The sequence below is a fragment of the Scyliorhinus torazame genome, chromosome 4 (assembly GCF_047496885.1).
Source record: "Scyliorhinus torazame isolate Kashiwa2021f chromosome 4, sScyTor2.1, whole genome shotgun sequence".
Classification (NCBI taxonomy): domain Eukaryota; kingdom Metazoa; phylum Chordata; class Chondrichthyes; order Carcharhiniformes; family Scyliorhinidae; genus Scyliorhinus; species Scyliorhinus torazame.
This window is the reverse complement of record NC_092710.1, coordinates 50,762,528-50,905,014: the sequence shown is the minus strand read 5'-3', so window position 1 is coordinate 50,905,014 and position 142,487 is coordinate 50,762,528. Positions and strand designations below refer to the sequence as shown.

General features: G+C 46.8%; 34 non-coding genes across 34 annotated transcripts; 15 read left to right on the top strand and 19 right to left on the bottom strand.

Moving 5' to 3' along the window:
- Positions 1–40,444: 40,444 nt before the first annotated feature.
- trnat-ugu (transfer RNA threonine (anticodon UGU)) lies at positions 40,445–40,518 on the bottom strand. Its single transcript has one exon. It is a non-coding gene; the product is annotated as a tRNA-Thr (tRNA).
- A 2,115-nt stretch (positions 40,519–42,633) lies between these two features.
- On the bottom strand, positions 42,634–42,706 carry trnak-uuu (transfer RNA lysine (anticodon UUU)). Its single transcript has one exon. It is a non-coding gene; the product is annotated as a tRNA-Lys (tRNA).
- A 1,048-nt stretch (positions 42,707–43,754) lies between these two features.
- trnat-ugu (transfer RNA threonine (anticodon UGU)) lies at positions 43,755–43,828 on the bottom strand. The gene has a single exon. It is a non-coding gene; the product is annotated as a tRNA-Thr (tRNA).
- Positions 43,829–45,415: 1,587 nt separating this feature from the next.
- On the bottom strand, positions 45,416–45,489 carry trnat-ugu (transfer RNA threonine (anticodon UGU)). Its single transcript has one exon. It is a non-coding gene; the product is annotated as a tRNA-Thr (tRNA).
- Positions 45,490–45,942: 453 nt separating this feature from the next.
- Positions 45,943–46,015, bottom strand: trnak-uuu (transfer RNA lysine (anticodon UUU)). The gene has a single exon. It is a non-coding gene; the product is annotated as a tRNA-Lys (tRNA).
- A 1,049-nt stretch (positions 46,016–47,064) lies between these two features.
- On the bottom strand, positions 47,065–47,138 carry trnat-ugu (transfer RNA threonine (anticodon UGU)). Its single transcript has one exon. It is a non-coding gene; the product is annotated as a tRNA-Thr (tRNA).
- Positions 47,139–48,725: 1,587 nt separating this feature from the next.
- trnat-ugu (transfer RNA threonine (anticodon UGU)) lies at positions 48,726–48,799 on the bottom strand. The gene has a single exon. It is a non-coding gene; the product is annotated as a tRNA-Thr (tRNA).
- Positions 48,800–49,252: 453 nt separating this feature from the next.
- trnak-uuu (transfer RNA lysine (anticodon UUU)) lies at positions 49,253–49,325 on the bottom strand. The gene has a single exon. It is a non-coding gene; the product is annotated as a tRNA-Lys (tRNA).
- Positions 49,326–50,374: 1,049 nt separating this feature from the next.
- trnat-ugu (transfer RNA threonine (anticodon UGU)) lies at positions 50,375–50,448 on the bottom strand. Its single transcript has one exon. It is a non-coding gene; the product is annotated as a tRNA-Thr (tRNA).
- A 1,587-nt stretch (positions 50,449–52,035) lies between these two features.
- On the bottom strand, positions 52,036–52,109 carry trnat-ugu (transfer RNA threonine (anticodon UGU)). Its single transcript has one exon. It is a non-coding gene; the product is annotated as a tRNA-Thr (tRNA).
- Positions 52,110–52,562: 453 nt separating this feature from the next.
- Positions 52,563–52,635, bottom strand: trnak-uuu (transfer RNA lysine (anticodon UUU)). Its single transcript has one exon. It is a non-coding gene; the product is annotated as a tRNA-Lys (tRNA).
- A 1,049-nt stretch (positions 52,636–53,684) lies between these two features.
- trnat-ugu (transfer RNA threonine (anticodon UGU)) lies at positions 53,685–53,758 on the bottom strand. Its single transcript has one exon. It is a non-coding gene; the product is annotated as a tRNA-Thr (tRNA).
- Positions 53,759–55,332: 1,574 nt separating this feature from the next.
- On the bottom strand, positions 55,333–55,406 carry trnat-ugu (transfer RNA threonine (anticodon UGU)). The gene has a single exon. It is a non-coding gene; the product is annotated as a tRNA-Thr (tRNA).
- Positions 55,407–56,993: 1,587 nt separating this feature from the next.
- Positions 56,994–57,067, bottom strand: trnat-ugu (transfer RNA threonine (anticodon UGU)). The gene has a single exon. It is a non-coding gene; the product is annotated as a tRNA-Thr (tRNA).
- Positions 57,068–57,520: 453 nt separating this feature from the next.
- trnak-uuu (transfer RNA lysine (anticodon UUU)) lies at positions 57,521–57,593 on the bottom strand. The gene has a single exon. It is a non-coding gene; the product is annotated as a tRNA-Lys (tRNA).
- Positions 57,594–60,830: 3,237 nt separating this feature from the next.
- On the bottom strand, positions 60,831–60,903 carry trnak-uuu (transfer RNA lysine (anticodon UUU)). The gene has a single exon. It is a non-coding gene; the product is annotated as a tRNA-Lys (tRNA).
- A 1,049-nt stretch (positions 60,904–61,952) lies between these two features.
- On the bottom strand, positions 61,953–62,026 carry trnat-ugu (transfer RNA threonine (anticodon UGU)). The gene has a single exon. It is a non-coding gene; the product is annotated as a tRNA-Thr (tRNA).
- Positions 62,027–64,140: 2,114 nt separating this feature from the next.
- trnak-uuu (transfer RNA lysine (anticodon UUU)) lies at positions 64,141–64,213 on the bottom strand. The gene has a single exon. It is a non-coding gene; the product is annotated as a tRNA-Lys (tRNA).
- Positions 64,214–65,262: 1,049 nt separating this feature from the next.
- On the bottom strand, positions 65,263–65,336 carry trnat-ugu (transfer RNA threonine (anticodon UGU)). Its single transcript has one exon. It is a non-coding gene; the product is annotated as a tRNA-Thr (tRNA).
- Positions 65,337–66,293: 957 nt separating this feature from the next.
- Positions 66,294–66,367, top strand: trnat-agu (transfer RNA threonine (anticodon AGU)). The gene has a single exon. It is a non-coding gene; the product is annotated as a tRNA-Thr (tRNA).
- A 3,257-nt stretch (positions 66,368–69,624) lies between these two features.
- On the top strand, positions 69,625–69,698 carry trnat-cgu (transfer RNA threonine (anticodon CGU)). Its single transcript has one exon. It is a non-coding gene; the product is annotated as a tRNA-Thr (tRNA).
- Positions 69,699–71,291: 1,593 nt separating this feature from the next.
- On the top strand, positions 71,292–71,365 carry trnat-agu (transfer RNA threonine (anticodon AGU)). The gene has a single exon. It is a non-coding gene; the product is annotated as a tRNA-Thr (tRNA).
- A 2,566-nt stretch (positions 71,366–73,931) lies between these two features.
- On the top strand, positions 73,932–74,005 carry trnat-agu (transfer RNA threonine (anticodon AGU)). The gene has a single exon. It is a non-coding gene; the product is annotated as a tRNA-Thr (tRNA).
- Positions 74,006–77,262: 3,257 nt separating this feature from the next.
- Positions 77,263–77,336, top strand: trnat-ugu (transfer RNA threonine (anticodon UGU)). Its single transcript has one exon. It is a non-coding gene; the product is annotated as a tRNA-Thr (tRNA).
- A 1,592-nt stretch (positions 77,337–78,928) lies between these two features.
- trnat-agu (transfer RNA threonine (anticodon AGU)) lies at positions 78,929–79,002 on the top strand. Its single transcript has one exon. It is a non-coding gene; the product is annotated as a tRNA-Thr (tRNA).
- Positions 79,003–80,595: 1,593 nt separating this feature from the next.
- On the top strand, positions 80,596–80,669 carry trnat-cgu (transfer RNA threonine (anticodon CGU)). Its single transcript has one exon. It is a non-coding gene; the product is annotated as a tRNA-Thr (tRNA).
- A 1,593-nt stretch (positions 80,670–82,262) lies between these two features.
- trnat-cgu (transfer RNA threonine (anticodon CGU)) lies at positions 82,263–82,336 on the top strand. The gene has a single exon. It is a non-coding gene; the product is annotated as a tRNA-Thr (tRNA).
- A 3,257-nt stretch (positions 82,337–85,593) lies between these two features.
- Positions 85,594–85,667, top strand: trnat-agu (transfer RNA threonine (anticodon AGU)). The gene has a single exon. It is a non-coding gene; the product is annotated as a tRNA-Thr (tRNA).
- Positions 85,668–87,259: 1,592 nt separating this feature from the next.
- Positions 87,260–87,333, top strand: trnat-agu (transfer RNA threonine (anticodon AGU)). Its single transcript has one exon. It is a non-coding gene; the product is annotated as a tRNA-Thr (tRNA).
- Positions 87,334–93,920: 6,587 nt separating this feature from the next.
- On the top strand, positions 93,921–93,994 carry trnat-ugu (transfer RNA threonine (anticodon UGU)). Its single transcript has one exon. It is a non-coding gene; the product is annotated as a tRNA-Thr (tRNA).
- Positions 93,995–95,586: 1,592 nt separating this feature from the next.
- On the top strand, positions 95,587–95,660 carry trnat-ugu (transfer RNA threonine (anticodon UGU)). The gene has a single exon. It is a non-coding gene; the product is annotated as a tRNA-Thr (tRNA).
- A 1,592-nt stretch (positions 95,661–97,252) lies between these two features.
- trnat-agu (transfer RNA threonine (anticodon AGU)) lies at positions 97,253–97,326 on the top strand. The gene has a single exon. It is a non-coding gene; the product is annotated as a tRNA-Thr (tRNA).
- Positions 97,327–98,919: 1,593 nt separating this feature from the next.
- Positions 98,920–98,993, top strand: trnat-cgu (transfer RNA threonine (anticodon CGU)). The gene has a single exon. It is a non-coding gene; the product is annotated as a tRNA-Thr (tRNA).
- A 3,266-nt stretch (positions 98,994–102,259) lies between these two features.
- trnat-agu (transfer RNA threonine (anticodon AGU)) lies at positions 102,260–102,333 on the top strand. The gene has a single exon. It is a non-coding gene; the product is annotated as a tRNA-Thr (tRNA).
- The last annotated feature ends 40,154 nt before the right edge of the window (positions 102,334–142,487 follow it).

Genomic DNA, 142,487 nt, shown 5'->3' with positions numbered 1-142,487 from the left:
GAGGTTGGGGGGGGGTCCGTGCTGGGGTGGAGGTTGGGGGGGTCCGTGCCGTGCCGGGGTGGAGGTTGGGGGGGGGGTCCGTGCTGGGGTGGAGGTTGGGGGGGTCCGTGCCGGGGTGGAGGTTGGGGGGGGGTCCGTGCCGGGGTGGAGGTTGGGGGGGGGTCCGTGCTGGGGTGGAGGTTGGGGGGGGTCCGTGCCGTGCCGGGGTGGAGGTTGGGGGGGGGTCCGTGCTGGGGTGGAGGTTGGGGGGGGGTCCGTGCCAGGGTGGAGGTTGGGGGGGGTCCGTGCTGGGGTGGAGGTTGGGGGGGGGGTCCGTGCCATGCCGGAGTGGAGGTTGGGGGTTGTGGGGGGGTCCGTGCCGGGGTGGAGGTTAGGGGGGGGTCCGTGCCGTGCCGGGGTGGAGGTTGGGGGTTGTGGGGGGGTCCGTGCTGGCTTGGAGTGTGGGGGGAGGTCCGTGCCGTGCCAGGATGGAGGTTGGGGGGGGGTCCGTGCCGAGGAGGGGGATGGGAGGGCAAGTGAGTTGGTCCACCTGGCCAGGTGCCAGCCTCCAACAGTTGGACCCATGCAGTCCATGCCACCTGGCTGGGGGGAGGAGGGGATATGGGCAATGATGACATATCATCGTTCCCCTCCCCCCCACCAGGCCGTCATGTTTTTAGATCATCCAGCGATGTTGGCCGCCGTGATAGCAGCTGCTCATGTCTATGTTGCCCTGGATGAGGAGGAGGAGGAGGAGGAGGAGGAGGAGCGTGCCAGAGAGGCGGCGCAGGCTGTCGCAGAGGGGCAGGCGGCAGCCGCCCAGGCTGGAGGGACACCTGACCGACAGGACGAGGAGGGGGAGGAGGACGTCGCGGCCCCACGGCAACGGAGGCACCCGAGGGCGCCCTGTGTGTACCGGCCCCGGCAGTCATACCAGGACCTCACGGACCGGGAATGCAGGAGGAGACTCCGGATGAGCCGGGAAACCGTGGCACACATCTGCCACCTGCTGGCACACCTGTCACCGCGTGGCACTGGCGGGGGACACCCTCTCCCCGTGTCCGTCAAGGTTACGGTGGCCCTGAACTTTTATGCAACGGGGTCATTCCAGGCACCGAGTGGGGACCGGTCCGGCATATCGCAGACATCGGTGCATCGGTGCATCCGGGCAGTGACAGATGCCCTTTATGCCATGGGGTATATGGGGGTGGGGGGGATATGGGTGAGGGGGGATATGGGGAGGGGGGGATATGGGGGAGGGGGGATATGGGGGAGGGGGATATGGGGGAGGGGGGATATGGGGGATATGGGGGAGGGGGGATATGGGGGATATGGGGGAGGGGGGATATGGGGGATATGGGGGAGGGGGTATGGGGGAGGGGGATATGGGGGATATGGGGGGGATATGGGGTATATGGGGGGGGATATGGGGGAGGGGGGATATGGGGGAGGGGGATATGGGGAGGGGGGATATGGGGGAGGGGGGATATGGGGAGGGGGGATATGGGGATATGGAGGATATGGGGGAGGGGGGATATGGGGGATATGGGGGAGGGGGATATGGGGGAGGGGGGATATGGGGGATATGGGGTATATGGGAGTGGGGGGATATGGGGGATATGGGGAGGGGGGATATGGGGGAGGGGGGATATGGGGAGGGGGATATGGGGGATATGGGAGATATGGGGGAGGGGGGATATGGGGGAGGGCGGATATGGTGGAGGGGGATATGGGGGATATGGGGGATATGGGGGAGGGGGTAAGGGGGAGGGGGGATATGGGGGAGGGGGGATATGGTGGAGGGGGGATATGGGGAAGGGGGATATGGGGGAGGGGGGATATGGGGGATGTGGGGTATATGGGGGAGGGGGGTATGGGGGATATGGTGGAGGGGGGATATGGGGGAGGGGGGATATGGGGTATATGGGGGTGGGGGGTATATGGGAGGTATGGAGGAGGGGGATATGTGGGAGGGGGGATATGGGGGAGGGGGGATATGGGGAGGGGGGTATGGGGAGGGTGGATATGGGGGATATGGGTGAGGGGGGATATGGGGAGGGGGGATATGGGGGAGGGGATTATGGGGGATATGGGGGAGGGGGATATGGGGGATATGGGGGAGGGGGGATATGGGGGAAGGGGGATGGGGGTATATGGGGGTGGGGGGATATGGGGGATATGGGAGAGGGGGGATATGGGTGAGATGGGGATGTGGGGGAGGGGGGATATGGGGGAGGGGGGATATGGGGGATATGGGGGAGGGGGAGGATATGGGGGATATGGGGAGGGGGGAATATGGGGGAGGGGGGATATGGGGTATATGGGGGTGGGGGGGATATGGTGGATATGGGGGAGGGGGGACATGGGGGACGGGGGATATGGGGGAGGGGGATATGGGGGGGATATGGGGGAGCGGGGATATGGGGGAGGGGGTATATGGGGGATATGGGGGATATGGGGAGGGGTGGATATGGGGAGGGGGGATATGGGGGAGGAGGGATATGGGGGAGGGGGGATATGGGGGAGGGGGATATGGGGGAGGGGGATATGGGGGATATGGGGAGGGGGGATATGGGGAGGGGGGATATGGGGGGATATTGGGGAGGGGGGATATGGTGAGGGGGGATATGGGGGATATGGGGGAGGGGTGGATATGGGGAGGGGGGATATGGGGGAGGAGGGATATGGGGGAGGGGGGATATGGGGGAGGGGGGATATGGGGGAGGGGGATATGGGGAGGGGGGATATGGGGGATATGGGGGAGGGGGGATATGGAGGAGGGGGGATATGGGGGATATGGGGTATATGGGGGTGGGGGGATATGGGGGAGGGGGATATGGGGGAGGGGGGATATGGGGAGGGGGGATATGGGGGATGGGGGATATGGGGAGGGGGATATGGGGAGGGGGGATATGGGGGAGGGGGTATATGGGATATATGGGGGATATGGGGGAGGGAGGGATATGGGGAGGCGGATATGGGGATATGGGGGAGGGGGGATATGGGGATATGGGGGAGGGGGGATAGTGGGGATATGGGGAGGGGGATCTGGGGGGGATATGGGGGAGGGGGGATATGGGGGAGAGGGGATATGGGGGAGGTGGGATATGGGGGAGGGGGGATATGGGGAGTGGGGATATGGGGAGGCTCACCCTGCCTGCTCTGATGAGGTTGTTCACCTTCTTGTGGCACTGGGTGCCTGTCCATGGTGTAAGGGCCACAGCGGTGACGGCCTCTGCCACTTCCCTCCATAGACGCCGGCTGTGGCATGGGGCAACTCTGCGGCCGTGCCCGGGATACAGGGCGTCCCTCCTCTGCTCCACCGCGTCCATGAGCGCCTCCACATCGCGTGACTCGAACCTCGGGGCTGAGCGACGGCCAGCCATCCAGTCGGGATTTGCGGTCGGGTGTTCCGGTCGGGTGGGGGGGAGCAGCGCGGCCTTATGAGCCGTCACGCCGTGCAGCGCGTATGACGCTGCACAGCGTGAACCACTGCGCAAGCGCGGATCCCGTTACGTCGCTGCTAGCCCATTTCGGGACGGAGAATATCGACCCATTTTTCCGACGAGACGCAAGTCGGATTTGCGCCGTTTTTTGCGTCGATCGGCGGACTTTCCGATAACGGAGAATTTCGCCCATTGTCTCCTGCACGGAAGAGAAGATTTCCTACGCACAGCGGGTCGGAGAATGGCCGTTGGCCGCCGTGAATCCCGCCCCCGCCGGTTGCCGAAGTCTCCGGTATCAGATATTCAGCGGGGGCGGGAATCGGGCCGCGCCGGTTGGCGGGCCCCCCCGCTCGATTCTCCGGCCCGGATGATCCCACTGCGCATGTGTGGGAAACTGTCAGCGGCCCGGCAAAATTCTCCCCAAACGGCGCGATGTCCGCCGACTGGCGCCCAAAACGGCACCAATCAGACGGGCATCGCACCGCCCCAAAGGTGCGGAATGCTCCACATCTTTGGGGGCCGAGCCCCAACATTGAGGGGCCAGGCCGGCGTCGGAGGGATTTCTGCCCCCGCCAGCTGGCGGAAACGGCCTTTGTTGCCCCACCAGCTGGCGCGGAAATGACATCTCCGGGCGGCGCATGAGCGGGAGCGTCAGCGGCCACTGACAGTTTCCCACGCATGCGCAGTGGGGACAGTCTCTTCCGCCTCCGCCATGGTGGAGGCCGTTGCGGAGGCGGAAGGGAAAGAGTGCCCCCACGGCACAGGCCCGCCCGCGGATCGGTGGGCCCCCGATCGCGGGCCAGGCCACCGTGGGGGCACCCCCCGGGGTCAGATCGCCCCGCGCCCCCCCCCCCCCCAGGACCCCGGAGCCCGCCCACGCCGCCTTGTCCCGCCGGTAAATAGCTACTCTAATTTACGCCGGCGGGACAGGCAATTTATTGGCGGGACTTCGGCCCATCCGGGCCGGAGAATCGAGCGGGGGAGCCCGCCAACCGGCGCAGCCCGATTCCTGCCCCCGCCCAATCTCCGGTACCGGAGACTTCGGCAACCGGCCGGGGCAGGATTCACGGCGGCCAAGGGCCATTCTCCGACCCGCTGGGGGGTCGGAGAATGACGCCCCTGATCTCAATGACCCTGTGTTACTGTGGCTATTTTTGGGAGCAGAATTGTACAGATTGCGGGTCACTAACAACAGTGCCTCCCTGACCCCATATGTTTCTGGGTTCACCTGTCAGTGTAGAATTGTACTCAGTGTGGGTCACGAACAAGAGTGGATTACATGACCCCGGTTGCCATGTGTTACTGGGAGCAGCTGTCAGTGTAGAATTGTACCGAGTGTGAGACACGAACTATAGTGTAATACCGGTCCCCAGTTAGCATGTGTTACTGGGAGCACCGAAATTTTGCTGACTGTAAGGCACTAATACAAGTGGAATAGGGTGACCCTATTTTGAAATGACACTTTATTTGGAGAGTATCTCTCCAATTAATGGAGCTCCATCTGTGTTTCACCAATACAATAGTTTAAAAACAGGAAGAGCTTTTCTGTTGGCTCGTGATGTGTGGCAGTGCACGTATAAAGAGAAATGTCTTGATATTTTCCTATTTCCCATTGTTGATGTAGAATTGTCTTGACTGTGAATCATGAGTAATAGTGGAAGACCTGACCCTAGTGATGATGTATTACTGAGATTTACTGTCTGTCTAGAATGTGGGCCACTAATCAGAATGAATACCTGACAGTAGTGACCATTTATTACTGGGAGCTCCTGTCAGGGAATAATTCAACTGTGTTTGTCGCTATTCAGAGTGGAATACCTGACTCCAGTGGAGATGTATCATTGGGACTATCTGTCCGTGTAGAATTGGACTGTGTGTGGATCATTAACCAGAGTGGAATATCTGACCGCAGTTAGTGTATGCTACCGGGAGTATCTGTCAATGTTACAAAGCACAGAGTGTGGATCACTAACTGGTGTGTAACACCTCACCACGGTTAGGATATTGTTCCTGCAGAATCTTCCATTGTTCAATTACGTTCGGTGTGGGGAACCATCTTATTCTTACTCTGGGTAGGGGTAATGACAGCACCTTTTGCAACTGAATAATTGCCTTCTTCAGTCCCGAGAGTGGCTGAGTCAGGAATGAACTGTATTAAATTTTAAATGACTTCAATATTATGAAGTTAAAACTCTGATGATTATGAAGTTACAGATGTTACAGCAGAGAAACGTGGCATTTGTGCCAACTGAGTTCCATCTGACTTTGTGCTGCGCACCTGCCTCCTCTGTTCCAGCTCATCGAATCCCATCAGAATGCATTTCCATCCCTGTCTCCTTCATGCACTGAGCTCACGTCCTTTAAATGTTTCGCATCTGAACCATTCCGTTTCCCAAGAATTCCCCATTCTCACCACTCGGAACAAACAGTTCTGCCTTTACTTTCTAAATAGACACGCTCACATGTGGAAATAACTTCTACATATGCCCCTCTCAAACCAGTCTATAATTTTAGGGTAATCTATTGGGTCATCACGCAGTCTTCTCCCATCCTTAGAATTGTGCCTCAGTCGGTTCAATATTTCACCACACCTATCATTTCCAATGGTGGCATTATTACTGAAAATACCGTGTGCACCTACTTCAATGCCTCGACATGATTTGTAGACTAGAACCGTATATACTGTGCTAAATGTGCTATAACCTTGGTTTTACATAAGCTAATATGACCTTGTTTCTTTTAATGGTCTTCTTGTAGGCATGCACCCAGTGCTTTGAGCATATTAACATAATCAAAATAAACTCGCTTTCATTTCAATAATTGATGCATTTGCAACCCCGGTATCCTAATAATAGTCAGTGATTCAAATGAGAGTCCACTGTCTAACTGAATGATTTGAGCCAGGGAGGAATGTCTCCTATTCCGGGGACTGATCCGAATCCTGGATGGGTTACAACCTCGGGAGTGACCGAAGTCCAGAGAAGGGTTTGCCAACCGATCAGTTTCTTTGTTTCATGATTAGAATATTAAACATGCCTCACAGAATCACAGAAAAATACAGTGTAGAAAAGGTCCTTCGGCCCATCGAGTCTGCACCGCCGCATGGTCTGCCCATCCTAATCCCATTTACCGCACTTGGCTCATAGCCTCGAATGTTAAGAGATGCCAAGTGCTCATCCCGGTAGTTTTGAAGGATGTGAGGCAACCTGCCTCTACTACTCTCCCAGGCAGTGCATTCCAGACCGTCATCACCCTCTGGGTAAAAAGGTTTTTCCTCAAACCCTCCCTGAACCATCTGCTCCTCACCTTGAACTTGTGTCCCCTCGTAACCAAGCCTTCAGCTACGGGGAACAGCTGTTCTCCATCCACCCTGTCCATGCGCCTCATAATCTTGTACACCTTGATTAGGTCACCCCTCAGTATTCTCTGCTCTAGTGAACACAATCCAAACCTATCCAACCTCTCTTCATAACTAAAATGTCCCATCCCAGGCAACATCTGTTGAAACGCCTCTTCAGGCGCTCCCGTGCAAACACATACTTACTATAATGCGATGACTAGAACTGCACACAGTATTCCAGCTGTGGCATCACCAATGCTCTACATAACTCCAACATGACTTCTGTGCTTTTACTATCTATGCCTCGATTGATAATTGCAAGTGTACCATATGCCTTTTTCACCACCCTATTAACCTGCCCTTCTGCCTTCAGAGATCTAATTACAAACACGCCAAGGTCTCTTTGTTCCACAGGACTTCCCAGTGTGGTGTCATTCATTGAATATTTCCTTGTCAACTTGCTCCTTCCAAAATGTAACGCCTCACACTTTCCGATAACTTTCCCTCCCTGTGACAACTTGCTCAATAACCTCACAATCTCTCTCCCAGAGTTCCATAGCTGCCTCCTCATTCTCCTGGGTGAAGATAAATGTGAAATATTAATTTAACACACTACCAATCCCTCTGGCTCCACCACAGATTTCCCCCTTGGTCCCGAATGGACCCTACTGTTTCTCTAGTTATCCTCTTCCCATTGATATACTTAGAGAATATCCTGGGATTTTCCCTACTTTTACCAGCTAGAGATTTCTCATATCCCCTCTTTGCTTTCTTAAGCTCAATCCTGCCCTTTCTGTACTCCACGAATGTGTATGTTGATTTGTTTCCCTTGTACTTATGAAGGGCCTCTCTCTTCCTTCTCATTGTATCCTGAATATCTCTGGCCATCCATGCTTCTCTGGGCTTGTTACTCCTTCCTGTTACCCTAAAGGGAACATGTTGGGCCTGTACCCTCCCCATTTCGTCTTTGAAACCCACCCCCCCCTCCCCCTCCCACTGCTCTTCCGTAGATCTCCCCGCCAGTAACTTTTCCCAATCTACCTTGGCCAGATCCGGCCTTATTTTATTAAAGTCTGCTCTTCCCCAATCCAACAAATTTTTCTGCAATTTGCTTATTTCCTTGTTCATAATAAATTGACATTGCACCATGTGGAGGTCGCTGTCACTAAAATGCTCCCCCGCCATCACGTCTACCACTCTGTCTGGCTTCATTCCCCAGCATTAGGTCCAGCACTGCAACATCACTTGTTGGACCCTCCACACATAAGTTTTATGAACTCTGCTCCATCGAAGCCCTTAACACAATGACTATGCCAGTTAATGTTGGGAAAGTTGAATTCACACCCGTATAATTACTCTGTTATTTTTACATCTGCATATTACGCCCATATTTGCTTCTCAATTTCCCTCTGGCTATTCGGGGGTCTATAATAAACACCTAGCAATGTGGCTGTCCCTTTTTTATTCTAAGCTCTACCCACAAAGCTTCAATTAATGCAACCCCCAAGATGCAACACTAGGCAGCACGGTATCAGAAGTGGATAGCTCTGTGGCTTCACAGCACCAGGGTCCCAGATTCGATTCCCCACTGGGTCACTTTCTGTACGGAGTCTGCACCTTCTTCCCGTGTCCGTGTGGGTTTGCTCCGGTTTCCTACCACAGTCCGAAGACGTGCAGCTTGGATGGATTGGCCATGATAAATTGCGCTTAGTGACCAAAAAAGGTTCGGAAGGTTATTGGGTTTCGGGGATAGGGTGGAAGTGAGGGCTTACGTGGGTCAGTGCAGACTCGATGGCCTCCTTCTGCACTGTATGTTCTCTCTCATCTCTCCTTACTGCAGTAATTGTCTTCGTAACTAATAGTGCAATTCCTCCCCCTCTTTTGCCCCCTCCCCTGTCCGTCCTGAAGATTCTGTATCCCGGGAGGTTAAGCTGCCAATCCTGCCCCTCTCTCAACCACGTGTCCGCGATGGCTACTATATCATAATTCCACGTGTCAATCCTCGCCCTTAACTCATCCGTTTTACCTGTAATACTCCATCAATAAACCAGAGGCCATTCAGCGTTCTCTTACTCTCCTGCAACTTACTGCCACTGTATTCCCTCTGACTTGATTGTTTTTCTGTGATACACTCTGTCCCTATTCTGGTAACAGTCTGCGCCCCCTTCCCCTGCCACCTGCAAGTGATCTGCTGCATGTCCCAGCTGCTTATCTGTTAAGCCTGGAGGTTTAGCTCGGAGACAAGGTGAGGTCATTATTGCGATTTTTTTACCTCTTAAGCAATCCCAAATCCAATGTTTGCGTGACAAAAGCAGTCCTTACTACATGGGCTCAGAAACCAGGAATGTTTATTGGTAATTTTCAGTCTTCCCTCTTTCTCTGACAGCGAATTTAATGGTAATTGTGGTCGTGTCGCAGGGAAAGTGTGGCCTCTCCGCTGGTACCGTTCGTTACCTGGTAGCCATGGCAATGGCAGATCTCCTGTCAATTATCACTGAGGTCATACTCAACCGAATCAATAATTATTATTTCCCAATGGTTTTAATGGAATTCACCCCTGCGTGTCGGGTTCGATATGTCCTGCTCCGTATAGGCATCGACTGTTCTGTATGGTTCACCGTCACCTTCACTTTTGATCGATTTGTCCTTATTTGTTGTCAGAAGCTGAAATCTAAATATTGCACCAAGACAACTGCGGAGGTGATACTAGCAACAACCGGCATTTTTCTCTGTTTAAAAAACATTCCCCTGTACTTCAGATTTGAACCCAGCAGGATAGTTAACAATGTTGAAATCAGATGTTCTAATAAGCCAAGCTACTTTACTGACCCGGTTTGGATTGGATTCAGAATGTTTGATAAGGTTTTAACTCCTTTGCTGCCATTCGGTTTAATTCTGCTGCTCAACGCTCTGACAGTCAGACACATTTTAGTGGCCAGTCGAGCCCGGAAGGCACTAAGGGGTCAGAGGAAGAGAGAGAATGTCAGTGACCCAGAGATGGAGAGCAGAAGGAAATCTATGATTTTACTCTTCACTCTATCGGGCAGCTTCATATTCCTGTGGTTCATGTATATTTTATCTTTTTTTGATGTCGATGGATATTTAGAAAATAGTTCTTCTTATATCTTTGAAAAAGTCTCATACATGCTGCGGAATTTAAATTGCTGCACCAATGCGTTTATTTATGTGTTGACTCAGTCCAAATTTAGAGAACAGGTTGTGAAGTTAGTGAGATATCCGGCTGTGTCAATTATTAAATTAATGAAGAAACAGAAACACTGAGAGGAGCTCAATGGCCCAGTGCTCAAGGGTAACAGAGGAATGCAGGAGGACTGGAAGGAAACCCCCCGAGGAGGGAATACGACAGATCGGGCCACGATGGATAAGCGCTGACATTCAGAGGAGCGGCTGTAAAGGGGCCAGGAGGGCAGACAGCGCAGTCTCTGAATATCAGGAAATACTGATGTGGAAATGCTGGCGTTGGGCTGGGGTGGGCACAGTAAGAAGTCTGACAACACCAGGTTAAATCCAACAGGTTTGTTTCGAATCACTAGCTTTCAGAGCACTGCTCCTTCAGCAGGTGAGTGAAGAGGTGGGTTCCACAACCCATACATTGACAAAATCACTCGACACCAGCATCCCCCATGACGACGGCATTGCTGCAACAGCCTGAGTCCTCAACACCAACAACTACCAATCTCCAGACGCAATTCTGCAACTCATCCGCTTCATCCTGGATCACAACGTCTTCACCATCGACAACAAGTTCTTCGTCCAGACTCACGGAACAGCCATGGGGATGAGATTTGCATCCCAATACGCCAACATCATCACGCACAAGTTCGAACAAGACCTCCTCACTGCACAGGACCTTCAACATCAGACACATTGATGACATTTTTTTCCTTTGGACCCACAGCGATGAATCACTGAAATGACAACACAATGACATTAATAAGTTCCATCCCACCATCAGATTCATCATGGACTACTATCTAGAATCAGTTGCATTCTTGGACACATACATCTCCATCAAGGACGGTGTAAGGTTTTCGGGCAATTCGGCCTTTTTTGGAACTGCCCAAGAATAAAACTCAGAGACTGTAAACTGACTTTTCAGCCAAGAGAACGTAACCAGTTTTCCCAGCAGGCCTGGTCCGCTGAGCTGAGTAGGGACATAAGTATTTACAAACCCCCCCCTAGGAGCTACAAGGAAGAAGGAGCCAGACAACGAGATAAGATCAAAACACAGACCAAGGGGCACGGGAATACACAGGGGGCCTGCCTGCAAGCAGGACAATGGGATGGTCATAGCCCCATGCAGATGTAAATGACCTGGCCTCCACCAGAGCAGAATCCAATCAACACCCCATCAACATAGCAGCTATCTCCGGAGCAGATGGAAGTCTTTGAAAATCTTCAAGGGAGCTCAACCTCGTTATCTCAAAAAACAGACTGGAGGCGGACCTAGGGGAGGTACTCCCATCTCGACAGGTCTGACCGGCTCAAAGGGGGCGGGACCAGCGGGAACTTTAAATCTTACCTTTTTCAATGCAAAAGGGGCTGGCCGATCACAGGACAAAGCCAGGTAAAACAATATAAAAGGGGCTGTGTTTTCGATTGGGGGTCTCTTCGTTCTTGGCTCGACCTCTGCACCCCTGACTTGACCTCTGCAGCCTGTGACCGTAAGTACCCTGCAGCAGCTTGCGAAACTCCCTGACTTTAATAGTGGTTGAGGCTTTGGGGAAGGGAACTTGTTTTGTGCCTTGTGATATTGCTAAAAACTGTGTAATCATAAGAATTTTCGTTGTGTCCGCTATATTACTTTTGAATAGACTTAGTTTGTATTAGAGCATAAGATTTTATTGTGTTTCTTCTGTTGGTGATTTTGACCTGGGTTTTGCAATAAACCTTGATTTGATGATAATTGGAGTCGTTTAAATTCTTCAATCTTTCACCAGCGATCTCTGACCAAGTCATTGTTAAAATACTCCTCACCTTAATTCCGGGTTCAAGAATCGAGGGTCATCTTGAGCGATTCACTCAGGACAGACTGCTGGTTAGGAAATAAACAGCAGTGTCCTATTCTCTCTCTTGGGAAAGCTACTCTAGTGGAGTAGGAACCAGGTGGGTGTTGCACCACCGGCAAGAGAGAGAATCACCTGGGTATTGGTAGGGGTCTGGAGATCTGTGTGATATAAGTCTCAGGCTGTCGGTTAGGAATAAACGGCAGGCTTGAATCAGTGCTCTCTTCAGTGGAAGTGTCCCAGTGCGACATCCCCTGGCCTCTGAAGTTTCAGTGCCAGCTGGAGAGAGACACACACAGATATTCAAACCCCAGATATTGGCCCAGTAGTGGAGTAGCGGAGATGGCACCCTCTACAATGGCGACCGGGGCAGGAGCCCGGTGGTTTGGAGTATGTGACTTGGCAGAGGGGGTGAGGGAACGAAGCAAAATGGAGGAGAGAATATCCTCGTATTTGTGGCAAAAGGTCAACCTCACCAAACCTTGGGTTTCAGAATTAATCAATGTGGAGCAACCGGTAATGGCAGCGGCTGCATGGACAGACAGTAAGGCGCACAAAAGGCACTTGGAGAAGGCAGTTTGGCTGGTTTGCCTGTCCGAGCAGGTAGTCAAAACAGAGGATAGGGTCGAAGAGTTAGAGCAGGAGTTGAGAGAAGTGAGGGCCAGCGCAGGGGACAGCGCTAGCGCAGCGGAACGACTGCGGGAAGAAATGGCAGAAATGAAACAGGAAAGCGAGTCTAACCGGTGTGAGAAGGACTATCTCCACTGCCAGATAGTGGAGGGTAAAGAAAAGGAACGGAGGCTCCAGGAACTCTATGCTCGGAGTACAGAGCAGTGTAGGAAGCTGGAGGGGAAGTTCCGGGACATCCAGGCAGCGTACCGAGTGGCTCGCGAGGAAGTAGGGGACTGTGCCCATGGGCCGTGCCAGGCACGAATAACGGAGTTGGAGGAGGCCTTGTCCAAGGTCAGGGGACAGGTACACCTGGTAGGTCCAGGGGGGTTCCAAAGGGGCAAGGTGCTCCTCGCAGCGGATGATTCCCCACAGGCCAAGGGGAATAGACCGCCTCCTGAGGCACCGGGATCGTGCCCGGGTCGGCAGGCGGGGAACGGACTGCACGTTCAGGGGCAAGTCCAAGGGGGGTCGGCAGGGTACCCCCAGCTGGAGGCGTGTCCGCCTGGTTTCGTATGTGGGTCCCCATGGGATGGGGACAGACCGCTGCCTGGGATGCCGGTGATGGGGCCGGGTCAGCAGGTAGGGTTTGGACCGCCCGGTCAGGGGCAGGTCCAAGGGGGGTCAGTGGTGTATCCCCAGATAGCGGCGTCTCCTATATGGGTAGCTAGCCCGGGGACAGGGGGGCTACCCAACGGGGCAGGAGAGCTGGACAGTGGGGAGGAGGAGCAGGAACCCCAGGTAGGGCAGATGTGCCCTGTCAGGCAACGAAGGTATGGTCCCCCGGCGGGGATGGCAAATAGGGGACCGGTTGAGGGCGACATTATCGTTCCTCATGGGGCATCCGAGCTCAGGGGGATGGTGGCCCACGTTCCCAGACTAACTCCAAAAGGGGATCCGTCGCTTCATTTTATGGAGGTGGAACAGGCAGCCAGCATCAATGACTGCGACGAAGGGGAGCAAATAAAGATGCTCCTGATGACCCTAGATGCACAGCTATGCAGGACAGTGACCTCTGGGAATGGGGGAAGACCTGACACATGGGCGGCAGCACAGACTGCTGTTCTGGAGGCGATGGGCTTAAATCTGGGGAGCCCTTTCATGAGGGTGGGGGAAACCAAGCAGCAACCAGGAGAATCTCCCACCATGTTCGCAGACAGACTGTGGACTGTCTATATGGAGGCATGCGGGGTTCCCGCGGATAGACGGAATTTAGGGGAAAGAACCGCCCACTGGCTGAAGACCCTAGTTGCCAACTGTCTCCCTAACGTTAGGGCAAAAGCCGAACACTGGTTCGACCCGCAGACCCCGGCCCTTAATGAGGAAGAGGTCCTTAGGAAACTTACCCTCGCATATCGTAATGGAGAGAGGGGTGAGGACAAGCCCCTTAAGGGTAGGGTGCATGAAATCGCGCCAGCAGCCCCTAAGAGAGAGTGGAAGCATGAGGAATACTTATGCTACGGGTGTGGGAAGGCCGGGCATTTCAAGAGGGAATGTAAAAACCCTAGCAAGGAGGAGAGGGCTCCCGCAGTAGAGAGTCAGACCCCGGCGGCAGGAGCAGCTGCCCCGGAAACCTTCGAGGTAAAGAAACTTTTAGCCTTTTTGCAGAGCCTAGCAGCTGGGTCGGGACAGGTGGCAATGGCAACGGGCCAGGGCCTGCCCGCACCCACACCACAAGAACCCGTATGACTACCCAGGGAGCAGCCTCAGGAAAAAGGGAGCGCAGGGGTAGTTCTAGCCCCAGACCCTGGTCCGGTCCAGGTGCAGAGTCCCATTCTGGAGGCTGCCTCAGCGGCTATTTGCAGTTTAAATCCCTTAAGGTGGGACCCATGCGAACGCCACATCAGTCAATTTAAATTATTCCACCCCATAAGGGCAAGAAAGAGCAAGGTGGGGGGAAGACTGGGGGTGGTAGTGGAGAAACCCCCCGTAGAATTAACGACGGTGGGGGAGGTCCCTGACTCCACGGTCACACAACCGGTGACAAGGTGCTGTCCCGAAGGGGCAGTCCCAAAGAGACCGACAGTGCTGCAAGCACCCAGCCCAGGGACAGTGATGATTCCCAAGCCCTTACCTGTGGGTCAGGTGGCCTGCCTTAGTATAGAGGCTAAGGAGGCGGAGGAAGTGGAGGTATCACCTTGGGCTTGGGAACCAGTCAGGGGACGAAGGAGCAATCGGGCCTCCAAGCCCCCGGTAAGATGGTCCCCATCACACCTCCCTAGAACCCGGTCCCGCAGTAAGGGGGCCCGAGTAGAAGGGAGCGCTGAGGGATCACCGAACCCTGTTGGGGAAGGAGAGGCAAGGGGCAGCCCGAACCCCCGGGAGGGGACGGTCTGGCCCGAGCCGTTGGACCAAACAGGTGAACTGCCCCAGTTTAGCGGGGCACAGTTTTAATTTGGCCACCCGGAGACGGGTGGCATTGTATATATCATATTCCTTTTTCTTTTCCCCTGCTAGTTCTAATTAGTGTGTAGTTGTGTGTGAAGTATTTAGGATCGTGGGAACACGGAAGCGCCTGGTGCAATGGTACAATGATGAAGCACCAGGCACTAGGACCCTGGTGCAGCCGGGCTGTAAACACAGAATCACAGACAGGCTGCGGCAACTTCAAAGCGGGAGCTGCTGCTGCCGCCGGATAGCGGCAGGCACTAGGACCCTGGGGAGCCGGGCTGTAAACACAGAATCACAGACAGGCTGCGGCAACTTCAAAGCGGGAGCTGCTGCCGCCGCTGGATAGAACCCATGCACTTTAAGGTAGGTAGGGCTGTAGAGGCAAGGATGTGTTTTGTTTTTTACAGATGGGGCACCCGACGATGTGGAGTTTGATGATCTTGGCGATGGTGGGACCGGGAGAAATCCGCAGAGGCGAGACAGAAGAGTCCTTCGACTGACCGGGTTAGGGTGACTGAGGGCAGGCGGGTGTGTTTAACCTGTGAGAGGGACGTTCCTTTGGGGAGACGGTGGTGGCCCAGGAAGCTGAGGCTGGACATGAGGGATCGGTCCTCGGACTGGGAACGGACTGGACAACACCTACCGGACCATCACGGGGTCACCGGGTAGGATCACCGTTTGCGGGGATAAGGGGTGGGCTTCTGACCAGGGCATTTATTTGTGTTTATGGGGATCTACCAAGGCATGTCCACAAGGGGCATTAATCACTTTTGTAAGGTGGTGGCAGAACCCAGGGAACGGGATAAATTGACCGCACTGGGGAGGGATGTGTAACGCCCAGGGAAGGGATGACTGTAAAAGCTACCGAACTGCTGGTTCAGGTAAAGCGACCCCTGCCCACAGCCCAACCGATCGACCCTCACAACTGTCCGATCACCACCAAGGGGGGGCCTGAGAATGGTTTAGTGTTTGCCCCCACAAAGGAAATGTTGTACAGGGGGTACATTATGCTGTCGCCTCAGTTGGACTAAACCTCTCAGCTGCAGGTATCGACGATGGAGGATAAATGAAGAGCCCTCAACGGGAAGAAGCGAAGTGCAGCCAAGAAAGGAGGATCCTTGGTGAAATAAACAGATGCAATTGTAAATAGTTGTATGGATTCGCGGGTTTCAGTTACTTGATTGTGATATATGTACAGGGACCCTTACGTTTGGGGTTGCGGTGAAATGTGTACTTGATTGTGATATATGTACAGGGACCCTTACGTTTGGGGTTCCGGTGAAATGTGTATATGTTACTGTGTGTTTGAATTAAGTATGGTCTTGTCTTTCCCTTCCATTGAAATCAGGGGTAGCCTAGATTAAGGGAACTGTCTTGGGACTTGTAGTTTCGCATGTTGTTGAGGGGGGGGCCTACGGTCCACACAAAAGGAAATAATTGCCCTTCACCTGTGTCGATACGGTCCAAGCAGGTAGGGACGTATCGAAGGGGCATCTGTAAGGTTTTCGGGCAATTCGGCCTTTTTTGGAACTGCCCAAGAATAAAACTCAGAGACTGTAAACTGACTTTTCAGCCAAGAGAACGTAACCAGTTTTCCCAGCAGGCCTGGTCCGCTGAGCTGAGTAGGGACATAAGTATTTACAAACCCCCCCCTAGGAGCTACAAGGAAGAAGGAGCCAGACAACGAGATAAGATCAAAACACAGACCAAGGGGCACGGGAATACACAGGGGGCCTGCCTGCAAGCAGGACAATGGGATGGTCATAGCCCCATGCAGATGTAAATGACCTGGCCTCCACCAGAGCAGAATCCAATCAACACCCCATCAACATAGCAGCTATCTCCGGAGCAGATGGAAGTCTTTGAAAATCTTCAAGGGAGCTCAACCTCGTTATCTCAAAAAACAGACTGGAGGCGGACCTAGGGGAGGTACTCCCATCTCGACAGGTCTGACCGGCTCAAAGGGGGCGGGACCAGCGGGAACTTTAAATCTTACCTTTTTCAATGCAAAAGGGGCTGGCCGATCACAGGACAAAGCCAGGTAAAACAATATAAAAGGGGCTGTGTTTTCGATTGGGGGTCTCTTCGTTCTTGGCTCGACCTCTGCACCCCTGACTTGACCTCTGCAGCCTGTGACCGTAAGTACCCTGCAGCAGCTTGCGAAACTCCCTGACTTTAATAGTGGTTGAGGCTTTGGGGAAGGGAACTTGTTTTGTGCCTTGTGATATTGCTAAAAACTGTGTAATCATAAGAATTTTCGTTGTGTCCGCTATATTACTTTTGAATAGACTTAGTTTGTATTAGAGCATAAGATTTTATTGTGTTTCTTCTGTTGGTGATTTTGACCTGGGTTTTGCAATAAACCTTGATTTGATGATAATTGGAGTCGTTTAAATTCTTCAATCTTTCACCAGCGATCTCTGACCAAGTCATTGTTAAAATACTCCTCACCTTAATTCCGGGTTCAAGAATCGAGGGTCATCTTGAGCGATTCACTCAGGACAGACTGCTGGTTAGGAAATAAACAGCAGTGTCCTATTCTCTCTCTTGGGAAAGCTACTCTAGTGGAGTAGGAACCGGGTGGGTGTTGCACCACCGGCAAGAGAGAGAATCACCTGGGTATTGGTAGGGGTCTGGAGATCTGTGTGATATAAGTCTCAGGCTGTCGGTTAGGAATAAACGGCAGGCTTGAATCAGTGCTCTCTTCAGTGGAAGTGTCCCAGTGCGACATCCCCTGGCCTCTGAAGTTTCAGTGCCAGCTGGAGAGAGACACACACAGATATTCAAACCCCAGATATCGGCCCAGTAGTGGAGTAGCGGAGGTGGCACCCTCTACAGACGGTCACCTCAGCACTTCCCGCAAGCCCAAGGACAATCTCACGATGCTCCACTTCTCCAGCTTCCACCCTAAACACATTAAAGAAGCCATCCCCTATGGACAAGCCCTCCATATGCACAGGATCTGCCCAGTCAAGGAGGAACGTAACAGACATCTATAGACACTGAAAGAATCACGCGTAAGAACAGGATATGGTGCACGACTCATCGATCAACAGTTCCAACGTGCCACAGCAAAAAACCGCACCAAGCTCCACAGAAGACAAACATGGGACACAACCGACAGAGTACCGTTCGCCGTCCAGTACTTCCCCAGGGCAGAGAAACTACGACATATTCTTCGCAGCCTTTAACATGCCATCAATGGAGACGAACATCTTGACAAGGCCATCCCCACACCCCACTGCTTGCCTTCAGACAACCACACAGCCTCAAACAGGCCAACGTTGTCCACCTCGTACGCTGCAGGAAAGAATGTCCCGAAGCGTGGCACATTGGCGAGACCATGCAGACGCTGCGACAAATAATGATCGGACATCGTGCGACAATCACCAGGCAGAAATGTTCCCTTCCAGTCGGGGAACACTTCAGCAGTCAAGGGTATTTAACCTTTGATCTTCGGGTAAGCGTTCTCCAAGGCGGCCTTCAGGATGCACGACAATGCAGAATCGCCGAGCAGAAACTGATAGCCAGGTTCTGCATTACAGCCTCAACCGAAACCTTGACTCATGTTGCATTACATTCATCCCCCACCATCTGGCCTGGGCTTGCAAACTCCTACCAACTGTCCTGGCTTGAGACAATTGACACCTGTTTAACCTGCGATGATACTTCTCCCCAGTTGCTCCGTCTGAACCTGTAAAGACATAATTACCTGCAAAGACTCGCATTCAAAGTATCGTCTTGCATCATTGACTTTGTCTGCATATGTGGATGTGGAACTCACCTCTTCATTCACCTGAGGAATGCGCTGCGCTCCGAAAGCTACTGATTTGAAACAAACCTGTTGGGCTTTAACCTGGACTTCTTGATGCATCAGGAAATACAACAGCAGGTCCGTGCCTCCTCCACCTCCTCTGTCTCGATTCTCAACACCTTCAGTCGTCTCAGAAGAAAGAATAGAGCTTTCACAAAAACAACAGGCTGCCCATTGTGGAAACCTTGTGTGAATACATTTTATTTATTTATTATTCTATTTATTTATATGTGCCACTTTCATTCGCCCGCCTGATCATTGCGAACTCTCTCTCTCTCTTTCTATCCCTCCTCTCCCCTGGATAGACAGACAGTGGGTGGAGGGGGGTGGGGGGGTGGAGGGGGTTATAAGGACTTCAGTGGGGAGCTGAGAACAGTAAGGGATGCGAGGGCAGTGAATGGATTGGCAAACGGTACTGACAACCCTAAGACTTAGCTTGGGGCTTTCTTGACGACTCCATCCCTCTTCCAGGGAACTGTCTGCAGCTGGCGCTGCCCGTTTGCAGACTGTTCATATCTGACATCAGACAAGTTCTAACCAGATATCCACCACTCTACTTCTCACTGCCAACACCAATATGTCTCTTCACAGTCCATTGTTCCCACCTTCAACCCTCAGGCTCCACTTTTGCTTTCTGCCTCCTGCTCAATACTCACTCTCCTACTTTATCTCTCACTCAACATCACACTGAATTCTTCTCCCACTGCCTTTCCTCACTCTCCAGCATAATCAGTCCCTCTCGCCTCCCTATAATCATTTCCACACATTTTATTTTATTTCGCTCTCCCACTCTCTATTTATCAACCATACTGCTTGCTCCCCTTTCCCTCAGCCTCACCCTCTGTCTCTCCCCTTCCTTGCAATCTGTCCACACCCATTGCGTTTCTTCCAATGCAGGCCCCTGAATGGGTCTAACGAAAACGTGCAGAGACCCTTATTCTGCATCTAATGGGCACTTTAATTGCCCTGGAAATGTTGATGGGAGAATCTAAAGGGGCATTTACTCTTCAATTACATCTTGATACACCTGCCCAGGACGTCGTTTTTGGACAGTTTCGGGGACTGCAATCTCGAGAGAACCATTTGATGGAAGTGCTTGACAGGGACAATATCGAGGGAGCTTTGGATGTATCTAGCTCCATGTTCCCTGGGAGGGACATTGTAGAGCTAGCTTTACTTTGTATCGAACCCTGTGTTTGGGGGCATTTGATAAGTGCGGTGCAGAAGGAGATTTATTCTGTGGATAATCGAGTGTAAATACATCCCGTGAGTATTCAATGACAACACTGCGGACATATTTGTACTCAGCGTTCCATCCAAATTCTTCCCCTTCCAATAAATAACAATAAAACCTAAGGAGCATTCTCTGACCTGTGATATATTTAGTCATGGCTTACTTTTCTGCATGTTATTTTTATCACAATCTCAGCTGGGACAGCACGTGACACGTGAACAGGAGAACACATGAACATGATATTTGAGGCATGCACTTTCAGCTACACTTGAACCTGGTTCAGGGGAACCACCTGTGCAAAGTAAAGCTCGCCGTGGAGCCCTAGATGTGGGACGAGGAACAACAAATATCTGTACAGAGCGGAGGGGCGACAGGGGAGGTCATGATGAGGAGGAGAATACACCAAATCCTACAGAATCTTACATACAGGGTCACAGAGTTGCTCACTTGGACAGGGATTGCAGAAGAGCAGAACTAGATTGACATGGGTGAGCAGTATGTTTGCAGTGTACATGACTCACAAAATGCAAATCGGATGCTCAACTTTATTACAAGTATAAAAGATGAGATTTCTTGATGTACATGGCATTGGAGAGAACACAGTGTTGGTCAGCTCCAATTAGATGACACTCAGAATCGTTTCACTTGGCTTTTTCCTGTTATGAAGGTGTTGGTTAGGAGGAGACTTTGCCCATGTTGGGCAATACTCATTAAATCTTTGAAGAATGAGAGGTGATCCTAGTGAAACATGTCCCATTCCGAGGAGGCGTGGCAGGCAAGATTAGGAGAAGATGTTCCTCTCATTTCAGTAATCTGGAGCTTCGTGAACATTAAAAGCGGGGCGAGGTTAAATTTAAGATGGAGCGGAGTGGGAATTGGTTCAACCTGAGGGTCGCTGGTATTTCCATTCCCTTTCCCAGCCAGCAGTGGAAGCTCTGACCAGAGGGACTGACAGGAAAGTGGAACTAAGATCACAATCAGGCCATCCACGGTTTCGCTGCTCGATGGGCTGAATCGCCTATTGCTGATCCTGTGTATTACTATATTCATGATTCCAATTATTCTTAATTTATTTTAATTTATTCAAGATAATATTCGAGGTTGGAGTACATACTCCCAGTTCAGCCATTTTAACCATTGTGTTATTCCAATCAATCTGCACATCACAGCCCGTTTCTAGCATCAGAACCGTGTGAGTTCAAGTCAGCATTGAAGAGCGGCCGCATTGTCAGATCGTAATACTTGGGATAGTTCCACATAACAAGAGGTTGCGCGCTGTGAATAACAACTCACAGTCTGAGGCTCAGTGCTGGGGACAGGGCCACACTGACAGAGGCTCAGTACTGGGGATAGTGCCACACAGTCAGAGGCTCAGTACTGGGGATAGTGTCACACAGTCAGAGGCTCAGTACTGGGGATAGTGCCACACAGTCAGAGGCTCAGTACTGGGGATAGTGCCACACAGTCAGAGGCTCAGTACTGGGGATAGTGTCACACAGTCAGAGGCTCAGTACTGGGGATAGTGCCACACAGTCAGAGGCTCAGTACTGGGGATAGTGCCACACAGACAGAGGTTCAGTACTGGGGATAGTGCCACACAGACAGGGGCTCAGTACTGGGAATAGTGCCACACAGTCAGAGGCTCAGTACTGACAATAGTGCCAGACAGTCAGAGGTTCAGTACTAGGGTTAGTGCCACACAGTCAGAGGCTCAGTACTGACAATAGTGCCACACAGTCAGATGCTCAGTACTGGGGATAGAGCCACACAGTCAGAGGCTCAGTACTGGGGATAGTGCCAGACAGTCAGAGGCACAGTACTGAGGATAGTGCCACACAGTCAGAGGCTCAGTACTGACAACAGTGCCACACAGTCAGAGGCTCAGTACTGGGGACATGACCACACAGTCAGAGGCTCAGTACTGGGGATAGTGCCACACTGTCAGAGGCTCAGTACTGGGGATAGTGCCACACTGTCAGAGGCTCAGTACTGGGGATAGTGCCACACAGTCAGAGGCTCAGTACTGGGGATAGTGCCACACTGTCAGAGGCTCAGTACTGGGGATAGTGCCACACTGTCAGAGGCTCAGTACTGGGGATAGTGCCACACAGTCAGAGGCTCAGTACTGGGGATAGTGCCACACAGTCAGAGGCTCAGTACTGAGGATAGTGCCACACAGTCAGAGGCTCAGTACTGGGGATAGTGCCACACAGTCAGAGGCTCAGCACTGAGGATAGTGCCACACAGTCAGAGGCTCAGTACTGGGGATAGTGCCACACAGTCAGAGGCTCAGTACTGGGGTTAGTGCCACACAGTCAGAGGCTCGGTACTGGGGATAGTGCCACACAGTCAGTGGCTCAGTACTGGGGATAGTGCCACACAGTCAGAGGCTCAGTACTGGGGATAGTGCCACACATTCAGAGGCTCAGTACTGGGGGATAGTGCCACACATTCAGAGGCTCAGTACTGAGGGATAGTGCCACACAGTCAGAGGCTCAGTACTGGGGGATAGTGCCACACAGTCAGAGGCTCAGTACTGGGGATAGTGCCACACATTCCGAGGCTCAGTACTGGGGATAGTGCCACACATTCCGAGGCTCAGTACTGGGGATAGTGCCACACAGTCAGAGGCTCAGTACTGGGGTTAGTGCCACACAGTCAGAGGCTCAGTACTGGGGACAGTGCCACACAGTCAGAGGTTCAGTACTGGGGATAGTGCCACACAGTCAGAGGCTCAGTACTGGGAATAGTGTCACACAGTCAGAGGCTCAGTACTGGGGATAGTGCCACACAGTCAGAGGCTCAGTACTGGGGATAGTGCCACACAGTCAGAGGCTCGGTACTGGAGATAGTGCCACACAGTCAGATGCTCAGTACTGGGGTTAGTGCCACACAGTCAGAGGTTCAGTACTGGAGATAGTGCCACACAGTCAGATGCTCAGTACTGGGGTTAGTGCCACACAGTCAGAGGCTCAGTACTGGGGATAGTGCCACACAGTCAGAGGCTCAGTACTGGGGATAGAGCCACACAGTCAGAGGCTCAGTCCTGGGGATAGTGCCACACAGTCAGAGGCACAGTAATGGGGATAGTGCCACACAGTCAGAGGCTCAGTACTGGGGGATAGTGCCACACATTCAGAGGCTCAGCACTGGGGATAGTGCCACACATTCCGAGGCTCAGTACTGGGGATAGTGCCACACAGTCAGAGGCTCAGTACTGGGGTTAGTGCCACACAGTCAGAGGCTCAGTACTGGGGACAGTGCCACACAGTCAGAGGCTCAGTACTGGGGATAGTGCCACACAGTCAGAGGCTCAGTACTGGGGATAGTGCCACACAGTCAGAGGTTCAGTACTGGAGATAGTGCCACACAGTCAGATGCTCAGTACTGGGGTTAGTGCCACACAGTCAGAGGCTCAGTACTGGGGATAGTGCCACACAGTCAGAGGCTCAGTACTGGGGATAGAGCCACACAGTCAGAGGCTCAGTCCTGGGGATAGTGCCACACAGTCAGAGGCACAGTACTGGGGATAGTGCCACACAGTCAGAGGCTCAGTAATGGGGATAGTGCCACACAGTCAGAGGCTCAGTCCTGGGGATAGTGCCACACATTCCGAGGCTCAGTACTGGGGATAGTGCCACACAGTCAGAGGCTCAGTACTGGGGACAGTGCCACACAGTCAGAGGTTCAGTACTGGGGATAGTGCCACACAGTCAGAGGCTCAGTACTGGGAATAGTGTCACACAGTCAGAGGCTCAGTACTGGGGATAGTGCCACACAGTCAGATGCTCAGTCCTGGGGTTAGTGCCACACAGTCAGAGGCTCAGTACTGGGGATAGTGCCACACAGTCAGAGGCTCAGTACTGGGGATAGAGCCACACAGTCAGAGGCTCAGTCCTGGGGATAGTGCCACACAGTCAGAGGCTCAGTACTGGGGATAGTGCCACACAGTCAGAGGCTCAGTACTGGGAATAGTGCCACACAGTCAGAGGCTCAGTACTGGGGTTAGTGCCACACAGTCAGAGGCTCAGTACTGGGGAGAGTGCCACACAGTCAGAGGCTCAGTACTGGGGATAGAGCCACACAGTCAGAGGCTCAGTCCTGGGGATAGTGCCACACAGTCAGAGGCTCAGTACTGGGGATAGTGCCACACAGTCAGAGGCTCAGTACTGGGAATAGTGCCACACAGTCAGAGGCTCAGTACTGGGGATAGTGCCACACAGTCAGAGGCTCAGTACTGGGGATAGTGCCACACAGTCAGAGGCTCAGCACTGGGGATAGAGCCACACGGTCAGAGGCTCAGTACTGGGGATAGTGCCACACAGTCAGGCTCAGTACTGGGGATAGAGCCACACAGTCAGAGGCTCAGTACTGGGTGGAGAGCCACACAGTCAGAGGCTCAGTGCTGGGGATAGTGCCACACAGTCAGGCTCAGTACTGGGGATAGAGCCACACAGTCAGAGGCTCAGTACTGGGGATAGAGCCACACAGTCAGAGGCTCAGTACTGGGTGGACAGCCACACAGTCAGAGGCTCAGTACTGGGTGGAGAGCCACACAGTCAGAGGCTCAGTACTGGGGATAGTGCCACACAGTCAAATGCTCAGTACTGGGGTTAGTGCCACACAGTCAGAGGCTCAGTACTGGGGTTAGTGCCACACAGTCAGAGGCTCAGTACTGGGGATAGTGTCACACAGTCAGAGGCTCAGTATTGGGGATAGTGCCACACAGTCAGAGGCTCAGTACTGGGGATAGTGCCACACAGTCAGAGGCTCAGTACTGGGGATAGTGCCACACAGTCAGAGGCTCAGTACTGGGGATAGTGCCACACAGTCAGAGGCTCAGTACTGGGGATAGTGCCACACAGTCAGAGGCTCAGTCCTGGGGATAGTGCCACACAGTCAGAGGCTCAGTACTGGGGTTAGTGCCACACAGTCAGAGACTCAGTACTGAGGATAGTGCCACACAGTCAGAGGCTCAGTACTGGGGATAGTGCCACACAGTCAGAGGCTCAGTACTGGGAATAGTGTCACACAGTCAGAGGCTCAGTACTGGGGATAGTGTCACACAGTCAGAGGCTCAGTACTGGGGATAGTGCCACACAGTCAGAGGTTCAGTACTGGGGATAGTGCCACACAGTCAGATGCTCAGTCCTGGGGTTAGTGCCACACAGTCAGAGGCTCAGTACTGGGGTTAGTGCCACACAGTCAGAGACTCAGTACTGAGGATAGTGCCACACAGTCAGAGGCTCAGTACTGGGGATAGTGCCACACAGTCAGAGGCTCAGTACTGAGGATAGTGCCACACAGTCAGAGGCTCAGTACTGGGGTTAGTGCCACACAGTCAGAGGCTCAGTACTGGGGTTAGTGCCACACAGTCAGAGACTCAGTACTGAGGATAGTGCCACACAGTCAGAGGCTCAGTACTGGGGATAGTGCCACACAGTCAGAGGCTCAGTACTGGGAATAGTGTCACACAGTCAGAGGCTCAGTACTGGGGATAGTGTCACACAGTCAGAGGCTCAGTACTGGGGATAGTGCCACACAGTCAGAGGTTCAGTACTGGGGATAGTGCCACACAGTCAGATGCTCAGTCCTGGGGTTAGTGCCACACAGTCAGAGGCTCAGTACTGGGGATAGTGCCACACAGTCAGAGGCTCAGTCCTGGGGTTAGTGCCACACAGTCAGAGGCTCAGTACTGGGGATAGAGCCACACAGTCAGAGGCTCAGTCCTGGGGATAGTGCCACACAGAGAGAGGCTCAGTCCTGGGGTTAGTGCCACACAGTCAGAGGCTCAGTACTGGGGATAGTGCCACACAGTCAGAGGCTCAGTACTGGGGATAGAGCCACACAGTCAGAGGCTCAGTACTGGGGATAGTGCCACACAGTCAGAGGCTCAGTACTGGGGATAGTGCCACACAGTCAGAGGCTCAGTACTGGGGTTAGTGCCACACAGTCAGAGGCTCAGTACTGAGGATAGTGCCACACAGTCAGAGGCTCAGTACTGGGAATAGTGCCACACAGTCAGAGGCTCAGTACTGGGGATAGTGCCACACAGTCAGAGGCTCAGTACTGGGGATAGTGCCACACAGTCAGAGGCTCAGTACTGGGGATAGTGCCACACAGTCAGAGGCTCAGTACTGGGGATAGTGCCACACAGTCAGAGGCTCAGTACTGGGGATAGTGCCACACAGTCAGAGGCTCAGTACTGGGGATAGTGCCACACAGTCAGACACTCAGTACTGGGGATAGTGCCACACAGTCAGAGGCTCAGTCCTGGGGATAGTGCCACACAGTCAGAGGCTCAGTACTGGGGATAGAGCCACACGGTCAGAGGCTCAGTACTGGGGATAGTGCCACACAGTCAGAGGCTCAGTACTGGGGATAGTGCCACACAGTCAGAGGCTCAGTACTGGGGATAGTGCCACACAGTCAGAGGCTCAGTACTGGGGATAGTGCCACACAGTCAGAGGCTCAGTACTGGGGATAGTGCCACACAGTCAGAGGCTCAGTACTGGGGATAGTGCCACACAGTCAGAGGCTCAGTACTGGGGATAGTGCCACACAGTCAGAGACTCAGTACTGGGGATAGTGCCACACAGTCAGAGGCTCAGTCCTGGGGATAGTGCCACACAGTCAGAGGCTCAGTACTGGGGATAGAGCCACACGGTCAGAGGCTCAGTACTGGGGATAGTGCCACACATTCAGGCTCAGTACTGGGGATAGAGCCACACAGTCAGAGGCTCAGTACTGGGTGGAGAGCCACACAGTCAGAGGCTCAGTACTGGGGATAGAGCCACACAGTCAGAGGCTCAGTAGTGGGTGGAGAGCCACACAGTCAGAGGCTCAGTACTGGGGATAGTGCCACACGGTCAGGCTCAGTACTGGGAATAGAGCCACACAGTCAGAGGCTCAGTACTGGGTGGAGAGCCACACAGTCAGAGGTTCAGTACTGGGGATAGTGCCACACAGTCAAATGCTCAGTACTGGGGTTAGTGCCACACAGTCAGAGGCTCAGTACTGGGGTTAGTGCCACACAGTCAGAGGCTCAGTACTGGGGATAGTGCCACACAGTCAGAGGCTCAGTACTGGGGATAGTGCCACACAGTCAAAGGCTCAGTACTGGGGTTAGTGCCACACAATCAGAGGCTCAGTACTGGGAATAGTGTCACACAGTCAGAGGCTCAGTACTGGGGATAGTGCCACACAGTCAGAGCCTCAGTACTGAGGATAGTGCCACACAGTCAGAGTCTCAGTACTGGGAATAGTGTCACACAGTCAGAGGCTCAGTACTGGGGATAGTGCCACACAGTCAGAGGCTCAGTACTGGGGATAATGCCACACATTCAGAGGCTCAGTACTGGGGATAGAGCCACACAGTCAGAGGCTCAGTCCTGGGGATAGTGCCACACAGTCAGAGGCTCAGTACTGGGGATAGAGCCACACAGTCAGAGGCTCAGTCCTGGGGATAGTGCCACACATGCAGAGGCTCAGTACTGGGGATAGTGCCACACAGTCAGAGGCTCAGTACTGGGGGTAGTGCCACACAGTCAGAGGCTCCGTACTGGGGATAGTGCCACACAGTCAGAGGCTCAGTACTGGGGATAGTGCCACACAGTCAGAGGCTCAGTACTGGGGATAGAGCCACACAGTCAGAGGCTCAGTCCTGGGGATAGTGCCACACAGTCAGAGGCTCAGTACTGGGGATAGTGCCACACAGTCAGAGGCTCAGTACTGGGGATAGAGCCACACAGTCAGAGGCTCAGTCCTGGGGATAGTGCCACACAGTCAGAGGCTCAGTACTGGTGATAGTGCCACACAGTCAGAGGCTCAGTACTGGGGATAGTGCCACACAGTCAGAGGCTCAGTACTGGGGACAGTGCCACACAGTCAGAGGCTCAGTACTGGGGATAGTGCCACACGGTCAGAGGCTCAGTACTGGGGATAGTGCCACACAGTCAGAGGCTCTGTACTGGGGATAGTGCCACACAGTCAGAGGCTCAGTACTGGGGATAGTGCCACACAGTCAGAGGCTTAGTACTGGGATAGTGCCACACAGTCAGAGGCTCAATACTGGGGATAGTGCCACACAGTCAGAGGCTCAGTACCGGGGATAGTGCCACACAGTCAGAGGCTCAGTACTGGAGATAGTGCCACACAGTCAGAGGCTCAGTACTGGGGATAGTGCCACACAGTCAGAGGCTCAGTACTGGGGATAGTGCCACACAGTCAGAGGCTCAGTACTGGGGATAGTGCCACACAGTCAGAGGCTCAGTACTGGGGATAGTGCCACACAGTCAGAGGCTCAGTACTGGGGATAGTGCCACACAGTCAGAGGCTCAGTACTGAGGATAGTGCCACACAGTCAGAGGCTCAGTACTGGGGATAGTGCCACACAGTCAGAGGCTCAGTGCTGGTGATAGTGCCACACAGTCAGAAGCTCAGTACTGGGGATAGAGCCACACAGTCAGAGGCTCAGTACTGGGGATAGTTCCACACGGTCAGAGGCTCAGTACTGGGGATAGTGCCACACAGTCAGGCTCAGTACTGGGGATAGAGCCAGACAGTCAGAGGCTCAGTACTGGGTATAGAGCCACACAGTCAGAGGCTCAGTACTGGGGATAGTGCCACACAGTCAGAGGCTCAGTACTGGGGATAGTGCCACACAGTCAGAGGCTCAGTACTGGGGATAGTGTCACACAGTCAGAGGCTCAGTACTGGGAATAGTGCCACACAGTCAGGCTCAGTACTGGGGATAGTGCCACACAGTCAGAGGCTCAGTACTGGGGATAGAGCCACACAGTCAGAGGCTCAGTACTGGGGATAGAGCCACTCAGTCAGAGGCTCAGTACTGGGGATGGTGCCACACAGTCCGAGGCTCAGTACTGGGGATAGTCCCACACGGTCAGAGGCTCAGTACTGAGGATAGTGCCACACAGTCAGAGGCTCAGTACTGGGGATAGTGCCACAGTCAGAGGCTCAGTACTGGGAATATTGCCACACAGTCAGAGGCTCACTACTGGGGATAGAGCCACACAGTCAGAGGCTCAGTACTGGGTGTAGAGCCACACAGTCAGAGGCTCAGTACTGGGGATAGTGCCACACAGTCGGAGGCTCAGTACTGGGGATAGTGCCACACAGTCAGAGGCTCAGTACTGGGGATAGTGCCACACAGTCGGAGGCTCAGTACTGGGGATAGTGCCACACAGTCAGAGGCTCAGTACTGGGGATAGTGCCACACAGTCAGGCTCAGTACTGGGGATAGTGCCACACAGTCAGAGGCTCACTACTGGGGATAGAGCCACACAGTCAGAGGCTCAGTACTGGGGATATTGCCACACAGTCAGAGGCTCACTACTGGGGATAGAGCCACACAGTCAGAGGCTCAGTACTGGGGATATTGCCACACATTCAGAGGCTCAGTACTGGGGATAGTGCCACACAGTCAGAGACTCAGTACTGGGGATAGTGCCACACAGTCAGAGGCTCAGTACTGGGGATAGTGCCACACAGTCAGAGGCTCAGTACTGGGGATAGTGCCACACAGTCAGAGGCTCGGTACTGGGTATAGAGCCACACAGTCAGAGGCTCAGTACTGGGGATAGTGCCACACAGTCAGAGGCTCAGTACTGGGGATAGTGCCACACAGTCAGAGGTTCAGTACTGGGGATCGTCCCACACGGTCAGAGGCTCAGTACTGGGGATAGTGCCACACAGTCAGAGGCTCGTTACTGGGGATAGTGCCACAGTCAGAGGCTCAGTACTGGGGATATTGCCACACAGTCAGAGGCTCAGTACTGGGGATATTGCCACACAGTCAGAGGCTCAGTACTGGGGATAGTGTCACACAGTCAGAGGCTCAGTACTGGGGATAGTGCCACACGGTCAGAGGCTCAGTACTGGGGATAGTGCCACACAGTCAGAGGCTCAGTACTGGGGATAGAGCCACACAGTCAGAGGCTCAGTACTGGGGAAAGTGCCACACAGTCAGAGGCTCAGTACTGGGGATCGTCCCACACGGTCAGAGGCTCAGGACTGGGGATAGTGCCACACAGTCAGAGACTCAGTACTGGGGATAGTGCCACACAGTCAGAGGCTCAGTACTGGGGATAGTGCCACAGTCAGAGGCTCAGTACTGGGGATATTGCCACACAGTCAGAGGCTCATTACTGGGGATCGTCCCACACGGTCAGAGGCTCAGTACTGGGGATAGTGCCACACAGTCAGAGGCTCAGTACTGGGGATAGTGCCACACAGTCAGAGGCTCAGTACTGGGGATAGTGCCACAGTCAGAGGCTCAGTACTGGGGATAGTGCCACACAGTCAGAGGCTCAGTACTGGGGATAGAGCCACACAGTCAGAGGCTCAGTACTGGGGAAAGTGCCACACAGTCAGAGGCTCAGTACTGGGGATCGTCCCACACGGTCAGGGGCTCAGGACTGGGGATAGTGCCACACAGTCAGAGACTCAGTACTGGGGATAGTGCCACACAGTCAGAGGCTCAGTACTGGGGATAGTGCCACAGTCAGAGGCTCAGTACTGGGGATATTGCCACACAGTCAGAGGCTCAGTACTGGGGATATTGCCACACAGTCAGAGGCTCAGTACTGGGGATAGTGCCACACAGTCAGAGGCTCAGTACTGGGGATAGTGCCACACAGTCAGAGGCTCAGTACTGGGGATATTGCCACACAGTCAGAGGCTCAGTACTGGGGATAGTGCCACACAGTCAGAGGCTCAGTACTGGGGATAGTGCCACAGTCAGAGGCTCAGTACTGGGGATAGTGACACACAGTCAGAGGCTCAGTACTGGGGATAGTGCCACACAGTCAGAGGCTCAGTACTGGGGATAGTGCCACAGTCAGAGGCTCAGTACTGGGGATAGTTACACACAGTCAGAGGCTCAGTACTGGTTTTATTGAAATTTTTTTTCCCTGAGCAACATTTTTCCCGCTTACAAAACAAACGAAACGATAACAATAACAAAACAGAATTTTTTAAAACTTTTTAACAATAATAATAATAATAATAATATACAAGTAACAAAACCTCATACTCTATTGACCTATACTCAACTAAGCCTCCTCCCCCCCCCCCCCCCTCCCCCTGGGTTGCTGCTGCTGGTCATCTGTCTTCCCTCTAACGTTCCCCTAGGTAGTCGAGAAATGGCTGCCACCGCCTGGTGAACCCTTGAGCCGATCCTCTCAGGGCAAACTTTATCTGCTTCAGTTTAATAAACCCCGCCATATCGTTTACCCAGGCCTCCAGTCCGGGGGGTTTCGCCTCCTTCCACATGAGTAGGATCCTGCGCCGGGCTACGAGGGACGCAAAGGCCACGACATCGGCCTCTTTCGCCTCCTGCACTCCCGGCTCTTCATCAAATCCAAATAGAGCTAACCCCCAGCCTGGTTTGACCCGGGCCTTCACCACCTGCGAAACACTCCCGTCACTCCCTTCCAGGACCCTTCCAGTGCCGGGCACGCCCAAAACATATGTGCGTGGTTTGCCTGGCTCCCGCCACACCTCCCACATTTGTCCTCCACTCCAAAGAACCTGCTCAATCTTGCCCCCGTTATGTGTGCTCTATGTAGCACCTTAAATTGAATCAGGCTAAGCCTGGCGCATGAGGAAGAGGAATTTACCCTGCTTCGGGCATCAGCCCACATATCCTCATCTAGCTCCTCCCCAAATTCTTCTTCCCACTTTCTTTATAGTTCGCCCACCGACTCCTCCCCCTCTTCCCTCATCTCTCTATAAATCTCTGACACCTTGCCCTCTCCGACCCACACCCCTGAAAGCACCCTGTCCTGTATCCCCTGTGTCGGGAGCTGCGGAAATTCCCTCACCTGTTGTCTAGTAAACGCCCTCACCTGCATATATCTCAAGAAATTCCCCCGGGGTAACTTATACTTTTCCTCCAGTGCTCCCAAGCTCGCAAAAGTCCCATCTATGAATAAATCTCCCACCTTCCTAATTCCCAACTGGTACCAGCTCTGAAATCCTCCATCCATTCTTCCTGGGGCGAACCTATGGTTGTTCCTGATAGGGGACCCCACCAGGGCTCCCCGCACCCCTCTCTGTCGCCTCCACTGTCCCCATATGTTCAGTGTTGCCGCCACCACCGGGTTCGTGGTGTACTTTTTCGGTGAGAACGGTAGCGGCGCCGTCACCAGCGCCTCTAGACTCGTCCCTTTACAGGACCTTCTCTCCAGCCTTTTCCATGCTGTTCCCTCACCCTCCATCATCCATCTACGTATCATTGCCACATTGGCGGCCCAATAATAATCTCCCAAGTTCGGTAGTGCCAGTCCTCCTCTGTCCCTACTGCGCTGCAGGAACCCCCTCCTTACTCTCGGAACTTTCCCTGCCCACACAAAGCTCGTAATGCTCCTATCTATTTTATTAATAAAGGTCCTGGTGATTAAAATAGGGAGACATTGAAATACAAATAAGAACCTCGGGAGGACCATCATCTTAATTGCCTGCACCCTGCCCGCCAGCGATAAAGGCTGCATGTCCCACCTCTTAAAGTCCTCCTCCATTTGTTCTACCAGCCGTGTCAGATTAAGTCTGTGCAAGGTTCCCCAGCTCCTAGCGATCTGAATCCCCCAGTATCGGAAGTTTCTTTCCACTTTCCTTTGCGGCAAGCCTTCTATCTCTCTACTCTGGTCCCCTGGATTTATCACATATAATTCACTCTTCCCCATGTTTAACCTATACCCCGAAAATTCCCCGAACCTCCTCAAGATTCGCATAACCTCTATCATCCCCCCCACTGGGTCCAACACGTATAGCAATAGGTCATCCGCGTATAACGAGACTCGGTGTTCTTCTCCCCCTCTAGTCACCCCTCTCCATTTCCTGGAGTCTCTCAGCGCCATGGCCAGAGGTTCAATTGCCAGCGCAAACAACAATGGAGACAGCGGACATCCCTGTCTTGTTCCCCTATATAATCGGAAATACTCCGATCTATGTCGACCTGTAACTACGCTTGCCGTTGGTGCCCCATAAAGTAGTCTAACCCAGCGAATAAATCCGTTCCCAAACCCAAACCTCCTTAACACTTCCCATAAATACTCCCACTCCACCCTATCAAATGCCTTCTCTGCGTCCATTGCCGCCACTGTCTCTGCCTCCCCCTCCACTGAGGGCATCATTATCACCCCTAATAGCCGTCGCACGTTAACATTCAATTGTCTCCCTTTTACGAACCCTGTCTGGTCTTCGTGCACCACTCCTGGGACACAGTCCTCTATCCTCGATGCCAGCACCTTTGCTAGCAGTTTGGCGTCCACGTTCAATAGTGAAATAGGTCTATAGGACCCACACTGCATCGGATCTTTGTCCCTCTTCAAAATTAGCGATATCGTCGCCTCCGACATTGTCGGGGGTAGTGTCCCCCCTTCCCTGGCCTCATTGAACGTCCTCGCCAACAACGGGGGCCAACAAGTCCACATATTTTCTGTAGAATTCCACCGGGAACCCGTCCGGCCCCTGGGCCTTCCCTGCTTGCATGCTTCCCAGTCCCTTAATAACCTCGTCCAGCTCAATCGGTGCCCCCAGGCCTGCCACCGCCTGCTCCTCCACTTTCGGGAACCTCAACTGGTCCAGGAACTGCCGGATCCCCTCCTCTCCCTCTGGGGGCTGAGACCTATACAGTTCTTCATAAAAGGTCTTAAACACCTCATTTATCTTTCCTGCCCTTCGCACAGTGTCTCCCCTTTCATCCCTAATTCCTCCTATCTCCCTCGCTGCTGCCCTCTTTCGCAGTTGGTGCACCAACAGGCGACTAGCCTTTTCCCCATATTCATACCTCCTCCCCTGTGCCTTCCTCCACAGTACCTCCGCCTTTCTGGTGGTCAGAAGGTCAAACTCGGTCTGGAGTCGTCTCCTCTCCCTGTATAGCTCCTCCTCCGGGGTCTCTGCAAATTCCCTGTCCACCCTTAAAATCTCTCCCAGTAATCTATCCCTTTCCTTGGCCTCTGTTTTCCTTTTGTGGGCCCCAATAGAAATCAGCTCTCCTCTGACCACCGCTTTTAGTGCTTCCCAGACCACTCCCACAGGGACCTCGCCGTCGTCATTGACCTCCAGGTATCTCTCGATACACCCCCTCACACTTGCACACACTCCCTCATCCGCCATCAGTCCCACATCTAATCGCCAGAGTGTTCTCTGCTCCCTGTCCTCTCCTACATCCAGGTCCACCTAATGTGGGGCATGATCCGAAACCGCTATGGCTGAGTATTCAGCTTCTTCCACCCTAGAGATCAACGACCTTCCTAAAACAAAAAAATCTATCCGGGAGTGCACTTTATGGACGTGGGAGAAGAAGGAATACTCCCGAGCCCTGGGTCTAAGAAATCGCCATGGATCCACTCCCCCCATTTGGTCCATAAACCCCTTAAGTACCTTGGCCGCTGCCGGCCTTCTTCCAGTCCTTGAGCTGGATCTATCTAGCCCCGGGTCCAGCACCATATTAAAGTCCCCTCCTAAAATCAAATTTCCTACCTCCAGGTCCGGTATACGCCCCAGCATCCATCTCATGAACCCCGCATCATCCCAATTTGGGGCATACACATTAACCAACACGACCTCCATTCCCTCCAGCATACCACTCACCATTACATATCTACCTCCACTATCTGCTACGATGTTCTTTGCTTCAAATGCTACCCGTTTCCCCACCAAAATGGCCACCCCTCTGTTCTTTGCGTCCAGTCCTGAGTGGAACACCTGTCCCACCCATCCTTTCCTTAGCCTAACTTGGTCTGCCACCTTTAGGTGCGTCTCTTGGAGCATAGCCACGTCTGCCCTCAGTCCTTTCAAATGCGCGAGCACTCGGGCCCTTTTTATCGGTCCATTCAGGCCTCTCACGTTCCACGTGATCAGCCTCACTGGGGGGCTACCTGCCCCCCTCCCGTGTCGACTAGCCATTACCTTCTCTAGGCCAGTCCCATATCCCGCCTCCGCGCTCCCGCTCGCTCCCCCAGCGTCGCATTCCGCCCCCGACCACCCTCTCTTTAGCCATTTCCTTTTGGATTTCACAGCAGCAACCCGGTTGTTCCCCCCGCCCCCCCCCCCCCCGCCCCCCCCCCCGCCCCGCTAGATCCCTATCTAGCTTGATTGCTCCCCTCATATCACTTCCGTAAGTCAGCTGACTTCAACTGACCCCGGCTACTCCTGCTCGCTCCTCGACCCCCCCCCCCGGTGTGAGGGAACTCCCATCCGCCTTGCGCCTATTTTCCCGCCTTATTCTTTCTGGCGCGGGAACATCCCTTTACCTGACCCGCCTCTTATGGCGCAGCTCCCTTTCCCCTCCCCCTCTCCTTCCCCATTCTCCGACTATGTCCCGCCTCTCCCCCCTCACCGGCGCCCACATTTCCCCAGTGTCCCCCCCCTTCCCTGTTTACTTCTCGATTAACTTTCACCATCCCATTAACAAAAACAATAATAACAACAATAACAGTTCCCTGCAGCATCAGTCCCTCAGTTCCGGTCCAGTTTCTCTTCATTGATGAAGGACCATGCTTCCTCCGCCGTCTCGAATTAATAGTGTCTCTCCTGATGCGTGACCCATAGTCTTGCCGGCTGCAGCATCCCAAACTTCACCTTCCTTTTGTGCAAAACCTCTTTGGCTCGGTTGAAGCTCGCCCTCCTTCTCGCCACCTCCGCACTCCAATCCTGGTAGACCCTTACCACCGCATTCTCCCATCTGCTACTCCGCACCTTTTTAGCCCATCTCAGGACCTCTTCTCTGTCCTTAAGGCGGTAGAATCGCACGATTATCGCCCTCAGTGGCTCTCCCGCTTTTGGTCTTCTCGCCGGGATCCGATTTGCCCACTCCACCTCCATGGGGCCCGCAGGGGCCTCAGCACCCATCAGTGAGCTCAGCATCTTACTTGCGTACGCTCCACAGTCCACTCCTTCCACATCCCCCGGGAGACCTAGTATCCTGAGGTTCTTCCTTCGCGCTCCATTTTCAAGGGCCTCAATCCTGTCAGCACACTTTTTATGAAGTGCCTCGTGCGTCTGAGTCTTGACCGCCAGGCCCAGGACCTCGTCCTCAATACCTGACACCTTCTGCTCCACCACGCAAAGTTCAGTCTCCTGGGTCTTTAAAGTCTCCTTAAGGCCCTCAATTGCCTGTAACAACGGGGTCATTACCTCCTTCTTCAGCAGGTCCACGCACCGTCTCACCACCTCGTCCTGCTCAGGCCCCCATGTCACCTGTGGTTTCTCAGCCGCCATTTTGTTCCACTCCCTCTGACCTTCTGGCTGCAGATTCTTCGGGCTGCAGCCGCCGCCGCCGGTTTTTCTCTCCGTCGTTCGGGGGGGACTCCCTTCCCTCGCGCCTCGCACCGGGTTTTTCGGCCGTCAAAGTCCCCGTTGGGGCTCTTAAAAGAGCCCGAAGTTCCGTCGGAACTTGAGCCGCCGAAACGTGCGGCTAGCTCATCCCTGCCGCAACTGGAAGTCGGCTCAGTACTGGTTTAAGTTGGTGCTGTGGCTTAGATTGTTAAAGCACCTGTCTAAGTAAACAGGAGATTCTAAGTTCAAATCTCAGCAGTGCCTTTATACCTTTACGTCAAAACAAGTAACCTGTTATGAAAAGCTCCCAATTTAATGGTGAATGCAGAGTTTATTGGCAAAATCTCCATGGCACTAACCTTGAAGGTGCCCTCCCTACTCTTAGACTAGGGAAAGAGTAGGACCAGTCAAGGACAGGGATGGGAAGTTGTGTGTGGAGTCTGAAGAGATAGGTGAGATATTAAATGAATATTTTTCGTCAGTATTCACTCAGGAAAAAGATAATGTTGTGGAGGAGAATGCTGAGACCCAGGCTAATAGAATAGATGGCATTGAGGTACGTAGGGAAGAGGTGTTGGCAATTCTGGACAGGCTGAAAATAGATAAGTCCCCGGGTGCGGATGGGATTTATCCTAGGATTCTCTGGGAGGCCAGGGAAGAGATTGCTGGACCTTTGGCTTTGATTTTTATGTCATCATTGGCTACAGGAATAGTGCCAGAGGACTGGAGGATAGCAAATGTGGTCCCTTTGTTCAAAAAGGGGAGCAGAGACAACCCCGGCAACTATAGACCAGTGAGCCTCACGTCTGTAGTGGGTAAAGTCTTGGAGGGGATTATAAGAGACAAGATTTATAATCATCTAGATAGGAATAATATGATCAGGGATAGTCAGCATGGCTTTGTGAAGGGTAGGTCATGCCTCACAAACCTTATCGAGTTCTTTGAGAAGGTGACTGAACAGGTAGACGAGGGTAGAGCAGTTGATGTGGTGTATATGGATTTCAGCAAAGCGTTTGATAATGTTCCCCACGGTAGGCTATTGCAGAAAATACAGAGGCTGGGATTGAGGGTGATTTAGAGATGTGGATCAGAAATTGGCTAGCTGAAAGAAGACAGAGGGTGGTGGATGATGGGAAATGTTCAGAATGGAGTTCAGTTACAAGTGGAGTACCACAAGGATCTGTTCTGGGGCCGTTGCTGTTTGTCATTTTTATCAATGACCTAGAGGAAGGCGCAGAAGGGTGGGTGAGTAAATTTGCAGACAATACTAAAGTTGGTGGTGTTGTCGATAGTGTGGAAGGATGTAGCAGGTTACAGAGGGATTTAAATAAGCTGCAGAGCTGGGCTGAGAGGTGGCAAATGGAGTTTAATGTAGAGAAGTATGAGGTGATTCACTTTGGAAGGAATAACAGGAATGCGGAATATTTGGCTAATGGTAAAGTTCTTGGAAGTGTGGATGAGCAGAGGGATCTAGGTGTCCATGTACATAGATCCCTGAAAGTTGCCACCCAGGTTGATAGGGTTGTGAAGAATGCCTATGGAGTGTTGGCCTTTATTGGTAGAGGGATTGAGTTCCGGAGTCAGGAGGTCATGTTGCAGCTGTACAGGACTCTGATACGGCCGCATTTGGAGTATTGCGTACAGTTCTGGTCACCGCATTATAGGAAGGACGTGGAGGCTTTGGAGCGGGTGCAGAGGAGATTTACCAGGATGTTGCCTGGTATGGAGGGAAAATCTTATGAGGAAAGGCTGATGGACTTGAGGATGTTTTCGTTGGAGAGAAGAAGGTTAAGAGGAGACTTAATAGAGGCATACAAAATGATCAGGGGGTTAGATAGGGTGGACAGTGAGAGCCTTCTCCCGCGGATGGAAATGGCTGGCACGAGGGGACATAGCTTTACACTGAGGGGTAATAGATATAGGACAGAGGTCAGGGGTAGGTTCTTTATGCAAAGAGTAGTGAGGCCGTGGAATGCCCTACCTGCTACAGTAGTGAACTCGCCAACATTGAGGGCATTTAAAAGTTATTGGATAAACATATGGATGATAATGGCATAGTGTAGGTTAGATGGCTTTTGTTTAGGTGCAACATCGTGGGCCGAAGGGCCTGTACTGCGCTGTATCGTTCTATGTTCTATGTTCGATGTAATCATTCAATCTTTGCTCACAGACATCGCTGACAAACATTCAAAATGTTCCTACTGGATTTCCTGAGGTCAAACCTGTCGTGCATTCAAAGGAAAATACTGCACATGTTGAGAATCTGCATGAGAAACTAAAAATGATTGGATTAAAGCTCATAAAATTTGAGGATGTCTGCGGAGCCAGACACAAAGATAATGTTTCAAATCCATGTGATCCTTATTCCGAGCTGAAGCGAGGTTACATGCAATGGAGTAGATGAGGAAAATGGAAGTTGCGTGAAAAGTGGGAGATATGGAAGTTTGAATCAAGTTCGACATAAATCAAGGAAAAGCAATCTTGAAGGTCAGCACCACAGAAATTTTGCCAACGTTTTCTGTGTTCACCATTAAATGAGGAGCATTCTTCACAGGCTACATGCTTTGACCTGAATGTATAAATGTACTGCTGAGATTTGAACTCATGATCTCCTGTTTACAAGACAGGCGCTTTAACCATCTAAGCCACAGCACCAATCTGCAAGACAACTTTGCAAATGTAGAACAGATTTCAATTGTTTTGATTAAACATCAGTATTGTTGATTTCTCCTGCTGACTTTGAGAGTGCAAATTAAAATATTCATCGCCACTGGGCATTTGACACTGTAAAAATTGCAGTTATTCTGAAAGTTAATAATTTAAAAGCAGTTCTGCAGGAAAGGAGCATACAAACAGGAAATATTTTGCGAATTGGTAAGTGATTAAACATGGCCAGAAAACTATAGTGGTATAATGCAGGACAAGACCAGGAGAGAGTTTAAACATCAACTGAAAATCTAGCAAAAATCCTTGAAAATTCTGGACGGCTGTTGCAATTTGGCAAACACGACGTTGTCACGGTTCTTTCACTTTCCATAAAGCATCCTGCATTCTTTATTTTTATTTCCGACCGTTCATTGGGAAGCAAACGCCTTGAGCCAAAATCAAAGCCCTGACATGGACTTGAACCCTGGACCATCAGATTAAAAGTATGATACTCTACCAACTGAGCTACCAGGGCCCAATGTAAAAATGTTCTCATAGCTCACTTCAAAGTCTCATATTGTATCTTTTGAATTTCCTTCACTGGTCATTCAGCCTCTCCAGCTCATTTCCCTCGCAAGCAGACTGGCAGCCTCCCTTTGGTTTCCTTTCTCAAATTCTTCAACTTGGACTCGCATTTTACCAATGACTTGAGATGTGGCAACTGTTGTTGCCCACGGACATGCACTGGGACTTCAAGACATTGAAGATTACGGTTAGTTCGCTGAGATATGAGTGGGAAGCTACAGAGCTACAGATTGTATTTTAAGAGGGGGAATAAAGGGTGTCATCTGTTGTTTGTTGTGGCAGAGTGTGAACGCAAGTAAGCTCATCTAGAAAACTAACAAATTATGCAAATCGCAAATTTCAGGGTGTCAATAGATCTGTCAACACCACATCTTCATGGAAAATGCCCAACAATTTATCCCGCCCGAATCATTCTTGCTAACATGCAGCAACATATATCGTCCAATAAAAAAGCAAATTACTGCGGATGTGAAATCTGAATTAAAACAGGAAATGATGGAAAATCTCAGTGGGTCTGGCAGCATCTGTGAAGAGAGAACCGAGCTAACGTTTCGAAGTTGGGTCACTCTTCATCAGAGTAAATCATTTAATCATTCAATCTTTGCTCACAGACATCGCTGACAAATATTCAACATGTTCCTACTGGATTTCCTGAGGTCAATCCTGTCGTGCATTCAAAGGAAAATACTGCACATGTTGTGAATGTGCATGAGAAACTAAAAATGATTGGATTAAAGCACATAACATTTGAGGATGTCTGTGGAGCCAAACACAAAGTTAATGTTTCAAATCCGTGTGATCCTTATTCAGAGCTGAAGCGAGGTTACATGCAATGGAGTAGATGAGGATAATGGAAGTTGCGTGAAAAATGGGAGATATGGAAATTTGACGTAAAACAGGGGAAAGCAACCTTGAAGGTCAGTACCACAGAAATGTTGTCAACATTTTCTGTGTTCACCATTAAATGAGAAGCATTCTTCACAGGTTACATGCTCTGACCTGTATGTACAAAGGTACTGCTGAGATTTGAACTCAGGATCTTCTGTTTACAAGACAGGTGCTTTAACCATCTAAGCCACAGCACCAGTCTGCCAGACAATTTTGCAAGTGTAGAACAGATTTCAATTGTTTTGATTAAACATCAGTATTGTTGATTTCTTCTGCTGACTTTGAGAGTGCAAATTAAAATATTCATTGTCACTGGGCTTTTGAAACTGTAAAGATTGCAGTTATTTCTGAAAGTTATTAATTTAAAAGCAGTTCTGCAGGAAAGGAGCATACAAACAGGAAATATTTTGCGAATTGGTAAGTGATTAAACATGGCCAGAAAACTATAGTGGTATAATGCAGGACAAGACCAGGAGAGAGTTTAAACATCAACTGAAAATCTAGCAAAAATTCTTGAAAATTCTGGACGGCTGTTGCAATTTGGCAAACACGACGTTGTCACGGTTCTTCCACTTTCCATAAAGCATCCTGCATTCTTTATTTTTATTTCCGACCGTTCATTGGGAAGCAAACGCCTTGAGCCAAAATCAAAACCCTGACAGGGACCTGAAACCTGGACCATCAGATTAAAAGCCTGATGCTCTATCAACTGAGCTACCAGGGCCCAATGTAAAAATGTTCTCATAGCTCACTTCAAAGTCTCATATTGTATCTTTTGAATTTCCTTCACTGGTCATTCAGCCTCTCCAGCTCATTTCCCTCGCAAGCAGACTGGCAGCCTCCCTATGGTTTCCTTTCTCAAATTCTTCAACTTGGACTCGCATTTTACCAATGACTTGAGATGTGGCAACTGTTGATGCCCACGGACATGCACTGGGACTTCAAGACATTGAAGATTACGGTTAGTTCGCTGAGATATGAGTGGGAAGCGACAGAGCTACAGATTGTATTTTAAGAGGGGGAATAAAGGGTGTCATCTGTTGTTTGTTGTGGCAGAGTGTGAACACAAGTAAGCTCATCTAGAAAACTAACAAATTATGCAAATCGCAAATTTCAGGGTGTCAATAGATCTGTCAACACCACATCTTCATGGAAAATGCCCAACAATTTATCCCGCCCGAATCATTCTTGCTAACATGCAGCAACATATATCGTCCAATAAAAAAGCAAATTACTGCGGATGTGAAATCTGAATTAAAACAGGAAATGATGGAAAATCTCAGTGGGCCTGGCAGCATCTGTGAAGAGAGAACCGAGCTAACGTTTCGAAGTTGGGTCACTCTTCATCAGAGTAAATCATTTAATCATTCAATCTTTGCTCACAGACATCGCTGACAAACATTCAAAATGTTCCTACTGGATTTCCTGAGGTCAATCCTGTCGTGCATTCAAAGGAAAATACTGCACATATTGTGAATCTGCATGAGAAACTAAAAATGCTTGGGTGAAAGCTCATAAAATTTGAGGATGTCTGTGGAGCCAAACACAAAGTTAATGTTTCAAATCCGTGTGATCCTTATTCAGAGCTGAAGCGAGGTTACATGCAATGGAGTAGATGAGGAAAATGGAAGTTGCGTGAAAAATGGGAGATATGGAAGTTTGACATAAAACAGGGGAAAGCAATCTTGAAGGTCAGTACCACAGAAATGTTGTCAACATTTTCTGTGTTTACCAATGAATGAGGAGGATTCTTCACAGGCTACATGCTTTGACCTGAATGTATAAAGGTACTGCTGAGATATGAATACAGGATCTCCTGTTTACAAGACAGGCACTTTAACCATCTAAGCCACAGCACCAATCTGCAAGACAGGCTTGCAAGTGTGGAACAGATTTCAATTGCTTCGATTAAACATCAGTATTGTTGATTTCTCCTGCTGACTTTGAGAGTGCAAATTAAAATATTCATCGGCACTGGGCTTTTGAAACTGTAAAAATTGCAGTTATTCTGAAAGTTATTAATTTAAAAGCAGTTCTGCAAGAAAGAAGTATACAAACAGGAAATATTTTGCGAATTGGTAAGTGATTAAACATGGCCAGAAAACTATAGTGATATCCTGCAGGACAAGTCCAGGAGAGAGTTTAAACATCAACTGAAAATCTAGCAAAAATTCTTGAAAATTCTGGACGGCTGTTGCAATTTGGCAAACACGATATTGTCACGGTTCTTCCACTTTCCATAAAGCATCCTGCATTCTTTATTTTTATTTCCGGCCGTTCATTGGGAAGCAAACGCCTTGAGCCAAAATCAAAGCCCTGACAGGGACTTGAACCCTGGACCCTCAGATTAAAAGTCTGATGCTCTACCGACTGAGCTACCAGGGCCCATTCAGAAAATGTTCTCATAGCTCACTTCAAAGTCTCATATTGTATCTTTTGAATTTCCTTCACTGGTGATTCAGCCTCTCCAGCTCATTTCCCTCGCAAGCAGACCGGCAGCCTCCCTTCGGCTTTCTTTCTCAAATTCTTCAACTTGGACTCGCATGTTACAAGTGACTTGTGATGTGACAACTGTTGTTACCCAGGGACATGCACTGGGACTTCAAGACATTGAAGATTATGTTTAGTTCGCTGAGATGTGAGTGGGAAGCTGCAGAGATACAGGTTGTATTTTGAGAGAGGTAATAAAGCGTGTCATCTGTTGTTTGTTGTGGCAGAGTGTGAACGCAAGTAAGCTCATCTAGTAAAGTAGCAAATTATGCAAATCGCAAATTTTCAGGGTGTAAATAGATCTGCAAATGCCACATCTTCATGGAAAACGCCCCATCCTTTATCCCGCCCAAATCGTTCTTGCTGACATGCAGCAACATATATCGTCCAATAAAAAGGCAAATTACTGCAGATGTGAAATCTGAAAAAAAACAGGAAATGATGGAAAATCTCAGTGGGTCTGGCAGCATCTGTGAAGAGAGAACCGAGCGAACGTTTCGAGGCTGCGTCACTCTTCATCAGAGTAAATCATTTAACCATTCAATCTTTGCTGACAGACATTCAACATGTTCCTACTGGATTTCCTGAGGTCAATCCTGTCGTGCATTCAAAGGAAAATACTGCACATGTTGTGAATGTGCATGAGAAACTAAAAATGATTGGATTAAAGCACATAACATTTGAGGATGTCTGTGGAGCCAAACACAAAGTTAATGTTTCAAATACGTGTGATCCTTATTCAGAGCTGAAGCGAGGTTACATGCAATGGAGTAGATGAGGATAATGGAAGTTGTGTGAAAAATGGGAGATATGGAAATTTGACGTAAACAGGGGAAAGCAACCTTGAAGGTCAGTACCACAGAAATGTTGTCAACTTCTTCTGTGTTCACCATTAAATGAGAAGCATTCTTCACAGGTTACATGCTATGACCTGTATGTACAAAGGTACTGCTGAGATTTGAACTCAGGATTTCCTGTTTACAAGACAGGCGCTTTAACCATCTAAGCCACAGCACCAATCTGCCAGACAATTTTGCAAGTGTAGAACAGATTTCAATTGTTTTGATTAAACATCAGTATTGTTGATTTCTCCTGCTGACTTTGAGAGTGCAAATTAAAATATTCATTGTCACTGGGCTTTTGAAACTGTAAAGATTGCAGTTATTCTGAAAGTTATTAATTTAAAAGCAGTTCTGCAAGAAAGAAGTATACAAACAGGAAATATTTTGCGAATTGGTAAGTGATTAAACATGGCCAGAAAACTATAGTGATATCATGCAGGACAAGTCCAGGAGAGAGTTTAAACATCAACTGAAAATCTAGCAAAAATTCTTGAAAATTCTGGACGGCTGTTGCAATTTGGCAAACACGACGTTGTCACGGTTCTTCCACTTTCCATAAAGCATCCTGCATTCTTTATTTTTATTTCCGACCGTTCATTGGGAAGCAAACGCCTTGAGCCAAAATCTAAACCCTGGCAGGGACCTGAACCCTGGACCATCAGATTAAAAGCCTGATGCTCTATCAACTGAGCTACCAAGGCCCAATGTACAAATGTGCTCATAGCTCACTTCAAAGTCTCATATTGTATCTTTTGAATTTCCTTCACTGGTCATTCAGCCTCTCCAGCTCATTTCCCTCGCAAGCAGACTGGCAGCATCCCTTTGGTTTCCTTTCTCAAATTCTTCAACTTGGACTCGCATTTTACCAATGACTTGAGATGTGGCAACTGTTGATGCCCACGGACATGCACTGGGACTTCAAGACATTGAAGATTACGGTTAGTTCGCTGAGATATGAGTGGGAAGCGACAGAGCTACAGATTGTATTTTAAGAGGGGGAATAAAGGGTGTCATCTGTTGTTTGTTGTGGCAGAGTGTGAACGCAAGTAAGCTCATCTAGAAAACTAACAAATTATGCAAATCGCAAATTTCAGGGTGTCAATAGATCTGTAAACACCACATCTTCATGGAAAATGCCCAACAATTTATCCCGCCCGAATCGTTCTTGCTAACATGCAGCAACATATATCGTCCAATAAAAAAGCAAATTACTGCGGATGTGAAATCTGAATTAAAACAGGAAATGATGGAAAATCTCAGTGGGTCTGGCAGCATCTGTGAAGAGAGAACCGAGCTAACGTTTCGAAGTTGGGTCACTCTTCATCAGAGTAAATCATTTAATCATTCAATCTTTGCTCACAGACATCGCTGACAAACATTCAAAATGTTCCTACTGGATTTCCTGAGGTCAATCCTGTTGTGCATTCAAAGGAAAATACTGCACATATTGTGAATGTGCATGAGAAACTAAAAATGATTGGATTAAAGCTCATAAAATTTGAGGATGTCTGTGGAGCCAAACACAAAGTTAATGTTTCAAATCCGTGTGATCCTTATTCAGAGCTGAAGCGAGGTTACATGCAATGGAGTAGATGAGGAAAATGGAAGTTGCGTGAAAAATGGGAGATATGGAAGTTTGACATAAAACAGGGGAAAGCAATCTTGAAGGTCAGTACCACAGAAATGTTGTCAACATTTTCTGTGTTTACCATTGAATGAGGAGGATTCTTCACAGGCTACTTGCTTTGACCTGAATGTATAAAGGTACTGCTGAGATTTGAATTCAGGATCTCCTGTTTACAAGACAGGCACTTTAACCATCTAAGCCACAGCACCAATCTGCAAGACAGGCTTGCAAGTGTGGAACAGATTTCAATTGCTTCGATTAAACATCAGTATTGTTGATTTCTCCTGCTGACTTTGAGAGTGCAAATTAAAATATTCATCGACACTGGGCTTTTGAAACTGTAAAAATTGCAGTTATTCTGAAAGTTATTAATTTAAAAGCAGTTCTGCAAGAAAGAAGTATACAAACAGGAAATATTTTGCGAATTGGTAAGTGATTAAACATGGCCAGAAAACTATAGTGAAATCATGCAGGACAAGTCCAGGAGAGAGTTTAAACATCAACTGAAAATCTAGCAAAAATTCTTGAAAATTCTGGACGGCTGTTGCAATTTGGCAAACACGACGTTGTCACGGTTCTTCCACTTTCCATAAAGCATCCTGCATTCTTTATTTTTATTTCCGACCGTTCATTGGGAAGCAAACGCCTTGAGCCAAAATCAAAGCCCTGACAGGGACTTGAACCCTGGACCCTCAGATTAAAAGTCTGATGCTCTACCGACTGAGCTACCAGGGCCCATTCAGAAAATGTTCTCATAGCTCACTTCAAAGTCTCATATTGTATCTTTTGAATTTCCTTCACTGGTCATTCAGCCTCTCCAGCTCATTTCCCTCGCAAGCAGACCGGCAGCCTCCCTTCGGCTTTCTTTCTCAAATTCTTCAACTTGGACTCGCATGTTACAAGTGACTTGTGATGTGACAACTGTTGTTACCCAGGGACATGCACTGGGACTTCAAGACATTGAAGATTATGTTTAGTTCGCTGAGATGTGAGTGGGAAGCTGCAGAGATACAGGTTGTATTTTGAGAGAGGTAATAAAGCGTGTCATCTGTTGTTTGTTGTGGCAGAGTGTGAACGCAAGTAAGCTCATCTAGTAAAGTAGCAAATTATGCAAATCGCAAATTTTCAGGGTGTAAATAGATCTGCAAATGCCACATCTTCATGGAAAACGCCCCATCCTTTATCCCGCCCAAATCGTTCTTGCTGACATGCAGCAACATATATCGTCCAATAAAAAGGCAAATTACTGCAGATGTGAAATCTGAAAAAAAACAGGAAATGATGGAAAATCTCAGTGGGTCTGGCAGCATCTGTGAAGAGAGAACCGAGCGAACGTTTCGAGGCTGCGTCACTCTTCATCAGAGTAAATCATTTAACCATTCAATCTTTGCTGACAGACATTCAACATGTTCCGACTGGATTTCCTGAGGTCAATCCTGTCGTGCATTCAAAGGAAAATACTGCACATGTTGTGAATGTGCATGAGAAACTAAAAATGATTGGATTAAAGCACATAACATTTGAGGATGTCTGTGGAGCCAAACACAAAGTTAATGTTTCAAATCCGTGTGATCCTTATTCAGAGCTGAAGCGAGGTTACATGCAATGGAGTAGATGAGGATAATGGAAGTTGCGTGAAAAATGGGAGATATGGAAATTTGACGTAAAACATGGGAAAGCAACCTTGAAGGTCAGTACCACAGAAATGTTGTCAACTTTTTCTGTGTTCACCATTAAATGAGAAGCATTCTTCACAGGTTACATGCGTTGACCTGTATGTACAAAGGTACTGCTGAGATTTGAACTCAGGATTTCCTGTTTACAAGACAGGCGCTTTAACCATCTAAGCCACAGCACCAATCTGCCAGACAATTTTGCAAGTGTAGAACAGATTTCAATTGTTTTGATTAAACATCAGTATTGTTGATTTCTCCTGCTGACTTTGAGAGTGCAAATTAAAATATTCATTGTCACTGGGCTTTTGAAACTGTAAAGATTGCAGTTATTCTGAAAGTTATTAATTTAAAAGCAGTTCTGCAAGAAAGAAGTATACAAACAGGAAATATTTTGCGAATTGGTAAGTGATTAAACATGGCCAGAAAACTATAGTGATATCATGCAGGACAAGTCCAGGAGAGAGTTTAAACATCAACTGAAAATCTAGCAAAAATTCTTGAAAATTCTGGACGGCTGTTGCAATTTGGCAAACACGACGTTGTCACGGTTCTTCCACTTTCCATAAAGCATCCTGCATTCTTTATTTTTATTTCCGACCGTTCATTGGGAAGCAAACGCCTTGAGCCAAAATCAAAACCCTGACAGGGACCTGAACCCTGGACCATCAGATTAAAAGCCTGATGCTCTATCAACTGAGCTACCAAGGCCCAATGTACAAATGTGCTCATAGCTCACTTCAAAGTCTCATATTGTATCTTTTGAATTTCCTTCACTGGTCATTCAGCCTCTCCAGCTCATTTCCCTCGCAAGCAGACTGGCAGCATCCCTTTGGTTTCCTTTCTCAAATTCTTCAACTTGGACTCGCATTTTACCAATGACTTGAGATGTGGCAACTGTTGATGCCCACGGACATGCACTGGGACTTCAAGACATTGAAGATTACGGTTAGTTCGCTGAGATATGAGTGGGAAGCGACAGAGCTACAGATTGTATTTTAAGAGGGGGAATAAAGGGTGTCATCTGTTGTTTGTTGTGGCAGAGTGTGAACGCAAGTAAGCTCATCTAGAAAACTAACAAATTATGCAAATCGCAAATTTCAGGGTGTCAATAGATCTGTAAACACCACATCTTCATGGAAAATGCCCAACAATTTATCCCGCCCGAATCGTTCTTGCTAACATGCAGCAACATATATCGTCCAATAAAAAAGCAAATTACTGCGGATGTGAAATCTGAATTAAAACAGGAAATGATGGAAAATCTCAGTGGGTCTGGCAGCATCTGTGAAGAGAGAACCGAGCTAACGTTTCGAAGTTGGGTCACTCTTCATCAGAGTAAATCATTTAATCATTCAATCTTTGCTCACAGACATCGCTGACAAACATTCAAAATGTTCCTACTGGATTTCCTGAGGTCAATCCTGTCGTGCATTCAAAGGAAAATACTGCACATATTGTGAATCTGCATGAGAAACTAAAAATGATTGGATTAAAGCTCATAAAATTTGAGGATGTCTGTGGAGCCAAACACAAAGTTAATGTTTCAAATCCGTGTGATCCTTATTCAGAGCTGAAGCGAGGTTACATGCAATGGAGTAGATGAGGAAAATGGAAGTTGCGTGAAAAATGGGAGATATGGAAGTTTGACATAAAACAGGGGAAAGCAATCTTGAAGGTCAGTACCACAGAAATGTTGTCAACATTTTCTGTGTTTACCATTGAATGAGGAGGATTCTTCACAGGCTACATGCTTTGACCTGAATGTATAAAGGTACTGCTGAGATTTGAATTCAGGATCTCCTGTTTACAAGACAGGCACTTTAACCATCTAAGCCACAGCACCAATCTGCAAGACAGGCTTGCAAGTGTGGAACAGATTTCAATTGCTTCGATTAAACATCAGTATTGTTGATTTCTCCTGCTGACTTTGAGAGTGCAAATTAAAATATTCATCGACACTGGGCTTTTGAAACTGTAAAAATTGCAGTTATTCTGAAAGTTATTAATTTAAAAGCAGTTCTGCAAGAAAGAAGTATACAAACAGGAAATATTTTGCGAATTGGTAAGTGATTAAACATGGCCAGAAAACTATAGTGAAATCATGCAGGACAAGTCCAGGAGAGAGTTTAAACATCAACTGAAAATCTAGCAAAAATTCTTGAAAATTCTGGACGGCTGTTGCAATTTGGCAAACACGACGTTGTCACGGTTCTTCCACTTTCCATAAAGCATCCTGCATTCTTTATTTTTATTTCCGACCGTTCATTGGGAAGCAAACGCCTTGAGCCAAAATCAAAGCCCTGACAGGGACTTGAACCCTGGACCCTCAGATTAAAAGTCTGATGCTCTACCGACTGAGCTACCAGGGCCCATTCAGAAAATGTTCTCATAGCTCACTTCAAAGTCTCATATTGTATCTTTTGAATTTCCTTCACTGGTCATTCAGCCTCTCCAGCTCATTTCCCTCGCAAGCAGACCGGCAGCCTCCCTTCGGCTTTCTTTCTCAAATTCTTCAACTTGGACTCGCATGTTACAAGTGACTTGTGATGTGACAACTGTTGTTACCCAGGGACATGCACTGGGACTTCAAGACATTGAAGATTATGTTTAGTTCGCTGAGATGTGAGTGGGAAGCTGCAGAGATACAGGTTGTATTTTGAGAGAGGTAATAAAGCGTGTCATCTGTTGTTTGTTGTGGCAGAGTGTGAACGCAAGTAAGCTCATCTAGTAAAGTAGCAAATTATGCAAATCGCAAATTTTCAGGGTGTAAATAGATCTGCAAATGCCACATCTTCATGGAAAACGCCCCATCCTTTATCCCGCCCAAATCGTTCTTGCTGACATGCAGCAACATATATCGTCCAATAAAAAGGCAAATTACTGCAGATGTGAAATCTGAAAAAAAACAGGAAATGATGGAAAATCTCAGTGGGTCTGGCAGCATCTGTGAAGAGAGAACCGAGCGAACGTTTCGAGGCTGCGTCACTCTTCATCAGAGTAAATCATTTAACCATTCAATCTTTGCTGACAGACATTCAACATGTTCCGACTGGATTTCCTGAGGTCAATCCTGTCGTGCATTCAAAGGAAAATACTGCACATGTTGTGAATGTGCATGAGAAACTAAAAATGATTGGATTAAAGCACATAACATTTGAGGATGTCTGTGGAGCCAAACACAAAGTTAATGTTTCAAATCCGTGTGATCCTTATTCAGAGCTGAAGCGAGGTTACATGCAATGGAGTAGATGAGGATAATGGAAGTTGCGTGAAAAATGGGAGATATGGAAATTTGACGTAAAACATGGGGAAGCAACCTTGAAGGTCAGTACCACAGAAATGTTGTCAACTTTTTCTGTGTTCACCATTAAATGAGAAGCATTCTTCACAGGTTACATGCGTTGACCTGTATGTACAAAGGTACTGCTGAGATTTGAACTCAGGATTTCCTGTTTACAAGACAGGCGCTTTAACCATCTAAGCCACAGCACCAATCTGCCAGACAATTTTGCAAGTGTAGAACAGATTTCAATTGTTTTGATTAAACATCAGTATTGTTGATTTCTCCTGCTGACTTTGAGAGTGCAAATTAAAATATTCATTGTCACTGGGCTTTTGAAACTGTAAAGATTGCAGTTATTCTGAAAGTTATTAATTTAAAAGCAGTTCTGCAAGAAAGAAGTATACAAACAGGAAATATTTTGCGAATTGGTAAGTGATTAAACATGGCCAGAAAACTATAGTGATATCATGCAGGACAAGTCCAGGAGAGAGTTTAAACATCAACTGAAAATCTAGCAAAAATTCTTGAAAATTCTGGACGGCTGTTGCAATTTGGCAAACACGACGTTGTCACGGTTCTTCCACTTTCCATAAAGCATCCTGCATTCTTTATTTTTATTTCCGACCGTTCATTGGGAAGCAAACGCCTTGAGCCAAAATCAAAACCCTGACAGGGACCTGAACCCTGGACCATCAGATTAAAAGCCTGATGCTCTATCAACTGAGCTACCAAGGCCCAATGTACAAATGTGCTCATAGCTCACTTCAAAGTCTCATATTGTATCTTTTGAATTTCCTTCACTGGTCATTCAGCCTCTCCAGCTCATTTCCCTCGCAAGCAGACTGGCAGCATCCCTTTGGTTTCCTTTCTCAAATTCTTCAACTTGGACTCGCATTTTACCAATGACTTGAGATGTGGCAACTGTTGATGCCCACGGACATGCACTGGGACTTCAAGACATTGAAGATTACGGTTAGTTCGCTGAGATATGAGTGGGAAGCGACAGAGCTACAGATTGTATTTTAAGAGGGGGAATAAAGGGTGTCATCTGTTGTTTGTTGTGGCAGAGTGTGAACGCAAGTAAGCTCATCTAGAAAACTAACAAATTATGCAAATCGCAAATTTCAGGGTGTCAATAGATCTGTCAACACCACATCTTCATGGAAAATGCCCAACAATTTATCCCGCCCGAATCGTTCTTGCTAACATGCAGCAACATATATCGTCCAATAAAAAAGCAAATTACTGCGGATGTGAAATCTGAATTAAAACAGGAAATGATGGAAAATCTCAGTGGGTCTGGCAGCATCTGTGAAGAGAGAACCGAGCTAACGTTTCGAAGTTGGGTCACTCTTCATCAGAGTAAATCATTTAATCATTCAATCTTTGCTCACAGACATCGCTGACAAACATTCAAAATGTTCCTACTGGATTTCCTGAGGTCAATCCTGTTGTGCATTCAAAGGAAAATACTGCACATATTGTGAATGTGCATGAGAAACTAAAAATGATTGGATTAAAGCTCATAAAATTTGAGGATGTCTGTGGAGCCAAACACAAAGTTAATGTTTCAAATCCGTGTGATCCTTATTCAGAGCTGAAGCGAGGTTACATGCAATGGAGTAGATGAGGAAAATGGAAGTTGCGTGAAAAATGGGAGATATGGAAGTTTGACATAAAACAGGGGAAAGCAATCTTGAAGGTCAGTACCACAGAAATGTTGTCAACATTTTCTGTGTTTACCATTGAATGAGGAGGATTCTTCACAGGCTACATGCTTTGACCTGAATGTATAAAGGTACTGCTGAGATTTGAATTCAGGATCTCCTGTTTACAAGACAGGCACTTTAACCATCTAAGCCACAGCACCAATCTGCAAGACAGGCTTGCAAGTGTGGAACAGATTTCAATTGCTTCGATTAAACATCAGTATTGTTGATTTCTCCTGCTGACTTTGAGAGTGCAAATTAAAATATTCATTGTCACTGGGCTTTTGAAACTGTAAAGATTGCAGTTATTCTGAAAGTTATTAATTTAAAAGCAGTTCTGCAAGAAAGAAGTATACAAACAGGAAATATTTTGCGAATTGGTAAGTGATTAAACATGGCCAGAAAACTATAGTGATATCATGCAGGACAAGTCCAGGAGAGAGTTTAAACATCAACTGAAAATCTAGCAAAAATTCTTGAAAATTCTGGACGGCTGTTGCAATTTGGCAAACACGACGTTGTCACGGTTCTTCCACTTTCCATAAAGCATCCTGCATTCTTTATTTTTATTTCCGACCGTTCATTGGGAAGCAAACGCCTTGAGCCAAAATCAAAGCCCTGACAGGGACTTGAACCCTGGACCCTCAGATTAAAAGTCTGATGCTCTACCGACTGAGCTACCAGGGCCCATTCAGAAAATGTTCTCATAGCTCACTTCAAAGTCTCATATTGTATCTTTTGAATTTCCTTCACTGGTCATTCAGCCTCTCCAGCTCATTTCCCTCGCAAGCAGACCGGCAGCCTCCCTTCGGCTTTCTTTCTCAAATTCTTCAACTTGGACTCGCATGTTACAAGTGACTTGTGATGTGACAACTGTTGTTACCCAGGGACATGCACTGGGACTTCAAGACATTGAAGATTATGTTTAGTTCGCTGAGATGTGAGTGGGAAGCTGCAGAGATACAGGTTGTATTTTGAGAGAGGTAATAAAGCGTGTCATCTGTTGTTTGTTGTGGCAGAGTGTGAACGCAAGTAAGCTCATCTAGTAAAGTAGCAAATTATGCAAATCGCAAATTTTCAGGGTGTAAATAGATCTGCAAATGCCACATCTTCATGGAAAACGCCCCATCCTTTATCCCGCCCAAATCGTTCTTGCTGACATGCAGCAACATATATCGTCCAATAAAAAGGCAAATTACTGCAGATGTGAAATCTGAAAAAAAACAGGAAATGATGGAAAATCTCAGTGGGTCTGGCAGCATCTGTGAAGAGAGAACCGAGCGAACGTTTCGAGGCTGCGTCACTCTTCATCAGAGTAAATCATTTAACCATTCAATCTTTGCTGACAGACATTCAACATGTTCCTACTGGATTTCCTGAGGTCAATCCTGTCGTGCATTCAAAGGAAAATACTGCACATGTTGTGAATGTGCATGAGAAACTAAAAATGATTGGATTAAAGCACATAACATTTGAGGATGTCTGTGGAGCCAAACACAAAGTTAATGTTTCAAATCCGTGTGATCCTTATTCAGAGCTGAAGCGAGGTTACATGCAATGGAGTAGATGAGGATAATGGAAGTTGCGTGAAAAATGGGAGATATGGAAATTTGACGTAAAACAGGGGAAAGCAACCTTGAAGGTCAGTACCACAGAAATGTTGTCAACTTTTTCTGTGTTCACCATTAAATGAGAAGCATTCTTCACAGGTTACATGCTTTGACCTGTATGTACAAAGGTACTGCTGAGATTTGAACTCAGGATTTCCTGTTTACAAGACAAGCGCTTTAACCATCTAAGCCACAGCACCAATCTGCCAGACAATTTTGCAAGTGTAGAACAGATTTCAATTGTTTTGATTAAACATCAGTATTGTTGATTTCTCCTGCTGACTTTGAGAGTGCAAATTAAAATATTCATTGTCACTGGGCTTTTGAAACTGTAAAGATTGCAGTTATTCTGAAAGTTATTAATTTAAAAGCAGTTCTGCAAGAAAGAAGTATACAAACAGGAAATATTTTGCGAATTGGTAAGTGATTAAACATGGCCAGAAAACTATAGTGATATCATGCAGGACAAGTCCAGGAGAGAGTTTAAACATCAACTGAAAATCTAGCAAAAATTCTTGAAAATTCTGGACGGCTGTTGCAATTTGGCAAACACGACGTTGTCACGGTTCTTCCACTTTCCATAAAGCATCCTGCATTCTTTATTTTTATTTCCGACCGTTCATTGGGAAGCAAACGCCTTGAGTCAAAATCAAAACCCTGACAGGGACCTGAACCCTGGACCATCAGATTAAAAGCCTGATGCTCTATCAACTAAGCTACCAAGGCCCAATGTACAAATGTGCTCATAGCTCACTTCAAAGTCTCATATTGTATCTTTTGAATTTCCTTCACTGGTCATTCAGCCTCTCCAGCTCATTTCCCTCGCAAGCAGACTGGCAGCATCCCTTTGGTTTCCTTTCTCAAATTCTTCAACTTGGACTCGCATTTTACCAATGACTTGAGATGTGGCAACTGTTGATGCCCACGGACATGCACTGGGACTTCAAGACATTGAAGATTACGGTTAGTTCGCTGAGATATGAGTGGGAAGCGACAGAGCTACAGATTGTATTTTAAGAGGGGGAATAAAGGGTGTCATCTGTTGTTTGTTGTGGCAGAGTGTGAACGCAAGTAAGCTCATCTAGAAAACTAACAAATTATGCAAATCGCAAATTTCAGGGTGTCAATAGATCTGTAAACACCACATCTTCATGGAAAATGCCCAACAATTTATCCCGCCCGAATCGTTCTTGCTAACATGCAGCAACATATATCGTCCAATAAAAAAGCAAATTACTGCGGATGTGAAATCTGAATTAAAACAGGAAATGATGGAAAATCTCAGTGGGTCTGGCAGCATCTGTGAAGAGAGAACCGAGCTAACGTTTCGAGGCTGCGTCACTCTTCATCAGAGTAAATCATTTAACCATTCAATCTTTGCTGACAGACATTCAACATGTTCCTACTGGATTTCCTGAGGTCAATCCTGTCGTGCATTCAAAGGAAAATACTGCACATGTTGTGAATGTGCATGAGAAACTAAAAATGATTGGATTAAAGCACATAACATTTGAGGATGTCTGTGGAGCCAAACACAAAGTTAATGTTTCAAATCCGTGTGATCCTTATTCAGAGCTGAAGCGAGGTTACATGCAATGGAGTAGATGAGGATAATGGAAGTTGCGTGAAAAATGGGAGATATGGAAATTTGACGTAAAACAGGGGAAAGCAACCTTGAAGGTCAGTACCACAGAAATGTTGTCAACTTCTTCTGTGTTCACCATTAAATGAGAAGCATTCTTCACAGGTTACATGCTATGACCTGTATGTACAAAGGTACTGCTGAGATTTGAACTCAGGATTTCCTGTTTACAAGACAGGCGCTTTAACCATCTAAGCCACAGCACCAATCTGCCAGACAATTTTGCAAGTGTAGAACAGATTTCAATTGTTTTGATTAAACATCAGTATTGTTGATTTCTCCTGCTGACTTTGAGAGTGCAAATTAAAATATTCATTGTCACTGGGCTTTTGAAACTGTAAAGATTGCAGTTATTCTGAAAGTTATTAATTTAAAAGCAGTTCTGCAAGAAAGAAGTATACAAACAGGAAATATTTTGCGAATTGGTAAGTGATTAAACATGGCCAGAAAACTATAGTGATATCATGCAGGACAAGTCCAGGAGAGAGTTTAAACATCAACTGAAAATCTAGCAAAAATTCTTGAAAATTCTGGACGGCTGTTGCAATTTGGCAAACACGACGTTGTCACGGTTCTTCCACTTTCCATAAAGCATCCTGCATTCTTTATTTTTATTTCCGACCGTTCATTGGGAAGCAAACGCCTTGAGTCAAAATCAAAACCCTGACAGGGACCTGAACCCTGGACCATCAGATTAAAAGCCTGATGCTCTATCAACTAAGCTACCAAGGCCCAATGTACAAATGTGCTCATAGCTCACTTCAAAGTCTCATATTGTATCTTTTGAATTTCCTTCACTGGTCATTCAGCCTCTCCAGCTCATTTCCCTCGCAAGCAGACTGGCAGCATCCCTTTGGTTTCCTTTCTCAAATTCTTCAACTTGGACTCGCATTTTACCAATGACTTGAGATGTGGCAACTGTTGATGCCCACGGACATGCACTGGGACTTCAAGACATTGAAGATTACGGTTAGTTCGCTGAGATATGAGTGGGAAGCGACAGAGCTACAGATTGTATTTTAAGAGGGGGAATAAAGGGTGTCATCTGTTGTTTGTTGTGGCAGAGTGTGAACGCAAGTAAGCTCATCTTGAAAACTAACAAATTATGCAAATCGCAAATTTCAGGGTGTCAATAGATCTGTAAACACCACATCTTCATGGAAAATGCCCAACAATTTATCCCGCCCGAATCGTTCTTGCTAACATGCAGCAACATATATCGTCCAATAAAAAAGCAAATTACTGCGGATGTGAAATCTGAATTAAAACAGGAAATGATGGAAAATCTCAGTGGGTCTGGCAGCATCTGTGAAGAGAGAACCGAGCTAACGTTTCGAAGTTGGGTCACTCTTCATCAGAGTAAATCATTTAATCATTCAATCTTTGCTCACAGACATCGCTGACAAACATTCAAAATGTTCCTACTGGATTTCCTGAGGTCAATCCTGTTGTGCATTCAAAGGAAAATACTGCACATATTGTGAATCTGCATGAGAAACTAAAAATGATTGGATTAAAGCTCATAAAATTTGAGGATGTCTGTGGAGCCAAACACAAAGTTAATGTTTCAAATCCGTGTGATCCTTATTCAGAGCTGAAGCGAGGTTACATGCAATGGAGTAGATGAGGAAAATGGAAGTTGCGTGAAAAATGGGAGATATGGAAGTTTGACATAAAACAGGAGAAAGCAATCTTGAAGGTCAGTACCACAGAAATGTTGTCAACATTTTCTGTGTTTACCATTGAATGAGGAGGATTCTTCACAGGCTACATGCTTTGACCTGAATGTATAAAGGTACTGCTGAGATTTGAATTCAGGATCTCCTGTTTACAAGACAGGCACTTTAACCATCTAAGCCACAGCACCAATCTGCAAGACAGGCTTGCAAGTGTGGAACAGATTTCAATTGCTTCGATTAAATATCAGTATTGTTGATTTCTCCTGCTGACTTTGAGAGTGCAAATTAAAATATTCATCGACACTGGGCTTTTGAAACTGTAAAAATTACAGTTATTCTGAAAGTTATTAATTTAAAAGCAGTTCTGCAAGAAAGAAGTATACAAACAGGAAATATTTTGCGAATTGGTAAGTGATTAAACATGGCCAGAAAACTATAGTGATATCATGCAGGACAAGTCCAGGAGAGAGTTTAAACATCAACTGAAAATCTAGCAAAAATTCTTGTAAATTCTGGACGGCTGTTGCAATTTGGAAAACACGACGTTGTCACGGTTCTTCCACTTTCCATAAAGCATCCTGCATTCTTTATTTTTATTTCCGACCGTTCATTGGGAAGCAAACGCCTTGAGCCAAAATCAAAGCCCTGACAGGGACTTCAACCCTGGACCCTCAGATTAAAAGTCTGATGCTCTACCGACTGAGCTACCAGGGCCCATTCTGAAAATGTTCTCATAGCTCACTTCAAAGTCTCATATTGTATCTTTTGAATTTCCTTCACTGGTCATTCAGCCTCTCCAGCTCATTTCCCTCGCAAGCAGACCGGCAGCCTCCCTTCGGCTTTCTTTCTCAAATTCTTCAACTTGGACTCGCATGTTACAAGTGACTTGTGATGTGACAACTGTTGTTACCCAGGGACATGCACTGGGACTTCAAGACATTGAAGATTATGTTTAGTTCGCTGAGATGTGAGTGGGAAGCTGCAGAGATACAGGTTGAATTTTGAGAGAGGTAATAAAGCGTGTCATCTGTTGTTTGTTGTGGCAGAGTGTGAACGCAAGTAAGCTCATCTAGTAAAGTAGCAAATTATGCAAATCGCAAATTTTCAGGGTGTAAACAGATCTGCAAATGCCACATCTTCATGGAAAACGCCCCATCCTTTATCCCGCCCAAATCGTTCTTGCTGACATGCAGCAACATATATCGTCCAATAAAAAGGCAAATTACTGCAGATGTGAAATCTGAAAAAAAACAGGAAATGATGGAAAATCTCAGTGGGTCTGGCAGCATCTGTGAAGAGAGAACCGAGCGAACGTTTCGAGGCTGCGTCACTCTTCATCAGAGTAAATCATTTAACCATTCAATCTTTGCTGACAGACATTCAACATGTTCCTACTGGATTTCCTGAGGTCAATCCTGTCGTGCATTCAAAGGAAAATACTGCACATGTTGGGAATGTGCATGAGAAACTAAAAATGATTGGATTAAAGCACATAACATTTGAGGATGTCTGTGGAGCCAAACACAAAGTTAATGTTTCAAATCCGTGTGATCCTTATTCAGAGCTGAAGCGAGGTTACATGCAATGGAGTAGATGAGGATAATGGAAGTTGCGTGAAAAATGGGAGATATGGAAATTTGACGTAAAACAGGGGAAAGCAACCTTGAAGGTCAGTACCACAGAAATGTTGCCAACTTTTTCTGTGTTCACCATTAAATGAGAAGCATTCTTCACAGGTTACATGCTTTGATCTGTATGTACAAAGGTACTGCTGAGATTTGAATTCAGGATTTCCTGTTTACAAGACAGGCACTTTAACCATCTAAGCCACAGCACCAATCTGCCAGACAATTTTGCAAGTGTAGAACAGATTTCAATTGTTTTGATTAAACATCAGTATTGTTGATTTCTCCTGCTGACTTTGAGAGTGCAAATTAAAATATTCATTGTCACTGGGCTTTTGAAACTGTAAAGATTGCAGTTATTCTGAAAGTTATTAATTTAAAAGCAGTTCTGCAAGAAAGAAGTATACAAACAGGAAATATTTTGCGAATTGGTAAGTGATTAAACATGGCCAGAAAACTATAGTGATATCATGCAGGACAAGTCCAGGAGAGAGTTTAAACATCAACTGAAAATCTAGCAAAAATTCTTGAAAATTCTGGACGGCTGTTGCAATTTGGCAAACACGACGTTGTCACGGTTCTTCCACTTTCCATAAAGCATCCTGCATTCTTTATTTTTATTTCCGACCGTTCATTGGGAAGCAAACGCCTTGAGCCAAAATCAAAACCCTGACAGGGACCTGAACCCTGGACCATCAGATTAAAAGCCTGATGCTCTATCAACTGAGCTACCAGGGCCCAATCTACAAACATTCTCATAGCTCACTTCAAAGTCTCATATTGTATCTTTTGAATTTCCTTCACTGGTCATTCAGCCTCTCCAGCTCATTTCCCTCGCAAGCATACTGGCAGCATCCCTTTGGTTTCCTTTCTCAAATTCTTCAACTTGGACTCGCATTTTACCAATGACTTGAGATGTGGCAACTGTTGATGCCCACGGACATGCACTGGGACTTCAAGACATTGAAGATTACGGTTAGTTCGCTGAGATATGAGTGGGAAGCGACAGAGCTACAGATTGTATTTTAAGAGGGGGAATAAAGGGTGTCATCTGTTGTTTGTTGTGGCAGAGTGTGAACGCAAGTAAGCTCATCTAGAAAACTAACAAATTATGCAAATCGCAAATTTCAGGGTGTCAATAGATCTGTCAACACCACATCTTCATGGAAAATGCCCAACAATTTATCCCGCCCGAATCATTCTTGCTAACATGGAGCAAAATATATCGTCCAATAAAAAAGCAAATTACTGCGGATGTGAAATCTGAATTAAAACAGGAAATGATGGAAAATCTCAGTGGGTCTGGCAGCATCTGTGAAGAGAGAACCGAGCTAACGTTTCGAAGTTGGGTCACTCTTCATCAGAGTAAATCATTTAATCATTCAATCTTTGCTCACAGACATCGCTGACAAACATTTAAAAGGTTCCTACTGGATTTCCTGAGGTCAATCCTGTCGTGCATTCAAAGGAAAGTACTGCACATATTGTGAATCTGCATGAGAAACTAAAAATGCTTGGGTGAAAGCTCATAAAATTTGAGGATGTCTGTGGAGCCAAACACAAAGTTAATGTTTCAAATCCGTGTGATCCTTATTCAGAGCTGAAGCGAGGTTACATGTAATGGAGTAGATGAGGAAAATGGAAGTTGCGTGAAAAATGGGAGATATGGAAGTTTGACATAAAACAGGGGAAAGCAATCTTGAAGGTCAGTACCACAGAAATGTTGTCAACATTTTCTGTGTTTACCATTGAATGAGGAGAAATTTTCACAGGCTACATGCTTTGACCTGAATGTATAAAGGTACTGCTGAGATTTGAATTCAGAATCATCTGTTTATAAGACAGGCACTTTAACCATCTAAGCCACAGCACCAATCTGCAAGACAGGCTTGCAAGTGTGGAACAGATTTCAATTGCTTCGATTAAACATCAGTATTGTTGATTTCTCCTGCTGACTTTGAGAGTGCAAATTAAAATATTCATCGGCACTGGGCTTTTGAAACTGTAAAAATTGCAGTTATTCTGAAAGTTATTAATTTAAAAGCAGTTCTGCAAGAAAGAAGTATACAAACAGGAAATATTTTGCGAATTGGTAAGTGATTAAACATGGCCAGAAAACTATAGTGATATCATGCAGGACAAGTCCAGGAGAGAGTTTAAACATCAACTGAAAATCTAGCAAAAATTCTTGAAAAATCTGGACGGCTGTTGCAATTTGGCAAACACGACGTTGTCACGGTTCTTCCACTTTCCATAAAGCATCCTGCATTCTTTATTTTTATTTCCGACCGTTCATTGGGAAGCAAACGCCTTGAGCCAAAATCAAAGCCCTGACAGGGACTTGAACCCTGGACCCTCAGATTAAAAGTCTGATGCTCTACCGACTGAGCTACCAGGGCCCATTCTGAAAATGTTCTCACAGCTCACTTCAAAGTCTCATATTGTATCTTTTGAATTTTCTTCACTGGTCATTCAGCCTCTCCAGCTCATTTCCCTCGCAAGCAGACCGGCAGCCTCCCTTCGGCTTTCTTTCTCAAATTCTTCAACTTGGACTCGCATTTTACCAATGACCTGTGATGTGACAACTGTTGTTACCCAGGGACATGCACTGGGACTTCAAGACATTGAAGATTATGTTTAGTTCGCTGAGATGTGAGTGGAAAGCTGCAGAGATACAGGTTGTATTTTGAGAGAGGTAATAAAGCGTGTCATCTGTTGTTTGTTGTGGCAGAGTGTGAACGCAAGTAAGCTCATCTAGTAAAGTAGCAAATTATGCAAATCGCAAATTTTCAGGGTGTAAATAGATCTGCAAATGCCACATCTTCATGGAAAACGCCCCATCCTTTATCCCGCCCAAATCGTTCTTGCTGACATGCAGCAACATATATCGTCCAATAAAAAGGCAAATTACTGCAGATGTGAAATCTGAAAAAAAACAGGAAATGATGGAAAATCTCAGTGGGTCTGGCAGCATCTGTGAAGAGAGAACCGAGCGAACGTTTCGAGGCTGCGTCACTCTTCATCAGAGTAAATCATTTAACCATTCAATCTTTGCTGACAGACATTCAACATGTTCCTACTGGATTTCCTGAGGTCAATCCTGTCGTGCATTCAAAGGAAAATACTGCACATGTTGTGAATGTGCATGAGAAACTAAAAATGATTGGATTAAAGCACATAACATTTGAGGATGTCTGTGGAGCCAAACACAAAGTTAATGTTTCAAATCCGTGTGATCCTTATTCAGAGCTGAAGCGAGGTTACATGCAATGGAGTAGATGAGGATAATGGAAGTTGCGTGAAAAATGGGAGATATGGAAATTTGACGTAAAACAGGGGAAAGCAACCTTGAAGGTCAGTACCACAGAAATGTTGTCAACTTTTTCTGTGTTCACCATTAAATGAGAAGCATTCTTCACAGGTTACATGCTTTGACCTGTATGTACAAAGGTACTGCTGAGATTTGAACTCAGGATTTCCTGTTTACAAGACAAGCGCTTTAACCATCTAAGCCACAGCACCAATCTGCCAGACAATTTTGCAAGTGTAGAACAGATTTCAATTGTTTTGATTAAACATCAGTATTGTTGATTTCTCCTGCTGACTTTGAGAGTGCAAATTAAAATATTCATTGTCACTGGGCTTTTGAAACTGTAAAGATTGCAGTTATTCTGAAAGTTATTAATTTAAAAGCAGTTCTGCAAGAAAGAAGTATACAAACAGGAAATATTTTGCGAATTGGTAAGTGATTAAACATGGCCAGAAAACTATAGTGATATCATGCAGGACAAGTCCAGGAGAGAGTTTAAACATCAACTGAAAATCTAGCAAAAATTCTTGAAAATTCTGGACGGCTGTTGCAATTTGGCAAACACGACGTTGTCACGGTTCTTCCACTTTCCATAAAGCATCCTGCATTCTTTATTTTTATTTCCGACCGTTCATTGGGAAGCAAACGCCTTGAGTCAAAATCAAAACCCTGACAGGGACCTGAACCCTGGACCATCAGATTAAAAGCCTGATGCTCTATCAACTAAGCTACCAAGGCCCAATGTACAAATGTGCTCATAGCTCACTTCAAAGTCTCATATTGTATCTTTTGAATTTCCTTCACTGGTCATTCAGCCTCTCCAGCTCATTTCCCTCGCAAGCAGACTGGCAGCATCCCTTTGGTTTCCTTTCTCAAATTCTTCAACTTGGACTCGCATTTTACCAATGACTTGAGATGTGGCAACTGTTGATGCCCACGGACATGCACTGGGACTTCAAGACATTGAAGATTACGGTTAGTTCGCTGAGATATGAGTGGGAAGCGACAGAGCTACAGATTGTATTTTAAGAGGGGGAATAAAGGGTGTCATCTGTTGTTTGTTGTGGCAGAGTGTGAACGCAAGTAAGCTCATCTTGAAAACTAACAAATTATGCAAATCGCAAATTTCAGGGTGTCAATAGATCTGTCAACACCACATCTTCATGGAAAATGCCCAACAATTTATCCCGCCCGAATCATTCTTGCTAACATGGAGCAAAATATATCGTCCAATAAAAAAGCAAATTACTGCGGATGTGAAATCTGAATTAAAACAGGAAATGATGGAAAATCTCAGTGGGTCTGGCAGCATCTGTGAAGAGAGAACCGAGCTAACGTTTCGAAGTTGGGTCACTCTTCATCAGAGTAAATCATTTAATCATTCAATCTTTGCTCACAGACATCGCTGACAAACATTTAAAAGGTTCCTACTGGATTTCCTGAGGTCAATCCTGTCGTGCATTCAAAGGAAAGTACTGCACATATTGTGAATCTGCATGAGAAACTAAAAATGCTTGGGTGAAAGCTCATAAAATTTGAGGATGTCTGTGGAGCCAAACACAAAGTTAATGTTTCAAATCCGTGTGATCCTTATTCAGAGCTGAAGCGAGGTTACATGTAATGGAGTAGATGAGGAAAATGGAAGTTGCGTGAAAAATGGGAGATATGGAAGTTTGACATAAAACAGGGGAAAGCAATCTTGAAGGTCAGTACCACAGAAATGTTGTCAACATTTTCTGTGTTTACCATTGAATGAGGAGAAATCTTCACAGGCTACATGCTTTGACCTGAATGTATAAAGGTACTGCTGAGATTTGAATTCAGAATCATCTGTTTATAAGACAGGCACTTTAACCATCTAAGCCACAGCACCAATCTGCAAGACAGGCTTGCAAGTGTGGAACAGATTTCAATTGCTTCGATTAAACATCAGTATTGTTGATTTCTCCTGCTGACTTTGAGAGTGCAAATTAAAATATTCATCGGCACTGGGCTTTTGAAACTGTAAAAATTGCAGTTATTCTGAAAGTTATTAATTTAAAAGCAGTTCTGCAAGAAAGAAGTATACAAACAGGAAATATTTTGCGAATTGGTAAGTGATTAAACATGGCCAGAAAACTATAGTGATATCATGCAGGACAAGTCCAGGAGAGAGTTTAAACATCAACTGAAAATCTAGCAAAAATTCTTGAAAAATCTGGACGGCTGTTGCAATTTGGCAAACACGACGTTGTCACGGTTCTTCCACTTTCCATAAAGCATCCTGCATTCTTTATTTTTATTTCCGACCGTTCATTGGGAAGCAAACGCCTTGAGCCAAAATCAAAGCCCTGACAGGGACTTGAACCCTGGACCCTCAGATTAAAAGTCTGATGCTCTACCGACTGAGCTACCAGGGCCCATTCTGAAAATGTTCTCACAGCTCACTTCAAAGTCTCATATTGTATCTTTTGAATTTTCTTCACTGGTCATTCAGCCTCTCCAGCTCATTTCCCTCGCAAGCAGACCGGCAGCCTCCCTTCGGCTTTCTTTCTCAAATTCTTCAACTTGGACTCGCATGTTACAAGTGACTTGTGATGTGACAACTGTTGTTACCCAGGGACATGCACTGGGACTTCAAGACATTGAAGATTATGTTTAGTTCGCTGAGATGTGAGTGGGAAGCTGCAGAGATACAGGTTGTATTTTGAGAGAGGTAATAAAGCGTGTCATCTGTTGTTTGTTGTGGCAGAGTGTGAACGCAAGTAAGCTCATCTAGTAAAGTAGCAAATTATGCAAATCGCAAATTTTCAGGGTGTAAATAGATCTGCAAATGCCACATCTTCATGGAAAACGCCCCATCCTTTATCCCGCCCAAATCGTTCTTGCTGACATGCAGCAACATATATCGTCCAATAAAAAGGCAAATTACTGCAGATGTGAAATCTGAAAAAAAACAGGAAATGATGGAAAATCTCAGTGGGTCTGGCAGCATCTGTGAAGAGAGAACCGAGCGAACGTTTCGAGGCTGCGTCACTCTTCATCAGAGTAAATCATTTAACCATTCAATCTTTGCTGACAGACATTCAACATGTTCCTACTGGATTTCCTGAGGTCAATCCTGTCGTGCATTCAAAGGAAAATACTGCACATGTTGTGAATGTGCATGAGAAACTAAAAATGATTGGATTAAAGCACATAACATTTGAGGATGTCTGTGGAGCCAAACACAAAGTTAATGTTTCAAATCCGTGTGATCCTTATTCAGAGCTGAAGCGAGGTTACATGCAATGGAGTAGATGAGGATAATGGAAGTTGCGTGAAAAATGGGAGATATGGAAGTTTGACGTAAAACAGTGGAAAGCAACCTTGAAGGTCAGTACCACAGAAATGTTGTCAACATTTTCTGTGTTCACCATTAAATGAGAAGCATTCTTCACAGGTTACATGCTTTGACCTGTATGTACAAAGGTACTGCTGAGATTTGAACTGAGGATCTCCTGTTTACAAGACAGGCGCTTTAACCATCTAAGCCACAGCACCAATCTGCCAGACAGTTTTGCAAGTGTAGAACAGATTTCAATTGTTTTGATTAAACATCAGTATTGTTGATTTCTCCTGCTGACTTTGAGAGTGCAAATTAAAATATTCATCGTCACTGGGCTTTTGAAACTGTAAAGATTGCAGTTATTTCTGAAAGTTATTAATTTAAAAGCAGTTCTGCAGGAAAGGAGCATACAAACAGGAAATATTTTGCGAATTGCTAAGTGACCAGTGCAGGTCCCTGGGTAAACAGTTGTCAAATCACAAGTCACTGGTAAAAAGCGAGAACAAGCTGAAGAATTTGAGAAAGGAAGCCAAAGGGAGGCTGCCAGTCTGCTTGCGAGGGAAATGTGCTGGTGAGGCTGAATTACCGTTGAAGGAAATTCAAAATATACAATATGAGACTTTGAAGTGAGCTATAAGACTGCGTTTGGAATGGGTCTTGGAAGCGCAGTCGGTAGAGCATCTGACTTTTAATCTGAAGATCGATGGGTTTAAGTCCCTGCCTGGGCTTCAACTTTGTCTCAAGGCGTTTTTGTTCCCAATGAACGACAGGAAAAAAGAATAAAGAATGCAGGGTGATTTTGGGAAAGTGGATGAACTGTGACAACGTCGTGTTTGCCAAATTGCAATTGGCGTCGACAACTTTCAAGAATTTCTGCGAGATTTTCAGTTAATGTATAAACTCTCTCCTGGTCTTGTCCTGCATTGTATCACAATAGTTTTGTGGTCATGTTTAATTACTTCAAATTCACAACATATTTCCTGTTTGTTTACTTTTCCCTGCAGAATGCGATAATCTAATAACTTTCAGAAATAACAGCAATTTTATCAGTTTCAAAAGTCCAGTGCCAATGAAATTTGCACTCTCAAAGTCAGCATGAGAAATCAACACTACTGAGCGGTAATCAAAATAATGGAAATCTGCTCCAAACTTGCAGAGCTGGTGTGCAAGTAGGCGCTGTGGCTTAGATGGTTAAAGCGCCTATCTAGTAAACAGGAGACGCTGAGTTCAAACCTCAGCAGTGCCTTTATACCTTTACGTCAAAACAAGTCACCTGTTGTAAAAAGCTCCCAATTTAATTGTGAATGCAGAGTTGATTGGCAACATCTCCATGGCACTACCCTTGAAGATGCTCTCCCTACTCTTATGTCAAACCTTTCATAGCTCCATTTTTCACGCAACTTCCATTTTCTCATCTACTCCATCTCATCTACTCCATTGCATTTACTCCTCACTTCAGCTCTGATTAAGGATCACACGGATTTGAAATGTTAACTCTGTGTCTGGCTCCACATATATCCTCTGAATTTTTGAGCTTCAATCCTATCATGTTTAGCTTCTCATGCAGATTTGCAACATCCGCAGTATTTTCTTTGAATGCATGACAGGATTTACCTCCGGTAATCCTGAAGGAACATTTTGAATGTTTTTTAGCGACATCTGTGAGCAACGATTGAATGATTAATTGATTTACTGTGACGAAGAGTGACCCGGACTCGAAATGCTAACTCGGTTCTCTCTTCACAGGTGGTGCCAGACCCGCTGAGATTTTCCATCATTTCCTGTTTTTCTTTCAGATTTTACATCCGCAGTAATTTGCTTTCATATTGAACGATTTATGTTGATGCACGTTTGCAAGAACGACTCGGGCGGTATAAAGGATGGTGTTATTTTCCATGATGATGTAGTGCTGACAAATCTATTTATATCCTGAAACTTTGCGATTTGCATAATTTGCTAGTTTACAAGATGAATTTATTTACGTTCACACACTGCCACAACAAACACCAGATGATACCTTTTATTCCCTCTCTCAAAATACAATCTTTGTCTCTGTAGCTTCCCACTCAGATCTCACCGAACTAAACGTAATCTTCAAAGTCTTGAAGTCCCAGTGCAGGTCCCTGGGTAAACAGTTGTCACATCACAAGTCACTGGCAAAAAGCGAGAACAAGCTGAAGAATTTGAGAAAGGAAGCCAAAGGGAGGCTGCCGGTCTGCTTGCGAGGGAAATGTGCTGGTGAGGCTGAATTACCATTGACGGAAATTCAAAATATACAATATGAGACTTTGAAGTGAGCTATAAGACTGCGTTTGGAATGGGCCCTAGAAGCGCAGTCGGTAGAGCATCTGACTTTTAATCTGAAGATCGATGGGTTTAAGTCCCTGCCTGGGCTTCAACTTTGTCTCAAGGCGTCTTTGTTCCCAATGAACGACAGGAAAAAAGAATAAAGAATGCAGGGTGATTTGGGGAAAGTGGATGAACCGTGACAACGTCGTGTTTGCCAAATTGCAATTGCCGTCGACAACTTTCAAGAATTTTTGCTAGATTTTCAGTTAATGTAAAAACTCTCTCCTGGTCTTGTCCTGCATTGTATCACAATAGTTTTGTGGTCATGTTTAATTACTTCCAATTCACAAAATATTTCCTGTTTGTTAACTTCTCCCTGCAGAATGCTATAATCTAATAACTTTCAGAAATAACAGCAATTTTTGCAGTTTCAAAAGTCCAGTGCCAATGAAATTTGCACTCGCAAAGTCAGCATGAGAAATCAACAATACTGAGCGGTAATCAAAATAATGGAAATCTGCTCCAAACTTGCAGAGCTGGTCTGCCAGTAGGGCTGTGGCTTAGATGTTAAAGTGCTTGTCTAGTAAACAGGGGATCCTTAGTTCAAATCTCAGCGTTCCTTTACACCTTTCTGTCAAAACAAGTAACCTGTTATGAAAAGCTCCCAATTTAATGGTGAATGCAGAGTTTATTGGCAAAGTCTCCATGGCACTAACCTTGAAAATGCCCACCCTGCTCTTATGTCAAACCTTTCATAGCTCCATTTTTCACGCAACTTCCATTTTCTCATCTACTCCATCTCATCTACTCCATTGCATTTACTCCTCACTTCAGCTCTGATTAAGGATCACACGGATTTGAAATGTTAACGCTGTGTCTGGCTCCACATATATCCTCTCAATTTTTGAGCTTCAATCCTATCATGTTTAGCTTCTCCTGCAGATTCGCAACATCCGCAGTATTTTCTTTCAATGCATGACAGGATTTACCTCCGGTAATCCTGAAGGAACATTTTGAATGTTTTTTAGCGACATCTGTGAGCAACGATTGAATGATTAATTGATTTACTGTGACGAAGAGTGACCCGGACTCGAAATGTTAACTCGGTTCTCTCTTCACAGGTGGTGCCAGACCCACTGAGATTTTCCATCATTTCCTGTTTTTCTTTCAGATTTTACATCCGCAGTAATTTGCTTTTATATTGAACGATTTATGTTGCTGCACGTTTGCAAGAACGACTCGGGCGGGATAAAGGATGGGGTTATTTTCCATGATGATGTGGTGCTGACAGATCTATTTATATCCTGAAACTTTGCGATTTGCATAATTTGCTAGTTTACTCGATGAATTTATTTACGTTCACACACTGCCACAACAAACACCAGATGATACCTTTTATTCCCTTTCTCAAAATACAATCTTTGTATCTGTAGCCTCCCACTCAGATCTCACCGAACTAAACGTAATCTTCAAAGTCTTGAAGTCCCAGTGCAGGTCCCTGGGTAAACAGTTGTCACATCACAAGTCACTGGTAAAAAGCGAGTACAAGCTGAAGAATTTGAGAAAGGAAGCCAAAGGGAGGCTGCCAATCTGCTTGCGAGGGAAATGTGCTGGTGAGGCTGAATTACCATTGAAGGAAATTCAAAATATACAATATGAGACTTTGAAGTGAGCTATAAAACTGCGTTTGGAATGGGCCCTGGAAGCGCAGTCGGTAGAGCATCTGACTTTTAATCTGAAGATCGATGGGTTTAGGTCCCTGCCTGGGCTTCAACTTTGTCTCAAGGCGTCTTTGTTCCCAATGAACAACAGGAAAAAAGAATAAAGAATGCAGGGTGATTTGGTGAAAGTTGATGAACCGTGACAACGTCGTGTTTGCCAAATTGCAATTGCCGTCGACAACTTTCAACAATTTCTGCTAGATTTTCAGTTAATGTAAAAACTCTCTCCTGGTCTTGTCCTGCATTATACCACTATAGTTTTGTGGTCATGTTTAATTACTTCCAATTCACAAAATATTTCCTGTTTGTTTACTAGTCCCTGCAGAATGCTATAATCTAATAACTTTCAGAAATAACTGCAATTTTTGCAGTTTCAAAAGTCCAGTGCCAATGAAATTTGCACTCTCAAAGTCAGTATGAGAAATCAACAATACTGAGCGGTAATCAAAATAATGGAAATCTGCTCCAAACTTGCAGAGCTGGTGTGCAAGTAGGCGCTGTGGCTTAAATGGTTAAAGCGCCTGTCTCGTAAACAGGAAATCCTGAGTTCAAATCTCAGCAGTGCCTTTATACCTTTCTGTCAAAACAAGTAACCTGTTATGAAAAGCTCCCAATTTAATGGTGAATGCAGAGTTTATTGGCAAAATCTCCATGGCACTTACCTTGAAGATACCCTCCCTACTCTAATGTCAAACCTTTCAGAGCACCATTTTTCACGCAACTTCCATTTTCTCATCTACTCCATCTCATCTACTCCATTGCATTTACTCCTCACTTCAGCTCTGATTAAGGATCACACGAATTTGAAATGTTAACGCTGTGTCTGGCTCCACATATATCCTCTGAATTTTTGAACTTCAATCCTATCATGTTTAGCTTCTCATGCAGATTCGCACCATCTGCAGTATTTTCTTTGAATGCATGACAGGATTTACCTCCGGTAATCCTGAAGGAACTTTTTGAATGTTTTTTAGCGACATCTGTGAGCAACGATTGAATGATTAATTGATTTACTGGGACGAAGAGTGACCCGGACTCGAAATGCTAACTCGGTTCTCTCTTCACAGGTGGTGCCAGACCCGCTGAGATTTTCCATCATTTCCTGTTTTTCTTTCAGATTTTACATCCGAAGTAATTTGCTTTTATATTGAACGATTTATGTTGCTGCACGTTTGCAAGAACGACTCGGGCGGGATAAAGGATGGGGTTATTTTCCATGATGATGTGGTGCTGACAAATCTATTTATATCCTGAAACTTTGCGATTTGCATAATTTGCTAGTTTACAAGATGAATTTATTTACGTTCACACACTGCCACAACAAACACCAGATGATACCTTTTATTCCCTCTCTCAAAATACAATCTTTGTCTCTGTAGCTTCCCACTCAGATCTCACCGAACTAAACGTAATCTTCAAAGTCTTGAAGTCCCAGTGCAGGTCCCTGGGTAAACAGTTGTCACATCACAAGTCACTGGTAAAAAGCGAGAACAAGCTGAAGAATTTGAGAAAGGAAGCCAAAGGGAGGCTGCCGGTCTGCTTGCGAGGGAAATGTGCTGGTGAGGCTGAATTACCATTGACGGAAATTCAAAATATACAATATGAGACTTTGAAGTGAGCTATAAGACTGCGTTTGGAATGGGCCCTGGAAGCGCAGTCGGTAGAGCATCTGACTTTTAATCTGAAGATCGATGGGTTTAAGTCCCTGCCTGGGCTTCAACTTTGTCTCAAGGTGTTTTTGTTCCCAATGAACGAAAGGAAAAAAGTATAAAGAATGCAGGGTGATTTTGGGAAACTGGATGAACCGTGACAACGTCGTGTTTGCCAAATTGCAATTGGCGTTGACAACTTTCAAGAATTTCTGCTAGATTTTCAGTTAATGTATAAACTCTCGCCTGGTCTTGTCCTGCATTGTATCACAATAGTTTTGTGGTCATGTTTAATTACTTCAAATTCACAACATATTTCCTGTTTGTTTACTTTTCCCTGCAGAATGCGATAATCTAATAACTTTCAGAAATAACAGCAATTTTTGCAGTTTCAAAAGTCCAGTGCCAATGAAATTTGCACTCTCAAAGTCAGTATGAGAAATCAACAATACTGAGCGGTAATCAAAATAATGGAAATCTGCTCCAAACTTGCGGAGCTGGTGTGCAAGTAGGCGCTGTGGCTTAGATGGTTAAAGCGCCTGTCTAGTAAACAGGAGATCCTGAGTTCAAATCTCAGCAGTGCCTTTATACCTTTACGTCAAAACAAGTCACCTGTTGTGAAAAGCTCCCAATTTAATGGTGAATGCAGAGTTGATTGGCAACATCTCCATGGCACTACCCTTGAAGATGCTCTCCCTACTCTTATGTCAAACCTTTCATAGCTCCATTTTTCACGCAACTTCCATTTTCTCATCTACTCCATCTGTTCTGGGGCCGTTGCTGTTTGTCATTTTTATCAATGACCTAGAGGAAGGCGCAGAAGGGTGGGTGAGTAAATTTGCAGACGATACTAAAGTCGGTGGTGTTGTAGATAGTGAGGAAGGAAGTAGCAGGTTACAGAGGGATATAGATAAGCTGCAGTGCTGGGCTGAGAGGTGGCAAATGGAGTTTAATGTAGAGAAGTGTGAGGTGATTCACTTTGGAAGGAAAAACAGGAATGTGGAATATGTGGCTAATGGAAAAGTTCTTGAAAGTGTGGATGCGCAGAGGGATCTAGGTGTCCATGTACATAGATCCCTGAAAGTTGCCACCCAGGTTGATAGGGTGGTGAAGAAGGCCTATGGAGTGTTGGCCTTCATTGGTAGAGGGATTGAGTTCCGGAGTCAGGAGGTCATGTTGCAGCTGTACAGAACTCTGGTACGGCCGCATTTGGAGTATTGCGTACAGTTCTGGTCACCGCATTATAGGAAGGACGTGGAGGCTTTGGAGCGGGTGCAGAGGAGATTTACCAGGATGTTGCCTGGTATGGAGGGAAAATCTTATGAGGAAAGGCTGATGGACTTGAGGTTGTTTTCATTAGAGAGAAGAAGGTTAAGAGGAGACTTAATAGAGGCATACAAAATGATCAGAGGGTTAGATAGGGTGGACAGTGAGAGCCTTCTCCCGCGGATGGAAATGGCTAGCACGAGGGGACATAGCCTTAAACTGAGGGGTAATAGTTATAGGACAGAGGTCAGGGGTAGGTTCTTTACGCAAAGAGTAGTGAGGCCGTGGAATGCCCTACCTGCTACAGTAGTGAACTCGCCAACATTAAGGGCATTTAAAAGTTTATTGGATAAACATATGGATGATAATGGTATAGTGTAGGTTAGATGGCTTTTGTTTCGGTGCAACATCGTGGGCCGAAGGGCCTGTACTGCGCTGTATTGTTCTATGTTCTATGTTCTATGTTCTATCTCATCTACTCCATTGCATTTACTCCTCACTTCAGCTCTGATTAAGGATCACACGGATTTGAAATGTTAACTCTGTGTCTGGCTCCACATATATCCTCTGAATTTTTGAGCTTCAATCCTATCATGTTTAGCTTCTCATGCAGATTTGCAACATCCGCAGTATTTTCTTTGAATGCATGACAGGATTTACCTCCGGTAATCCTGAAGGAACATTTTGAATATTTTTTAGCGACATCTGTGAGCAACGATTGAATGATTAATTGATTTACTGTGACGAAGAGTGACCCGGACTCGAAATGTTAACTCGGTTCTCTCTTCACAGGTGGTGCCAGACCCGCTGAGATTTTCCATCATTTCCTGTTTTTCTTTCAGATTTTACATCCGCAGTAATTTGCTTTTATATTGAACGATTTATGTTGCTGCACGTTTGCAAGAACGACTCGGGCGGTATAAAGGATGGTGTTATTTTCCATGATGATGTGGTGCTGACAGATCTATTTATATCCTGAAACTTTGCGATTTGCATAATTTGCTAGTTTACTAGATGAATTTATTTACGTTCACACACTGCCACAACAAACACCAGATGATACCTTTTATTCCCTCTCTCAAAATACAATCTTTGTCTCTGTAGCTTCCCACTCAGATCTCACCGAACTAAACGTAATCTTCAAAGTCTTGAAGTCCCAGTGCAGGTCCCTGGGTAAACAGTTGTCAAATCACAAGTCACTGGTAAAAAGCGAGAACAAGCTGAAGAATTTGAGAAAGGAAGCCAAAGGGAGGCTGCCAGTCTGCTTGCGAGGGAAATGTGCTGGTGAGGCTGAATTACCGTTGAAGGAAATTCAAAATATACAATATGAGACTTTGAAGTGAGCTATAAGACTGCGTTTGGAATGGGCCTTGGAAGCGCAGTCGGTAGAGCATCTGACTTTTAATCTGAAGATCGATGGGTTTAAGTCCCTGCCTGGGCTTCAACTTTGTCTCAAGGCGTTTTTGTTCCCAATGAACGACAGGAAAAAAGAATAAAGAATGCAGGGTGATTTTGGGAAAGTGGATGAACTGTGACAACGTCGTGTTTGCCAAATTGCAATTGGCGTCGACAACTTTCAAGAATTTCTGCGAGATTTTCAGTTAATGTATAAACTCTCTCCTGGTCTTGTCCTGCATTGTATCACAATAGTTTTGTGGTCATGTTTAATTACTTCAAATTCACAACATATTTCCTGTTTGTTTACTTTTCCCTGCAGAATGCGATAATCTAATAACTTTCAGAAATAACAGCAATTTTATCAGTTTCAAAAGTCCAGTGCCAATGAAATTTGCACTCTCAAAGTCAGCATGAGAAATCAACACTACTGAGCGGTAATCAAAATAATGGAAATCTGCTCCAAACTTGCAGAGCTGGTGTGCAAGTAGGCGCTGTGGCTTAGATGGTTAAAGCGCCTGTCTAGTAAACAGGAGATGCTGAGTTCAAATCTCAGCAGTGCCTTTATACCTTTACGTCAAAACAAGTCACCTGTTGTGAAAAGCTCCCAATTTAATTGTGAATGCAGAGTTGATTGGCAACATCTCCATGGCACTACCCTTGAAGATGCTCTCCCTACTCTTATGTCAAACCTTTCATAGCTCCATTTTTCACGCAACTTCCATTTTCTCATCTACTCCATCTCATCTACTCCATTGCATTTACTCCTCACTTCAGCTCTGATTAAGGATCACACGGATTTGAAATGTTAACTCTGTGTCTGGCTCCACATATATCCTCTGAATTTTTGAGCTTCAATCCTATCATGTTTAGCTTCTCATGCAGATTTGCAACATCCGCAGTATTTTCTTTGAATGCATGACAGGATTTACCTCCGGTAATCCTGAAGGAACATTTTGAATGTTTTTTAGCGACATCTGTGAGCAACGATTGAATGATTAATTGATTTACTGTGACGAAGAGTGACCCGGACTCGAAATGCTAACTCGGTTCTCTCTTCACAGGTGGTGCCAGACCCGCTGAGATTTTCCATCATTTCCTGTTTTTCTTTCAGATTTTACATCCGCAGTAATTTGCTTTCATATTGAACGATTTATGTTGATGCACGTTTGCAAGAACGACTCGGGCGGTATAAAGGATGGTGTTATTTTCCATGATGATGTAGTGCTGACAAATCTATTTATATCCTGAAACTTTGCGATTTGCATAATTTGCTAGTTTACAAGATGAATTTATTTACGTTCACACACTGCCACAACAAACACCAGATGATACCTTTTATTCCCTCTCTCAAAATACAATCTTTGTCTCTGTAGCTTCCCACTCAGATCTCACCGAACTAAACGTAATCTTCAAAGTCTTGAAGTCCCAGTGCAGGTCCCTGGGTAAACAGTTGTCACATCACAAGTCACTGGCAAAAAGCGAGAACAAGCTGAAGAATTTGAGAAAGGAAGCCAAAGGGAGGCTGCCGGTCTGCTTGCGAGGGAAATGTGCTGGTGAGGCTGAATTACCATTGACGGAAATTCAAAATATACAATATGAGACTTTGAAGTGAGCTATAAGACTGCGTTTGGAATGGGCCCTAGAAGCACAGTCGGTAGAGCATCTGACTTTTAATCTGAAGATCGATGGGTTTAAGTCCCTGCCTGGGCTTCAACTTTGTCTCAAGGCGTCTTTGTTCCCAATGAACGACAGGAAAAAAGAATAAAGAATGCAGGGTGATTTGGTGAAACTGGATGAACCGTGACAACGTCGTGTTTGCCAAATTGCAATTGCCGTCGACAACTTTCAAGAATTTTTGCAAGATTTTCAGTTAATGTAAAAACTCTCTCCTGGTCTTGTCCTGCATTGTATCACAATAGTTTTGTGGTCATGTTTAATTACTTCCAATTCACAAAATATTTCCTGTTTGTTAACTTCTCCCTGCAGAATGCTATAATCTAATAACTTTCAGAAATAACAGCAATTTTTGCAGTTTCAAAAGTCCAGTGCCAATGAAATTTGCACTCGCAAAGTCAGCATGAGAAATCAACAATACTGAGCGGTAATCAAAATAATGGAAATCTGCTCCAAACTTGCAGAGCTGGTCTGCCAGTAGGGCTGTGGCTTAGATGTTAAAGTGCTTGTCTAGTAAACAGGGGATCCTTAGTTCAAATCTCAGCGTTCCTTTACACCTTTCTGTCAAAACAAGTAACCTGTTATGAAAAGCTCCCAATTTAATGGTGAATGCAGAGTTTATTGGCAAAGTCTCCATGGCACTAACCTTGAAAATGCCCACCCTGCTCTTATGTCAAACCTTTCATAGCTCCATTTTTCACGCAACTTCCATTTTCCCATCTACTCCATCTCATCTACTCCATTGCATTTACTCCTCACTTCAGCTCTGATTAAGGATCACACGGATTTGAAATGTTAACTCTGTGTCTGGCTCCACATATATCCTCTGAATTTTTGAGCTTCAATCCTATCATGTTTAGCTTCTCATGCAGATTTGCAACATCCGCAGTATTTTCTTTGAATGCATGACAGGATTTACCTCCGGTAATCCTGAAGGAACATTTTGAATGTTTTTTAGCGACATCTGTGAGCAACGATTGAATGATTAATTGATTTACTGTGACGAAGAGTGACCCGGACTCGAAATGTTAACTCGGTTCTCTCTTCACAGGTGGTGCCAGACCCGCTGAGATTTTCCATCATTTCCTGTTTTTCTTTCAGATTTTACATCCGCAGTAATTTGCTTTTATTTTGAACGATTTATGTTGCTGCACGTTTGCAAGAACGACTCGGGCGGTATAAAGGATGGGGTTATGTTCCATGATAATGTGGTGCTGACAGATCTATTTATATCCTGAAACTTTGCGATTTGCATAATTTGCTAGTTTACTCGATGAATTTTTTTACGTTCACACACTGCCACAACAAACACCAGATTATATCTTTTATTCCCTCTCTCAAAATACAATCTTTGTCTCTGTAGCTTCCCACTCAGATCTCACCGAACTAAACGTAATCTTCAAAGTCTTGAAGTCCCAGTGCAGGTCCCTGGGTAAACAGTTGTCAAATCACAAGTCACTGGTAAAAAGCGAGAACAAGCTGAAGAATTTGAGAAAGGAAGCCAAAGGGAGGCTGCCAGTCTGCTTGCGAGGGAAATGTGCTGGTGAGGCTGAATTACCATTGAAGGAAATTCAAAATATACAATATGAGACTTTGAAGTGAGCTATAAGACTGCGTTTGGAATGGGCCCTGGAAGCGCAGTCGGTAGAGCATCTGACTTTTAATCTGAAGATCGATGGCTTTAAGTCCCTGCCTGGGCTTCAACTTTGTCTCAAGGCGTTTTTGTTCCCAATGAACGACAGGAAAAAAGAATAAAGAATGCAGGGTGATTTTGGGAAAGTGGATGAACTGTGACAACGTCGTATTTGCCAAATTGCAATTGGCGTTGACAACTTTCAAGAATTTCTGCTAGATTTTCAGTTAATGTATAAACTCTCTCCTGGTCTTGTCCTGCATTGTATCACAATAGTTTTGTGGTCATGTTTAATTACTTCAAATTCACAAAATATTTCCTGTTTGTTTACTTCTCCCTGCAGAATGCTATAATCTAATAACTTTCAGAAATAACTGCAATTTTTGCAGTTTCAAAAGTCCAGTGCCAATGAAATTTGCACTCTCAAAGTCAGTATGAGAAATCAACAATACTGAGCGGTAATCAAAATAATGGAAATCTGCTCCAAACTTGCAGAGCTGGTGTGCAAGTAGGCGCTGTGGCTTAAATGGTTAAAACGCCTGTCTTGTAAACAGGAGATCCTGAGTTCAAATCTCAGCAGTGCCTTTATACCTTTCTGTCAAAACAAGTAACCTGTTATGAAAAGCTCCCAACTTAATGGTGAATGCAGAGTTTATTGTCAACATCTCCATGGCACTAACCTTGAAGATGCTCTCCCTACTCTTATGTCAAACCTTTCATAGCTCCATTTTTCACGCTACTTCCATTTTCCCATCTACTCCATCTCATCTACTCCATTGCATTTACTCCTCACTTCAGCTCTGATTAAGGATCACACGGATTTGAAATGTTAACGCTGTGTCTGGCTCCACATATATCCTCTGAATTTTTGAACTTCAATCCTATCATGTTTAGCTTCTCATGCAGATTCGCACCATCTGCAGTATTTTCTTTGAATGCATGACAGGATTTACCTCCGGTAATCCTGAAGGAACTTTTTGAATGTTTTTTAGCGACATCTGTGAGCAACGATTGAATGATTAATTGATTTACTGGGACGAAGAGTGACCCGGACTCGAAATGCTAACTCGGTTCTCTCTTCACAGGTGGTGCCAGACCCGCTGAGATTTTCCATCATTTCCTGTTTTTCTTTCAGATTTTACATCCGAAGTAATTTGCTTTTATATTGAAGATTTATGTTGCTGCACGTTTGCAAGAACGACTCGGGCGGGATAAAGGATGGGGTTATTTTCCATGATGATGTGGTGCTGACAGATCTATTTATATCCTGAAACTTTGCGATTTGCATAATTTGCTAGTTTACAAGATGAATTTATTTACGTTCACACACTGCCACAACAAACACCAGATGATACCTTTTATTCCCTCTCTCAAAATACAATCTTTGTATCTGGAGCCTCCCACTCAGATCTCACCGAACTAAACGTAATCTTCAAAGTCTTGAAGTCCCAGTGCAGGTCCCTGGGTAAACAGTTGTCACATCACAAGTCACTGGTAAAAAGCGAGTACAAGCTGAAGAATTTGAGAAAGGAAGCCAAAGGGAGGCTGCCAATCTGCTTGCGAGGGAAATGTGCTGCTGAGGCTGAATTACCATTGAAGGAAATTCAAAATATACAATATGAGACTTTGAAGTGAGCTATAAAACTGCGTTTGGAATGGGCCCTGGAAGCGCAGTCGGTAGAGCATCTGACTTTTAATCTGAAGATCGATGGGTTTAGGTCCCTGCCTGGGCTTCAACTTTGTCTCAAGGCGTCTTTGTTCCCAATGAACAACAGGAAAAAAGAATAAAGAATGCAGGGTGATTTGGTGAAAGTTGATGAACCGTGACAACGTCGTGTTTGCCAAATTGCAATTGCCGTCGACAACTTTCAACAATTTCTGCTAGATTTTCAGTTAATGTAAAAACTCTCTCCTGGTCTTGTCCTGCATTATACCACTATAGTTTTGTGGTCATGTTTAATTACTTCCAATTCACAAAATATTTCCTGTTTGTTTACTAGTCCCTGCAGAATGCTATAATCTAATAACTTTCAGAAATAACTGCAATTTTTGCAGTTTCAAAAGTCCAGTGCCAATGAAATTTGCACTCTCAAAGTCAGCATGAGAAATCAACAATACTGATCGGTAATCAAAATAATGGAAATCTGCTCCAAACTTGCTGAGCTGGTGTGCCAGTAGGTGCTGTGGCTTAGATGGTTAAAGCGCCTGTCTAGTAAACAGGAGATCCTGAGTTCAAATCTCAGCAGTGCTTTTATACCTTTACGTCAAAACAAGTAACCTGTTATGAAAAGCTCCCAACTTAATGGTGAATGCAGAGTTTATTGGCAACATCTCCATGGCACTAACCTTGAAGATGCTCTCCCTACTCTTATGTCAAACCTTTCATAGCTCCATTTTTCACGCTACTTCCATTTTCCCATCTACTCCATCTCATCTACTCCATTGCATTTACTCCTCACTTCAGCTCTGATTAAGGATCACACGGATTTGAAATGTTAACTCTGTGTCTGGCTCCACATATATCCTCTGAATTTTTGAGCTTCAATCCTATCATGTTTAGCTTCTCATGCAGATTTGCAACATCCGCAGTATTTTCTTTGAATGCATGACAGGATTTACCTCCGGTAATCCTGAAGGAACATTTTGAATGTTTTTTAGCGACATCTGTGAGCAACGATTGAATGATTAATTGATTTACTGTGACGAAGAGTGACCCGGACTCGAAATGTTAACTCGGTTCTCTCTTCACAGGTGGTGCCAGACCCGCTGAGATTTTCCATCATTTCCTGTTTTTCTTTCAGATTTTACATCCGCAGTAATTTGCTTTTATTTTGAACGATTTATGTTGCTGCACGTTTGCAAGAACGACTCGGGCGGTATAAAGGATGGGGTTATGTTCCATGATAATGTGGTGCTGACAGATCTATTTATATCCTGAAACTTTGCGATTTGCATAATTTGCTAGTTTACTCGATGAATTTTTTTACGTTCACACACTGCCACAACAAACACCAGATTATATCTTTTATTCCCTCTCTCAAAATACAATCTTTGTCTCTGTAGCTTCCCACTCAGATCTCACCGAACTAAACGTAATCTTCAAAGTCTTGAAGTCCCAGTGCAGGTCCCTGGGTAAACAGTTGTCAAATCACAAGTAACTGGTAAAAAGCGAGAACAAGCTGAAGAATTTGAGAAAGGAAGCCAAAGGGAGGCTGCCAGTCTGCTTGCGAGGGAAATGTGCTGGTGAGGCTGAATTACCATTGAAGGAAATTCAAAATATACAATATGAGACTTTGAAGTGAGCTATAAGACTGCGTTTGGAATGGGCCCTGGAAGCGCAGTCGGTAGAGCATCTGACTTTTAATCTGAAGATCGATGGCTTTAAGTCCCTGCCTGGGCTTCAACTTTGTCTCAAGGCGTTTTTGTTCCCAATGAACGACAGGAAAAAAGAATAAAGAATGCAGGGTGATTTTGGGAAAGTGGATGAACTGTGACAACGTCGTATTTGCCAAATTGCAATTGGCGTTGACAACTTTCAAGAATTTCTGCTAGATTTTCAGTTAATGTATAAACTCTCTCCTGGTCTTGTCCTGCATTGTATCACAATAGTTTTGTGGTCATGTTTAATTACTTCAAATTCACAAAATATTTCCTGTTTGTTTACTTCTCCCTGCAGAATGCTATAATCTAATAACTTTCAGAAATAACAGCAATTTTTGCAGTTTCAAAAGTCCAGTGCCAATGAAATTTGCACTCTCAAAGTCAGTATGAGAAATCAACAATACTGAGCGGTAATCAAAATAATGGAAATCTGCTCCAAACTTGCAGAGCTGGTGTGCAAGTAGGCGCTGTGGCTTAAATGGTTAAAACGCCTGTCTCGTAAACAGGAGATCCTGAGTTCAAATCTCAGCAGTGCCTTTATACCTTTACGTCAAAACAAGTAACCTGTTATGAAAAGCTCCCAACTTAATGGTGAATGCAGAGTTTATTGGCAACATCTCCATGGCACTAACCTTGAAGATGCTCTCCCTACTCTTATGTCAAACCTTTCATAGCTCCATTTTTCACGCTACTTCCATTTTCCCATCTACTCCATCTCATCTACTCCATTGCATTTACTCCTCACTTCAGCTCTGATTAAGGATCACACGGATTTGAAATGTTAACGCTGTGTCTGGCTCCACATATATCCTCTCAATTTTTGAGCTTCAATCCTATCATGTTTAGCTTCTCCTGCAGATTCGCAACATCCGCAGTATTTTCTTTCAATGCATGACAGGATTTACCTCCGGTAATCCTGAAGGAACATTTTGAATGTTTTTTAGCGACATCTGTGAGCAACGATTGAATGATTAATTGATTTACTGTGACGAAGAGTGACCCGGACTCGAAATGTTAACTCGGTTCTCTCTTCACAGGTGGTGCCAGACCCGCTGAGATTTTCCATCATTTCCTGTTTTTCTTTCAGATTTTACATCCGAGGTAATTTGCTTTTATATTGAACGATTTATGTTGCTGCACGTTTGCAAGAACGACTCGGGCGGGATAAAGGATGGGGTTATTTTCCATGATGATGTGGTGCTGACAGATCTATTTATATCCTGAAACTTTGCGATTTGCATAATTTGCTAGTTTACTCGATGAATTTATTTACGTTCACACTCTGCCACAACAAACACCAGATGATACCTTTTATTCCCTTTCTCAAAATACAATCTTTGTATCTGTAGCCTCCCACTCAGATCTCACCGAACTAAACGTAATCTTCAAAGTCTTGAAGTCCCAGTGCAGGTCCCTGGGTAAACAGTTGTCACATCACAAGTCACTGGTAAAAAGCGAGTACAAGCTGAAGAATTTGAGAAAGGAAGCCAAAGGGAGGCTGCCAATCTGCTTGCGAGGGAAATGTGCTGCTGAGGCTGAATTACCATTGAAGGAAATTCAAAATATACAATATGAGACTTTGAAGTGAGCTATAAAACTGCGTTTGGAATGGGCCCTGGAAGCGCAGTCGGTAGAGCATCTGACTTTTAATCTGAAGATCGATGGGTTTAGGTCCCTGCCTGGGCTTCAACTTTGTCTCAAGGCGTCTTTGTTCCCAATGAACAACAGGAAAAAAGAATAAAGAATGCAGGGTGATTTGGTGAAAGTTGATGAACCGTGACAACGTCGTGTTTGCCAAATTGCAATTGCCGTCGACAACTTTCAACAATTTCTGCTAGATTTTCAGTTAATGTAAAAACTCTCTCCTGGTCTTGTCCTGCATTATACCACTATAGTTTTGTGGTCATGTTTAATTACTTCCAATTCACAAAATATTTCCTGTTTGTTTACTAGTCCCTGCAGAATGCTATAATCTAATAACTTTCAGAAATAACTGCAATTTTTGCAGTTTCAAAAGTCCAGTGCCAATGAAATTTGCACTCTCAAAGTCAGTATGAGAAATCAACAATACTGAGCGGTAATCAAAATAATGGAAATCTGCTCCAAACTTGCAGAGCTGGTGTGCAAGTAGGCGCTGTGGCTTAAATGGTTAAAGCGCCTGTCTCGTAAACAGGAGATCCTGAGTTCAAATCTCAGCAGTGCCTTTATACCTTTCTGTCAAAACAAGTAACCTGTTATGAAAAGCTCCCAATTTAATGGTGAATGCAGAGTTTATTGGCAAAATCTCCATGGCACTTACCTTGAAGATACCTTCCCTACTCTAATGTCAAACCTTTCATAGCACCATTTTTCACGCAACTTCCATTTTCTCATCTACTCCATCTCATCTACTCCATTGCATTTACTCCTCACTTCAGCTCTGATTAAGGATCACACGAATTTGAAATGTTAACGCTGTGTCTGGCTCCACATATATCCTCTGAATTTTTGAACTTCAATCCTATCATGTTTAGCTTCTCATGCAGATTCGCACCATCTGCAGTATTTTCTTTGAATGCATGACAGGATTTACCTCCGGTAATCCTGAAGGAACTTTTTGAATGTTTTTTAGCGACATCTGTGAGCAACGATTGAATGATTAATTGATTTACTGTGACGAAGAGTGACCCGGACTCGAAATGCTAACTCGGTTCTCTCTTCACAGGTGGTGCCAGACCCGCTGAGATTTTCCATCATTTCCTGTTTTTCTTTCAGATTTTACATCCGAAGTAATTTGCTTTTATATTGAACGATTTATGTTGCTGCACGTTTGCAAGAACGACTCGGGCGGGATAAAGGATGGGGTTATTTTCCATGATGATGTGGTGCTGACAAATCTATTTATATCCTGAAACTTTGCGATTTGCATAATTTGCTAGTTTACAAGATGAATTTATTTACGTTCACACACTGCCACAACAAACACCAGATGATACCTTTTATTCCCTCTCTCAAAATACAATCTTTGTCTCTGTAGCTTCCCACTCAGATCTCACCGAACTAAACGTAATCTTCAAAGTCTTGAAGTCCCAGTGCAGGTCCCTGGGTAAACAGTTGTCACATCACAAGTCACTGGTAAAAAGCGAGAACAAGCTGAAGAATTTGAGAAAGGAAGCCAAAGGGAGGCTGCCGGTCTGCTTGCGAGGGAAATGTGCTGGTGAGGCTGAATTACCATTGACGGAAATTCAAAATATACAATATGAGACTTTGAAGTGAGCTATAAGACTGCGTTTGGAATGGGCCCTGGAAGCGCAGTCGGTAGAGCATCTGACTTTTAATCTGAAGATCGATGGGTTTAAGTCCCTGCCTGGGCTTCAACTTTGTCTCAAGGTGTTTTTGTTCCCAATGAACGAAAGGAAAAAAGTATAAAGAATGCAGGGTGATTTTGGGAAACTGGATGAACCGTGACAACGTCGTGTTTGCCAAATTGCAATTGCCGTCGACAACTTTCAAGAATTTTTGCTAGATTTTCAGTTAATGTAAAAACTCTCTCCTGGTCTTGTCCTGCATTGTATCACAATAGTTTTGTGGTCATGTTTAATTACTTCCAATTCACAAAATATTTCCTGTTTGTTAACTTCTCCCTGCAGAATGCTATAATCTAATAACTTTCAGAAATAACAGCAATTTTTGCAGTTTCAAAAGTCCAGTGCCAATGAAATTTGCACTCGCAAAGTCAGCATGAGAACTCAACAATACTGAGCGGTAATCAAAATAATGGAAATCTGCTCCAAACTTGCAGAGCTGGTCTGCCAGTAGGGCTGTGGCTTAGATGTTAAAGTGCCTGTCCAGTAAACAGGGGATCCTTAGTTCAAATCGCAGCGTTCCTTTACACCTTTCTGTCAAAACAAGTAACCTGTTATGAAAAGCTCCCAATTTAATGGTGAATGCAGAGTTTATTGGCAAAGTCTCCATGGCACTAACCTTGAAAATGCCCACCCTGCTCTTATGTCAAACCTTTCATAGCTCCATTTTTCACGCAACTTCCATTTTCTCATCTACTCCATCTCATCTACTCCATTGCATTTACTCCTCACTTCAGCTCTGATTAAGGATCACACGGATTTGAAATGTTAACGCTGTGTCTGGCTCCACATATATCCTCTCAATTTTTGAGCTTCAATCCTATCATGTTTAGCTTCTCCTGCAGATTCGCAACATCTGCAGTATTTTCTTTCAATGCATGACAGGATTTACCTCCGGTAATCCTGAAGGAACATTTTGAATGTTTTTTAGCGACATCTGTGAGCAACGATTGAATGATTAATTGATTTACTGTGACGAAGAGTGACCCGGACTCGAAATGTTAACTCGGTTCTCTCTTCACAGATGGCGCCAGACCCGCTGACATTTTCCATCATTTCCTGTTTTTCTATCAGATTTTACATCCGAGGTAATTTGCTTTTATATTGAACGATTTATGTTGCTGCACGTTTGCAAGAACGACTCGGGCGGGATAAAGGATGGGGTTATTTTCCATGATGATGTGGTGCTGACAGATCTATTTATATCCTGAAACTTTGCGATTTGCATAATTCGCTAGTTTACTAGATGAATTTATTTACGTTCACACACTGCCAGAACAAACACCAGATGATACCTTTTATTCCCTCTGTCAAAATACAATCTTTGTATCTGTAGCCTCCCACTCAGATCTCACCGAACTAAACGTAATCTTCAAAGTCTTGAAGTCCCAGTGCAGGTCCCTGGGTAAACAGTTGTCACATCACAAGTCACTGGTAAAAAGCGAGTACAAGCTGAAGAATTTGAGAAAGGAAGCCAAAGTGAGGCTGCCAATCTGCTTGCGAGGGAAATGTGCTGGTGAGGCTGAATTACCATTGAAGGAAATTCAAAATATACAATATGAGACTTTGAAGTGAGCTATAAGACTGCGTTTGGAATGGGCCCTGGAAGCGCAGTCGGTAGAGCATCTGACTTTTAATCTGAAGATCGATGGGTTTAGGTCCCTGCCTGGGCTTCAACTTTGTCTCAAGGCGTCTTTGTTCCCAATGAACAACAGGAAAAAAGAATAAAGAATGCAGGGTGATTTGGTGAAAGTTGATGAACCGTGACAACGTCGTGTTTGCCAAATTGCAATTGCCGTCGACAACTTTCAACAATTTCTGCTAGATTTTCAGTTAATGTAAAAACTCTCTCCTGGTCTTGTCCTGCATTATACCACTATAGTTTTGTGGTCATGTTTAATTACTTCCAATTCACAAAATATTTCCTGTTTGTTGACTAGTCCCTGCAGAATGCTATAATCTAATAACTTTCAGAAATAACTGCAATTTTTGCAGTTTCAAAAGTCCAGTGCCAATGAAATTTGCACTCTCAAAGTCAGCATGAGAAATCAACAATACTGAGCGGTAATCAAAATAATGGAAATCTGCTCCAAACTTGCAGAGCTGATGTGCCAGTAGGTGCTGTGGCTTAGATGGTTAAAGCGCCTGTCTAGTAAACAGGAGATCCTGAGTTCAAATCTCAGCACTGCCTTTATACCTTTACGTCAAAACAAGTAACCTGTTATGAAAAGCTCCCAATTTAATGGTGAATGCAGAGTTTGTTGGCAACATCTCCATGGCAATACCCTTGAAGATGCTCTCCCTACTCTTATGTCAAACCTTTCATAGCTCCATTTTTCACGCAACTTCCATTTTCTCATCTACTCCATCTCATCTACTCCATTGCATTTACTCCTCACTTCAGCTCTGATTAAGGATCACACGGATTTGAAATGTTAACTCTGTGTCTGGCTCAACATATATCCTCTGAATTTTTGAGCTTCAATCCTATCATGTTTAGCTTCTCATGCAGATTTGCAACATCCACAGTATTTTCTTTGAATGCATGACAGGATTTACCTCCGGTAATCCTGAAGGAACATTTTGAATGTTTTTTAGCGACATCTGTGAGCAACGATTGAATGATTAATTGATTTACTGTGATAAGAGTGACCCGGACTCGAAATGTTAACTCGGTTCTCTCTTCACAGGTGGTGCCAGACCCGCTGAGATTTTCCATCATTTCCTGTTTTTCTTTCAGATTTTACATCCGCAGTAATTTGCTTTTATATTGAACGATTTATGTTGCTGCACGTTTGCAAGAACGACTCGGGCGGTATAAAGGATGGGGTTATTTTCCATGATGATGTGGTGCTGACAGATCTATTTATATCCTGAAACTTTGCGATTTGCATAATTCGCTAGTTTACTAGATGAATTTATTTACGTTCACACACTGCCAGAACAAACACCAGATGATACCTTTTATTCCCTCTGTCAAAATACAATCTTTGTCTCTGTAGCTTCCCACTCAGATCTCACCGAACTAAACGTAATCTTCAAAGTCTTGAAGTCCCAGTGCAGGTCCCTGGGTAAACAGTTGTCAAATCACAAGTCACTGGTAAAAAGCGAGAACAAGCTGAAGAATTTGAGAAAGGAAGCCAAAGGGAGGCTGCCAGTCTGCTTGCGAGGGAAATGTGCTGGTGAGGCTGAATTACCATTGAAGGACATTCAAAATATACAATATGAGACTTTGAAGTGAGCTATAAGACTGCGTTTGGAATGGGCCTTGGAAGCGCAGTCGGTAGAGCATCTGACTTTTAATCTGAAGATCGATGGGTTTAAGTCCCTGCCTGGGCTTCAACTTTGTCTCTAGCCGTTTTTGTTCCCAATGAACGACAGGAAAAAAGAATAAAGAATGCAGGGTGATTTGTGGAAAGTGGATGAACTGTGACAACGTCGTGTTTGCCAAATTGCAATTGGCATCGACAACTTTCAAGAATTTTTGCTAGATTTTCAGTTAATGTAAAAACTCTCTCCTGGTCTTGTCCTGCATTATACCACTATGGTTTTGTGGTCATGTTTAATTACTTCCAATTCACAAAATATTTCCTGTTTGTTAACTACTCCCTGCAGAATGCTATAATCTAATAACTTTCAGAAATAACAGCAATTTTTGCAGTTTCAAAAGTCCAGTGCCAATGAAATTTGCACTCTCAAAGTCAGCATGAGAAATCAACAATACTGAGCGGTAATCAAAATAATGGAAATCTGCTCCAAACTTGCAGAGCTGGTGTGCAAGTAGGTGCTGTGGCTTAGATGGTTAAAGCGCCTGTCTAGTAAACAGGAGATCCTGATTTCAAATCTCAGCAGTTCCTTTATACCTTTACGTCAAAACAAGTCACCTGTTGTGAATGCTGAGTTTATGGGCAACATCTCCATGGCAATACCCTTGAAGATGCTCTCCCTACTCTTATGTCAAACCTTTCATAGCTCCATTTTTCACGCAACTTCCATTTTCTCATCTACTCCATCTCATCTACTCCATTGCATTTACTCCTCACTTCAGCTCTGATTAAGGATCACACGGATTTGAAATGTTAACTCTGTGTCTGGCTCAACATATATCCTCTGAATTTTTGAGCTTCAATCCTATCATGTTTAGCTTCTCATGCAGATTTGCAACATCCACAGTATTTTCTTTGAATGCATGACAGGATTTACCTCCGGTAATCCTGAAGGAACATTTTGAATGTTTTTTAGCGACATCTGGGAGAAACGATTGAATGATTAATTGATTTACTGTGATAAGAGTGACCCGGACTCGAAATGTTAACTCGGTTCTCTCTTCACAGGTGGTGCCAGACCCGCTGAGATTTTCCATCATTTCCTGTTTTTCTTTCAGATTTTACATCCGCAGTAATTTGCTTTTATATTGAACGATTTATGTTGCTGCACGTTTGCAAGAACGACTCGGGCGGTGTGGTAGTATGTATTGGGGGTCATGTGGGACTGGAAGCCCTAATGTCATTGGCTGACAGATCCCGGGTCCTGGTTGGCCGTTGACCTCATACTCCGCCCTGAAGGCGAAGTATAAGAAGCCGGTGCCTTCCCCCGCAGGCCAGTTTACTATCGGGCTGCTGGGGAACAGACACGCTTAATAAAGCCTCATCGACTTCACTCTGTTTGTCTCACGGAGTCTTTGTGCGCCACAATTTATTAAGCGTGCCTAAAAAGCACTATGGAGCTCAGGATCATTCCAGAATGCCTGAGGATCTGCCCCCACGCAGTGAATGCAGCAGCAGCCTTCAAACACTGGCAGACTTGCTTTGAGGCCTACATCACATCGACCACAGGCCGCGTCTCAGACGAACAAAAACTGCAGGTCCTGCACTCGAGGGTGAGCACGGAGATTTTCACCCTCATTGAAGACACCCGCGATTTCCAGACGGCGTTCGCAGCACTGAGAAGTCTCTACGTTCGCCCAGTTAACCAAATCTACGCTCGCTACCAGCTCGCGACAAGACGGCAAGCTCCCGGAGAATCGATGGACGAGTTCTACGCCGCGCTGCTGATTTTGGGACGAGCCTGCAGCTGCCCGTCGGTGAACGCAAACGAACACATGGACATGATAATGCGCGATGCTTTTGTTGCAGGTATACAATCCTCCCAAATCCGCCAAAGACTTCTAGAAAAAGAGTCACTAGGACTCTCAGAGGCACGGGCCCTGGCAGCCTCGCTGGACGTAGCCGCGCGTAATACCCGCGCCTACGGCCCCGACCGCGCGGCAGGCCATTGGGCCCCGTACGTACCCGCCGCGGCAAACCCCCTACCCCCCCCCCGGACACCCCACAGGCTTGCGCAGTCCAAACGCCGAGTCGCACCGGGGGCGCCCGCTGTTATTTCTGCGGCCAGGCGAAGCACCCCCGACAACGCTGTCCGGCCCGCGCAGCCATCTGCAAAAGCTGCGGGAAAAAGGGCCACTATGCGGTGGTGTGCCGGTCCCGCGTGGTCGCCGCCGTCCCGGGAGAACAGGGAGCCCTACAGGCAGTCTATGCCTCCCAACCCCCCCAGCACGCCATGTGCGACCCCCAGGCGCCGCCATTTTGGGTCCCGACCACCGCGGTCCCGGGAGAACTGGGAGCCCTGCACGCCGGCTACGCTCCCCAACCCCCCTCCCCGCAGCCCATGTATGACCCGCCGCCGGCGCTCCCGATTTGGGTGCCAGCCAACACTCTCCACGGAGAGGAAGGGGTTTTCCGTATCCCGAACGCCACCCTCACCCCCGTCCCGCGCCCCACGCCTGACCCGCCAGCGCCACCTACCTTGACCCCGACCACCGATGTCCCCGGCGAGGGACCTCCTCACTGTCCCAGCGCTCGCACTGACCTGCCGGTCCCCAGCCAGGGAGCTCCGCGCGGTCCTAGCGCCCGCGGCCCTGGAGCTCGCACCAAAGGAACTCCGCGCGGTCCTAGCGCCCGCGGCCCGGGAACTCCGCGCGGTCCTAGCGCCCCCCAGACCCCCCAGCACTCAATGTGCGACCCGCAGACGCCGCCATTTTGGGTCCCGACCACCACGAGGGGAGGAGGGGACCCGCCATCTTGGACCGCCCCCGACCTGTACGACGCGTGGGGGCGGCCATTTTGTCCACCCCCGACGCCATCTTGTGACCCCTCATCTACGGGCGAGGTATGGGGGCGGCCATTTTATCCATCCCCGACGTCCTCTTGGACGGCAACAACGGACCCCACCCCACTACTACAACCACGGCTCGCTTCGGTTACGCTCGATCAGGCTCGGCCCCGGACTCTCCAGACGACGACGACAACGGTCCTAATTAACGGCCACGAGACGCCATGCCTAGTCGACTCCGGGAGCACGGAAAGTTTTATACATCCCGACACGGTAAGACGCTGTTCCTTAACTACCTATCCCAGCGCACAAAAGATTTGCCTAGCCGCAGGATCCCACTCCGTACAGATCCAGGGATTCTGCATAGTTACCCTAACGGTACAGGGGAGGGAATTCAAAAACTACAAACTTAACGTCCTTCCCCAACTCTGTGCCCCCACCTTGCTGGGCTTAGATTTTCAATGTAACCTACAGAGCCTTACGTTTAAATTCGGCGGCCCCATACCCCCACTCACTATCTGCGGCCTCGCCACCCTCAAGGTGCAACCCCCGTCCTTGTTTGCGAACCTCACCCCGGATTGCAAACCCGTCGCCACTAGGAGCAGACGGTACAGCGCCCAGGACCGGACCTTCATTCGCTCCGAAGTCCAGCGGCTACTAAAGGAGGGCATAATCCAGGCCAGCAATAGTCCCTGGAGAGCGCAGGTGGTAGTAGTGAAGACAGGGGAGAAACAAAGGATGGTCATTGACTATAGCCAGACCATCAACAGGTACACACAACTAGACGCGTACCCTCTCCCCCGCATATCCGACATGGTCAATCGGATTGCCCAGTATAAAGTCTTCTCCACCGTGGACCTCAAGTCCGCCTACCATCAGCTCCCCATCCGCCCAAGTGACCGCAAGTACACAGCCTTCGAGGCAGACGGGCGATTATACCACTTCCTAAGGGTCCCTTTTGGCGTCACAAACGGCGTCTCGGTCTTCCAACGGGAAATGGACCGAATGGTTGATCAACATGGGTTACGGGCCACGTTCCCGTACCTCGACAATGTAACCATCTGCGGCCACGATCAGCAGGACCACGACGCCAACCTCCAAAAATTCCTCCAGACTGCCAAAGCCTTGAACCTCACGTACAATGAGGACAAGTGCGTTTTTAGCACCGATCGGCTAGCCATTCTGGGCTACATAGTGCGCAATGGGATAATAGGCCCCGACCCCGAACGTATGCGCGCACTCATGGAATTTCCCCTCCCGCACTGCCCAAAAGCCCTGAAACGCTGCCTGGGGTTCTTTTCATACTACGCCCAGTGGGTCCCCCAGTACGCAGACAAGGCCCGCCCCCTAATACAGACCACTGCTTTCCCGCTGTCGACAGAGGCTTGCCAGGCTTTCAGCCGCATCAAAGCGAACATCGCAAAGGCCACGATGCGCGCCATCGACGAGTCCCTCCCCTTCCAGGTCGAGAGCGACGCCTCTGACGTAGCTCTCGCGGCTACCCTTAACCAAGCGGGCAGACCCGTGGCCTTTTTCTCCCGAACCCTCCACGCCTCAGAAATCCGCCACTCCTCAGTGGAAAAGGAAGCCCAAGCCATAGTGGAGGCTGTGCGACATTGGAGGCATTACCTGGCCGGCAGGAGATTCACTCTCCTCACTGACCAACGGTCGGTTGCCTTCATGTTCGATAATGCACAGCGGGGCAAGATCAAGAACGACAAGATCTTGCGGTGGAGGATCGAACTCTCCACCTTCAACTATGAGATCTTGTACCGGCCCGGAAAGCTGAACGAGCCGTCTGATGCCCTATCCCGCGGGACATGTGCCAACGCACAAATTGACCGCCTCCAAGCCCTCCACGAGGACCTCTGCCACCCGGGGGTCACTCGGTTTTACCACTTCATCAAGTCCCGCAATCTCCCCTACTCCTTAGAGGAGGTCCGTACAGTCACAAGAGACTGCCACATCTGCGCAGAATGCAAACCGCATTTTTTCAGGCCAGATGGAGCGCACCTGATTAAGGCTTCCCGTCCCTTTGAACGCCTCAGTCTCGATTTCAAAGGGCCCCTCCCCTCCACCGACCGCAACGCGTATTTCCTTAATGTAGTGGACGAATACTCCCGCTTCCCTTTTGCCATTCCCTGCTCCGACATGACCGCGGCCACAGTCATTAAAGCCCTGAACAGCATATTCACACTGTTCGGTTACCCCGCATACGTCCACAGCGACAGGGGGTCGGTCCTCTTTCATGAGTGACGAGCTGCGCCAGTTCCTGCTCAGCAAGGGTATAGCTTCAAGCAGGACGACCAGCTACAACCCCCGGGGGAACGGGCAAGTAGAGAGGGAGAACGGCACGGTCTGGAAGGCCGTCCTACTGGCTCTACGGTCCAGGGATCTCCCAGTTTCACGGTGGCAGGAGGTCCTCCCGGACGCTCTCCATTCCATCCGGTCGTTATTATGTACGAGCACTAATCAAACGCCTCACGAGCGTCTCCTTGTCTTCCCTAGGAGGTCCTCCTCTGGAACGTCGCTGCCGACCTGGCTGGCGGCCCCAGGGCCCATCCTGCTCCGAAAGCACGTGCGGGCACATAAGGCGGACCCGTTGGTCGAAAGGGTTCACCTCCTCCACGCAAACCCCCAGTACGCCTACGTGGAGTACCCCGACGGCCGACAGGACACGGTCTCCCTGCGGGATCTGGCGCCCGCCGGCACCACGCACACACCCCCGGCACCATCAACCCAACCGCCCCCCTTCCTGCCACCGCCGCACCCCGCGACCGCCCCCTTCCCAGGAGGATCAGCCCCCCTCCCCTTTGCACCGACAGCTAAAACCGTGCGGTTCCCGGAGGCGACAACGCTGGTACAAGCACTACCACCACCGCCGGGGCCGAGGCGATCGACACGGACGACCAGACCGCCCGACCGACTCGTGGCGTCGATGTAAAACAAAGATGGACTGTCCAATGAACATTTTGTTTTCATATCTCCTCTGTAAATAGTTGTAACAGGACGATACTGTCCAATACGGTCCTACCATGTAACTGTTCTCTCCTCCCAGGACCAGTACTGTAAACCCTTACCACCATACGAAGCATCACCCCGCCGGGTTCATTTTTGACAAGGGGTGAATGTGGTAGTATGTATTGGGGGTCATGTGGGACTGGAAGCCCTAATGTCATTGGCTGACAGATCCCGGGTCCTGGTTGGCCGTTGACCTCATACTCCGCCCTGAAGGCGAAGTATAAGAAGCCGGTGCCTTCCCCCGCATGCCAGTTTACTATCGGGCTGCTGGGGAACAGACACGCTTAATAAAGCCTCATCGACTTCACTCTGTTTGTCTCACGGAGTCTTTGTGCGCCACAGGCGGTATAAAGGATGGGGTTATTTTCCATGATGATGTGGTGCTGACAGATCTATTTATATCCTGAAACTTTGCGATTTGCATAATTCGCTAGTTTACTAGATGAATTTATTTACGTTCACACACTGCCAGAACAAACACCAGATGATACCTTTTATTCCCTCTGTCAAAATACAATCTTTGTCTCTGTAGCTTCCCACTCAGATCTCACCGAACTAAACGTAATCTTCAAAGTCTTGAAGTCCCAGTGCAGGTCCCTGGGTAAACAGTTGTCAAATCACAAGTCACTGGTAAAAAGCGAGAACAAGCTGAAGAATTTGAGAAAGGAAGCCAAAGGGAGGCTGCCGGTCTGCTTGCGAGGGAAATGTGCTGGTGAGGCTGAATTACCATTGAAGGAAATTCAATATATACAATATGAGACTTTGAAGTGAGCTATAAGACTGCGTTTGGAATGGGCCCTGGAAGCGCAGTCGGTAGAGCATCTGACTTTTAATCTGAAGATCGATGGGTTAAGTCCCTGCCTGGGCTTCAACTTTGTCTCAAGGCGTTTTTGTTCCCAATGAACGACAGGAAAAAAGAATAAAGAATGCAGGGTGATTTTGGGAAAGTGGATGAACTGTGACAACGTCGTGTTTGCTAAATTGCAATTGGCGTCGACAACTTTCAAGAATTTCTGCTAAATTTTCAGTTAATGTATAAACCCTCTCCTGGTCTTGTCCTGCATTGTATCACAATAGTTTTGTGGTCATGTTTAATTACTTCAAATTCACAAAATATTTCCTGTTTGTTTACTTCTCCCTGCAGAATGCTATAATCTAATAACTTTCAGAAATAACAGCAATTTTTGCAGTTTCAAAAGTCCAGTGCCAATGAAATTTGCACTCTCAAAGTCAGCATGAGAAATCAACAATACTGAGCGGTAATCAAAATAATGGAAATCTGCTCCAAACTTGCAGAGCTGGTGTGCAAGTAGGCGCTGTGGCTTAGATGGTTAAAGCGCCTGTCTTGTAAACAGGAGATCCTGATTTCAAATCTCAGCAGTGCCTTTATACCTTTACGTCAAAACAAGTCACCTGTTGTGAAAAGCTCCCAATTTAATGGTGAATGCCGAGTTTATTGGCAACATCTCCATGGCAATACCCTTGAAGATGCTCTGCCTACTCTTATGTCAAACCTTTCATAGCTCCATTTTTCACGCAACTTCCATTTTCTCATCTACTCCATCTCATCTACTCCATTGCATTTACTCCTCACTTCAGCTCTGATTAAGGATCACACGGATTTGAAATGTTAACTCTGTGTCTGGCTCAACATATATCCTCTGAATTTTTGAGCTTCAATCCTATCATGTTTAGCTTCTCATGCAGATTTGCAACATCCGCAGTATTTTCTTTGAATGCATGACAGGATTTACCTCCGGTAATCCTGAAGGAACATTTTGAATGTTTTTTAGCGACATCTGTGAGCAACGATTGAATGATTAATTGATTTACTGTGACGACGAGTGACCCGGACTCGAAATGTTAACTCGGTTCTCTCTTCACAGGTGGTGCCAGACCCGCTGACATTTTCCATCATTTCCTGTTTTTCTTTCAGATTTTACATCCGCAGTAATTTGCTTTTATATTGAACAATTTATGTTGCTGCACGTTTGCAAGAACGACTCGGGCGGTATAAAGGATGGGGTTATTTTCCATGATGATGTGGTGCTGACAGATCTATTTATATCCTGAAACTTTGCGATTTGCATAATTCGCTAGTTTACTAGATGAATTTATTTACGTTCACACACTGCCAGAACAAACACCAGATGATACCTTTTATTCCCTCTGTCAAAATACAATCTTTGTCTCTGTAGCTTCCCACTCAGATCTCACCGAACTAAACGTAATCTTCAAAGTCTTGAAGTCCCAGTGCAGGTCCCTGGGTAAACAGTTGTCAAATCACAAGTCACTGGTAAAAAGCGAGAACAAGCTGAAGAATTTGAGAAAGGAAGCCAAAGGGAGGCTGCCGGTCTGCTTGCGAGGGAAATGTGCTGGTGAGGCTGAATTACCATTGAAGGACATTCAAAATATACAATATGAGACTTTGAAGTGAGCTATAAGACTGCGTTTGGAATGGGCCTTGGAAGCGCAGTCGGTAGAGCATCTGACTTTTAATCTGAAGATCGATGGGTTAAGTCCCTGCCTGGGCTTCAACTTTGTCTCAAGGCGTTTTTGTTCCCAATGAACGACAGGAAAAAAGAATAAAGAATGCAGGGTGATTTTGGGAAAGTGGATGAACTGTGACAACGTCGTGTTTGCTAAATTGCAATTGGCGTCGACAACTTTCAAGAATTTCTGCTAAATTTTCAGTTAATGTATAAACCCTCTCCTGGTCTTGTCCTGCATTGTATCACAATAGTTTTGTGGTCATGTTTAATTACTTCAAATTCACAAAATATTTCCTGTTTGTTTACTTCTCCCTGCAGAATGCTATAATCTAATAACTTTCAGAAATAACAGCAATTTTTGCAGTTTCAAAAGTCCAGTGCCAATGAAATTTGCACTCTCAAAGTCAGCATGAGAAATCAACAATACTGAGCGGTAATCAAAATAATGGAAATCTGCTCCAAACTTGCAGAGCTGGTGTGCAAGTAGGCGCTGTGGCTTAGATGGTTAAAGCGCCTGTCTTGTAAACAGGAGATCCTGATTTCAAATCTCAGCAGTGCCTTTATACCTTTACGTCAAAACAAGTCACCTGTTGTGAAAAGCTCCCAATTTAATGGTGAATGCCGAGTTTATTGGCAACATCTCCATGGCAATACCCTTGAAGATGCTCTGCCTACTCTTATGTCAAACCTTTCATAGCTCCATTTTTCACGCAACTTCCATTTTCTCATCTACTCCATCTCATCTACTCCATTGCATTTACTCCTCACTTCAGCTCTGATTAAGGATCACACGGATTTGAAATGTTAACTCTGTGTCTGGCTCAACATATATCCTCTGAATTTTTGAGCTTCAATCCTATCATGTTTAGCTTCTCATGCAGATTTGCAACATCCGCAGTATTTTCTTTGAATGCATGACAGGATTTACCTCCGGTAATCCTGAAGGAACATTTTGAATGTTTTTTAGCGACATCTGTGAGCAACGATTGAATGATTAATTGATTTACTGTGACGACGAGTGACCCGGACTCGAAATGTTAACTCGGTTCTCTCTTCACAGGTGGTGCCAGACCCGCTGACATTTTCCATCATTTCCTGTTTTTCTTTCAGATTTTACATCCGCAGTAATTTGCTTTTATATTGAACAATTTATGTTGCTGCATGTTTGCAAGAACGACTCGGGCGGTATAAAGGATGGGGTTATTTTCCATGATGATGTGGTGCTGACAGATCTATTTATATCCTGAAACTTTGCGATTTGCATAATTCGCTAGTTTACTAGATGAATTTATTTACGTTCACACACTGCCACAACAAACACCAGATGATACCTTTTATTCCCTCTGTCAAAATACAATCTTTGTCTCTGTAGCTTCCCACTCAGATCTCACCGAACTAAATGTAATCTTCAAAGTCTTGAAGTCCCAGTGCAGGTCCCTGGGTAAACAGTTGTCAAATCACAAGTCACTGGTAAAAAGCGAGAACAAGCTGAAGAATTTGAGAAAGGAAGCCAAAGGGAGGCTGCCAGTCTGCTTGCGAGTGAAATGTGCTGGTGAGGCTGAATTACCATTGAAGGAAATTCAAAATATACAATATGAGACTTTGAACTGTGCTATAAGACTGCGTTTGGAATGGGCCTTGGAAGCGCAGTCGGTAGAGCATCTGACTTTTAATCTGAAGATCGATGGGTTAAGTCCCTGCCTGGGCTTCAACTTTGTCTCAAGGCGTTTTTGTTCCCAATGAACGACAGGAAAAAAGAATAAAGAATGCAGGGTGATTTTGGGAAAGTGGATGAACTGTGACAACGTCGTGTTTGCTAAATTGCAATTGGCGTCGACAATTTTCAAGAATTTCTGCTAAATTTTCAGTTAATGTATAAACTCTCTCCTGGTCTTGTCCTGCATTGTATCACAATAGTTTTGTGGTCATGTTTAATTACTTCAAATTCACAAAATATTTCCTGTTTGTTTACTTCTCCCTGCAGAATGCTATAATCTAATAACTTTCAGAAATAACAGCAATTTTTGCAGTTTCAAAAGTCCAGTGCCAATGAAATTTGCACTCTCAAAGTCAGAATGAGAAATCAACAATACTGAGCGGTAATCAAAATAATGGAAATCTGCTTCAAACTTGCAGAGCGAGTCTGCAAGTAGGTGCTGTGGCTTAGATGGTAAAAGCGCCTGTCTAGTAAACAGGAGATCCTGAGTTCAAATCTCAGCAGTGCCTTTTTCCCTTAATGTCATAACAAGTAACCTGTTATGAAAAGCTCCCAATTTAATGGTGAATGCAGAGTTTATTGGCAAAATCTCCACGGCACTAACCTTGAAGATGCCCTCCCTACTCTTATGTCAAACCTTTCATAGCTCCATTTTTCACGCAACTTCCATTTTCTCATCTACTCCATCTCATCGACTCCATTGCATTTACTCCTCACTTCAGCTCTGATTAAGGATCACACGGATTTGAAATGTTAACGCTGTGTCTGGCTCCACATATATCCTCTGAATTTTTGAGCTTCAATCCTATCATGTTTAGCTTCTCATGCAGATTCGCAACATCTGCAGTATTTTCTTTGAATGCATGACAGGATTTACGTCCGGTAATCCTGAAGGAACTTTTTGAATGTTTTTTAGCGACATCTGTGAGAAACGATTGAATGATTAATTGATTTACTGGGACGAAGAGTGACCCGGACTCGAAATGTTAACTCGGTTCTCTCTTCACAGGTGGTGCCAGACCCGCTGACATTTTCCATCATTTCCTGTTTTTCTTTCAGATTTTACATCCGCAGTAATTTGCTTTTATAATGATCGATTAATGTTGCTGCACGTTTGCAAGAACGACTCGGGTGGGATAAAGGATGGGGTTATTTTCCATGATGATGTGGTGCTGACAGATCTATTTATATCCTGAAACTTTGCGATTTGCATAATTTACTAGTTTGCTAGATGAATTTATATACGTTCACACACTGCCACAACAAACACCAGATGATACCTTTTATTCCCTCTCTCAAAATACAATCTTTGTCTCTGTAGCTTCCCACTCAGATTTCATCGAACTAAACGTAATCTTCAAAGTCTTGAAGTCCCAGTGCAGGTCCCTGGGTAAACAGTTGTCAAATCACAAGTCACTGGTAAAAAGCGAGAACAAGCTGAAGAATTTGAGAAAGGAAGCCAAAGGGAGGCTGCCAGTCTGCTTGTGAGGGAAATGTGCTGGTAAGGCTGAATTACCATTGAAGGAAATTCAAAATATACAATATGAGACTTTGAAGTGAGCTATAAGACTGCGTTTGGAATGGGCCCTGGAAGCGCAGTCGGTAGAGCATCTGACTTTTAATCTGAAGATCGATGGGTTTAAGTCCCTGCCTGGGCTTCAACTTTGTCTCAAGGCGTTTTTGTTCCCAATGAACGACAGGAAAAAAGAATAAAGAATGCAGGGTGATTTTGGGAAAGTGGATGAACTGTGACAACGTCGTGTTTGCCAAATTGCAATTGGCGTTGACAACTTTCAAGAATTTCTGCGAGATTTTCAGTAAATGTATAAACTCTCTCCTGGTCTTGTCCTGCATTGTATCACAATAGTTTTGTGGTCATGTTTAATTACTTCAAATTCACAAAATATTTCCTGTTTGTTTACTTCTCCCTGCAGAATGCTATAATCTAATAACTTTCAGAAATAACTGCAATTTTTGCAGTTTCAAAAGTCCAGTGCCAATGAAATTTGCACTCTCAAAGTCAGCATGAGAAATCAACAATACTGAGCGGTAATCAAAATAATGGAAATCTGCTCCAAACTTGCAGAGCTGGTGTGCAAGTAGGCGCTGTGGCTTAAATGGTTAAAGCGCCTGTCTCGTAAACAGGAGATCCTGAGTTCAAATCTCAGCATTGCCTTTATACCTTTCTGTCAAAACAAGTAACCTGTTATGAAAAGCTCCCATTTTAATGGTGAATTCAGAGTTTATTGGCAAAATCTCCATGGCACTTACCTTGAAGATGCCCTCCCTAATCTAATGTCAAACCTTTCATAGCTCCATTTTTCACGCAACTTCCATTTTCTCATCTACTCCATCTCATCTACTCCATTGCATTTACTCCTCACTTCAGCTCTGATTAAGGATCACACGGATTTGAAATGTTAACGCTGTGTCTGGCTCCACATATATCCTCTGAATTTTTGAACTTCAATCCTATCATGTTTAGCTTCTCATGCAGATTTGCAACATCCGCAGTATTTTCTTTGAATGCATGACAGGATTTACCTCCGGTAAGCCTGAAGGAACATTTTGAATGTTTTTTAGCGACATCTGTGAGCAACGATTGAATGATTAATTGATTTACTGTGACGAAGAGTGACCCGGACTCGAAATGTTAACTCGGTTCTCTCTTCACAGGTGGTGCCAGACCCGCTGAGATTTTCCATCATTTCCTGTTTTTCTTTCAGATTTTACATCCGCAGTAATTTGCTTTTATATTGAACGATTTATGTTGCTGCACGTTTGCAAGAACGACTCGGGCGGTATAAAGGATGGGGTTATTTTCCATGATAATGTGGTGCTGACAGATCTATTTATATCCTGAAACTTTGCGATTTGCATAATTTCCTAGTTTACTAGATGAATTTTTTTACGTTCACACACTGCCACAACAAACACCAGATGATATCTTTTATTCCCTCTCTCAAAATACAATCTTTGTCTCTGTAGCTTCCCACTCAGATCTCACCGAACTAAACGTAATCTTCAAAGTCTTGAAGTCCCAGTGCAGGTCCCTGGGTAAACAGTTGTCACATCACAAGTCACTGGTAAAAAGCGAGTACAAGCTGAAGAATTTGAGAAAGGAAGCCAAAGGGAGGCTGCCGGTCTGCTTGCGAGGGAAATATGCTGGTGAGGCTGAATTACCATTGAAGGAAATTCAATATATACAATATGAGACTTTGAAGTGAGCTATAAGACTGCGTTTGGAATGGGCCCTGGAAGCGCAGTCGGTAGAGCATCTGACTTTTAATCTGAAGGTCGATGGGTTTAAGTCCCTGCCTGGGCTTCAAGTTTGTCTCAAGGCGTTTTTGTTCCCAATGAACGACAGGAAAAAAAAATAAAGAATGCAGGGTGATTTTGGGAAAGTGGATGAACCGTGACAACGTCGTGTTTGCCGAATTGCAATTGCCGTCGACAACTTTCAAGAATTTCTGCTAGATTTTCAGTTAATGTAAAAACTCTCTCCTGGTCTTGTCCTGCATTATACCACTGTAGTTTTGTGGTCATGTTTAATTACTTCCAATTCACAAAATAGTTCCTGTTTGTTTACTTCTCCCTGCAGAATGCTATAATCTAATAACTTTCAGAAATAACTGCAATTTTTGCAGTTTCAAAAGTCCAGTGCTGATGAAATTTGCACTCTCAAAGTCAGCATGAGAAATCAACAATACTGAGCGGTAATCAAAATAATGGAAATCTGCTCCAAAATTGCAGAGCTGGTGTGCAAGTAGGCGCTGTGGCTTAGATGGTTAAAGCGCTTGTCTAGTAAACAGGAGATCCTGTGTTCAAATCTCAGCCGAGCCATTATACCTTTACGTCAAAACAAGTAACCTGTTATGAAAAGCTCCAAATTTAATGGTGAATGCAGAGTTTATTGGCAAAATCTCCATGGCACTAACCTTGAAAATGCCCACCCTACTCTTATGTCAAACCTTTCATAGCTCCATTTTTCACGCAACTTCCATTTTCTCATCTACTCCATCTCATCTACTCCATTGCATTTACTCCTCACTTCACCTCTGATTAAGGGTCACACGGATTTGAAATGTTAACTCTGTGTCTGGCTCCACATATATCCTCTGAATTTTTGAGCTTCAATCCTATCATGTTTCGCTTCTCATGCAGATTCGCAACATCCGCAGTATTTTATTTGAATGCATGACAGGATTTACCTCCGGTAATCCTGAAGGAACATTTTGAATATTTTTTAGCGACATCTGTGAGCAATGATTGAATGATTAATTGATTTACTGTGATTAAGAGTGACCCGGACTCGAAATGTTAACTCGGTTCTCTCTTCACAGGTGGTGCCAGACCCGCTGAGATTTTCCGTCATTTCCTGTTTTTCTTTCAGATTTTACATCCGCAGTAATTTGCTTTTATATTGAACGATTTATGTTGCTGCACGTTTGCAAGATCGACTCGGGCGAAATAAAGGTTGGGTTTATTTTCCATGATGATGTGGTGCTGACAGATCTATTTATATCCTGAAACTTTGCGATTTGCATAATTTGCTAGTTTACTAGATGAATTTATTTACGTTCAAACTCTGCCACAACAAACACCAGATGATACCTTTTATTCCCTCTCTGAAAATACAACCTTTGTCTCTGTAGCTTCCGACTCAGATCTCACCGAACTAAATGTAATCTTCAAAGTTTTGAAGTCTCAGTGCAGGTCCCTGAGTAAACAGTTGTCACATCACAAGTCACTGGTAAAAAGCGAGTTTCAGCTGTAGAATTTGAGAAAGGAAGCCAAAGGGAGGCTGCCGGTCTGCTTGCGAGGGAAATGTGCTGGTGAGGCTGAATGACCATTGAAGGAAATTCAAAAGCTACAATATGAGACTTTGAAGTGAGCGAGAAGACTTTGTTTGGAATGGGCCCTGGAAGCGCAGTCGGTAGAGCATCTGACTTTTAATCTGAAGATCGATGGGTTTAAGTCCCTGCCTGGGCTTCAACTTTGTCTCAAGGCGTTTTTGTTCCCAATGAACGACAGGAAAAAAGAATAAAGAATGCAGGGTGCTTTTGGGAAAGTGGATGAACCGTGACAACGTCGTGTTTGCCAAATTGCAATTGCCGTCGACAACTTTCAAGAATTTTTGCTAGATTTTCAGTTCATGTAACAACTCTATTGGTCTTGTCCTGCATTATTCCACTTTAGTTTTGTGGTCATGTTTATTTACTTTCACTTCACAAAATATTTCCTGTTTGATTACTTCTTCCCTGCAGAATGCTATAATCTAATAACTTTCAGAAATAACTGCAATTTTTACAGTTTCAAAAGCCCAGTGCCGATGAATATTTTAATTTGCACTCTCAAAGTCAGCATGAGAAATCAACAATACTGAGCGGTAATCAAAATAATGGAAATCTGTTCCAAACTTGCAGAGTTGGTTTGCACGTTGGTGCTGTGGCTTAGATGGTTAAAGTTCCTGTCTAGTAAACAGGCGATCCTGAGTTCAAATCTCAGCAGTGCCTTTATACCTTTATGTCAAAAAAAGTAACCTCTTATGAAAAGCTCCCAATTTAATGGTGTATGCAGAATATATTGGCAAAATCTCCATGGCACTAACCTTGAAGGTGCTTTCCCTACTCTTATGTCAAACCTTTCATAGCTCCATTTTTCACGCAACTTCCATTTTCTCATCTACTCCATTGCATTTACTCCTCACTTCAGCTCTGATTAAGGATCACACGGATTTGAAATGTTAACGCTGTGTCTGGCTCCACATATATCCTCTGAATTTTTGAGCTTCAATCCTATCATGTTTAGCTTCTCATGCATTTTCGCAACATCCGCAGTGTTTTCTTTGAATGCATGACAGGATTTACCTCCGGTATTCCAGAAGGAACGTTTTGAAAATTTATCAGCGATATCTGTAAGCAAAGATTGAATGATTAAATGATTTACTCTGATGAAGAATGACCCAACCTTGAAACGTTAGCTCGGTTCTCTCTTCACAGATGCTGCCAGACCCACTGAGATTTTCCATCATTTCCTGTTTGTTTCCAGATTTCACATCTGCAGTAATTTGCCTTTTTATTGGACAATATATGTTGCTGCATGTCAGCAAGAACGATTTGGGCGGGATAAAGCTTGAGGCGTTTTCCATTAAGATGTGGAGTTGACAGATCTATTTACGCCCTGAAACTTTGCGATTTGCATAATTTGCGGTTTACAAAATGAGCTTACTTGCGTTCACACTCTGCCACAACAAACAACAGATGACACCCTTTATTCCCTCTCTTAAAATACAATCTGTATCTCTGTAGCTTCCCACTCATATCTCAGCAACCTAACCGTAATCTTCAATGTCTTGAAGTCCCAGTGCATTATCGCTGGGTAACAACAGTTGTCACATCACAGGTCATTGGTAAAATGCGAGTCCAAGTTGAAGAATTTGAGAAAGAAAGCCGAAGGGAGGCTGCCGGTCTGCTTGCGAGGGAAATGAGCTGGAGAGGCTGAATGACCAGTGAAGGAAATTCAAAAGATACAATATGAGACTTTAACGTAAGATATTAGAGCATTATGGAAATGGGTCCTGGGAGCTCAGTTGGTAGAGCATTAAACTTTTAATCTGAGGGTCCAGGGTTCAAGTCCCTGTCAGGACTTTGATTTTGGCTCAAGGCATTTGCTTCCCAATGAACGGTAGGAAAAAAGAATAAAGAATGCAGGATGCTTTATGGAAAGTGGAAGGACCGTGAATAACGTCGTGTTTGCCAAATTGCAACAGCCGTCGCGAATTTTCAAGAATTTTTGCTAGATTTTCAGTTAATGTAAAACTCTCTCCTGGTCTGGTCCTGCATTATACCACTATAGTTTTCTGGCCATGTTTAATCACTTCCCAATTCGCAAAACATTTCCTGTTTGTTTACTTCTTTCCTGCAGAACTGCTATAAACTAATAACTTTCAGCAAATAACTGCAATTTTGACAGTTTCAAAACCCCAGTGCACTCACAAAGTCAGTATGAGAAATCAACAATGATGCACGATCAATTACACTCAAGACGAAGTGATTTCATAACTGAAGGCTTTAATCGACTAGAACTGTTTCCCAGCAGCTTCGGTACAGAAAGTGAAGGCTGCTGGGATGGCACCAGTTCTTATACTCCACCTGTCAGGGCGGAGCTACGTATCAACAGCCAATGGTAAACTCCTAGGTTTAACCAATGGTCATCAGCCTCTTAGGTATAGCAATACCTGAAAATACCACATTCACCCCCTGTTAAAAAAGAGTCCGGCGGGGGTGGTGGCCAGTGGTAACAGTCGCCTTTAACATGGTATGATCAGATATGGAGGTACTGTGATACGTCCTTACAGAGCTGTCGAGAATATTTACAAATTGTTTGTTCACGGTTAAAGTCACAGCGAAGCAATCAGTCGATCGGGTGACCTGGTCGTCCTTCTGGACCGTCTGGGCTTCGGTGGTGATTCTGGTGGGGGTCCAGGTGGTTGCGACTCCGGGAGTGTAGTTTTGGCCTCCCTGGCAGCTTCGTCACCCCTAGGCGGCGCTGTTGGGGCAAACGGTTGACACGGGAGGGTCGCCTGTAGGGGGCATCGGTGGGTGGGCGGGCCTAGGCAGGAGCGGCGGGAGTACTGACCCTCCAGTGAGGTGCTGTCAGGGGGGTGGGGGTGGGGGTAATGGTCCGGGTGCGTGTGGGGTTCCGGCGGGCGCCAGGTCCCGGAGGGAGACTGTATCTTGCCTGGCGTCAGGGAACGCCACAAAGACGTACTGGGGGTTAGCGTGCAGCAGGTGGACCCTCTCAACCAATGGGTCCAACTTGTGCGCCCGCACATGCTTCCGAAGCAGGATGGGTCGGGTGTCGCTAGCCAGGTTGGGAGCGAGGTCCCGGAGGAGGACTTCCTGGGGAAAACAAGGAGACGTTCATGAGGTGTCTGATTGGTAGTTGTACAGAGCAGCGACCGGATGGCGTGGAGGGCCACCGGGAGGACTTCTTGCCAGCGGGAGACTGGGAGATTCCTGGACCATAGGGCCAGTAGAACAGTCTTCCAGACCGTTCCGTTCTCCCTCTCCACCTGTCCGTTTCCCCGGGGGTTGTAACTGGTCATCCTGCTTGTGGCAATGACCCTGCTGAGCAGGAATTGACGCAGTTCGTCGCTCATAAAGGAGGACCCCCTATCACTGCGTATGTACGCAGGGAAACCGAACAGTGTAAAGATACCCTGGAGGGCCTTGATGACGGTGGTTGCGGTCATGTCGGGGCAGGGGATGGCGAATGGGAACCGGGAGTACTCGTCAATCACGTTCAGGAAATACGTGTTGCGGTCGGTGGAGGGGAGGGGGCCTTTGAAATCCATGCTGAGGAGTTCAAAGAGATGGGAAGCCTTTATCAGGTGCACCCTCTCTGGCCGGTAGAAGTGTGGTTTGCACTCCGCGCAGATTTGTCAGTCCTTGGTGACTGTCCTGACCTCCTCGATGGAGTCGGGCAGGTTGCGGGTCTTGATGAAGTGGAAGACACGAGTGACCCCCGGGTGGCAGAGGTCCTCGTGGAGGGCTCGGAGGGGGTCCACTTGTGCAGTGGCACAAGTGCCGTGGGACAGGGCATCAGGAGGCTCGTTTAGCTTCCCCGGACGGTACAAGATCTCGTAGTTGAAGGTGGAGAGTTCTATCCTCCACCGCAAGATCTTGTCATTTTTAATCTTGCCCCGCTGTGCATTATCGAACATGAAAGCAACCGACCGTTGGTCCGTGAGGAAAGTGAATCTCCTGCCGGCCAGGTAATGCCTCCAATGTCTCACAGCTTCAACTATGGCTTGTGCCTCTTTTTCGACCAAGGAATGGCGCATTTCGGAAGCGTGGAGGGTACAGGAGAAGAAGGCCACGGGCCTGCCCGCTTGGTTGAGGGTGGCCGCCAGAGCTATGTCGGACGCATCGCTCTCGACCTGGAAGGGGAAGGACTCGTCGATGGCACACATCGTGGCCTTTGCAATGTCTGCTTTGATACGGCTGAAGGCCTGGCGGGCCTCGGTCGACAGGGGGAAGGTTGTGGACTGGATTAGGGGTCGGGCTTTGGCTGCATAGTTCGGGACCCACTGGGCGTAGTAACCGAAAAGCCCTCGACAGCGCTTCAGGGCCTTGGGGCAGTGAGGGAGGGGGAACTCCATAAGGGGGCGCATGCGCTCAGGGTCGGGGCCTAAAACTCAATTTCGCACTACGTAGCCTAGAATGGCTAGACAGTCGGTGTTGAATACGCATTTATCCTTATTGTACGTTAAGTTAAGGATTTTCAGGTTAGCTCTATTTGGAGTTGCGGAAGAGCCGGGAGTGCAGGAGGCGAAAGAGGCCGACGTTGTGCCCTTTGCGTCCCTAGTAGCCCGGCGCAGGATCCTACTCATGTGGAAGGAGGCGAAACCCCCCGGACTGGAGGCCTGGGTAAATGATATGGCGGGGTTCATTAAACTGGAGCAGATAAAATTTGCCCTGAGAGGATCGGCTCAAGGGTTCACCAAGCGGTGGCAGCCATTTCTCGACTACCGAGGGGATCGTTAGAGGGAAGACAGATGGCCAGCAGCAGCAACCCAGGGGGGAGGGGGGGGGAGGGGGCGGGGGGGGGGGTGGGGGTTTTAGTTTAGTTTATGTCAAAAGATAATGGGGTTTTGTTATTTGTGTATTGTTAAACATTTCTGTATTGTTACGTTTGCTTTGTAAGAGGGGAAAAATTGTTGTTTGGGAAAAAAATTTCAATAAAATATATTTTTTTTAAAAAGTTAAGGATTTTCGCGGTCTGGAGAAATTTACGGAGGTTGGTGTTGTGGTCCTGCTGGTCATGGCCGCAGATGGTGACGTTATCCAGATACGGGAACGTTGCGCGGAAGCCGTACTGGTCAACCATTCGGTCCATCTCTCGCTGGAAGACCGACACCAAAGGGAACTCTTAAAAATTGATAGAGCCGCCCATCTGCTTCGAAGGCAGTGTACTTGCGGTCACTATTAAGGAGGGGTAGCTGATGGTAGGCGGACTTGAGATCCACCGTGGAGAAGACCTTGTATTGCGCAATCCTGTTTACCAGGTCGGCTATACGGGGGAGAGGGTACGCGTCCAGCTGCGTAAACCTGTTGATGGTCTGACTGTAGTCGATGACCATCCTATGTTTCTCCCCGGTCTTTACCGCCACTACTTGAGCTCTCCAGAGACTGTTGCTCGCTTCGATGACCCCTTCCCTCAGCAGCCTTTGGACCTCTGACCTGATGAAGGTCCGGTCCTGGGCACTGTACCGTCTGCTCCTGGTGGCGACGGGTTTGCAATCCAGGGTGAGGTTCGCAAACAGGGAAGGCGGGTCGACCTTAAAGGTCGCAAGGCCGCAGACATTAAGGGGGGGTATAGGGCCGCCGATTTAAAGGTCAGGCTTTGCAAGTTACATTGGAAGTCCAACCCCATGAGTGCAGCCACGCAGAGGTGCGGCAGGACAAAAAGGCGGAAATTGTTGAATCTCCTGCCTTGGACAGTGAGATTCGCTAGGCAGAACCCCTTTATCTCCACCGAGTGTGACCCGGAGGCCAGGGAGATCCTTTGGTTTACAGGGTGGGTAACAAGTGAATAGCGCCTTACCGTGTCGGGGTGAACAAAGCTTTCCGTGCTCCCAGAGTCAATCAGGCAAGATGTCTCGTGGCCGTTGATGAAGACCGTCATTGTTGCTGTTGCGAGTGTCCGAGGTCGACTTTGGTCCAGTGTCACCGAGGCCAGATGAAGCAGTTGCGATTTCTGATTGGGCAGCGTTTCGTCGGTTGTGCTGGGGGCCTGGGGCCCCATCCAAGTTGGCGTCTCCCATGGGTCGCACATGGTGATCGGTGATGGAAAAGATGGCGGCGGGGATGGACAAAATGGCGGCACCCACCCGTCCAGCGTGGAGTCCGGGGGGCAAGATGGCCGTGCCCATGGGTCGCGTGTGGCCCTAGGATAGTGGGGTGGCGGTGAGCGCTGGCCGGTCGGGGCCTGAAGGGGGGGTTGGCGCGGCGGTCCGGAGTCGCTGGAGACCGCGGCCACAGCGTGGGCCTGGCAGACCCCCACAAAGTGGCCCTTCTTGCTGCACCCTTTGCAGGCGGCGGTGCGGGCCGGGCAGTGCTGGCGGGGATGATTCACATGCCCACAGAAGAAACAGCGGTGCCCGGCGGCGTTAGCGGGCCGTCTCGCAGCGCAGGCCTGCGCTGTCAGGGGAAGGTCTGTGGGGCTGCCGCTGTGGGGTGCCACGCAGCCCAGGGGGCTGCTGCACGGTCGGGCGCATAGGACTGCGTGTTTTGGGAGGCTACGTCCATGGACCCTGCCAGGGCCCATGCCTCTCCAAGTCCCAGGGTGTCCTTTTCTAATAGTCTTTGGCGGATCTCAGAAGAGCTCATACCTGCTACGAAGGCATCCCTGATTAAAAGTTCCGTGTGCTCGCTCCCTGAAAATTGCGGGCAGCCACAGTTTCGGCCCAGCACCAGTAGCGCCCGGTAGAAAGCCTCCAACGATTCCCCGGGTCTTTGCCGTCTCGTTGCAAGCAGGTGACGTGCGTAGACCTGATTTACAGGGCGGATATAATGTCCTTTTAACAGTTCGATCGCGGGATCATAGTCCTCCGCCTCCTCGATAAGGGTGTAGATCCCAGGGCTGACCCTTGAGTGCAGGAGATGCATTTTCTGTCCTTCGGAGGGGGTACCTCCGGCCGTCTCGAGGTAGCCTTTAAAGCACGCCAGCCAGTGTTTAAATATTGCAGCCGAGTACTCCGCGTGGGGGCTGAGTTGTAGGTACTCCGGTTTGATTCGGAGATCCATCCTTCCAGCTTAAGTGTAGTCGATTAAATTGATGCACGATCAATTACACTCAAGACAAAGTGATTTCCTAACTGAAGGCTTTAATCGACGAGAACTGTTCCCCAGCAGCTTCGGTACAGAAAGTGAAGGCTGCTGGGATGGCACCAGTTCTTATACACCATCTGTCAGGGCGGAGCTACGTATCAACAGCCAATGGTAAACTTCTAGGTTTAACCAATGGTCATCAGCCTCTTAGGTACAGCAATACCTGATAATACCACAAACAATACTGATGTTTAATCAAAACAATTGAAATCTGTTCTACACTTGCAAAGCTATCTTGCAGATTGGTGCTGTGGCTTAGATGGTTAAAGCGCCTGTCTTGTAAACAGGAGATCCTGACTTCAAATTTAAGCAGTGCTTTCATGCCTTTAGGTCCAAGCAAGTAGCCTGTGAAGCAATGCTCCCAATTTAATGATGAATGCAGAAATTGTTGGCAAAATCTCTGTGGCACCGACCCTGAAGTTTGCTTTATGTCAAACTTTATTCAAACCTTCCTTAGCTCCCATTTTTCACGCAACTTACTTTGTCCTTGTGGTGAACGTATTGCTACTACAATTCACCACTGCATTGTATTGTATTATGTTGATGCCCTTGTGGGCTCCGCCCCCTCAGGGGTGGTATATAAATCTGCAGCTTGTAGGCGGCACTCAGTACAGAGCAGTCGCAGGCAGGCACTACTAATCGTCTCGTGTGAATTGATGGTCGCATCAATTTAATAAGCTAAGATATCGCAATGGAAGCCACCCTCACACCTGATCGACTGGAACTCGACCCACAGGCAACTGAAGCCAAAGGAATCTTTTCACACTGTCTCCGCTGCTTTGAGGCCTACCTCGCCGCCTCCTCCTCGCCCGCCGTCACTGAGGCACATTAGCTGAGTCTCCTCCACGCCCGGGTGAGCCACAGAATCTCGGTACAAATCGAAGACGCGACCACATACGCAGACACGGTCGCGATCCTGAAAAGACATTACGTGAGGCCGGTGAATGAAGTGTTCGCGCGGCATCTCCTCACCGTACGTTGTCAACGCCCCGGGGAAACGCTGGAGGAATATCTACGCGACCTGAGGGTACTCACTCGAAATTTTAACTGCAAGGACGTCACGGCCTCGCAGCACATGGAACTCGCCATCCGGGACACCGATGTGGCTGGAGTCTGCTCCAACTATGTCAGACAGCGCCTGCTCGAAAAGGGCGCCCTCGGCCTAGACGAGACGGTAAAACTATCCACCTAATTAGAGGAAGCCTTCCATAGCCTAAATGCTTTCCCCTCCGACCACGCGATTTCCTCATGGGCAGCGGAGGCGTGACCATCACCCGGCCCGAGGGTGTCCCAGGTTCCTTGGTTGCGTCTTCGATTAGTCCCGAGGGTGGCCTAGGCCTGTGCCGCGCGGCTGCCCGCCCAACCTGGGGGGTGGCGCCTTCCTATTTCTGCGGCCAGAACCAGCATCCCAGGCAGCGTTGCCCAGCTCGGAACACAACCTGCAGCGACTGCGGCAAGAAAGGACATTTTGCCAAAGTCTGTTTGGCCCGACCCAAAGTTTCAAAATCGCAGGCCCGACTCACAGGTCCGCAGACCCCGCAGCGTGGCTGTGTTCCTGCCGGTACCGCCCCCTTCTGATGTGTCATCCGCCTCGTGCTATCCGTGGGGGCCGCCATTTTTAACACTACCCGACACGTGCGACTCATGGGGCCGCCATCTTGGCCGATATCTTCAACGCCACCCGACACGTACGACCGACGGGGGCCGCCATTTGACCGCCATCTTCAACGCCGCCCGACACGTGCGACCGACGGGGGCCGCCATCTTAGCTGCCATCTTGGGACCACCCCGCTACCACCGACCACGCCAGCTACCCGCAGCTTGGCGCTGTCACTCTCGACCAGTCACGGCCCAAGCACCTCAAGAACTCCATGATGACCGTTTGGGTCAATGGGCACGAAACACCCTTTCTGTTTGACTCTGGGAGCATGGAGAGCTTCATCCATCCGGACACGGTAAGGCGCTGTTCCCTCCAGATTTCCCCCGCATCCCAAACAATCTCCCTTGCTTCCGGATCACATTCAGTGCAGATCCAGGGGTACTGTGTCGCGAACCTCACGATACAGGGCGGCGAGTACGCTAATTTTAAACTATATGTCCTCCCCCATCTCTGCGCTCCTCTCCTGTTAGGACTGGATTTCCAGTGCTACCTCAGAAGCCTGACCCTGAAGTTTGGCGGACCCCTACCCCCTCCCACCGTATGTAGCCTCGTGACCCTTAAGCTCGCCCCTCCCTCGCTCTTTGCGACCTGACTGTAAACCCGTCGCCACCAGGACAGTGTACAGTGCCCAGGACAGGACTTTTATCAAGTCAGAGATCCAGCGGCTCTTGAGGGAGGATATCATCGAGGCCAGTTATAGTCCCCTGGTGGTCGTCAGGACCGGGGAAAAGAACCGGATGGTTGTAGACTACAGCCAGACCATAAATCGGTACACGCAACTCGATGCGTATCGCCTTCCCCGCATAGCGGTCATGGTTAATCAGATTGCACACTATTGGGTTTTCTCCACGGTAGATCTGAAGTCCGCATACCACCAGCTTCCGATCCGCCCGGAAGACCGCCACTACACGGCCTTTGAGGTAGACGGCCGCTTCTTCCACTTCCTCAGGGTCCCCTTCGGCATCACCTAATGGGGTCTCGGTCTTCCAAAGAATGTTGGACCAAATGGTTGACCAGTACTGGCTGCGGGCCACGTTCCCGTACTTGGATAACATCACCATCTGCAGCCATGATCAGCAGGACCACGACGCTAACCTTCAGAAGTTCCTTCAAACTGCCCAAGCCCTCAATCTCACCTACAACAAGGAGAAATGCGTTTTCCGCACCCATCCTCCAGCCATCCTCGGCTATGTCATGGAAAACGGAGTCCGAGGGCCCGACCCCGACCGCATGCGCCCCCTCCTGCAACTCCCCCTTCCCCACTGCCCCAAGGCCCTGAAAAGATGCCTGGGGTTCTTTTCATATTATGCCACGTGGGTCCCCAACTATGCGGACAAAGCCCTTCCACTTATCAAAGCCACCATCTTTCCCCTGACGACTGAGGCCCGCCTGGCCTTCAGCCGCTTCAAGGCCGCGATGCATGCAGTGGACGAGTCCATCCCCTTGCAGGTGGAGAGCGATGCGTCAGATGTCGTCCTGGCCGCTAACCTTAACCAGGCAGGCAGGCCCGTGGCCTTCTTTTCCCGTACCCTCAATGCCTCCGAGATTCGACACTCCTCTGTCGAAAAGGAAACTCAAGCCATTGTGGAAGCTGTGCGGCATTGGAGGTTCACCCTCGTCACCGACCAACGGTCGGTAGCCTTTATGTTCAACAACACACAGCGGGGCAAGATCAAGAATGATAAAATCTTGTGGTGGGGAATCGTATTCTCCACCTAGAATTACGATATTGTGTATCGTCCGGGGAAGCTCAACGAGCCCCCAGATGCCCTGTCCCACAGCACATGCACAGTGCACAAGATGACCGACTTCGGGCCATCCACAATGACCTCTGTCACCCGGCTTCTCCACTTCATCAAGGCCCGCAACCTGCCCTACTCCACCGAGGAGGTCAGGGCCATGACCAGGGACTGCCAAGTCTGCGCTGAGTGCAAGCCGCACTTCTGTCGGCCAGACAAGGTCCACCTGGTGAAGGCATCCCGCCCCTTTGAGCGCCTCAGCGTCGATTTCAAAGGGCCCCTCCCCTCCACTGACCGCAACGTTTATTTTCTCAACGTCGTTGACGAGTACTCCTGTTTCCCCTTTGCCATCGCATGTCCCGACATGACCTCGGCCACTGTCATTAAGGCACAGCATCTTCACCCTGTTCGGTTTCCCCACTTACGTCCACAGAGACCGGTGCTCCTCGTTTATGAGCGATGAGCTGCGTCAGTACCTGCTCGGTAAGGGCATTGCCTCGAGCAGGACTACCAGCTACAACCCCCGGGGAAACGGACAGGTGGAGAGGGAGAACGTGACGGTATGGAAGGCTGTCCTTCTGGCCCTACGGTCTAGGAGTCTCCAAGTTTCCCGCTGGCAGGAGATCCACCCCGACACGCTCCGCTCCATTCAGTCGCTCCTCTGCACAGCCACGAACGAGACCCCTCATGACCGTCTGTTTGTCTTCCCCAGGAAATCCACCTCCGGGGTCTCGCTTCCGTCCTGGCTGACAACACCGGGGCCTGTCCTCCTCCGGAAGCACGTGAGGAGCCATAAGTCCGACTCACTGGTCGAGAAGGTCCACCATCTACATGCCAACCCTCAGTACGCCTACATGGCGCACCGCAACGGCCGACAAGATACAGTCTCCCTCCGGGATCTGGCACCCGCCGGTTCCCCAGCGACCATCACCTACGCTCCCCCTACGCCGAACACCGCCCCCGCCCCTACACGGCCTACACACCCCCTACCCCCATCGCCAACCCACCGTGATGAAGCTCCAGGCGACACACTCCCTGAGTCAATGAGCCCAACACCCGTGTCTGCAGCGACGAGTTCAACACCCGTGCCCGCAGCAAAGCCGGAGCTGAGCCGATCACAGAGAACAATCAAGGCGCCGGACAGACTCGATTGTGAGCCCACTTCACCCCCGTTGGACTTCAAACAGCGGGTGAATGTGGTGAACGTATTGCTACTCCAATTCACCACTGTTCTGTATTGTATTATGTTGGTGGCCTTGTGGGCTCCGCCTGTGGTTCTGCCCCCTCGGGGGTGGTATATAAATCTGCAGCCTGTGGCGGCCCTCAGTACAGAGCAGTCGCAGGCAGGCACCGATCTAGCTTATTAAAACCGCTGTTCACTTCTACTAATCGTCTCGTGTGAATTGATGGTCACATCAGTCCTCATTTACTCCATTGTATGTACTCCTCGCTTCAGCTCTGAATAAGGATCACACGGATTTGAAACATTAACCCTGTGTCTGGCTCCACTGACATCCTCTAATTTTCTGAGCTTTAATCCAATCATTATTAGTTTCTCATGCAGATTCACAACATGTGCAGTATTTTCCTTTGAATGCACGACAGGATTGACCTCAGGAAATCCAGTAGGAACATTTTGAATGTTTGTCAGCGATGTCTGTGAGCAAAGATTGAATGATTAAATGATTTACTCTGATGAAGAGTGACCCAAACTCGAAACGTTAGCTCGGTTCTCTCTTCACAGATGCTGCCAGACCCACTGAGATTTTCCATCATTTCCTGTTTTTTTTCAGATTTCACATCTGCAGTAATTTGCCTTTTTATTGGACGATATATGTTGCTGCATGTCAGCAAGAACGATTTGGGCGGTATAAAGGATGGGGCGTTTTCCATGAAGATGTGGCGTTGACAGATCTATTTACACCCTGAAACGTTGCGATCTGCATAATTTGCTACTTTACTGGATGAGCTTACTTGCGTTCACTCTCTGCCACAACAAACACCAGCTGGAGAGGCTGAATTACCAATGAAGGAAATTCAAACGATACAATATGAGACTTCGAAGTGAGCAATGAGAATGCATTCCCGACTGACATGGCCAAGGATCTCGGCTCCCCTCCCTAAGACCTCCCCACCCCGTCCTCCCACAGCCACCCCACAAGGAAAATGGGTCCTGGTGGTGACGACCAACCTCCACACCGCTCTGCCAGAGTCTAGGCTTGACCACACCCCACCTTTCACATCCGGCAAATTCACCATCCCCATCTTCCCCACCCCCCACCTTCTGTGTATTCCACATTCCTCATTCCCAACATTCCCCATCCCTGATGTACCACATTCCATACCTTCTCCTGTCGCCACCTTCCCAATCATGAATGTTCCACATTGGACACCTTCGCCATCCCAACCTCTGTTGATCTGGTTATAAATATGGCGGTCAATATGGCCGCCTTCCTTAATCATTATTATGTTTACATTTAGAGTCGTCAGGTATCTCTCGATACCGCCACAAGGTTCAAACCCGAATACTGATCAAAGAGCCAGTACACCAGTTAGTTAGTTCAATGTCAATACTATTTATTTACACACACAGTAAGATCTACTCATGCACAACAGTACTACAAACTAAACTATCTCTAACGCTAACGCCTATACTTAACTTCGGGCGCCCACTCAGCCAGAGGAACAATGGCCGTTGTTCGGATCTGAGGCTGTTGGGTTCGAACAGATACAGGAGAACAGCTAAGGTCGTCCGTCTGGTAGCGAGCGCTGACCTTGAACTTACTTGCTTCTGGTGATGCTGGTGGATGGGTGTCTCCGCTTTGAGAGCCGAATCCAAGGGAGCAATTCTCTCGTGGGGGTTCCTTCTTATACTTGGAGGGGCTTTGCGCATTTAGGCTGGCCTTAAACTTGGCCCCAATTAGTTGGGCCGCTTCTCGATCATTGTTATCGATCTTGTCCAAGAAAGGGGTGGGTGCCCTGATGGCTGGGCGTGAAAGGGGTGGGTGCCCTGATGGCTGGGCGTGAAAGGGGTGGGTGCCCTGATGGCTGGGCCTGTCCTAGGTGGCCGTTGGCCTGGCTTTGTTTGTGTCTTTCTGGTGCCGGGATGTCTGAAAAATGAAAATGAAAATCGCTTATTGTCACAAGTAGGCTTCAAATGAAGTTACTGTGAAAAGCCCCTAGTCGCCACATTCCGGCGCCTTTTCAGGGAGACTGGTACGGGAATTGAACCGTGCTGCTTGTCTGCCTTGGTCTGCTTTAAAAGACAATGATTTAGCCCAGTCTGCTAAACCAGCCCCTGTAACTATGTATCTGTGTACATATCTGTGCACTGTATCTGTGTACTGTAACTGTGGAACTATATCAACTACCTGAGTGTTAGTCCTTTGTTTCTCGGAGACGGGCCATCAATATGCTAATCGACCCAAAGTTTCAATTCCGTCTGGTAACTGCTTCCCAAATATACATTCAGGCACTGTGCATGCTTGCTGTCCAGCAATGTCCACATTCCCCTACATTCTTTGTGTGTGTCCATTTTGTGTTCTGGAAGTGGCCATCCCAGATGGCTACACCTCCCCATCCCCTAACTTTCCCACCCTCACCATGCCAATACCCCACTCCACCCCATGGCACCAATTTCACACCCACCTGCACCAACAACACATTCCCAACCCCACCCCCTTCCTCGTCACCCAACTTTCCCATTGCCCATTTTCCCATCCCCCAACTTAACCATTCCTCAACTTGCCCCAACCCACATTTTCAATCCTCCACAATCCGCATCCACTACATTTCCCATCCTCCACATTCTCCACCCTCTCACCTTCCCATTTCCCACAAATTCCAGTCCCACCTGCCCCATCCCGCATGTTCATTAAGCCCATCTTCCACATCACCTAGTCAACCTTCCCACTCCACACACCACCTTTCCCAAACCCGCTCTTCCCCATCACCCACCTTCCACAAACTCCCATATACCACATTCCCCATCTTCCCATTCCCCACCTTCCCAATTACCCAGCTAGGCGTTAAGAAAGCTCGGGACTCAGATTTAATAAAGCGTTTATTGACTAAATGAATATATTGATAAATAAATAATAATAATGCATTGTCACAGTAATATTCCTAATATGTGAACATTCATATTCACCCTTGCCCATCCCTAACAGTTATTTTGTTTTCCCCACTCCTCCTGGCCTTTCCTTTCCGAGCATCCTGCTTCATCCTCTTGCATTTCAGCACTGCCTCACCATCTGATTGGTCTCAGATGTGTTGTTTATTAATTAATTTAATAATTGATATAACTGGGTATTTCAGCATGCTCTTCAATTGTTCTCTGAAGTTAGACTGAGTCAGGACATAAATCAGGGTGTTTGTGCAGTGACTTAAGTTCCGCAGCATATAGGCAACATTTTCAAAGATGTAAAATGAATCTGCATCTAAGAGGTCATTTACATCAAAGAAATACAAAACATAAACAAACCACAGGAGGATGAAGCTGCCGGATATGGAGAAGAGTAAAATCATCGACTTCCTTCTGCTCTCCATCTCCGGGTCACTGTGATTATCCCCCACGCTCTGACCTCTCAGTTGCTTACGGACCCGACTGGTCACCAAAATGTGTCTGTCAGTACGTTCAGTAGCAAAATTAAACCGAATGGTATCAGTGGCGTTAAAACCGTTGCAAATTTTCTGAATCCAATCCAAACAGGGTCAGTAAAATAGCTCCGCTTATTTGAACATTGCCATGGTACATTGTCGATAATCCTTCTAGGTTTAAATCGAAAGTAGATGAGGATGTTTTTGAATGTGAACAGAATGCCGATAATTGCTTGGACCACAGCTGCAGTTCTCTTGGTGCAATATTTAGATTTCAGCTTCTGACAACAAATGCGACAAATCGATCAAAAGTGAAAGTGACGGTGAACCAGACAGAACAGTCTGTGGCTATACAGAGCAGGACGTAGCGAACACTACACACAGGGGTGATACTTAGGAAAATCAATGGGAAATAATCAAATTCGGTTTAGTATGACCTCAGTGATAATGACCAGAAGATCCGCTGTTGCCATAGCCACCAAGTAGCGTGTGGTGCAGGTGGAGAGGCCGCACTTTCCACGGGAAATAATCAAAATTGACACCAAATTCACTGTAAAACATAAAAAGGAAAAGAGAGTGGAATTACAGAAAATATTGCCTATTCCTGAGACCAGGCAGGAAGCATTAGCCAGATAATATGTGTGGCTTACAATTGGGTCATAGCTCAATAAATCCAACCATGACTCTTGCACTGGTTTTCAGGCGGACATGAGAATAATCTTCAGACACTCAGCTTCTAATTATGTGCCGCTGTGGGCACGCTCTGAAATGCAAAGAGTTGATATCTTCAAGCACCCAGTTGATCCTTCTCCTTTCTTCCAGATGTCAAGATCCCGGTCCAGAACACAACATTGCATTGGTACGGGATGAGAATGGCAAATTTAAACAAAGAAGTAACCGCATTAACATCAAGGAAAATAACAGCAATTATTGGGTAAACAGTGTTTGAACACAAGGAAAAACTTCAACTCACGCCTCATACCTCCACGATTTCTCCATTCCAACAAAGTAACACAATAAGGTTAAAATTCTACTGATAAATAAAGTTAGCAGAACATGTTTACTTGCTTATTTGTTCAGACCTTTGGAGAGAGATTCCCTTTCAGGAACAAACTGAAAATTCATCGGTCTTGTCAGAATTCTCCTCCCAAGCTGACCACATTTGGCAAAAGTGCTGTTCAACTTAAAATTTCTCGCAGACAGCAAAACTACAGATATACCTAGCCTGCATTCATTATATCCTTGTATCCCACTAAGTTCCATGGCCTGCTTAGCTTGGACTTAGCACCACTGCCCCATGAATTACCGACACTCCGGGGAATCTCCAGCAATCGGAACACAAGTTAAAAGCTCATTTATCTGTAAAAAGAAGAGAATGGTCGGGATCAAGCATTTCCCCACCATTTGCCACTCTTAATTACAGCTTTATCAGACATACAGTCTGGATATCACAACATAGATTATTTAATAATATTACTGCAACAAATATATACCTTATCCAGGCTATTAAAACATTACTGCCACAAATATAATTATTATATGTAATATATAACAAGTTCTACATACATCAGACCTTCCCCCTAACTAGCAATATGAAGAGATTGTTTATTTTTTAAAGCCAAACTTGCAACTGCCGGTTTAAAAAATCATCCTAGCCTATGTTGAAATCATTGCATTCAACTGATCAACAGGACTCTATGCGAATGAATATGCCGCTTCCCAACAATTTCACACAAATGCTGCGTCTGTCCAAAAAGACACCTTTTATCAGCAGATTTCTGAACTTTCAGTCAGCTCTTACAAAATGTCTTTTAAAACTAATACTATTGGGGAAACGGACAGGCCCCAAATTTTCTTTGAATACCAGACGGGAACCCAGAGCTCTTTTTCTATTTGTAAAACAGTAATGAAGGGTACTTCACCCCAGGAATGATAACTCTGACCAATAAGTATATTCTATGTTAAAACACATGTTAATTTAAACACAGAATTAACAAGATTAGCATCAAATAAATAACTTTGTTAACAGGTCTTAAATAAAATAAAAAACGTGTACTTACTGTCTGCACCTAACCCACTCATTCCAATGAAGCAACCCAATACAGTTCAAATATCATTTCTACGTAAAGTTGACAAAATAGGTTACTTGCTTATCTCGGTGTAGACCTTTTGGAGAAAGAGAGACTTTTTCAACAGCAGATTCAATACACTGTGTCTTAATAGGCCCTGGCAGAATTTGCATAACTGCTGTTCAACATAAAAGCTGATTACACACTGCAAAACGACAGCAATACAAGGCTCCTCCCACTAATTTCATCATTTGTATCCCACTATAATGTCCCGTCACTTAATCAGCTAGCACAAAATACAATCTCTCATAAATGATCTATTACCCAGGGGATTTCCAGAAACAATAACAATGTTTCATTAGCTTTCTGTATGAAAAGACATAAATAGATAGAAACAGTGTTTACCTAATGTTTTACTCATCTTAAAATAAGTTTTAACAGAAACACAGTCTGGATATCATAATCAAGGTTCTTTAATAATATGACTGCAACAGATATTACCTTAACCAGGCTTTGAAGAGCATTCCTGCAACAGATATGAAATGCAATAGAAATATACCAATTCTGTACATTCCTCACACTTAACCCCTTAACAGAATGAACTAGCAATATGAAAATATGGCTTCATTTTGCATAACATTTTCAACTTTAAACACTACTCATTACTATGCACTCACATTGCTCTATATGATACATATCCCCTCATATTTATGCATGAACATTTAAACAGCAGTATAGTACATTTAAGTCTGTCTTTCCCAATTTTGACGTTCCATTCTTCTTTCATCTCAAATGATGATAAAATATCGGCATTCACATTCTCTCTTCCTGCCACATGTATACCTTTCAAGTTAAATTGTTGCAGCAATAAATTCCATCGAATTAGTATTTTGTTTCAATTTTTAAATTTCAGCAAATACTTCAATGGATTATGGTTTGTGTAAACAATTATCGCTGATGAATTTGTAGCAACATCAATGCCAAAAGGTTGCAAAGCCAATGCCAAACCCAACGCCTCCTTCTCAATGGTCGAATACATCCTTTGACGAGTATTTGGCTTTTGGGGGGTGGGGGAGCAAACAAGTCTTTCCATAGCTTCTTCATTTTCTTGTAACATAACAGCACCAAGGCCCACATCACTGGCATCAATGGCCACCTGAAATTGCTTGTGGTAATTCGGTGTGATTCAAACTGATGCGACAGCTAGCATAGTTTTCAGTTTGTCAGTACCTCCAAACGGTCAGCCATCCAAAGGAATTTCTAGTTCTGTCTTCCAAGGTCAGTCAGTTGTAAGGTGCCTTTTGTGGTGATTCCTTTATTTCCCATTCCTTTTACTTGGTGGTTATCATTTTGATCATGGATATTTTCTGAACATATACCTTTAAGGCGAAAGAGCAAGCAAGGAACTCAAACGTTGTAAAATAATGAACTGTGGAGTTTTTGAACAGCAGAACTCAGACTTTGTGGCACCCGAGAGATCGGAGGTAGGCGGTTCAATTGGTTGGCTGGTAGCCAATGAATTGGCAAAGGGCCATATTCTGCCCGGTGACAGGCAATGATGGGTCCTACCTGAGTGGAATTGTTTCAGATAACCAGGACATTCGGAGCTTGGATGCTGAGTTGAGCAGCTGTGAATGTCTATCTTTCTCTTTCACGCTCTCTCTCTCTCTCTCTTCCTCCATTAATGCTGCCTAATGAAGATGTCTGTACCTGTGGAGAGGTTCTTTAGACTTGGATGAATCTGTAGTGAAAACCATTATGGACTGAAAACACAAACCGCAATCTGAAGGCCTAGACTGGAGAAAGGTGTACGAGAAGGCTAACGTATGAAAAAGCTGAACTATAATACAACCATTTGAAACAAAGACCCTTATCCTTTTACTTCCATCATTGTATTTACACCTTTTTCCCCTCTGTGTTTGTTTGTCAGTCTTGCGTTTGTGTGTACAGAGAGTGGGGGTGAGATAAAGAGGTGGATTAGTAATTAGATAATAGTTAACCACGTTCATCTACTGCATAGTTAATTATAGTTACTGTTATTAATTTTTCAAAATGTGTTTACATTTACAAACCTGATGACTGTCGTCTTTTGTCAGCGACAGTCCAGAGCCCGCGGATATTTTCGAAGAATTAATTGTCAATTTAAATTGTGCTGCGACTCAGGGTAAAGTGAGGCTGGAATTGACCGCGCACTAGCCCAGGGTGGCGGAACACAGTGGAACAACCATCGTGGTGAAATGTGGCGTGGGGTTTCTGCCAAAAGGAACACGTGCCCAGAAATCTCAGAAGTTCTCTTCTCATCGATGGCATTGTGAAGTGCCCAATTGCTTTTAAGTTTCTCATTCCATGCGTTAATCTGACCATGAGCAACAATGTGGCTAAATAATGTGGTTTCATTTTGGTAAACAGACGTTGAATCAGGTTTGCCACCAAATCATTCCACTGTGGACAATCGAGCAAATCCTTCAGATGTTCCAAAAGCTCCTTTCGCAGAGACCTGAACACCACCAAACCTGCAGTGTACACTGCACAATTGTGTAGTCCAGTTAGTCTTCACAATGTTGCTCACGCATTATTCATTCCAAATGGCACCACTTTAAACTGATGCAGGCCATTTGGTGATACAAAAGCCAGAATCTCTATCACCCTGTCTGTTAAAGGTACTTGTCAGTATACGTTTAGTAAATAAACTTTGATATTACTCTTTGCTTGTGCAACACACAATCATTTTGTTCCATCTGGTTTTGGTACCATCACAATAGTTGATCTCCAATCGTTGTAATTGACTTCAATGATATTCTTAAGGGTGCTTGCAATCTCCTTTTGTATCTGAACAATCTTTGTATCGGTAGCTATCTAAAATGGCCACCTGCAAAGGATCATGGGAATTGTGGTCAGCTTGGACACAGACAGGTACACAGCCTCTGTGTATTGTGCAAAGAAGCCAGGCCTGACTGAAACTTATATCCACTAAGAGTCAATCACCATGTCCCCCAGCACACTCAAGTTTGAATCAAGGTGTTACAACGGTAGCAGACTAACTGGCGCCACTTCCTGTTATTTGGAAAGGCCGATGTGCCTATGACAATGGTAGCTAGGACCTGCCCAGCCACCGAGGTATCCGCCCCTAAATGACTAGGGTCAAAGAGTGTGATCGAAACCCTATCGATCTACTGGATCTGCAGTTAGGACCGCCCAAAGGGGGCAAAAGCCCAGGGGGATAAGAAGAACTGCAAACCGAAAGATCGGCCTCTTTTGAACCAGCCTGTGTGTGACCAATTGCAACATATCAACTAGCCAACTTCAAGGACCCGTGATCGCTACCAGAAGGACGAGTCCAGCCGAGATGAACCTGAAGACTTCCAACCGACCCACGTGGACACAGATAAAGGCCTGATCTCTCGCACAGAGCCAGTCACCCCGAAGTGAAGTAAAGGTCATCTTTGGGATTAGGTCTAATTTAGTGCGTAGTCGCGTGTATCATTGCATATAGATGTAAGTCTTGTGTTATTCAGAAAACTGTCTTTGAACTAATACTCCAGTCGTGCGGTCATTCAGTCAATACAGGAAACAGCTTGTGGTTCACAGAGAAATAAAGATGTCAACACAGTCAATATGGATGTTGTCTTTAAAGTCTGATTCCACTTTTCAAATGCCACCTTTCTAAAGCTCCTTCTGATGCTGGATGATGCACTTTATTCCTCAGCTATTAACAACTTCCCTGAATAATGTTGCCATAAAATTGGATCCCTGATCTGACGAGATATCTTTTGGTAGCCCGTTTGTGGCAAAAACAAAGTTAAGTCCTCTACAATCTTTTTTGCTGTAATATTTTGCAACAGAATTGCTTCCGGAAATCTAGCAAACACACCCATTATTGTCAACAAACATTGATTTATTTTTAACGTCTTAACAATTGAGGCCTCAACAAATGTTTCCTCAAATGCAAGAATGGGTATTAAGGTAGCTGGCTTGATTGTTGTTTAAGATTTTCCAATACCAATCAAGTATGACATGTATGGCAAAGTTCAATGACATCCCGCTGCAGGACAGGCCAATGAAAATGTTTTTGTATATTTGCTGGAGTTGTCCTTACTCCTAAATGACCCCCTACAGGAATCTCATGTGCTACCCACAGAACTTCATTTCTATAACGCACTGTTAATACCATGTGATCAAGCGCTGACCTTTTATCATCAACCTGAGCATTTAAAGGGCTTCACTTCCTTATTAATACATTATTTATTGTGTAATAACACTCCTGGCTACTCAGATTCTATCTCTGTGTATGCTTTCTGATCAACTTTATCTCTGAATTCCTCTGTTGTAATTCTCCTAATTTTCTGGAACTAAAGATATGCGGAATTTTGCGGTCCACCAGTCCTGCACGTCGCACCCCCGTCGGCAGCAGGATTCCCCATTCCCGTAGCTGGCCAATGGAGTACCCGATTGTGGGCCGACCCTCGCCGTCAGCAAACGTGCGGGTGTGGGTGTGCTACCGGCGGGCCGGAGGATCCGCTGACAGAGAATTCCACAGCTGAACTCCACCCTCCACTTGCTCTTGTTCTTTATCAGTCATCTGGTTAAGGGCTGGACCTGATAAATGAACCTCAATTTCGCTATCCGTACTCCTTGTTTTCTCCGCCTCATGTCTCAACCTGTGACTTTGTGATTTTATTCCCACACAATCTCGTAACACCACTCGGATATGATTCTTGAAACACCTCAGTCGCTTCACTTTCCACTGCCTTTCAACCACAGTAGGCATCACTCGCTATATAATTACCCACAAAGGACTGGACCTGCCTGTAAAAGATAATTACCCTGCAGCCACTTCACCAGTTTTACATAATGGAATACGACACACTTCCTTGTGATCCCACATTTTACCACTTTATCGGGCAATTTTAATCTGAACTACATACCTCTGTCTCTCACCCATTAAAGATTGACTTCCTCCTGTATGCCTGAAGGTCTTAATCTCTTTACATACCCGCCTTGTCGACATGTGTAAACCCTACCCCACATCTAAAATATTTAAACAAACCAGACACCTTCCACATGCACCCTCTGAGCCAGTGTGCAGTATTGTGCACCTCTTGAGAGGTAACCACATTTTTTTCCCATTTTAATAAACCCTGTTAGTTTATCCTGTTTATCTACCTAGTTTTTATCTTAAGACATCAACACCGTGACTTGGTGGATCCAAACTTATTACAATGAAAACATTGAACTTTTCTTCAATCTCTTCCACACCCAGACGATTCCTTTCTGACCTGAGCTGAAAAGTCATCAATATCTCCGAGACTTGCTTTGCCTTCACTACCTGCAGTCTTCTCATTTCCCCAGCTCATATCCTTCACAGTTTAAAATTGATGTTGAACTACAAACCTTGATTTATGAACTAATTGACAGTGCTCTGCTGCCAGTCGAGTAATTTTAACCCTTTGCTCTTTCACAGCAGTTCTCACTACTATAGGAAGTGAATCTTCACATTGGTCAACAAATAACTATGTCCCCATGGGTTTCATGCGTTCGGTCAATTTTTAATTCTCTTAACCACATATCAAAATTATTTTGTTTAATTCTTTCAAATTCCATATACGTCTGACATGATTCCTTCCATAGATTTCTAAACTTTCATCCATAGGAATCTGGCACTAGTCCATATGCATTTAATTGGCTTTTATCACCTCATCATAATCCCTAGATAACTCCTCTGCTAACAATGCAAACACTTCACTCGCTCCATCTAACAATTTTGTTTGAACCAACAATACCCACATGGTATTTGGCTAATTTCACAACGAGACAAAAGACGTTTTTCGACATCTTTCTCGTCAACCGTAGGAAGTTCATGAATATATTCAAACATTTTCACTTGATGCTTTTGACAAAGAGGGGTCCTGCCTTCCTCTGAGCTTGCCTCTGTAGTGATCTCTGTATATGTATATACATAAAGGGTGAATGGTTAGTCAGTACAGTCAACTGATCACTAGAGGGCAACACTAATAGGGGGCATAAATACAGGCTCAATCTGTTTCCCCGTTCTCTTTGGGTGTGTTGTGACTAGAGAACAGAAGCGTAGAGGTAGCTCAGAGAACAAGTATAATATTCATAGTTAATCCAATCCTATCTTGTTTAATTTAACTGCTAGTAAAAGTATTGATAAACGTATTGAAGAACCAAACTCACAAGTTAATTGATTAGTTACTCAATAAATTATTCGCTATCACGAGATGACTTTGAGTATTCATCATCATCAAAGTTAAGAACTTCTCGGCATAAACAAATGTGTAACACACATTACTTCAAGTAATATAAAATGCTACCAGGAGAAGTAATATAATACAACAGCCTCAACGTCCGCATTTAACTGCAAACTTTTCAGTTTGTAATCTATTTGCAGATTCATTTTCCGAAGTTCAAAATCTCTCTGCTTGTCTTTTCCCTCTACCGTTGCTGCTCTTTCCTTTACCTTTTCTTCTTTGTTTGCCTCTTTCCTTTTCATCCCTTGCTCATCTTTCCATTTCCACAACAAGTTTCCTCATTTCAATTTTCTTTTGAGGAGCTCAAGCTTTTCCTCCATTTCAAAATGTTTCACTCGGAATTAAATTTTAGCTAGTTCTAGTGATTCCGAATGATGCCTTTGGTGAATTTAAATGCTGAGCTATCACTTTAATTATCTCCAACGTCTGCACCCCTTCAGGTAAAGTCAATTGCAGTTTGACCGCCAAAGCCAAAAGTTTTGTTTTAACCACTCTTTGCAAAACAACTAGAGTAACCTCTTCCACAACCAGGAAACTCGTCCTCACTGAAAGAGTAATCTTACCAGTAAATTCCCACTTAAACTGAGTGATCACTCTGATTAATAAGTATCCTTTATTTCAAACAAACTTTAATTTAAGAATAGAATTACCCACATTTAGAGCAAAGAAGATAGTTTTACAATTATCAGTTAAAGAGCTCTTAAACATAAGGGAAATCTCAAACTGATGCCTTACACCATCGCCATATATATTCCAACTAAGCAACCCAAGATGGTTCAAATGCCACTTAGAAGTAAAGTTAACACAACGCTTTCCCTGCTTATTTGTGCAGACCATTGGAGAGAGTTCCCTTTCAGGAAGTCTGAAAATCCTTCTGTCTTATCAGACTCTTGTGCCCAGCCAGACTGCATTTGGCAAGCCTGCTATTCAACTCAAACCTTCTGGCAGACTGAAAAACTGCACACAGATCTGGCTTCTCCCATTGATTATATAATCTGTAGCCCACTAGGTTCCATGACCTGTTTAGCTCGGACTGACCACCACTCCTTGTAAAATTATCTGTACTCCAGTGAATCTCCAGCAATCAAAACACATTTCCATTGGTTGCTTGAATTTTAAATAATCAAGTGGTTGTCATCAATAATGGCCACGCCTTTTACAACACAGAAGCACAGCATTAGCTGATATAGAGACTGGACACCTTAACATAGATTAGTTAGCCACATTACTGCCACGAACATAAAATATATTATGTAACAATTTCTGCATTCAGCACGCAGACCGAAACCAAAAAACAGCTTGTAAGCCGTTTTCCAGGCACTTTTTAAAATGCTGTGATTTCCAGGAACAGCAACAACCAGTGTCCTTGAATTAAACAATAATGTTCTTAATCCTTCGTGATGAAAGATTTTCTGTGACTAAAGCAGCCATGAGAAGGTGAATTCCGGAAACCAGCGCATGTGCATAATTTCAGAACTTCATTTGTTATAAACCCTTACCTGGAACACCAATTATGGCAAGTATCAAGTAGTATATTTTCCTGACCATCTGAATTGGTCGATGCATTTTCTGTGTGGAGTGAATCTCTTCCGTTGATAAGCAACCAATGTCTCTCAATTAAACTGCATTCATTTTATACTCTCCAGGATCTCTCCAGGGAAGCTGAGGTTAGAAAAAGGTTCAAATTGTTTTTTTGTAATTTCCCACAAACAAGTTTCGACAGCTGAATGAATTCCCTTGTCGAAACTCTGTGATGCAATTGTACTCCATCCACCTCCTTACCACAAGAGTGTACAAGTCCCATCACATGTAATAAAAAACAATTGGAAGCTGTATTAACCAGCATTAGAATCGTTCCTGTAAACAGCATGATTCCCATATTTAGATTTCATATCATTTCACCCAATGGCCTTTGTCTTTATTATTTTTTACATTATTTTTATTCAAAATTTTTGTCAAATACATAATTTTTGCATAACCGTGCGCAACCATGAACATAACAAAATGAAGTAAAAGTTAATCATATATACAAAGAAAAGAACAATACAACATAACAATTCTCCTCCCCCCCCCCCGGGATGCCGCTGCTGCTGAACATTACTGCTCTCCTAGAAAGTCGAGGAATGGCTGCCTCCTCCGAGAGAACCCTCTCAAGGCAAACTTTATTTTCTCGAGACTGAGACAGCCAGCCATGTCACTAACCCAGGTCTCTACACTCGGGGGCTTCGAGTCCTCCCACATTAAAAGGATCCGTCTCTGGGCTACCAGGGAGGCAAAGGCCAATACGACGGCCTGTTTCGCTTCCTGAACTCCCGGAACGTCTGACACACCAAAGATCGCTATCTCTGGACTCGGCACCACCCGCGTGTTTAAGATCTTGGACATTGCCAGAGCAAAACCCTGCCAGAAACCCTCAAGAGCCGGGCATGCCCAGAAGATACGGACATGATCTGCAGGGCTTCCCGCACACCTCGCACATTTATCCTCAACCCCAAAGAGCTTGCTCATCCTGGTTGCCGTCATGTGTGCCCGGTGGACCACCTTAAACTGGATTAAGCTAAGCCTGGCACATGATGATGAAGAATTAACCCTGTTTAGGGCATACGTCCACAGGCCCGCATCGAGCTCCCCACCTAGCTTCTTCTCCTATTTACCGTTAAGTTCCTCCACTGGGGCTTCCTCCGCCTCCTGAAATTCCTGGTAGATGTCCGACACCTTCCCCTCCCCTACCCAGGTGCCGGAGACCGCCCTATCCTGTATCCTGTGTGGGGGTAGCAGCGGAAATGACACCACCTGTTTTTTTAGAAATGCGCGTACCTGAAGGTATCTGAAAGCATTTCCAGGGGGCAAACTGAATATCTCCTCCAGCGCTTTCAGGCTGGGAAAGGTCCCGTCTATAAACAGGTCCCCCATCCTTTTAATGCCTGCCCTCTGCCAGCTTTGAAATTCTCCGTCTATCTTGCTCTGGACAAATCTGTGATTGTTGCGTGGCCTTTGTCTTTATTTACCATTCAGTAATGCTAACGTCAGCGTGCCCAGTTTGGGCAGTTCCTTTACACTCTCGCATATGGCTGCTCTCTTTCACCAGTTGAAATTCAATTGGAGAAATCTTCGAGTCCAAGGCAGATTATCGATGGGTAACACACAGCTGCTGTTGGCCATTTGGCACATGTTTCTCTTTCACACTCTCTGGAAGATCAGTTCAGCTAATCTCACTCCCCTTTATCCTCATCATTGGCGGGATTCTCCCCAGGCCGACTGGGAAATCGGGAAAGGAGATTGGGGGGAGAATTAGTCGTGAAGCCAAAATCATGGTGGGTGCCGGGCGTGCACCAATTTGTAATGTCCGGCACCTCGACAGCAGCATCAATGCGTTCTCCTCCGCATGTACATTAAACGATGTTTCCATATCATTAACGGTGTGGGACTGCGAGGGGCAGGATGGGAGAGGGGGACATGCGGGGGCAGGGTCTTCAATGCAGGCCGGAACCACCGTGTATCCCTTTGGATCTGGTTGAGCACAGAGGTATGCACCATGCTACATGTCTGACCTTCAACCCTGCAGACAATGGGCATTGGGATTCAACCTTGAATGGTGGCCTTGTTCGTAGTCACGGCAGCCCTGGGATGCAGAGGCTGTACTATCTGGTGGTGATTGAGGAGGACGTTTCAGTAGCGAAGCCTGCCCCAGAGGCACGGGAGTCAGTCGCTTAGGATGGAAGGCAGTCGCCCAACAGGCCGAGGGGGAGGAGGTGCAAAGGAGGTTCCGCATAAAGCCTCATGTGTACCGGCAGCACATGTGATCCCAGGACCTGCCGGATCGAGCATGCCGTCTAAGGCATATCTACCAGATCATGGTGCATCTGGCACCCCGGGGGAATGGGGGAGTACACCCGCTCCCATTGGCCATCAAGGTGATGGTCGCCCGGATCCTTTATGAAACGGGGAACTTCCAAGCGCTGAGTGGGGGCTTGTCGGGAATCTCACAGAGCTCGGTGATTGATGGGATGCATGTCACCCTACGAGCTCCGGTACAGGACAGGCTGGTCTTCACAAACTGAAAGAGGTTCCTCTCGATGAACGTGCAGCTGGTGTGTGACCATGAGATGTGCATCATGCACCTCTTCACCCGAAACCTGGGCATTATGCACATCTGCGCCCGAAACCCGGGTAGTGCGCGCGGCGCCTTTACCTTGGCGCACTTGGCGGTTCATGAACTCTTTGAGGCGCCCAGACCAAGGTCGCAATGCTCGCAGCCATGGAGGGCAGGGAGTGGAACTCATCCCTCTAGGACTGCGCCATTTCACCCAGGGACTGGGCCACCACATTCTGGGTCTGTGCTACATCGGACAGTGACTGTGCCACCTCCCTCTGGGTCTGTGGCACGGCGGCCAGCACCCGGGCAATGCTGCCGAGGCCCTCAGTCATGGTCCCCCTGTGACTGGGCCGTGCCCAGGAGTGCTGCTGCAAAATCCAGGTGGCCCTGGCACATGGCTGCCTGTGAGAGGGTAGCCCTGTCCTGGGCCTTGGCCACTGAGAGTGCAGAGTGGCCCAGGCCTTGGACATCTTGACCCATGGCCGAAACCTTCGTCCTCAAGGCCTCCATTGCAGATACTGCACGTACGGTGTTGACCTCAGTAGTACGCATGGTCGGCACCATCTCCTGCCCTACAGCTGGTTCACCAGCTCTAACTGCACCTTCAGGTGATGGGTGGTTGATCACTCCCCTCATGTAGTCCCTGGCTCTGAGACTGCATCTCCACAATAGATGGGACCGCCCTTTCCTGAAGGCCGAAACTTGCCCACAAGGCAGCTGGTCCCTGGGAAAGGGTCACTGTCCCACCGTCCACCCCTTCGGGGGATCCTCCCTCCACCTGCTGTACTGCTCCACGTGAGTGATGTGCACCAGATCCTGCCACAAGGCCCACTTCACTGAATTGCCCAGCCCAGGTGAGTGTCTCTGGGATGGTGGAGGGTGTTGGAGACAGCTCTGATGGGAAGTCAATTTCATCCCCAGACTGGTGCTCTGGGGTACCTCTGGCTGCGGGTCGAGGGCGCCCACCCGTGCCCGTGTCTGCATCCTCCTCGCTGCTCTCCTGGTGTTGGGGTTGGGGACACCAGAAGGGCCCGCATCATCGCCCGGTGATCCTGCAAGACACAATTCGTGACCCATGATTGGAGGGTGATGGTGAGAGGATGGTGTTGGGGTGGTGAGAGGATGGTGAGGGGGTGGTGGGAGAGTGGGGTGGGGTGTGGGTGGGGTGGGGTGATGAGGGAGTGGTGTGGGGGTGGGCCGGGGTGCTGTGGGGGTGGTGTGAGGGTGGGGTGGGATGGTGTGGGGGTGGTATGCGGGTGGTGTGGGGGTGGGGTGAGGGAGGGATGGTGTGGGTGTGGGGCGAGGTGGTGTGTGGGTGGTGTGGGTGTGGGGTGGGGTGGTGGTGGGGTGGGCGTGGTGCCCATGCGTGCCATGGGAATCCACCATCCAGCGAGGAACTCACTTGGTTGCCCGATTCAGATCTCCGTCTCGGTGACTGCCCTCTCTCCGAGCCAACCTACAAAGTCCCGTGCCCGCTGTTCCGCAACTGCTGAGGTCAAACGGTCCTGCTGCGGTCCCCTCTCTCACTGTGGTTATTCGCCATCTTCTCCTGCGGGAGGGAGGAGACAGAAAGTGGACAGTGTTCGGCAGTCAGACCCGTGCCACACTCGGTGGAGCAGCTGGTGGCGTCCGTGGTCAGGGCACCAGCCATGGTGGCCGATATGGGTGTTGACATTTGTTGCAGTGCGGGGTGCGTGCACACGGCCGGCGGTTGGGGTTTGGTGTGGGGGAGGGGGGGTTACAGGTGTTTTGGATGGGTGTTAGTGCCAGGGGCACAATTCTGCCTACTCACCCTGACGGCCCTGAGAAACTGGTGCAGCGTCTTCCAGCATTGCTGTCCAGTCCTGATGGTGGGGCCCACGGCACTCACAGCCTCTGCCACCAGCGCCCAGGCCCATTGTATGATGGCAGTTGGCATCCTCCTTCCCACCTTGGGGAACAGGGTGTCCCACCTTTCTTCCATGGCGTCCAGCAGGGACCTGAGCTCTGCATCTACGAATCGGCTTCCGCTCTCTGTGCTGTCGTCTTCCTGGCTGGAATGAGTGCGTGTGGGGATTGGAGAGCTAACCTGCGGCTGCAGTTTGTCAGTCTCCTGTTGTGCAAAATCGCTCTATTTACTTATTGAGCCTCCATCGCATTGCTGGCAGTCCCTCTGAGCTACAGAGGAAGGGTTCCTGGCCTCATCCTCATGCACACTTCTAAATGGGCCTCCACCAAGACAAGCATCTGCTGGGTGGCACCCTGCGTCTCCTCCTCTTTATTTCCCCTCGGTTAAAATGTTTGTGCAGGAGACAGTCACAAATGCTTCTCTCCATCTCTGGGAGGAAGCCATGGGAGTCACTGGGATGGAAGGACAAGATCACGAGGCTGCAAACCTTTCTCCGCCCATTTAAACCTGGGGAATAGGCACAGACACAGATTAATAATGTGAGGATCTACATCTCGTCCAGCCATAACTCCTCTTATTTAGGTGTGATAGTAATTCCACTCCGTGCCCAGGGTAACTCCAGGTAATGAATTGTAACTAGGGGCTGATTCCCGTCTCCAGCTGACATCACAAATGGAGCCGAGGACCAAACAATGAATCTTTGAGACACAAACCCTTGCATATTGATAGACCCTTAACTGCAACAATGAAAGGCCCCTCACATTAGTATTGTCTAAAACATTGATCCTTAGTAACCTAACCTTACATGCCCGCCACATCACATGGGAAACCTTCTACTTTTGGCTTGTTCTACGCCTCACTGACCCAGGGTCTGAGTTTAGGTGGGAACCGGATTAATCGGTAGCACGGGAGCACAGTGGTTAGCACTGTTGCTTCACAGCTCCAGGGTCCCAGGTTCAATTCCCGGCTTGGGTCATTGTCTGCGTGGAGGCTGCACAGTCTTTCTGTGTTTGTGTGGGTTTCCTCCGGGTGCTCCGGTTTCTTCCCACAAGTCCAAAGATGTGCAGGTTAGGTGGATTGGCCGTAGGGAGATACGGCGGAGGTGTGGGCTTAAGTAGGGTGCTTTTTCCAAGGTGCAGACCCGACGGGCCAAATCACTGTAAATTCTATGTAATATGTTATTCTCACTGGAAGTGTGTGCACCGTGTTATACAGTCACTTCTAGGTTCTCTGCACTGGAGTCATCTGTTCCGATTTTTGGTTTAATGTCATGACAGAAAAAATGTTCTCTGAACATGCAGAACATGCTCAAGGAATTTGACCACAAAGAGGCAATGGAGGCGTCGAGAAAAGTGGTGTCGAGGCAGAGTCAGGAATGTGTATGTGAAATCTGATCAGGTGTTTCTCAATATCTTCGCCAAGGTTAGCCTGGACAATGAAGAATAACAAGGTGAGCTGGACAACCAGTGGAAAGGGCGGAGGTAGCAGTGCCAGCACTCGATGGTGAATCATTCCAGGATATTCTCTCTGTATCTGACCACAGAGGTAAGAGTGGGACCAGGCGAGGGCAGTCCCACCCACCTGCTAACTGGAGCCTTGAGTTTAGAGTGGAAGGCGCGCTCCAACCATGTCAAAGACAGGATGAATGACACCATCGCCTTTTTCAAACTTTGTGAAAGGTTATTTCACTGCTGTGTCAAAGGCACAAAGCTGAAACCTCAGGCGGATGAGAGGTTTGGGCAGACGAGAAAACATTGAAGGATTCTGGAGAGGGAATGCAGGATGGAGCTGGGCTAGTAGATTAGAACCACAGGACCCAAAAGTGTATTTGGTCGGAGCTACGAGATTTTGGCTAATTGAAAAGGGAGACGGATGTAATAAACCATTCGTATTATCAGCTAGCCTGCAGTTCGGAACGATCAATAGGTGAATCGGGTTAAGAGGTCACGAGTTGGGTAGAATTCGCACTAATGAGCTTAAAGAATTAAGACCGGAAACAGAGAAAACAGAGGGGAGCTGGTAATACAGGAGCTCCTTGAAGAGAGAGGGAAGTGAATTGAGGGGAGTTGCTTAATTACAACGGGAATAAAGGAAGTTCAAAATTGGTAACTCGTAAACTGTAACTGGAGGATATTGGAATTTTGAGGAATGCAACAATAATGTAATTTGTCAAAGCAAAGTGGATTTAATGGGACAAAGTGATTTATTATTAGAATAGAATAAAAATAACTTGAATGAAGTGCTGTGATGTTTAATTAGGAATAGAGAAGAAAGGAACTTAATGGAACATATTGATTGTTAGGTAAGAAATAGGACAGAGGAGAGTTGTGTAGAAGGTTAAACTATAGGATGTATGCAATGTTTGTAGGTAAATGACGGGGAAGGCATTCAGTGTTTAAGAAGAAATAGATGGTGCAGAATGCCAGAGGAAAACTTATCGTGGAATTGGAAAAGAAAAACTCAAGACTCGAGGCAAAAAACAATAAAAGAGGGTATGGGAAATCCCTCCCCTATCTGGCTGTGATTGAGACGGAAATGTAACAGTTATTACATGAGTAATCAGTCAGTCACAATTGTCGCTGCGGGTCGATAAATCATTGACTGGTGAACACCTTTCTCCAAATTCCCCACTGATCAGAATAAAGATTGATGAAATATACATCAATGACCTCTGTTCATTCCATCGCTTGTCATTTCACTCTGAAACTGACCTTGGCTGCCAGGAGAGCCCACTCGCGTTCTCCTGAGACACATTTTATGCAATAAATTGACACTGTAACAACCCATATTCTGGACTCATCTTCAGAGAGTCTAAATCATGTACATAACATGATTCAGATGTGACACATTCCTTATGTCCACCTGGAACGCTAGTACAGTGGTTAAATTACTGGGGTAATAATTCGGAGTCCTGGAGTGAAAGTTCCACCAGCTGGGGGAATATATTTGACGAAAGAAATAAATCGGGAACAAACTTGAGTCTCAATAATAGTGAGCGCATCATCACAGGAGTATGACAACAAAGGCAGAGATTAGCATTGTTTTACAGGGTGGTGGCTGGGGAAGCTCGAAAATTATGTTACAGTTATACAAAACATTGGGGAGGCCACATTTGGAATACTGTGTCCAATTTTGATCACCACACTACCAGAAGGACGTGGAGGCTTTGGCGAGAGTAGAAAAAAGGCTTACCAGGATGTTGCCTGGTATGGAGGGCATTAGCCATGAGGAGAGATTGAATAAACTGGGATTGTTTTCCCTCGAGCGATGGAGGCTGAGGGGTGACCTGAAAAAAGTTTATAAAATTATTAGTGGTATAGATAGGGTGAACAGTTGGAGGCTTTTCCCCAGGGCACAATTGAAAATTACAAGGGGGCACAAGTTCAAGGTGAGGGGGGATAGGTTCGGTGGTGATGTGCGGGGGAAGGTTTTTACACAGAGGGCGGTGTGGCCTGCAATGCATTGCCAAGTGAGGTGGTTGAGGCAGATACGTTAGTGACCTTTAAGACTTATCTGGATAGGCACATGAACAGACGGGGTATGGAAGGATACAGGCGGTTGGTCTAGATAGGACACGTGATCGGCGCAGTCTTGGAGGGCCGAAGGGCCTGTTCCTGTGCTGTATTGTTCTTTGTTCTTTGTTCTATTTGTTCTTTGATATGAACACTGTTACAAAAGAGTGGGCGTTGAAGACGCTGTTTTTATGGTGATATTTTGGGAAATGTGGATGTACAAAGTGTTTCCTTGTGAACAAAAGTGAAGAGACAGATGCAGCAAACAATTAGAAAGACAAATGGCAAGTTAGCCTTCATCGCAAGAGGATTTGAGTTCAGAAGTACACATATCTTAGTGTAGTAACACAGGGCCTTGGTGAGACCACAGCGGGAGTACTGTGTTCAGTTTTTGGCTCCCTACCTGACAACGGATATAACTACCAAGGAGAGCATGTAGCACAGGCTCAGTACACTGATATCAGGATTGCAGCAACTGTCCTTTGAGGAGAGTTGGTTTGATTGGGCCTGTATTCGAGATAAAATTAATGAGGTTTCCGAAATCAGAATGAAAGAATGAATTGAAACAAACGCAGTCATCGCTGTGTAGGATAAAGATGTTAAACAGGTACCCTGAGAATTCCAGAGACGGAGTGATAGAGAGAGATTTACACCTGAGGAACAATGTGAACACATTTCAAAAGTCGCAAAACGGGCGTGAGATTTTTCCAGGTTTGAGGAACTTCCGTCTTGCAGATAGATTAGAGAAACTGCATTTGTTTTCTCAGGGAAGGGAAGTTTGAGAGTAAATTGAATTGTGCTGAAAATCAGGATGGGGTCGGGGTTGGAGGACTCACTTTAAAATGGGTAGATAGAGAATAACAGAAAATATTGGGCAATCTCAGCAGGTCTGGCAGCATCTGTGGAGAGAGAAGGGAGTTAACATTTCCAGTTGGGATGACACTTTGTCAAATCTTTTGATTGTCCAGTATTTTCTGTTTTTGTTTCAGATTCCAGCAGCCGCAGTAATTTGCTTTGATCTCAGATAGAGAATAAACGTCAAAAACCATAGGACACAGGTTTCAGACGATAAACAATGTAACCAGGGGCTGGTTCAGCACAGGGCTAAATAGCTGGCTTTTAAAGCAGGCCAGCCGCACGGTTCAATTCCCATACCAGCCTCCCGAACAGGTGCTGGAATGGGGCGACTAGGGGCTTTTCACTGTAACTTGATTTGAAGCCTACTTGTGACAATAAGCAAATTTCATTTCATTTTTTAATCAACAGTGACATTAAGGAAATTATATTCTAAGTTATTCTTTCACAGGATCTGGACACCGCAGGGGAGGCCAACAATTATTGCCCATCCCGAATTGCGGTTGAGATATTGGTGCGGAAGCAATTTCTTGCCCCTCTGCAGTACAAGTGTAACAGGGACACCCATAGTCCAGTTACAGAGGAGTTCCAGAATATTGATCCAGTGACAATGATGGAATGGCGATAGATATCCAAGACAGCATGGTATGTAGCGGTGCTGTTGACGGAGACTTGGTGATTTTCTGCAGTGCATCTTGCAAATGGTTCACACTGCTGCCACTGAGTGTTGATGGTGGAGGGACCGGATGTTAAAGTTGGTGAATGGAGTGCCAGTCCAGCGGGCTGCTTTTTCCTGGGCAGTGTCAATCTTCTTGATTGTTATTGGATCTGCACTCATCCAGACAAGTGGAGAGTGTGCCAAGACACCCCTGGTGTGTACTTGGCAGATTTTGGCCAGCGCTTGGGGACTCAGGACGTGAGTTACTCACTGCAGAATTCCCAGCATCCCACCTGTTCTTGTAGACTCGATATTTATATCATTAGTCCAGTTCAGTTTTTGTTCAATGGTAACTTTGTTGATCATGAAATATTCAACGCTGGAAACATTATTATATGTCAAGGTAATATGAGTAGATTATCTCTCACTCCGTATACTAATTGCCCAGCACTTATGTCATTGTCATTGTTTAAGAAGGGAGGGAGGCAGAAGACGGGAAATTATAGGCCGGTTAGCCTGACTTCGGTCATTGGTAAGATTTTAGAGTCTGTTATTAAAGATGAGACCGCAAAGCACTTGGAAGTGCATGGTAAAATAGGACTGAGTCAGCACTGCTTTGTCAAAGGGAGGTCGTGTCTGACAAATCTGTTAGAGTTCTTTGAGGAGGTAACAAGAAAGTTAGATAAAGCAGAACCAGTGGACGTGATTTACTTAGATTTCCAGAAGGCCTTTGACAAGGTGCCGCACAGGAGGCTGTTAAATAAGTTAAGGGCTCATGGTGTTCAGGGTAAGATCCTGGCATAGATAGAGGATTGGCTGACTGGCAGAAGACAAAGAGTGGGGATAAAGGGGTCTTTTTCAGGATGGCAGCCGGTGACTAGTGGTGTGCCTCAGGGGTCTGTGCTGGGACCACAACTTTTTACAATATACATCAATGATCTGGAAGAAGGAACTGAAGACACTGTTGCTAAGTTTGCAGATGATACAAAGATCTGTAGAGGGACAGGTAGTATTGAGGCAGCAAGGGGGCAGCAGAAGGACTTGGACAAGCTAGGAGAGTGCGAAAGGAAGTGGCAAATGAAATACAATGTGGAAAATTGTGAGGTTATGCACTTTGGAAGGAGGAATCTAGGCATAGACTATTTTCTAAATGGGGAAATTCTTCGGAAAGCTGAAGCACAAAGGGACTTGGGAGTCCTTGTTCACGATTCTCTTAAGGTTAATGTGCAGGTTCAGTCGGCAGTTAAGAAGGCAAATGCAATGTTAGCATTCATGTCAAGAGGGCTAGAATACAAGACCAGGGATGTACTTCTGAGGCTGTATAAGGCTCTAATCAGACCCCGTTTGGAGGGTTGTGAGCAGTTTTGGGCCCCATATCTAAGAAAGGATGCGCTGGCCTTGAAAAGGGTCCAGAGGAGGTTCACAAGAATGATCCCTGGAAGGAAGAATTTGTCGTATGAGGAACGTTTGAGGAATCTGGGTCTGTACTCATTGGAGTCTAGAAGGATGAGAGGGGACCTTATTGAAACGTACAAGATACTGCGAGGCCTGAATAGAGTGGACGTGGAGAGGATGTTTCCACTTGTAGGAAAAACTAGAACCAGAGGACACCATCTCAGATTAAAGGGACGATCCTTTGAAACAGAGATGAGGAGGAATTTCTTCAGCCAGAGGGTGATGAATCTATGGAACTCTTTGCCGTAGAAGGCTGTGGAGGCCAAGTCACTGAATGTCTTTAAGACAGAGATAGATAGGTTCTTGATTAAAAAGGGGATCAGGGGTTATGGGGAGAAGGCAGGAGAATGGGGATGAGAAAATATCAGCCATGATTGAATGGCAGAGCAGACTCGATGGGCCGAGTGGCCTAATTCTGCTCCTATGTCTTATGGCCTTATGGTCTATGGTGACAAAAATATTGTTCGTACTTGTCAACCCAAGACCGAATACAGTCCAAGTATTGCATCAGATGGTCACGCACTGCTTGCGTATCTGTGGAGCCGTGGGTGATGTGGAACATTGCACAATTATCAGTGAAAATGCCAATTCTGACCTTATGGTTGAGGGAATGTCATTGGTGAAGCACCTGAAGGCGGTTGGACAGAGACCAATACAGTGAGACTCTCCTGCAGTGAAGCACCGGGTCGCAGAGGTTTGATGTCCAACCACTGCCACCATTTTCCTTTGTAACCGGTCCAACTGGGAGTTTGCTGTTTCTCGTAACCCTCATTGACTTCAGGTTTGCTCGGGCTCCTTGATGCCACATATGGTCAAACACTGCCTTGAGATCAGCTGAGGATCAGGGAGGAAGTTATTGCTGTGTAAGTGCCTTATTGTGGCACTATCGATGACACATTCCATCACTTAACTGATGATCGCGAGTAGAGTGATGAGGCGTAATTAGCCTGCTTGGATTTTATCCAGTTTCTGTGGACTGTGCATAACTGGGCAATTTCCCAAAATGCTCGGCAGATGTCAGGGTTGTAGCGTGAGAAACGTGACTAGTGGTGCGACTAGTTCTGGAGACCAAGAATTGCGCAGTATAGTGTCAGGGCCCGTAACTTTTGCAGTATCCCTTGATTGGATATCACACAGAGTGAATCGAATGGGCTGTGGACTGGCATCTGTGATTAAGGGGACCCCCGGAGGAGGTCGAGTTGGATTATTCACATGAAACCTTTGTTTGATTTTCTTTTTGCAAAGGGTTCAGTACCGTCTTTTGCAATGACTGGCTCTGACATCACAGCGCATGGGGATATTGTCGATGCCTCCTCCTCCAGTTCAGTGTTTAATTGTCCACCGCCATTCAAGACTTGATCTTGAATTTAAATCTCAACCATCGTTTGTGGACTGGTTCATCTTTGGACAGTCCATGGTTAGGGTCTGAAATGAACTGCCTGAAAGGGTGGAGAATCCAGGCTTAATCAGGAGAGAACTGGATAAGCAACTGACGAGAAAATAAAACAAGGAGATTATGAGGAGACTTGAAAATGAGAGGTGGTGTTCGTGCAGCGCGCCGATACGGACAGACGAGTCCCAATACCCAACTGCTGGATTGCAACCATTCTATGATATTTTGGTCTCACTGATGTTTCCCAACAAATTACCATGGTGAAAGAGAGCAATCATGTCCATGAGTATGACTGAACATCACCAATATCAGTAAGACTAGGAACTTAATTTCTGAGGAACATGAAGGGTGCAGGCCATTCACTGGACCAATATGAGAACCAGGGATGGGATGTCTAATGTTTGAAGGAAGACTTCCTTGGTTGTTTAGCACATCTTCCAATGATGATTTGCTATTCTGCATAATCAGACTTGTCCTGACTTGGGGTTCCAATTAAATCTCAGCTTTGATTACATTTCAACCACAGGGAATTAACATAGTTGTCGTTATCTGTTTAAGCAAACTTCAAAAAACACATTTGGAATAATTCTTCAACCTCAATATCCCCGTGGGGATCGTCGGGGTATAAAGTAATTGCACTTGTAATGCCTAACCTGAGTTTATTTCAGAGATATTGGGCGTCATTCTCCGACCCCCCAGAGGGTCGGAGAATGGCCGTTGGCCGCCGTGAATCCCGCCCCCGCCGGTTGCCGAAGTCTCCGAAGGGAGAAAAGTCGGCGGGGCGTTAATGTCGCCGCTGCCGCGGAGAATGTCACGGGTCTGCGCAAGGCAGCCGATTTTCGGCCTGCCGATATTCTCCCTTCCGGATGGGCCGAAGTCCCGTCGACGTGATGACCGTTCACGTCGACGTGAATCAAACCTCCTTTTCATCGGCGTGACCCGGTGCTCCAGGCTCACGCCTACCAGCGTGGAGGTGAGTGACGGCCTGGGGGGTTGGCTCTGGGCAGGCAATGGCGTGGCCGCAGTCTGATTGCGTGAGGAGAGGTGTGTCTCGGGTTGTGTGTGTGTGTGTGTGCGGCGGGGGGGGGGGGGGGGGTTAGAGTAGGCTGGGCTCCGGGAGGGGGTCCGTGCTGGGGTGGAGGTTGGGGGGGGTCCGTGCCGGGGTGGAGGTTGGGGGGGGGTCCGTGCTGGGGTGGAGGTTGGGGGGGGGGTCCGTGCCGTGCCGGGGTGGAGGTTAGGGGGGGGTCCGTGCTGGGGTGGAGGTTAGGGGGGGGGGGGGTCCGTGCCATGCCGGAGTGGAGGTTGTGTGTTGTGGGGGGGTCCGTGCTGGAGTGGAGGTTGGGGGGGGATCCGTGCTGGAGTGGAGGTTGGGGGGGGTCCGTGCCATGCCGGGGTGGAGGTTGGGGGTTGTGGGGGGGTCCGTGCTGGGGTGGAGGTTGGGGGGGGGTCCGTGCCGTGCCAGGGTGGAGGTTGGGGGGGGGGTCCGTGCCGAGGAGGGGGATGGGAGGGCAAGTGAGTTGGTCCACCTGGCCAGGTGCCAGCCTCCAACAGTTGGACCCATGCAGTCCATGCCACCTGGCTGGGGGGAGGAGGGGATATGGGCAATGATGACATGTCATCGTTCCCCTCCCCCCCACCAGGCCATCATGTTTTCAGATCATCCAGCGATGTTGGCCGCCGTGGTGGCAGCCGCTCATGTCTATGTTGCCCTGGATGAGGAGGAGGAGGAGGAGGAGGAAGGAGGAGGAGCGTGCCAGAGAGGCGGCGCAGGCTGCCGCAGAGGGGCAGGCGGCAGCCGCCCAGGCTGGAGGGACACCTGACCGACAGGACGAGGAGGGGGAGGAGGACGTCGCGGCCCCACGGCAACGGAGGCACCTGAGGGCGCCCCGTGTGTACCGGCCCCGGCAGTCATACCAGGACCTCACGGACCGGGAATGCAGGAGGAGACTCCGGATGAGCCGGGAAACCGTGGCACACATCTGCCACCTGCTGGCACACCTGTCACCGCGTGGCACTGGCGGGGGACACCCTCTCCCCGTGTCCGTCAAGGTTACGGTGGCCCTGAACTTTTATGCAACGGGGTCATTCCAGGCACCGAGTGGGGACCTGTCCGGCATATCGCAGACATCGGTGCACCGGTGCATCCGGGCAGTGACAGATGCCCTATATGCCATGGCGCACCGCTACATCCGCTTCCCCGTGGACCGGGCCAGCCAAGATGCACGGGTCGTGGGCTTCTCTGCCGTGGCCGGGTTCCCCATGGTCCAGGGCGCGATCGATGGGATGCACGTCGCCGTGCGGCCACCTGCAGATAACAGGGCTGTGTTCACTAATAGGAAGGGGACCTATTCGATGAACGTACAGGTGGTCTGCGACCACCGCATGATGATCCTGCACGTCTGCGCCCGTCACCCAGGCAGTGTACACGACTCATTCGTGTTGTCGCGGTCACCCATCCCCGGCATGTACGAGGGACGCCATCCCCGGCTGAGGAGCTGGTTGCTGGGCGACAGGGGCTACCCATTGCGATCGTGGCTGATGACGCCTATACGGAGGCCACGCAATGAGGCGGAGAACCGCTACAATGATGCCCATGTAGCGACAAGGGGAGTGATCGAGAGGTGCTTTGGCGTGCTGAAGATGCGTTTCAGGTGCCTGGACCTCTCTGGGGGCGCCCTCCAGTATCGGTCAGATAGGGTCGGCCGCATCATTGTGGTGTGCTGCGCCCTGCACAACATAGCCCAGCAGAGGGGCGATGTGCCGCAGGCAGAGGAGGGCGGAGTGGAGGAGCAGCAGGAAGAGGCCTAGTCCTCCCCAGATGAGGGGGATGGGGGCAATGGTCAGGGCAGACGGGGTAGACACAGGCGGGTGGCTGTCCACCGTTACCGGCTGGCCCAGCGGGCACGGGACAGACTGATAGATGCCCGCTTCACTGACTAGATGGGCGTGGGAATCGGGTAGTATGGCCACAGACCGCACACCATGGCAACAGCCGACCACCCACACCCCCCACCCATCCACCAACCCAGCACCCTCACCCCCATCCTCAACCCCACCCACCCCACCCGCATGCACACCACCCCCCCTCCCATTGCCGATCCACCTGCGGGGGGGGGGGGGCAGGGGTAAAAGGCAACAGTGTTAGGCAGGTATATGAATGCACACCATCGGTTGCACATGCATTGCAGAGGTTAAGGTTAGGGCTGGACTCACTTGGGGTATGGGGGAAATGGGGTATATGGGGGTGGGGGGGATATTGGGATGGGGGATAGGGGGGAGGGGGGATATGGGGGAGGGGGGGATATGGGGAGGGGGATATGGGGGGAGGGGGGGATATGGGAGAGGGGGGATATGGGGGATATGGGGAGGGGGGATATGGGGGATATGGGGGTGGGGGGATATGGGGGAGGGGGATATGGGGAGGGGGGATATGGGGGAGGGGGGATATGGGGTATATGGGGGGTGGGGGGGATATGGGTTTATGGGGGAGGGGGGAAATGGGGGAGGGGGGATATGGGGAGGGGGATATGGGGGAAGGGCGATATGGGGGAGGGGGGATATGAAGGATATGGAGGATATG